The sequence below is a fragment of the Oryza sativa genome, chromosome 8 (assembly GCF_034140825.1).
Source record: "Oryza sativa Japonica Group chromosome 8, ASM3414082v1".
NCBI classification, from domain to species: domain Eukaryota; kingdom Viridiplantae; phylum Streptophyta; class Magnoliopsida; order Poales; family Poaceae; genus Oryza; species Oryza sativa.
This window is the reverse complement of record NC_089042.1, coordinates 891,206-1,028,163: the sequence shown is the minus strand read 5'-3', so window position 1 is coordinate 1,028,163 and position 136,958 is coordinate 891,206. Positions and strand designations below refer to the sequence as shown.

The window sequence follows — 136,958 nt, the reverse complement described above, 5'->3', positions numbered from 1 at the left end:
GATCGACAATGCTGTGTGCTCGACGGCGACGCTCGTCCAGGTATGTACGGTGGCGCGGCGCGGCGTGGCGTGGCGTGGGTTTGGTTCTTGGGTCAATCTGGTGCGTGTTCTTGCGGCGAGGGTTGCTGATTTGGGGATGTGCAGGTGGACAGCGCGAGGAAGACGGGGGTGCTGCTCGAGGCGGTGCAGGTGCTCGCCGACCTCGACTTGTCCATCAACAAGGCCTACATCTCGTCGGATGGGAGGTGGTTCATGGATGTCTTCCATGTGACCGACCGCCTCGGTTGCAAGCTCACCGACGACAGCGTCATCACCTACATCGAGCAGGTTGGTGGGTGTTCTTGGTGGTTTCTTTGATTCTGGCGCGGGTGTTCGACGGAGTTGGGGGGTTTTCTGATGGCGTAGTACATGGCTTCGTTGCAGTCTCTGGGGACGTGGAACGGGCCGGCGCGGCCGGCGGCGCTCGAGGGGTTGACGGCGCTGGAGCTGACGGGGGCTGACCGGACGGGGCTCATCTCGGAGGTGTTCGCCGTGCTCGCCGACATGGACTGCGCCGTCGTGGAGGCCCGCTCGTGGACGCACCGCGGCCGCCTCGGCTGCCTCGTCTTCCTCCGCGACGAGGAGGCCGACACCGAGAGGATGGCGCGCATCGAGGCCCGCCTCGGTCACCTCCTCCGCGGCGACTCCACCGGCGCCGGCGGCGCCGTGGCCGCCGTCCCCGCCGCCGCCGTCGCGCACGCCGAGCGCCGCCTCCACCAGCTCATGTCGGCCGACCGCGACCAGGAGGAGCGCGCGGCGGCGGCGGCGGCGGCGTCCCCGACCCCCGCCGTGTCCGTCCAGAGCTGGGCGGAGCGCGGGTACTCGGTGGTCACCGTCCAGTGCCGCGACCGCCCCAAGCTGCTCTTCGACGTCGTCTGCACGCTCACCGACATGGACTACGTCGTGTTCCACGGCACCATCGACACCACCGGCGACCAAGCGCACCAGGAGTTCTACATCCGCCACGCCGACGGGAGCCCCATCAGCTCCGAGGCCGAGCGCCACAGAGTGAGCCAATGCCTCCAGGACGCCATTGAACGGAGATCACTAGAGGTATATCGAAGCCAAATCGACCCAAATTTCCAACACCAAGATGCAATTCGTTAATTGATTTGGAAGATGACGCTAATGTGTTCGATTTCTTGGGTGTTTCAGGGAGTGAGACTGGAGCTGTGCACGCCGGACCGGCCGGCGTTGCTGTCGGATGTCACCCGGACATTCAGGGAGAACGGGTTGCTGGTGGCGCAGGCGGAGGTGTCCACCAAGGGCGACATGGCCTCCAATGTGTTCTATGTCACCGACGCCGCTGGCCACGCCGTCGAGCAGAGCGCCATTGATGCCGTGAGGCAGAGGGTTGGCATGGACTGTCTCGTTGCCAGGGAGGAGCACCGGCCGCAGCTCTACCAGAAAGCTGGGCCGCGCGACGCCGTCGATGGCAATGGCGGCGGCGGCGGCATTGGGCTGTTCTACCTTGGCAACTTCGTCAAGAGGAACCTGGTCAGCTTGGGATTGATCAAATCGTGCTCGTAGACATGAAAACAAAATGGAGAATCCAACAAGAACACAACAAATTCAGTCGAGACAGCTTGTTCATCTTGCTTGCTGCTACTGTTGTACGTACAACATTCTGAAACACAACATGAAAGGTGCAGAAGTGGCTGATGAAATCTCAGGCATGTCACATTCGGATCAGGAAACAGAGATTGCAAGATTGGTGACATACATCCATTAATGGAGAATCAAGATCCATGGTAGCCAAGCAAGAGTTGCCCAAGGGAGGAGGAACAAGATGATACTAGAGTACTAGAGCCTAGAGCCTAGCAGTAGAAAAGTTGGGAGAGCTATGTACATAGGGGGAATTTGATGCTGTTAGTGGTACTAGTGTGTAGTGAGTGCATTCATGATGTTCTTAGGTAGAGACAGTAGACAAACAATGGAATTCCAGGACGGTTGGTTATTCTGTACTGTGCTGTTTTTCTGCCCTTCTTTGGCAAAACAAAATTCTTTGGGTTCGTTAGCTTTGCTTCTTTCTTTCTGTCTGATGCTTAACAGTGTGTGTTAATGCTTTTTTCAGCTTTGCTGATGGATTATGTGACTACTACTACTATGGTAATTCTGATCTTTGCTTTTGAGTAGTGTGATTAAGTGGTGGTGTTGATCATTAGGTGTAGCTTGCAAGGGAAACAAGATGCCTGACTTGGGCCTGTGTGAGATAGTAGTAGTAACTGGCAATCACAGCAACAACAGCCTGTTCTTGCAACATTGTCTTTTCCTTTTGTGGTATGTCTGAGGTTGTGATTGCAGTGGTGCGCACCAGTGAGGCCCAGTCTAGTTTCCAAAAAGTTTTTCCCGAAAACATCATATTGAATCTTTAGACACATACACGGAGCATTAAATGTAGATTAAAAGAAAAACTAATTACACAGTTAGGGAAGAAAATCGCGAGACGAATCTTTTGAGCCTAATTAGTCTATAATTAGCCATAAGTACTACAGTAACTAACATGTGCTAATAGTGGATTAATTAGGCTTAAAAGATTCGTCTCGCGGTTTCCATGCGAGTTATGAAATTAATTTTTTTCATTCGTGTCCTAAAACCCCTTCCAACATCCAGTCAAACGTCCGATGTGACACTCACAAATTTTCATTTCGTGAACTAAACAGGCCCTAAAGTTACTACTATTCATGGGCATATGGACAATGCAGAATTGCAGAGTGGTAAATGGGTACAATTATATTGCATGGAAAAGGAAATGGCTATATATGTATACAACGTTTTTCTTTATAAAACTTTTACGACATGCTGTGAGTATGAGTAAATCTAGATTTTCTGTAACTCGCATGGAAATAAGGTCACACATGAATTTCAGAAGAAACAAGGTTTTTTTTCCCAATCATCTGTAAACAAGGTTCCAAACAAGAGCCTAAACCATGTTCCTTTCTTGAAGTTCTCTCCCAAACAAGAATCTGGTTGCCATTTAGCTTTCAGAATGCCCAGTAGCAACCATGGCATGATTTGGACATAAGATTTGATTTGGTAAACCAGCAAAACTTTAGCTTTGCCTGAAAGTTTCGGAGTTTCATTGCAAAGATTCCATTAGTCAAATGCCTGATACTGCGAAAAGCAAGAGCTTGTCCCTTTTCAGATATCAGCATGGCTCATGCCATCATGCGTCCTTGTTTAGTGCTCTCAATGCTCTCTGAATAAATAAAAATTCAGATCAGCAGCCGGTTTTGTCCAATCCACAACCACCAACTGCAATTAAACACTCAACTAACCAAACAAATCCTGTTCTGTCCATGTTGTGATGACCTAATTCTTGGTTAAAGAAACACCAATTGATTATTCCTCATGAACTCAGCTCTGATCTGATCAGATGGGAGAGCACATACGAACAAGAACAGGCATCTGCATCCAGCAGAAACTCCAGGCCGTTTGCACGGCTTCTCAAGTGTGGCATCTCCATCAAAACCGGCGGCAGAGCTTGGTTTCATGTGGTTGTGCAGCTTTCTAAATTTGTTCTGGTTTTGTTGTTCTTCCTAGCTTGTCCACTACTGTTGTCTTGTGCTCATGCTGTTATCTTGATCAGTGGCTCGATCAAAATGGCTTTCTTGGCTCTCTGCCATGTGTATCGGTACAGGAGGAGTCAAAGATGGGGTCATCTGATGAGACATGAACTGAAGGACATCACTTGTGACAAATTGGTGCTGACTTGTGTTCATGTCTGAATGCTAGCTAGCAGCAACTAGGACAATTGTTAGTCCATTTCTGCTTTGTTGGACAAGAACTCTTTCATCTTCAGACATGGCAATGCATCGTACTAATCCAATTCACTGTTTGCACTGTAATAATCCCCCATGCATGTTCTGCATCAGGGTCAGATTGGGAGACATGAAAATGACAGGGAGCAGTTCCAGTTTGCTACAGGAGATTGTACTAGTCTGAATCTGAAACTTTGGCGATGTCAATGTGGTGGTATCCCTTTGGTTTCAGACTTTTGAGTACAGACAATTACGGTTCATACGAGTAATTAGCGGCAACAATTAAGCGCAACATATGTTAATAATAAGCCCACTAATCAGTATCTGACTAATTAAATCTCTGACAGGCACGGAGAAATCTAAATTGACGCCTGAATGTTAACACCCTTAACGACTAATCCCTGGACATCTGCATCTGCATCTCAGACAGCAAAGGAGAAAACAACAAGAGTGTGAGCTAGGGTTCGTCGCATGCAAGCATTCGTCGTCGTCGTCGTCGTCTACCTCGATCTTGACCCATCTCCGGAGCTTTCGCTTGCTGCTGCTGCTTTTGGATCCTTGCTGCTGTTCCTCTTGCGGCTGCCTGTACTTTCCTGGCTAGCTAGGTAGAGTAGCTGGCTATCTTTAGGCTTTAGCTGTGACCAGCCAATATCATCAGATAGCTAGATTAGTTAAAAGATTATTATTAGTAGTTAATTAAGCATGATACTAGTACTAGTAGTATATGCATTGGGGATGCAGATTAATTAGTTGATTAGTGATCGTAGCTCCCACTCCCCAATGTCTCCAATTCCAAGGACCAAGAAACAGACATGTCTGCGAGTTCGAGGTTGCTGAACCTTCAATCCCGGCAGCGTTTTTCTGTCGTCTCGGCTAATACGAATTTAACACAAACAGCGCCTTCGCTTCCACTCCAAACTGCCTCCTGCAACTGCAACTCATCCTGTAGCTGTAGCAGTACAGAAAATTCAGAAAGACCCTGCAAACATCTGTCTCAAGCTCAAAGACTTTTAACGAATATATACGACCAACCGATCAAAAGAAGATTTTTAACCAGTTCTTCAAACCAGCAATTCAAATGTTACTTGCAAAATAACCTCAGGCATGAAGGTCATTAAAATCGTGATCTTAAATCAAAATCGCAGGTCTCTAAATAGGATCGCAATCACATAACCTTATACATAATAATCGTAGATTCTACTTATTAGAATCATAGGATTAGGTCTCTTAATTAGGATGGTAAAGTCGAATCGTATGACAAAACCTAGTAGTATATTTTAACAACTATCAACTACTCCTGTAGTTAGTTAGTATGCTGATTAAAGATTAAGCATGACAGAAACTAGCACAGATTAAAGCTAGTTCTTCAGGACTTCAGGAGTGTCTGAACCATGATTAACGAGGGTGTGTTACTTATTGTACGGCTCTGATCATGGCTAATTACTTAACTAATTACTTGACTAGACCACTAATCACGTGGCCGCATGAGCCGCTGATTGGTCAGCCTCTTGCATGCATGCATGCATGGGCTGTCTGGTTGGCGCCTTTTCATGCACGCAGCCTTGTCTCTCTCACATGGTCGCCCTTAAGACCGGGAAGCTGTCTGAATTCTCATGTCTCTCTTCACTGACATTGCTTCTGCTTAAACCTTTTCTTGTTGCAGCTGCTAATTTAATCCATCCATCCATCCATCCCAGCTTTTGTTGCTAAGCACGCACTTGATGGCTTTATTAGCGCTAACTCTAGCTTAATTAGCTTTCTTCCACCGTGGGCTAATCATCTTCACAACGACTCTGGCTCTGGCCTCTCTTTTTGACCGGTGGTGATGATCTGGAGAAGAACATGTGCGTGCCAATGCAGTGCGAATCTTGGCGTGAAGTTTCGTCAGCTGTCACTGACATGTGGGCCCCGAGTATCAGCATTGTGTTTGGATGTTTCACCTGAAGATTACCCGGTCCTAGCTGCTGAACTTCTGAAGATTAAGATTCAGTAGCCCAAAGCTAGCTTCTTCAGTAGAACTTCAGTGAAGTTGGGCCCACTGTCAGTCAGAGAAGAAAAGAAGAGAGCATTCCCATATGTACGAAGATTAACAACATGTGTACAGTTTAGACAACAGTTAATTAGAGTGAAAAAAAATTCTAATGCTAATTTAATAAGGGGTACACCAGGAGCAAATTAAGTGGAGTAATCCAACAAAATGAAAAAGAAGCCTAGAGACACACACACACACACACAGAACTAATAGTACAATTTTGTAACTACAGAACTCTCCAATCTCCAATAAGACCGACATGGTGTTACAAGGAAGCAGGGTAGCCTGATGCTTAAACAGTGACTAATATCGGGACAGCTACAGCAATTGCAGTTAGACTCTTCTGCCTGAAGATGGAAAACCTACTGGAACTCAGATACATCTTTTACAAGTCAGAAAGAAATGAAGCCATCTTTGGCCGCCACCGGCGATCATGGTGTGCGGCTGCAGCAGTGACAGACCAGGAATTTCATGGATCCTGGTCAGTTCATCTCAGTTTCAGGCTCCAGAGGCGGTGACCTTCACATCGCCCGATGGTGTTCTCGCGCTGTCAGGTATCGACTGAGCAGGAGATGCCCAGCTCTGGTCTGGGTTGTATGCTGAGGTTACGATGTTTGTTGTTCTTGGGGCGACGGAGCTGTGCTGCCCTTGCTCGCTGCTGTGCGTATCGGTACTAGAGATTGGAACAGCAGGAGGAGTCTGTGCAAGGGCGGGTGCCGCTTCCACCCTAGGCTTCTTATTCTTCTGTTCCATTTGATAGCTTGGTAGGAAGCTTCCGACAACAATCTGGAATCCAAATGTATATTAGATGGCATTTCAATCACCTCAACACAGATAAATAGTACAACAAATGGACCGTGTTTGCTCGATTTATCAGACAAAACATGGAATGCGTTTCTGCCAAAAATGGGATCCATTCAGATCTCAATTGAAGGTAAGAAAAAGCACCTGAACAGGACTTGCTGCCACCAGAAGGCCAGCAACTCCACCACCGACAACACGGCCATCTGGGCTGGCAAGAGAAACGCTCATCCCACCTGACCGACTCCGTGTTCCGCTGTTTTCAGTAGGCATAAACGATCCAGACAAAGATAGCAACTCAAAACGTCCCTACAATAAAAATAGGGGAGATCAGCTGGGAACCATAAGGCCAATCAGAAAATTTTCATCTTTAGACAAATATACGAAATCATGTCATGGTAGATCTGAAACAAAAACAAAAAGGCATGTAAAGCATCGCTGTGTATGTCAAGAGTAGGTCTACAAACCTCGTAAGTTAATGTGCCACCCGAGGAATCAGGTTGACGCAGTGTAACGTTTGATATCACACCATTAGCAGATAGAATACAGATAGCTCGTGGTCCTTGTTGAGAAAATGATATGACCTTCATAGTCACATCCTGAATTACATGCAACAAACATCAGTACCACATATTATTAAGACTTTCAAAAAGAAGAATTTTAGAAAATAAGGAGCATAGCTATAACTATGCAAATATTTGCAAGAATAGAAGCATTTTAACAGGCTTGAAGGCCAAAACATAATACATAGAGAAGCATATCCAGTCTGATAAACAAAATTCGAGCATATCCAAAATTCATATCAAGGTTTGCAGCCCACCTAATCTAAGCAAAGCAGTAAAAACTAAAACGCCTTTCATCTGTTTATGTATAAAACATGATATAGCATAAAATGTTTCAAAATACATAAAATGATGCAAGTAATCACACTATGTTGCAGAAAAGCCTGAAACCATATGATTCACAACCATAAAACCTTCAACAAAACAGTCTGAAAATTTTACTTGCTCTGTAGTACAGTATTATTCAATCAAATTCAAGTAAAGAACACATTCAATCATTGTCAACAAGAACTCATACATCTTGATCAATTGAACCCAATGTAAGATGCCAGTGAAGACACAAGAAAACGTTGATTTTTACATACCTCTCCAGGAGCAACAGTGATGATGTGAGGAGTAAAATTCGCACCAGCAGAACAAGCCACCATTTCACCTGCCAGTACACACAATGGTTAACAAACTGACGGCAGGTAATTTCGAAACGAGGTAAAAATGCTCAAGAGATTGCAACAAGCGCAACGCGACTACAGCAGCCCGCGGACATTTCCATGACACTGAAATTTCAGTACTTTATGCATTCATGATGCTTGACAACGCTAGCATGCTCCAATCCAACCATTCCAGCTCGTACAACCTGCCAGAAAGACCAGATTCGCCAGGACATCGCGGCCTTTTCGTGTTGCCATCAGCAACGGCAGAAGCACAACAGAGACAGGGATGATGATTGATCGAAAGGTACCGGAGCCTAAGTACATCCTGACTCGCAGGATCTTCGCTTGATCCATCTCGATCCCAATCCAGTTCCACAGAACTAGTAACCACCACCACCATGCCACCCCCACAACGGGGCACAGCCCCACCATGCATGCAACCACAATAACAACAAGATGAGGCTTTGAGGATTCAGGATATGCCTCCATCTGGCCCCCACTACTCGCTTCTTCGAATCTTGGGAGGACACCAACAACCTGAGGTCCCTGACCATCTATCTGATCATGCAACGCAACACTACACTGGGGTGGATACTGGATAGAGCGGGAGGAGACAAAGAAATATTCGGATAAGAGAGGGACAGACAGACAGTGTCATGACAAGTAGTGACGCCTCAACCCCAATTACTACTTCTGCCATTGGCCCCCTCCTCCTCCTCCTCTAATCGCCTAATTAATTTCTCAGAGCTAAAAAATCAAAATTAAATTCTCTCTTGAGCAGAATTGGGTTGACAAAAAAAAATAAATCAAGTTTTATGGATTTTTTTTGGGAGGAAATTTGGGGGAGAGATGAGATGCGAGTAGGAGATGGATACCAACCAATGGAGTCGAAGTGGAAGCCGAACTGCTGCTGCTGGTGATGGTGCTGGTGTTGGTGGTGGTGATGGAGCTTGGCCGTGGAGGCGAAGTCGAGGGGGCGACCCCTCCCGCGCTTCATGGCGGCGCCCACCGCCGACGCCGGCGTGTAGGGCCCCACCGCGGAGGCCGCCATGGGTACCGACGCCGAGATCGGCGTCGCGTTCAGCGGCCGGATCAGGCTCCCGTCCGGCCCATACTTCCTCGGCCTCCCCCTCTTCTTCCCCACCTTCACCACCCCCGCCACCGGCGCCGCCGCCACCACAACTCCTCCTCCTCCCGCCGCCATAGGCGGCGGCGGCACCAGCACACCACCGCTCGAGCTACCCTGCTCGGCCACCGCCGCCTGCGGCTGGAAGCTCACCGTCGCCGCCGTTGCCTCGGTCGCCACGGCCACCGGCGCAACGCTCGCTTCCCCCGACTTGGCCTCCATGGTCCACACGCGAGCGCGACGACGACCTCCTCCTCCTCCTCAACCTAGTAGGGTTTCCGCCACGAGCTCTCGCCATTGGAGCTCACACACACTAACCCCATCTTCCTCACACACCTCCCTTAATCCCTTAAAACCTCTCAAAAATAAATCACCACCAAAAAAACAAAATAAATACACCTCCAAAAAAACCCACACAAAAATAAACCAAAAATCCAAAAATATTCCCTCAAAAATCACAACAAAAATCTCTCTACTCGCAACGAAGAGGCGAGAGGAGGAAGAAGACGAAGCGAGGAGAAGAGGAGCAGCAAGAGCAAAAGGGAAGGAATGGAAATGGGGGCGAAATAAAAAGCCAAAACTAAAAGCAAAAAAGGAAGAGGAGAGAGAGGGGACATAAATTAATAAATTAATTAACGAATTAAAAAAACGGAGTAAAATTTTAAAACCGAATTAAATTATCGGGGTATTAAATTAGTGCCGCGTTTTGGTAAAGAAACCGAAATTGTCGTTGTTTCGTAGGAGAGAGAGGATGCGTACAAAAGCGGGGCCGAGTTTTTAATGCGGAAATCGAAAAATGCCCGTTGCCTTTTGCTTGCCGGGGGGGGCAAAACGGGAAAACCACTTTAATACCGGATTAAATATAGGATAATTTCGAGGGGCTCATGGGTAATTAGCCACGAAGCTATTGAAGCGAGGGGGTTTGACCCTGGGTAGGGGTTGGAATTACGGGTTTTGCCACCCGTGTCTCATCTTGTCGTCTTGCAGTTGCGGCGGGTCAAACGTGTCAAAGCGTACAGACACGCAGACTACAGTGTGAGTGAGTGGTGACAGTAGGGAGGGAGATGAGCCGATCCGTGTGGAAGCAGCTAATCTTCCGGGTTTTTTTTCAACGGGTTGTCCGGTGGGAAATGGAGCAGCTACGCTCACACCGGCTTTCCAACAGTTCAGTGTCGTAGTATTTCATGCCTAACTTGTCTTGTGATGGGTGGCGAGTGACGAAGGTTGTGTTCTTTAGCGGGAGCTGGGAACACGTAGAACAAAGTGATCCATTAGTGTGTGATTGATTAAGTATTATCTTTTTTTTAACAATACATCAATATGATTTTTTAAAGCAACTTCTGTATTGAGTTACTTTTGCAAAAAAAAAAAAATACACAGTTTGATAGTTCAGAAAGCGTACGCGTGGAAAATAAGAGCGAGATGGAAAAGCTAACAGAAGAACTTAGCCGAAGTATCATTAGAAAACTATGTGTTTGTTTCCTCGTGCGAGAATTGTTAAGAGAAAAAATGATGTATGTATTGTTTTAAAGCTGTACCGAATAGTAGCTTCTTTTATGGATCGTTTAGAGTAGTGTATTGTTGCTATCTTCTTATGATGGTTTTTTTTAGTCCCTACATTTTGTGCACCAAAACCAGAGGTTATCTGAGAAAGGGGATATTTATAAGCTACATCTTTTATAAGAACAGCATAATTTTTTCTCTATCTAACAAGGATTTTTTTTGTCTAGTATAATTTGATGTAATATTTTTTGTACAATTTTTTTGGCAGAGAATTCCAAAAAATAAATCCTTTCAAGCCATGAAGAAATTCCTAATGTAGGTGGTATGAAAAGAATATGGTGGTTGGAGCTACCACCTTTATGTTTATAAGTTTTTGCAAACCACATACATTAGACATATCCACCCTTTTGTCCAAATGCCCAACATGTTGTGCAAGATAAAACAACAAAACAAAAATATAGAAACACAATGAATACGCCAAACTCTCCACTAGAGAATAAAAGCCGACTCACAAGCACAAAGTAACTACTCTTAATTATGATATCCTTATCTTGTTGTATTTGTTAGAGTCCAAACAAGTTTAAATTAGTACGAACACTTGTAAAACAAAAGGAAAGGAAAAGAAGAAACCATTATGACGGAGCGTGGGGCTCCTCACCGGGAGACCGTGCAGGTCCCCCTTTGCCGGTTCGGCCGGGGGCCCTGGGTGAGATCCTAAGCTCCTAGTCTGTGTGTGGAAGGTTCGCGAGAATGGAAACACACAAGACACGGGCGATGTATACAGGTTCGGGCCGCTGAGAAGCGTAATACCCTACTCCTGTGTTTTGGTGGATCTATGTATGAAGAAGCTACAAAAGAGCTGGAGAACCAGAGAGCTCTTACTCTCTCCCTCTCTGATCGTTCTGGATCCGAAAAAAAAAATCCCCCTTCTAAGTGGGCAAGGTCCTCCTTTTATACCTCAAGGGGATACCACATGCACCATCTCTCTCTTTTTTGTGGGGACTTATCCTATCTTTTCATAAACAGACGGAGACTTGTATGGTTACCGTCCGAATGACCTTCTGATGGGACGGCCCATACCTACCTCCACTTCCGCCGGAAGCAGGCGCGACGTGGGAACATGGCTGTCTGCTGACGACATGACCAGTGTCAGACCGGTCACAAATCGGTCATTCTTGTCCACCACGCGTCAGTTTATCAATCTGCATGTTCGCCCCTCTTCATACAATGTCTTGCTTGTAATGGTTAGGATGAAGCCTGGTATATATCTGACCGGGACCAACGTGCCATCTCCAGGAGCTAACACGCCGGCTCCGGCTAGGGACGAGTGCTTGGAGGCTCTCATCCTGACGGGATGGGGCGAGGCGTGCGTCAGACCGCCTGTCGCCACCTAACCCACGATCTAATCGGTCTGTGACTGGTCACTGACCGGATAAACGAGCGCGCTGCACTGCGTTACATGCGGCGTGACGCGCTCGTCCAAACCGCAATAAATGTGGTTAGGTGAGCCCCGCTATGCTCACCTACCCCATATACGCGGCGCAAAACCCACAAGGGGTCGGGGCGCCTCGGCCCTCGGGGCCGAGACGGGAGCGGTCCGACCCCTCGGGGAGACAAAGAGAAGGGCGGCCGTATCACCCTCGGGCCCGACCCCCCCCCCCCCCGAGGGGATTAGGCCACGTGGGTGATCGTGTCTGCCTCAAGTCTCTAAGTCATGATACTCCCGGTCCCATGTCACCGACAGTAGCCCCCGGCGTTATGCCAGGGCGATCGCCCTCCTCGAGGGAAGCGGTCGGGCGTGACGCCACTTCCTAAGGCCTGGTGACAGGTGGGGCCGGTCTAAAAATCGGGACAAGCCGGTTCGTTTTTCCTGGAGATATGGTGATGGCGCTTCGGTCGGCGAGCGTAATTAACGCGCGCACGAGATGTTCCATCTCGACTGCCACAGCCGCATATCCACCTCATGCACCGCAAATGGGCGAATGGGATTAGTGGAAGCGTGGGCGCGAGAAACGAGGGGGCAAGATAGTGGGCGCGAGAAACGAGGAGCCGGACACAGCATTGGCAAGGGTATAAAGTCGCCGAGGAAGAGATTTGCTTCCTTCCTTTCGCCATTATTCCCCTTGTCTTCGCCGCTTGCGCCCTAACTCCTTGTTTCCTGTGCCCTACCTTCGCCACACGCGCTCGCTCTCAAACATCTCTTCTTTCGGCGTCATGGCATGGGGCTCCGCTCCGCTTGACGGTAGCGTGCTGCCGCCTTCCCGCATCGTGAGCGAGAGACAGGCCGGGCTGCCGCGCCGCTTCATGCCGGAATCTGCCACCGGCCGGGAGATAGTCTCGCTGGGCGAGGGATGCCCGGCGCCACGCTACCCGGGGCGGTCTGTCTTCTTCCTCCCTTTTGCTATGGCAGGGCTGGTTCCGCCATTTTCTTCTTTCTTCATGGATGTTCTGGAGTTTTACGATCTCCAGATGGCGCACCTCACCCCCAACGCGGTAATGACATTGGCCATCTTCGCGCACCTGTGCGAGATGTTCATCGGGGTGCGCCCATCCCTTCGGCTGTTCCGGTGGTTCTTCACCGTACAGCCGGTGTCGCCGCCGTCGGTGGTTGGTGGTTGCTACTTCCAGCCGCGGGGGCCGGTGCTGAACCGCTACATTCCCTGCGTCCTCCGCAAGAAGTGGGATGACTGGAAGAGCGACTGGTTCTACACCCCCCTCGCCGACGAAGCGCGCCTCCGACTTCCGAGCCAGCCTCCAGCGCAGGCCTCCAACTGGCGGGCGCCGGTAGATCTGGGAGATGGCTACGACGCCGTCCTCGACCGCCTAGCGGGCCTGCGATCCCAGGGGCTCACAGGGGCCATGGTGTTCGGCGACTATCTTCGTCGCCGGATCGCGCCACTCCAGCGGCGCGCCTGGGGCGCCTGGGAGTACACCGGGTCCGAGGACTGTATGAGGACCCACCAGGGGGTCAGATGGGACTGGGCTCCTGAGGACTTCAAGATAGTGGTCCAACGGGTGCTGAATCTCAGTTCCGTGGAGGCATCCCTCATTCCTCAAGGAGTCCTCCCCCTCTGCAGCGATCTAGACCGCGCCTCCATCCTGACCATCATGCAGGCGGTCGGGGCGTCGGAGGAGCGGGCTCCTCGAGGCCACGATGACGCGGGCGGGAGCCGCAGGGGGGAACAATCTACCCCGGGAGGGGGTCGTGCTTCTGGGCCCCGCGACGGGGGCCCGGGGAGCGGCCGCCCTGCCGACGCCCGGGGGAAGAGGAAGCAGGAAGGAGCCCCTCCCCCATCTCCTCCCCGAGGGGGCGGGGTGGCGCGTGCCAGCAGCAGGCGCCCGGAGGGGGCTACGCCGACGTCGCAGCCCGAGGGGGAGCGGAAGAAAAAACGGCTCCGCAAGATGGGGGGGACAGAACCATCCCGGGGAAACCTCATTTCCCCTCCAAGGTGGTCGTTTAACCGACCCCCTCGCAGGTTCGTCCCACGCCCATCGTGGCCGTATTCATTTCCTCAACGCGAGTTTTCACTCATCCATCTTGTTTGTCTTCTGGTCTTTCTTCTGTTTCAGCGAGATCCCGTCGCGTCCCTCCCGCCATTCCAAGTCCGGCCAGTCTGAGGCCGAGGACCCGGCGACCACAGAGGCTCGGAGGCGGGAATCTGACCGGCGAGAAGCCGCGGATCGCCTACGGGAAGCCGAGGAGGCCGCCCAGGTGGCCGTCCGAGCTCGCCAAGCTGAAGAAGCCGCTCGGGAGGAGGCCAGACTTCGCCAGGCCGAGGCGGCGACGACTTCCAAGGCAGCTCGCGACGAGGCCGCGGGCGCATCGCTTGGGCCCACTCCCTCGGGCGACGCTCAGGACAAGCCAGGTCCGGGGGACATCCCTGAGTCCGGCACGTCCATCGGCGGGCCGAGCCACGCGGCATCCTCACCGAGGCGGCTCTTCCCCACGCCTTCCGTTGCTTCACTGAGCGCAGAACCCCTTCTGCAGGCCTTGGCCGTCGCAAACACCACGGTGTTGGACGGGTTAAGTGCCCAAGTGGAGGCCCTGCAAGCAGAGCGGGCGGAGCTTGACGCCGCATGGGCGCGTGTCGAAGAGGGGCAACGCTCGGTGGAGGCCATGGTGGAGGTGGGCCGCAAGGCACACCGCCGGCACGTCTCAGAGCTCGAAGCCCGTCGGAAGGTGCTGGGGGAGATCGCCAAGGAGGTGGAGGAGGAGCGGGGGGCTGCCCTCATCGCCACCACCGTGATGAACGAGGCGCAGGACACCCTCCGCCTTCAATACGGGAGCTGGGAGGCGGAGCTAGGGAAAAAGCTCGACGCCGCCCGGGGGGTCCTTGACGCTGCCGCTGCCCGAGAACGGCGGGCGGCGGAGACCGAGGTGGCATCCCGGCGGCGCGAAGAAGCCCTTGAGGCCCGTGCCATGGCGCTGGAAGAGCGTGCCTGCGCCGTGGAGAGGGACCTGGCGGATCGCGAGGCCGCTGTTGCTATTCGGGAGTCACACTGGCGGTGCACGAAGCCGCCTATGCCGAAGAAGAGTCCGCGCTCCGCCTCCGCGAGGACGCGCTCACCGAGCGGGAGCGAGCTCTCGAGGAGGCCGAGGCCGCGGCTCAACGGCTGGCGGACAGCCTGTCCCTCCGCAAGGCTGCGCAAGAGGAACAAGCGCGTCGCAATCTGGAAAGTGCCTGCGCCGAGAGGGCCGCACTGAACCAGCGGGCCGCTGAACTCGAGGCGCAGGCAAGGGAGCTGGATGCAAGGGCGCGTAGCGGCGGGGCGGCCACGGGCGACAGCGACTTAACCGCCCGCCTCGCAGCTGCCGAACACACCATCGCCGATCTGCAGGGCGCGCTAGACTCGTCCGCCGGGGAGGTCGAGGCCCTCCGCTTGGCAGGCGAGGTAGGGCCCGGCATGCTTCGGGACGCCGTCTCCCGTCTAGACCGCGCCGGCCGGCAGGCGGGCCTCTGGGGCGGGCGGACTGCGAAGTACGCCGCCAACCAGGGGGGCCACGCCCAGCGCTTCTCGGAGATAGCCGGGACTCGCCCAAGGAGCGGTGGAGCTCGTACTGGCGAGTTACCAAGCCAGGGATCCCGACTTCTCCCCATGGACGGCGCTGGACGAGTTCCCTCCCGGGACCGAGGATGGCGCGCGCGCGCAGGTCCGGGACGCCGCCGACCATATCGTCCACAGCTTCGAGGGTTCGGCCCCTCGGCTCGCGTTCGCCCTCAACTCCGACGAGGAGGACGATGACGGCAGTGTGGGCGACAGTGGCGACGAGGCTGGCGACCCGGGTGCATCGGAATGAGCCCCCAGGCCCCCACCAATCTTTAAATAGTTTATTCTTTTCTTCTTCCGAGGCCTTCGGGCCCCCTTCTTGTATAGACTAATTTAATCTGCAATCAAATAAAGAGGAAATTTTTTGTGTCAATTCTATTTGTTGTGTGTATGAGACGAGGATGCCTGTGCCGCGGTCCTTTTGTGTCTTGGCTTGAACAAGGGCTCGTGCCCAGGTCCTAGTCCTCAAATGGCTCGGGTCGGGGCTAGCGCCTGGGGAGATCCACATGTCGAGACTGGCCAGGCCGGGAGCATGGTGACCGAGGGTTATGGGTGACCCGATTGTGGGTTTTTGCCGATTCCCCCCCGGAGTTCACCACACCCCGGGGCACGGCTCGGTTCTGGGCCCCGTTTGGCGATTTTAGCCGACCCGAGCCCCCGAGGGCAGGATTGAACACGAGTGACCTATTTCAAGTCAAGATCCTTCAAAAGGAAACAACAGCACAGATACAGCCTTTAGGAAATCGAAAATGCTTTTATTGAAATACAGATATAAGAGAAATAAGAATATGCATATGTGGTAGCCCCCGGCCAACCCTGCACGCCCGAGGGGGGTGCGGGGTTGGCCCGAGCCCAAAACCTAACACCTGATCCCCCTTTAGGGGTAGAAGCGACGAAGGTGTTCGATGTTCCACGGGTTAGGCAACTCTGTGCCGTCGCCCGTGGCCAGCCGAACGGAGCCCGGCCGGGGGACGCCGATCACTCGATACGGACCCTCCCACATTGGTGAGAGCTTGCTCAATCCAGCACACGTTTGGACGCGGCATAGGACGAGGTCGTCGACGCAGAGTGATCGGGCCCGGACGTGGCGCTGATGGTAGCGCCGCAGGCTCTGCTGGTAGCGCGCGGCTCGGAGGGCCACGCGCCGCCTTCGCTCTTCCAAGTAGTCGAGGTCATCTCTGCGAAGCTGATCTTGATCAGCCTCGCAGTACATGGTGGCCCGAGGGGACCTCAGGGTGAGCTCGGATGGGAGAACCGCTTCCGCGCCGTAGACGAGGAAGAAAGGCGTTTCCCCGGTTTGCTCGGCTTGGCGTGGTTCGGTTCGCCCAGAGCACCGCTGGCAACTCCTCGATCCACGAATCGCCGTGCTTCTTGAGGATGTTGAAGGTCTTGGTTTTAAGGCCTCTGAGGATTTCCGCATTGGCGCGCTCCACTTGGCCGTTGCTTCTGGGGTGGGCAGGTGAGGCGAAGCAGAGCTTGATGCCCATGTCTTCGCAGTAATCGCCGAAAAGTTCACTAGTGAATTGGGTGCCGTTATCCGTAATAATACGGTTAGGCACTCCAAACCGGGCTGTGATGCCCTTAATGAATTTAAGTGCGGAGTGCTTATCGATCTTGACGACCGGATAAGCCTCGGGCCACTTAGTGAACTTGTCGATCGCGACATACAGATACTCAAACCCGCCCGGGGCCCGCCTAAACGGTCCCAGAATATCGAGCCCCCAGACAGCAAATGGCCATGAAAGTGGTATGATCTACAGGGCCTGGGCCGGCTGATGGATTTGCTTGGCGTGGAATTGACACGCTCTGCATCGCCGGACCAGGTCGACCGCATCATTGAGAGCTGTCGGCCAATAGAAACCTTGTCGAAAGGCTTTGCCAACCAAGGTGCGCGAGGCGGAGTGGGCTCCGCATTCGCCTTCATGGATATCGGCAAGAAGCTCGACGCCTTGTTCCCGAGGAATGCACTTCAGGAGGATTCCGTTAGCCGCGCGCCGATAGAGGGTCCCTTCTACCAGCACGTAGCGTTTGGAGATGCGCTGGACGCGTTCACTCCCTTCGCGGTCCTCGAGTAGAGTCTTATCTGTGAGGTATGCTTGATCTCAGCGATCCAAGCAATCAATCTAAGGGAGCTGGGAGCGCTCCCCTCGGGTCCCGAGGCCTGGACTCCGACGGGCATCGGGGGCCTGTCAGGCGCGTCCGTCTCCCCTAAGGGGTCGGGTCGCGCCGACGGCTGGGCAAGCCTTTCTTCAAAGGCGCCCAGTGGGGTCTGGGCTCGCGAGGAAGCGAGCCGTGAGAGTTCGTCGGCAACCGTGTTATCCCGTCTGGGCACGTGCCGAAGCTCTATCCCGTCAAAATGGCGCTCCATACGCCGTACTTGGCGCACGTAAGCGTCCATCTGCGGGTCAGAGCACCGGTACTCCTTACAGACCTGGTTAACGACCAGCTGGGAGTCGCCTAACACCAGGAGGCGGCGGATCCCCAGTCCAGCTGCCACCCTGAGTCCCGCAAGGAGTCCCTCGTACTCTGCCATATTATTGGTCACCCGAAAGTCAAGGCGAACCAAATATCTGAGGACGTCTCCGCTCGGCGAGGTCAACGTGACCCCCGCACCGGCGCCCTGAAGAGACAGGGAGCCGTCGAACTGCATCACCCAGTGGGCGGTGTGGGGCAGCTGCGAGGGGCCCGAGCTGGCCTCGGGGACTGAGACGGGCTCGGGTGCTGGGGTCCACTCTGCCACAAAATCGGCGAGGGCCTGGCTCTTGATAGCGTGGCGTGGTTCAAAGTGCAAATCAAACTCAGAAAGTTCGATTGCCCATTTCACCACCCGTCCAGTACCCTCTCGATTATGCAAGATTTGGCCGAGGGGGTAAGACGTAACCACCGTGACCCGATGCGCCTGGAAATAATGGCGCAGTTTCCTCGAAGCCATCAGAATAGCGTAAAGCATCTTCTGGGCCTGAGGGTATCGGGTCTTGGCGTCCCGGAGGGCCTCACTAACAAAGTAGACGGGCCGCTGCACCTTTCGGTGGGGCCGATCCTCTTCGCTAGGGGCCACATCCCTGGGGCGCTCTTTGTCCAAGCGGCCTCGCGGGGTGCACTCGTCTTCTGTGCCGACGACCTCGGGGTCGGAGGACGACAGGGGCGGCCTTCCCACAGTGGCCTCGGGGCCGTCCTGGGGGTCGGGGGCTCCTGGCGTCGTCGGACAAGCAGGCAAAGGGCCAACTCCGGTCGTCAGGGGCCTTAGGCCACCGTTCGGCTCGGGGGCCTCTTCTCCCTGCTCTCTCCCGGGTCGAGTCGGCACAGGGTTAGCCTCGGGGTCAGAGGGCGATAGGTGCGGCCTTCCCGCAGTGGCCCTCGGGCCATCCTGGGGGTCGGGGGCACCTGGCACCGTCTAACAAGCGGGCAGAGGGCCTGCTCCGGTCGTCGGGGGCCTTGGGCCACCGTTCGGCTCGGGGGCCTCTCCTCCCTGCTCTCTCCCGGGCCAAGCCAGCACAGGGTGGGGGTGCGCGGAATGAGGATTGTCCTCATCGCGCTCCGCAACCAACGCCGCACTAACCACTTGCGGGGTCGCCGCTAAGTAGAGTAGCAAGGGTTCATTTGGCTCCGGGGCGACCAGAACTGGGGGAGAGCTGAGATACGCCTTCAACTGAGTGAGGGCACGTTCAGCTTCCTCCGTCCAAGTAAACGGCCCGGAGCGTTTGAGGAGCTTAAATAAGGGTAGCGCCTTCTCTCCCAGCCTCGATATGAACCGACTTAGGGCGGCCATGCAACCGGTGACGCATTGCACATCCCTAAGCTTGCTGGGGGGGCGCATCCGCTCTATAGCTCGTATCTTCTCGGGGTTGGCCTCGATGCCTCGGGCAGAGACCAAAAACCCGAGAAGCTTGCCCGCAGGTACACCGAACACGCACTTATCGGGGTTCAGTTTTATGCGGGCGGAGCGGAGACTCTCAAAAGTTTCCGCTAGATCCGAGAGTAAGGTCTCTTGGTTGCGCGTCTTTACAACCAAGTCATCGACATAAGCCTCAACATTACGTCCTATTCGGCTACCCAAAGAATTTCGAGTAGTACGTTGAAAAGTAGGACCTGCATTCTTTAACCCGAAGGGCATTGTCGTATAACAATAAGTTCCTATGGGGGTAATGAATGCAGTTTTTTCCTCATCCTCCCTAGCCATGCGAATCTGATGGTAACCAGAGTATGCATCTAGAAAACACAAAAGGTCGCACCCCGCTGTGGAGTCAACAATCTGATCTATGCGAGGCAGAGGGTAAGGGTCCTTAGGACATGCCTTGTTAAGGTCGGTGTAGTCGATGCACATCCGAAGCTTGCCGTTCGCCTTGGGAACGACCACCGGGTTCGCCAGCCACTCCGGATGGATGACCTCGCGGATGAATCCGGCCTCCAGAAGTCGCGCCACCTCCTCGCGGATGAAGGCTTGACGTTCCGGGGCCTGCCGCCGTACTTTCTGCCGGACCGGCCTTGCGCCCGACCGCACGGCGAGACGGTGCTCAATCACCTCCCTGGGGACCCCGGGCATATCCGCCGGTCTCCATGCGAAGACGTCAGCGTTTACCCGCAGGAAAAAGACAAGCGCGTCTTCCTATTTGCCGTCCAGAAGACCACCAATCCATGTGGTCTTGGACGGGCCGTCGCCCAGGGCAACCTCCTTGACCGGGACCTCGTCGCATGTGACTATCCGCTGCCTCGGGGCGGCGGGGGCGGAGGTGCCAAGCCTCTCGTCGCCTCCCTCGGGCTTGGACGCGGCGGTGAGGTGGTCCGCGCGCTGCTCCATACAAGCAAGCGCGACTTTGAGGTCGCCATGGACAGAGATGGGCCCACCGGGGCCCGGCATCTTTATCTGGAGGTAGGCGTAGTGGACTGCCGCCATGAACTTCACCAACGCGGGCCTCCCTAGGACCGCGTTGTAGGGCAGACTGAGGTCCGCCACATCAAAGTTCACCCGCTCCGTGCGGAAGTTGGCGGATCCACCGAAGGTGACCGGGAGGTCGATATGACCTAGCGGCCAAGTGTGACCCGGCGTCACACCGATAATCGGCTGGGACGGCCGGAGCACCATCCCCGGGGCCTTGATAGCGTCAAAGGCTGCGGGGGAAAGGATGTTGAGGGCTGCTCCCCCATCAATGAGGACACGCCCCAGCTTCACGTTGCAAACAGTGGGGGAAACCACCATTGCGATCTGTCCTCCCCGGGCAACGCACGGTGGGTGGTCGGTCTGGTCGAAGGTGAGGACAACCTCCGACCACCGTGCCCGGCGCGTCGCCTCATGAGTAGGGGCCGCGGCCAGAAGCTCTCGCTTCATGGCCTTGAGGCTCCGGCGAGAAACGTGAGCACACGCTCCCCCATCGAGAGTGGCAATGGTGGCCCCAGGCTCTTGGAAACCTAGGTCATCATCGCCGTCATCGATGTCCTCGGCGGGGGCCTTCTGCTTGGCCTTACTTCACCGATTGCCGGAAGGAACCGCCGGGGACTTGCCCTCTCGGCGCTCCTGCCTCCTCTCCTCCTCCCACTTCCTCGTCCGCTCAGCCAAACTTTTGACTGCGCGGCAGTCCGCGAGGTCGTGAAGGGAGGTGTTGTGGACGATGCACCACTTGCCGGTTGGGCGCTCCCTACTGGGAGCGCCGGCCTCCTTCTTTTTGTCGCTCGCAGGCCTCCCCTTTCGGGTGGCCCGCGAAGCGCCCTCGACGGCGAGGACATGACCCTCGTCGTCGGAATGGGCTGACCTCTTCTTCTTCCTCTTGTCACGCCGCCCTGTCCGAGCAACAGATCCGGGGGCGGCCAAAGCTGCCACACCGGAACCGGAGGGGTTCTAGGTCCATGCCTCTTCCTTACGAGCCACTCGGTCCGCGAGCTGAAAAAGCTCCGCGGTAGTCTGGGGCTCTTTGGAGGCGATCTTTTCGAGCATGCGGTTGTGCCGCACACCCCCCCTGAACGCGTAGATCACCGCGTGTGCAGGGATGCATGGTATGGTGTTGCGGACTTGACAGAACCGCTGAATGTATGAGCGAAGTGACTCATCATCCCTTCGTTGGACTGCATGTAAGTCCGCTTCTTCACCTGGGCGCGGATATGTGCCTTGAAAGTTCATGGTGAACTGTTGGCACAAATCCTCCCAAGAGTGGACGGACGCGGGTGGCAAGTTCATTAGCCAACCCCGTGCCTGTCCCTTCAGGGCCATGGGAAAGAAATTCGCCATGACCCTGTCGTCACCCCCGGCGGCCTCGATCCCGGTCATGTAGACCTGGAGAAACTCGGCGGGGTTGACGCTCCCGTCATATTTTTCGGCGATGGTGGGCCGGAACCTTGGGGGCCAACGGACGTTCCGAAGGCTCGCCACAAAGGCTCTACAGCCGACACCACCAACCGGGGGCACGGAGGGCTGATCCCCGCGTCCGTGTTGATGTGACACTCCGGACGAGGAGGCGCCCTCCGTTGCGTGGGCAGCACGTCGGCCATTACGCCGGCGCTCGATACTGATGCGGGCATCCGACCCCCCACGCAGATCTTCCTGGGTCGGAGGCGCTGACGAAGGAGTGGCGGCCGAATGGCGAGCAACAGCCGCCGCTCGCCGCGCCCTCCGCCTTGACGACACGGAGCCGGTGGTAGCAGCGCCAGAGGTCTTGGTGGCGGAGGACCGCCCACCAGCACCTAGGCGCTGCCGTGCCGTCATGACCAAGTTGGCCACGTCGTCCAGCCAACGTTGGGCTGGAGACTCCAGGTCAGGGACAACGGGCGGGTGACGTAGGAGCGCGCCCGCAGCTTGGAGCGCGCCCTGGGGCGTGCTGCCGTCGCCGTAGACGAGGAGGCGACGCTCCCCATCTCGCCGCCCTTCCCCATCACCCGTGGATGTCGAAGTCGCGGATCCTTCGACCCTCTCGAGCGCCTCCTCCTGCCTAGGACTTTGGCGTGGAGGGGGCGGTGGAGTACGAGCTCGACGGCGTGGGTTCGGCTCCCCGTCGTCACCGCTAACACTCGGAGAGAGGTTGTGCGCCTTTGCTTGTTCGGCCATTGGGCTGAACAGGAAAAGCTTGGCGCACACGAAAGAATGCGAGAGCTTAGAAAAATACCCGCAGAGCCCCCTACCTGGCGCGCCAGATGACGGAGCGTGGGGCTCCTCACCGGGAGACCGTGCAGGTCCCCCTTTGCCGGTTCAGCCGGGGGCCCTGGGTGAGATCCTAAGCTCCTAGTCTGTGTGTGGAAGGTTCGCGAGAATGGAAACACACAAGACACGGGCGATGTATACAGGTTCGGGCCGCTGAGAAGCGTAATACCCTACTCCTGTGTTTTGGTGGATCTATGTATGAAGAAGCTACAAAAGAGCTGGAGAACCAGAGAGCTCTTACTCTCTCCCTCTCTGATCGTTCTGGATCCGAAAAAAAAAAATCCCCCTTCTAAGTGGGCAAGGTCCTCCTTTTATACCTCAAGGGGATACCACATGCACCATCTCTCTCTTTTTTGTGGGGACTTATCCTATCTTTTCATAAACAGACGGAGACTTGTATGGTTACCGTCCGAATGACCTTCTGATGGGACGACCCATACCTACCTCCACTTCCGCCGGAAGCAGGCGCGACGTGGGAACATGGCTGTCTGCTGACGACATGACCAGTGTCAGACCGGTCACAAATTGGTGATTCTTGTCCACCACGCGTCAGTTTATCAATCTGCATGTTCGCCCCTCTTCATACAATGTCTTGCTTGTAATGGTTAGGATGAAGCCTGGTATATATCTGACCGGGACCAACGTGCCATCTCCAGGAGCTAACACGCCGGCTCCGGCTAGGGACGAGTGCTTGGAGGCTCTCATCCTGACGGGATGGGGCGAGGCGTGCGTCAGACCGCCTGTCGCCACCTAACCCACGATCTGATCGGTCTGTGACTGGTCACTGACCGGATAAACGAGCGCGCTGCACTGCGTTACATGCGGCGTGACGCGCTCGTCCAAACCGCAATAAATGTGGTTAGGTGAGCCCCGCTATGCTCACCTACCCCATATACGCGGCGCAAAACCCACAAGGGGTCGGGGCGCCTCGGCCCTCGGGGCCGAGACGGGAGCGGTCCGACCCCTCGGGGAGACAAAGAGAAGGGCGGCCGTATCACCCTCGGGCCCCCCCCCCCCCCCCCCCCCCGAGGGGGTTAGGCCACGTGGGTGATCGTGTCTGCCTCAAGTCTCTAAGTCATGATACTTCCGGTCCCATGTCACCGACACATTACGACCAAAACCAGAAACAACAATCATAACTGCGTACAGTAGAAGACTATACACATCATATCACAACAACGGACGGCTTTTCTCCGCTGCTCTATCTCCATTATATCCCTCTTCTACGGCTCCATGCATGCTGTGTACTAGTACATGTTTGTGTGGCCATAGCTTTTGTGTCTTTTGTGCGTTGGAACGTGTCAAAATAAAGCTGAGCATATGCAAGGTAGTGGCACTACATGGTTGCATACACGGGCTGCATGTGTACGTACACGCGTGATCCAAATCCATTGGCATGCAGTGCAGGAGTGGCTTTTACATAGTACGTACTGTACTGGAATATTGTGCAGTGCAGGAGGGCGGCGGTCAAAAGAGCAAAAGAAAGCTGAGATGGACAGCCCATAGCCATATGATTAGGCAATATGCCTCCATGAGAGAGTCAAAGAGAGGAGAGAGAGTCAAATTAATGTTAGGTTAATTAAGTTAATTAAGCTAGTAAGTTTGTCTTGTGTCCATACCGAAAGCTAATTAAGCTGTTTGTATGGTGGTCAACAGATTAAACTTAACAACCTAGCTAGTGATCCTGAACAAGCCCTTGCTTTGACTAAGGTCTTTAGTTGCGGAAAAATTTTAGGTTTGGTTATTACATTGGATATATAGACATATATTTGAAGTGTTAAACATAGTCTAATAACAAAACAAATTATAGGTTCCGTCAGAAAACCACGAGATAAATTTATTAAGCCTAATTAATCTGTCATTAACAAATATTTATTGTATCACCACATTGTTAAATCATGGCACAATTAAACTTAAAAGATTTGTCTCGCAATTTACATGCAATCTGTGTATTTGGTTTTCTTTACAGTTATATCACATGCATGTGTCCAAACATGCATGGAACAGAAACAGGGCCTAATAAGAACAACATACAGAGTTTACAAATGAGTTTCTTTCCAAATGGTTTTACAAATTTGAGAAATTTCAAAACTAAAAAGTGGAAACCGCCCCAACATCGGACAAGTTTTGAAAAATCCAACCCATTGTTGTGTTATATTTACGTGTTTAGAAAAGACGAGACAAACTATATTTCTTACAAATTATTTCTTGAATTTCTTTAGCATCACATAATTACATTTGGATCTTATCGACCGTTTAGATATTACATGAAAGTACAATGTTTTTTCTGCTTTGACACTTTGTAGGTTGTGCCAAAAAAAAATCTGGCATGTCGAACCTAGTTAGCTAGATCGACGACCATTTCAATTCGAGATCGACAATGTATATGCTTTAGTTGTCGGTTGGTCCAAAAGGAACCTGACAATTTAGGTTTTTATTTACTATATATGATTCATCACTCATAAGCATTGGATTAATTCCAGGATTTGGTCTCTGGATAGTGGATACTACTACATTCATCCTTGACTCAAAGGGTGTTCTTTTGTGCTGAATGGAATAGAATGCTCAATAGATACATAATTTTTCAAGGGTACAAACCAATAAATTAAATGTTAGAAAAAAATTAAATGAATTTAGAACAGGGTGATAGGAAATTTGTATATAGAAAGTTTTTTATTAAAAAACTATCATGCTGTTCAGTGCATTACCGAAGAGAGGTAGTAGTCGGTAAAACAAAAGGAGGAAAACACGGGCTATTTTTAATCAGAACAAATTATATGTACTTAGACACATTCGCATATTAATATGCATGCATCCCAAAAAAGTCAATTGTGGACAGCTCACCAACACTCAACAATAATTTGCTTTTTTCATGATAACAAATATATTCTCCAGTATTAATTAAACTTTTTATTTCCTTGCAAGACAAGCATGGAAAAAGATATGGATTTAGTATCCCACAAAAAACAAAAAAGATTTCGTATGCTAGATTAGGATGGAAACATTTATAAATATAATGGTAGCAATTAATAAACACTGTGGAGTCAATATTCAACAATCCATGAAAGCAAAGCAACACACAAAGAAATTGGATTAGTTGATTAAGATTAGACCAATGACATATGCTTTACTCCAACTTCTAGCCCCCTAAACCATCTATCTATCTAACTAATCTAAAATTAATAAATAAAAGAGGGGAAGAAAAAGGAGATTAGATCATGGGTACTCCACCACCCTGTTAACCCATGGGAAGACAAGCAAGCAACCAAAAGCAAGGCATTTTGTACTTAAAGGATGTGATGGGCAAGTGGGTCTCCCTACTTAACTTTTTCCTATACAAAAGAGATGGTTAATTAAGCATTAAGCACCACTTAATCACAAGTTGTTTGCAAAGCTAAATGTAACCCAAACTGAGGGTCCATCATGAGGAAACAAATGGCAAAAGCACAAACAGCCCAAGAAAGAAGCTCATCAGCTATTTTGTAGGTTTGCACATCTATTCAAAGTGTCCATGTAGATATGGATAAGGAACTTCTCTTATTCTTGCTATTTTTAATTTCCATAAGAAATATCGATAAATATAAGCTTTCCTGAAAGGATAAAAACAAGGGGGAAAAGCACAATAATATTATTATCCTAAAAGATCATAGTACAATTATATGCTCCAAGTTTCAATCACATTCCAAACAGAATTTATGCTCTAATTTGGGACAATAATTATATATATTTGGTTCATTATAGTACCTCTCAAAAGAAAAACACAGTGTTCAGTTCAGTAGTGCCATCTGCATTTGTTGGAGAAGATTCCCACAGCTTATATATATTAACAAGGCTCCATTTGCAGGGGTTAGTGCCTTAGTGAAGTGAAGGCAGATGCCCATGGTGAGATTAAAAGGGCGTTTAAATTATATCCAAATCATAATTAATCACCAAGGAGAAATTTACAGGAGAAAAACTGGTTTAAAATTCTTGGCTCTAATGGGTGCACGCCAACACACTCACATCGAAGTAGGAGCTTGCTGCACGCTTCCAGCGCACTATAGTGACCACATGCTCTACTACATGTGTGGTCCAAAGGCTCCTAATTATCAACACTAATCCCTAATTAAGAAACCATATAACCAAAGTGATTAAGCTAATTAAGCTTACCCAAATACGTTATTATCATTATCCAAGTCCACTTGCTTTGTGCATGCGCCTGTCTGTATTATTGGGCTCTTCTCGCATGGGCATATTCCACCATCTTTTTCGACCTAGCTAGCAAAGCTCATAGTTTAATTAGATTAATTAATCTGGTGTTTAGGCGTAAAAAGCGTAGATTAGAGGCCCACTAATTGAGTTGCAGAACGCATGCATCTGCTGAACTGCCAGTGACTGACATGTGTTCATGCTTTTAGCTCCTTAATTAACGGAAGCTGATAGTATTTTTTTAGTGACAAACGAACTACCTCTTGTTAGCTACCTTAGCTTAATTATACTTACACCTAGCTAAGCTTAGTCTCATGGAAAAATAAATAAGGCCAATAAATAAATATATGGCCATCGACACTTGTAGAGTTCATCAGTGATGCTCCAGTGTGATTGATTCAGAGAGATAAGTACTGTCAGTCGGAGTCGGAGGACTTTCAGTTTCAGAGCTGTTCTCTTGTCCGAAGAAAAAATTCCACAAATCCTACCTGTAGTTGATGAACACTTTGTAGCTAACTACTGCTAATTAGTAGTAGCAATAAAAGACTACTACTGGGTGAGTTAAACTAACTAATCCACACATATATCATCATACTAGCTACCTCATGCATGTGCAGCATGCTTGATCTGAAATTCTGAACTTCTGTCTGAACCGGCCAGATTTGGTTTTAGAAAATAGATTAGAACCCGGGCCTCTACATTAAAACAGATGTACACCAGGTTTTCAATTTCAAAATATGTTTTTTTACCTGGGGGTGTCTGAAATTTTGGTATTTTTTTAACCGAAATTATTTGAAATTTTGATTAATTTGGAATGAATTTAAATAAAATTTGACCAAATTAAAAAAAATACAATAATAAAACCGAAAATTTCGGGTGAGATATGTGCTTGCTGGTGGGGGCGAAATTTCAATCCCTGATGTACACAGCTAATCTGAACTGACCAGATGATTTATAGTAGCAAAATACTATGAGCATATTATATCATATATATCTTGTACGCATGAAAAGCTGGGTAGGATATATGCTTGGATGTTGAAGATGGAGACAGATGGCCTAACAAAGAAGCTACTCCCGTAGCTCTAGCCCAAGCCACTGGTTGTACGTCGTTGAGAGCTTTAGCTATGGTGTGATCAGTATGCTGCCGCCATGATTGCAGCCATGAGGTGCGAGATGCCAAAAGCGCAAGCATATCTTGCATTATTCAGAGTTGCAGATGAGGAGGAGGAGGATCCTGATTCCTGCAGCCTCGGAGATTGCTGCACGAGGGAGGCCACCACCATGCTTGGTGCTTTCTTGGCTGCAGGAATGTGCGCGGCAGATGCTAAGCTAAGATTGGGGCATTGATGATGACCGACAAAAACAAGCCTTAATAAAGCCTACCAGCAAAGGCAGCAGCCAGCAGTTTCAGAGTTCAGGGATGCTACTGTTCAGAGCTTAAAAGCTCATCAGATGCTACTGTTCAGAGTTTGGCATACTCCTACGTATCATTGTCGACCTTTAGATGCAACATTCCAGCTACTTTGTAGTGCAGCTGATTAGAAGTTTACGCGACAGAATTCATTGGTTGTGTGTCTAATCGTAGAGGCGGGAAATATTAACCGTTTTTATTATATTGAAAATATTTTAAAATTCTTTTTTAGGGGGAATATTTTAAAAATTCTGATAGAGTAGATAATGGTTATTAGCATCTCAAGCTACATAGTGGACATCTGGAATTTCATATGGAGAAATCCTCAAATATAAGTTTGTATACCCACGTGTCCCAGGTTCGAAAAACGCGAAATTTCAAGGTTTCGACGTAGGACGAAAACATATTTAACACAGTTTTTGAGAATTCAAATTTGAAACAGTAAATTCGAGTAGAATTTAGTTCAAATTTAGCAAAATTTGCCTAAACTTATCCCGCGGTCGCTCGTCCCTAAACCAAAAAAGGGTAAAACACTGCTAGATAGAAAACAAAAAGAAAAGAATAAACGTGAGACCAAATGGGCTGGGAAAAAGAAAATTTTTCAATGGGCCCATAGGACGGAAGAATTCTTAATGGGCCGAGGCCTGAGAAGAATCCGCTTCTGGAAGTCTCGAGGCCTCTCTCTCTCTCTCTCTCTCTCTCTCTCTCTCTCTTCTCCCCCGAGTTGCCGTTCAACTTCCACCTCTTCTCTCTCTCTCTCTCTCCACACGCGCAGCTTTTTGCTTCTGCAATTCTCTCTCCTCCCAAATCGCGAGCTCGTCGGAAGCTAGGGCCTCCCGCTCCGATCAGATCGCCGCGCCGCCGCTGCTCCAGGTATGGATGGATGGTTCCGTTCCTCCACGAGTCCGTACGTGCGAATCCCCCCCCCCCTCCTGTTGCTGTTAGTGTTGGGGTTTACTCGTGTTCCGCGGCAGTTTTGGATCGCGTTGCTGGTAGCCCTCTCGATCGTGTTAGCTAGTTTAGGTTGCTAGATTTTGAAGCGATCCGAGCCCGAGCAGTGTCCGCGATTGTTAGGGCCTTCTTTTTTCCCATGTGGAATATTACATGGTGAAATGACGCATGATAGTTGATACTCCTACTTGATAGTTGATACTAGCTGGTCGGATGGCAGTAATGCATGGCTAACTAGCAATTTCCGTTGCTTGATTGGTATAAAATTGATGAAGAGGGAACTTCTCTGCTTTTTTGGTAGGAGTATATGGATATGGTGTGCCAGGGAAATTTTTGTAGCTATACTTGCTATAATGGACCATAATGGATAAATGAGATAAATTAGTTGCTGTTTTGTTTCCTTTAATCCCTTTATGTCATTGAGCGTGCCTTTTTTCGGCTGGTCACTATGTTTGATTCTGTAGTTGATTTCTGTTTAAACTTTAGAGTTCAACCAATCTTTCATAAGTGTATTTATTTCACTATATGATGTTAAGTAATAATAGTCCTCTGTATACTTTGCCATGTGTTAAGGGATCACGTTCACATGTGTGTCGTGTGGGCGTGTAACCTTGTATTAGAACAGATAGATTAGTGCTCAAGCATGCAGGCAAATTCCAAAAATTCAGAATTGTTTGGTGTCAGGTTTTCTTCTATATCCTACTTATTGATAACCTTGCAATGAAAAAAAGCTGCATGCCTACAATGTGCAGGCTAATTCCAAAAGTCACATTGTATGATGTCTGGTTTTCTTATAGATCCTACTTATTGACGACCTAATGATTTCGTCTAATATATCATATAACATAGTGGTTTGTATAATGAATATCTTTTAACTGGGCAGGGTACCTCAAAAATAGAAGATGCAAGGGGGGAGAGGCAGGAGGGATGGTTTCTTCGGTTTTGGGGACCCCTTTCCAGGTTTGGGTAGCTTTGGACAACCAGGGAGCCTAATGTCAAGTTTCTTTGGTGGGGCAAATCCCTTTGATGATCCTTTCTTCACAAACCCTTTCGGTGCTATGATGGGACCTAGCTTGTTACAGCCAAGCATGTTTGGGAGCTTTGGGTCAAGCATGTTTGGGCCTCATGGAAATGTCAATGGACTGAGCAATACTGGAGGCTTCCTTCAGCAAGCTCCTGAACCAAGCAGGCCGAGAGGGCCAATAATCCAGGAGCTATCTTCAGATGATGAGGATGGCGCAGATGTGAATAAAGAAGATGAGAAGAGGAATGATAACCCTAGGAAGCATCCAAGGATGGCCCAAATGCCATATGTGGAGGATCCTGACGAAGATACTGAAGGTTGGTTTATTACTTTATTTTATGCTGCTGGTCGTTTTCTAGTATGGGCTTGTTGCCAACCATGTACTGTTGTTAAAAATCTTTTAGCAGATAATAAAAGATCTAGGCACGAGCAGTTTGAAAGGGGGTATGCCAGAGCCAGCACATCGCGTCCACAACCTCATACATTTATGTTTCAGAGCTCAACTGTTACGTATGGCGGTCCAAATGGAGCTTGTTACACGTCTTCAGCCACTAGGAGGACTGGTGGAGATGGAGTAAGTAATCTTAGCAGTTTTGTTTCCTTCACCTATTTATTTGTTCTGTTGGAACTTCCAAAGTTGTAGTGTTTACTGTTTCTTCTATATCTCTAGGTTACATTTGAAGAAAGGAAGGAAGCAGACACGACCACTGGTAAAGCCACTCACAGGATTTCACGTGGAATTGGCAATAAGGTACTTGGTAATTCAGATAAATAACCTGCTTTATTCCTTCCAATTAGATTGGGAGTGTTGTTAAAGTTATTATTCAGCTGTTTTTCCATGAATAAAATTTATTATTCTCTCATTGCAGGGCCATTCATTGACAAGGAAACTGAGTTCTGATGGGAACGTTGACACGATGCAAACTTTGCACAACTTGAATGAAGGTTTTAGCCCCTTCTAATCCTGGAACCTTTACCATCCTCAGCCGAGTTGATCTGACGTTGTTTTCCTTTTATTACAGATGAGCTTGCTCGATTTGAGGAATCGTGGCAGAGAAATGCAGTGCAAAATCTGTCTGGTTGGGATCCCAGAGTGAACATGCTTGGCACTGGTACATCCTCTTGTTCTCACATGCACAAACAGACATGGACATGCTGCATATGCACTGTGTAATACTGTAGTAGAATATGTAATGTGTGTTTCTGGAAACACTGAATAGAAGTTATGGTTCCTGTCTGTTTTGTGCTAACTTATCTACTACAGACAGCCTGTCTGTTTTGTGCTAACTTATCTACTACTATCGATCAAATTTCTCAAAATGGGAAAGTGTACTTACTAATGTCTAAACCCTAAGGCCTTAACCCATATCGGTCATACCTTGGTGCATCCGCTCATCAATAGTCTGAAAGAAACTCTTGAATGTTGTAATTATCAGTCCATCACTGTACCATGGTAGGACGGTTTGTCTAGATACTTCCCCTAATCCTATCTTACTATAAAGTTATAACCCACTAATTTTAAAGCTCAACATGCAAACATGCCACCTCATCATCCACTAGCAATAATTACATGCAAAATTTATGCAAGCTTAATCTATAATTCATTGAATTCTACAAATCAACATCCAATCATCTTCCTTCACATTATTTTTCACAAAAATTTTTAACATGTATATATCCACCATTTTTATAGTCCTTAATATATATATATTCATCCATATAATTAAAGTGTAGGATATCATATTTCATCTACAATCTCATATAAAGTATACTAAATGTATTTCTCTCTTAACATAGTTTGACAAATTAGTTTTGTGTGTTGCTAATAACTAATATAATTTTCTACTTTTAGCTTGATTATTAAAAAAAATTAAAAATTATTTAGGAATTTCCGCAGCAAAGCACGGGAATCACCTAGTATTACTAGTAATATGCATTAGAAAGGGCAGTTTTTTAATAGAATTTGCTGAGTCAAATTATGGGTTCAGGACCAATAAAGGTTGGACCAATATAAAATTGCAGAGCAACACAATTGCAGGAGAATGGATGTGTCCAGAGATTTTTGAATCAAGGAATGATGGTGATTTTTATCGTGTTTCAATGATCTTGGTTGTGTGTGTCCATAAATCATGCCTTTTATTTTATGTACGTGATTTGAGTCGGAACTTGGCAACTTCTGTTTCGGGCTTGATTTCTAATCAAATCTTGACAAATGAACTTGATTCCTATAGCTCTGTTCTCACAAATTCTTGATCTTTCACAACAATGCAGGAACTGCTCGTTCTGGCATCCGAGATGGGAATCAGATGCTTACGCTTCCAGCACCTGGCCCTGGTCAATCCCGTGGCGCCAGTTCTTCTAGGACGAAGAGGCCCACCCAGAACACATCTTCCCGCCGCACTTAGTTCCCCAGTAGTATATGCAACATACTGTTTCCACCCAAAACAAATGTAACTCGTGCTCACCTTGGCAAATGATCTGTTAGTATAGTACTTTTGTGTCGTTTCTATGCTCAGCTTGCATGCAGAGCTACACGGGAAATGTAAGAAAAGAAAACCTGCACTTTACCCAGGTTGGTCTCTTTGTGACCAAAACTGTCAGTCTGTCACTTGCTGGACTAAGCAATGGTACTTGCTCTTAACTCTCTTTGGAGACTTACTACTCTACTAGTAGATCTGTTTTTGTTGCTATCTGAGCTGTTTAGTCTGTTGATCCAATCATGAGATTATAAACATATTAGCGTGTTCATAGAAAAGACTAGGAAGGCATGGTTGCTACAGATTGCATTCTAGCTGCCAAGATGTTAGTGGTACAACACAGTAAAATATGCTTACAACTAGAGATAAAGAGTGTCATGATTTGTCAGACAGGTTCATCTGATTTGTGCTTTGCAGGCAACTCCGGCAACCGGCAGGATTCTCCGGCCGCCGCCATGGTCTGCTGCTGCACCACCAGCGTGGACACCCTGCATCCGAAGTCTGTCGACGTCAGGAGGTCGCCGAGGACGCCGAGCTCCAGGTGCTCGCTCCAGTCCGATATGCCGGCCGTCAGCGGCGACTCCGGGCTCTCCGATCGCCGGCCGACGACCAGCAGGTTGAACGCCGGGCTCGTCTTCCGGATGACGTCCACCATCTCGTCGGAGCCACCGACCATGTTCTCGCTGTAGGCGACGCGGTGGTCGTCGACCCACCGCCGGACGAACTCCTGCAGCTCCGCCTCGTCGCGGCGGTCCTCCTCGCCGTCGCCCTCGCCGCCGCGGCTCTGCCTGTCCGCTGGCAGCATGAACCGGAACACGGTGAGCCCGATCGTCGCGTCCTCGGCCATGGTCGCCGCCAGCGCCAGCGCCTCCCGGTCGTCCGGGCCGCCGAGGAAGTAGAGCGCGACGCGGTGCGGGAACCCGTCGGCCGCGGCGGCGGCGGCGGCGACGGTGGAGAGGCTGCCGCGGTCGACGAGGATGGCGACGGAGCAGGGGGAGTAGTTGAGGATGTTGGTGTTGGCCGCCTGGATCGCGCCGGCGTTGTGCGACGTCGGCTCGACGGACCCGTCGATGGCGAGGCGCTTGTGGAAGGGCACGACGATGAGCATGGCGCGCTTCTCGAGCGCCACGGCGCACACGTCGTCGTGCATGGTGGCGTACGGCGCGATGCACACGTAGGGGACCAGCGACGCCGCGCCCGGCGGCCGCTGCTGCACGAAGAACTGGAACGCGTTCACGACGCGCTCCGAGTCGGTGGTCCCCGACGGCACGCAGTTGCGCTTGCCGTGCTTGAAGTGCCGGAGCACGGAGCTGGTCAGGCCGGCGAGCGGCATGAGGTGGAGGAGATAGACGGAGAGCGGCGACATCGGCGTCGGCGACGACGCGTCGAGTAGCGCCAGCATCGGCCCGACGTCGTCCTGCGAGTGGATGCACGCCACCACGCGCAGCTCCTCGCCGAGCTTCTTGTGCTCCACCGTCCGCCGCCGGTACGCCACGTACTTCTCCTCCGGGTGGTACATGTACTTCACCGCCGACGCCGACGCGGCGCCGATCAGCAGCACGTTGATCATGAACGCCGCGTACACCTGCTCGTCGAGCACCTGGGCGTCCTCGAACGCCGACGCGTACACCACCTCCGTGATGCCCTTGAAGTTCATCATGAGCCCCACGACGACGGCGTCGCGGACGGGCATCCGGAAGTAGAGGCACGGCATGATGGAGGCGACGAACTTGGAGACGACGCCGACGACGAGGAACGTCTCGAGGAGGGCGCACGTCGAGGCGTCGGTGATCTTTTTCACGTTCAGCCGCATCCCCCCCTGCGCGAACAGCAGCGGCATCAGCACGGCGGCGACGAGCCGGTCCAGCCGCTCCGCCATGGTCACCCCGAGCGGCGCGCCGCCGGGGAGCATCAGGCCGAGCATGAACGGGCCGTACGTGGCGTGCAGGCCGAGGAGCTCGCCGGTGAAGCTGCAGGTGAGGCAGATGAGCAGCACGGCGATGAGGCGCGCCTCGGTGAGGAGGGCGCCCTCCGGCACGTCGCGGATCAGCCGCAGGATCGCCGGCCGCGCCACGAGCGCCATGAACGCGATGAACGTCGTGAAGGCGATCACGGAGGCGATGCCGATCCGCTGCAGCTTCTCCGAAGGGCTCGCCGCGAGGAGGTAGGAGGTGACGCCGGCGATGGCGAAGGTGTTGGCGAAGTCGCCGATGAGCGCCGCGGACATGGCGAGGCGGCCGAGCTTGGACGACAGCAGGTTGAGGTCGTGCAGCGTGCAGCACACGACGATGAACGCCGAGAGCGACCACCACGAGTTGAGGTTTGTGAGGAGGAACGACGCCGCCCACGCCGCCGGCACCCGCGCCTTGAGCGCGAGGCCGGTGATGTACATGGCGAGGTGCGGCGAGGCGGTGCCGAGCACGGCGATGGCGATCGCCTTATTGCCGGACTTGCGGATCATGCCCAGGTCCGTCTTGACGCCGATGACGAAGATGTGGAGCGTGAAGGCGTAGCCGCCGATCGTGTTGATGAGCACCCACCCCTCCGGCGTCGCGAACAGCTCGCCGACGCGCGGCGCGATGTGGCCGAGGAACGACGGGCCAAGAAGCGTGCCGGCCTACACATTGAAAAAGAAATCAACCAATCAAAAACGCCGGCGAGCTTTGCCGGAGACGGAGAAGAAGACGACGCTGCGCGAACGTACGAGGATCTGGGAGATGACGAGGGGGACGTTGGCGCGGCGGAGGAGGGCGTTGATGGCGCGGGAGAGGGCGAAGACGGTGCAGACGTGGTAGAGGAAGAGGGGGAAGTAGAACTTGAGGGGGTCGTCGCCGGCGAAGACGCCGGAGGAGGTGGCGCCGGAGTCGTGGTCGAAGCAGAAGAGGCTCTTGTTGACATTGACCGCCACCTCCTGCAGGTGCACCCTGGCGGCCGGCGGCGCCAGCGACATGGGTGGCCGGAGGAGCTAGCGAGCTCGGGGAGTCCGGTGGAGTGGCCGCGCGCGATCCGAAGGAAACGGGGAAAAATTTCCCATTGGCCACGCGATCCGTGCATGATGGCGCGCGCCGCGTTGCACGTTTTGGCGGGAAACGTGGAGCACCAGCCACTCAATCAAGGGCTAACAATTTGCCATTGAAATTTAAATCAAAATTTGATGTGGCGTCATGGGTTCAATTCAGAACATGTGGAAATTCCCAGTTCATCAACTACTGAACGCTCTCCGTCCAATCGAAATTCCCAAAATTTTGGGTTTATATATACGTGGGTTTGGGTAGGATGTGTGTTTACACCTAAATTTGACACCTAGGAATAGAATAGGGAAAATTGCCAAAGTTTGGAGTTCTGCCGGTTTTCCTTTGGGTAGGCCGGTCTGACCGCCACCAGTAGGCCGGTCAGACTGGTGGCCGGTCTGATCGGCAGAGTCCAAGTCCGAATCCGTTTCGTCGGGTCTCGAGGTTTCTTTACTCGAGAAGGCATGTTTCGGGTTTCCTTTGGATTCTATCCTGAGTTGGATTGGAGGAGAGCCTGTAGAGGACAAGACCACCCCCTATGTAAGGGAAAAGGCCGGTTCAATTGTAAACACACAATCAACTATCAATCAATCGAATCGTTCTTTTACTTCTAGTTATAGTTTAGTCTATCCATCTTTGTCGATTTGCGCTGTAAATCATCCGCTGTCGCTGCGAGAGTGCGACACCTCTTTGTAGATTTGTCCTAAAAACCTTCCATTTTGCTCACGAGACAGGTAGTTATCCATAGTTTCATCTAAATCGGCTTTGCTAGCCAGTTTAGTTTATCAAAACCCATCTTGATTTAGCTTTTGCTAGATTGAGGTGTTTGGCGACTTTAAGATCACCGCAAAGCGTTAGGTGCTACAATCGTGCTCGTTGACTTGTCACAAAAAGTTGCTAACAATGTGTTTCCAGCTAGATAAGTTCCTACTTTTCTTCCCCTGAATTTGTCAATAATGTGTTCAAAATCCAAAAGTTTTCACCAAAATTTCGAGGGGATTTAGGGTGTGTTTAGTTCACGCTAAAATTAAAAGTTTGGTTAAAATTGGAACGATGTGACGGAAAAGTTAAAAGTTTGTATGTGTAGGAAAGTTTTGATGTGATGAAAAAGTTGAAAGTTTGAAGAAAAAGTTTGAAACTAAACTGGGCTTAATGTTTTTTACATTCCGAAATACTAGTGGACTCTGCACTCTGAATCTGAACATGCATGTTCGTCAGAGTTTAATGCCAGAGCTGAAGCGCCTCCTCTGACCTCTCAATTCTCTCATCATCAAACACACTACCCTCTACCCCTGCAGCGGCAGTGTGGCACAGTAGATCGTCAACCTGCAAGAAGAGTAATCAAATCCCTGGGCCACTGGCTTCAATGCCTCGTCACGGTGGCATTCAAATCATGGCCGAAATCAACATCCTACATGCACGCCGCATGAGCGCATTCAAAACCAATTCAAACCAAGCACATTGCCCTGATTTACCGGCACACTGCAAAAAAGAAAAAAAAACAAAGATCTCGGCTTCCTCTCGTCGCCCTCGTCAGCACGCACAATTGGCTCTCAAGTTTCATCAAACGAAGATCGAACTAACCGCCAGATTCAAAGTTACTCCATCAAAATGAGTACATTACTTGTAGCTTTATTATTTGGGAAAGTACGTCCATTCGTTTTTGAGTATCACTAAAAAAATCTTCAACAAGATAGATCAATATGTAATACTACATCCGTCCCAAAATAAGTGCAGTCATGAAAATCCGTATCCGACGTTTGACCGTCCGTCTTATTTGAAAATTTTATGAAAAAACTAAAAAAAATAGTCACATATAAAGTACTATTCATGTTTTATCATCTAATAACAGTAAAAATGGTAATCATAAAAATATTTCAAATAAGACGAACGGTCAAACGTTGGACATGAATATAGTACAAAAATGCACTTATTTTGGGACGGAGGGAGTATATCATTTCACAAATATATAAGTTAAAAAAATAAAGGGTGTAGCTATATTTATGGCGTCATATTTTTTATCAAAAAATAGTCGGCATGTATTTACATTGTAAGTCCCTAAATTACATATGTAATTTTAGTGTATTTACAATGTAAGTCTCAGAATTACATATGTAAGTACTAAAATTACATATGTAAATTCGAAAATTACATACTAATTACATATGTAAGTGGGGTGTAAATGAGGTGTAACTAAGTGGCTGAAAAAAAAATCGATTGTAGCATATGGCGCCATATTTCTAGCAATTCCGAAAATAAAATTATGAGTCAATAGTATTAATTGTATAGTTTGAATTTGAACTTGTATGTTTGTGTTTGGAAAAAGAAAACATATATGGAAAATTTTATTGTAGTGTTAATCATGCAGTAACCTCTTCAATTCTGGCAAATGTAACAATGGCTAACTTGCAAACGATCGAGTTCCTGAGAAAGGAACCGAAGGTGGAGCTTGGAAGAACGACAATGGCAGCTAGCTAGCTCCTACAACACCTAGGCACCTAGCTAATAATACAAGGTGAACCTACAGTGACAATGGCAGCTTGACGCTGTCACTACTGGGTGGCGCCAAGCTGCTGCAGAACGGCGGCCATGGCGGGGCGCTGCGCCGGCGACTCGCTGGTGCAGAGCAGCGCGATGCCGGCGAGCTTGGCGGCCTCGGGCCTGGAGAACCGGCCGCCGAGGCGCGGGTCGACGAGGTCGTCCAGCTTGCCGGAGTACTCCGCGCCGCCACCGCCGCCGAGGAGGCGGAGCTCCGACGACACCGCCTTCCTCCCCGTCAGCACCTGGAACACCACCACCCCGAAGGCGTAGACGTCGCTCCGGTCGGTGAACCGCCCCGTCGTCGTGTACTCCGGCGCCAGGTAGCCCATGGCGGCGCTGTCCTTGAGCGTCGAGAACACCACGTCGTCGGCGAGCAGCTTGTGCTCGCCGGCGCCGGAGAGGTGGGGGACGAAGAGGTGGTCCATCAGGATCTTGTCCGCGCAGATGTTCTGGTGCACCAGCGCCGCCTTGTTCGCCTTGCTGCTGTGCAGATACTCGATTCCTGAACAAATTCGCCATTTCAAATTTAAATCAGTCAATCTCAACGCCGAACAAACGAAACAAAAACTTCAAATTTGTAGTTCAAACAGAAAAGAGAAACTCTTACTAGCGTTCAGAACAATGTACATTCCGTCAAACATTTAAAATTCTGACTATAACTAAATTCTCAATTGCTTAGATTAAAAACAAAAATAACATCTTATTTTCTTAGTTCAAAAGCAAAAAATATAAATAAGATCCGTTAAACCGTTAAAATTTGGTCATCAATTTCATATTAAAATAAATTCATACCAAATTTTAACGGTTTAACCGGATCTTAGTTATAATTTTTTTAATATGAGAATGATGACCAAATTTTAACATTTCAATCGAATCTTGTCTACAAATTCTAAAAATATAAAATTCATGATTAAATCTCAACAATTTAACCAAATTTTTTCCTAAACGTTAAATATTTCAGACCAAACGGAGCACGGTGAAGTACAGTGTACCTTTGGCGATGCCTTTGATGATGGAGACACGCGTGGCCCAGTCGAGCACGACGTCGCCGTCCTTGACGTCGAGGTAGCGGGAGAGGGAGCCATTGGCCATGAACTCGTAGACGAGGAAGCACTCGCCTCGGGCGCGGGAGCGGCAGAACCCGCGGAGCGCGACGAGGTTGTCATGGCGGAGCGACGTGATCGCCCGGAGCCCCCGGAGGAAGTCGGCCTCCTCCGCCTTGCAGCTGCTCTTGCCGATGCTCTTCACGGCGACCGCCGCGCCGTCGCGCATGGCCCCCCTGTACGTCGCCGCGAAGCCGCTCCTCCCGAGCAGGTTCGCGCCGGCGAAGTACTGCGTCGCGCACTCCACCTCCTCCATGTTGTACCTCACGCTCGGCGACCACTCCGGCGATAGCCGGAGCCCCTGCTGCGACCCCTCCGACGAGGTGTCCCAGCCGCTCGAGTACTCCACGTTGATCAACGACGACGACGCATTGCTACTACTAGCTCGTCCTTCCAAGCTCTCCACCGTGCCGCCGCCGCCGACCTTCTGCTTCTGCCGGCGCCGCCACGAGATCACCGATATCCCGCACGCCGCCGCTCCGCCGATGATGATGATTGTTCCAGCAAGAATAGCCCCTGAAGAGAGCGTCGTCGACGACGACGATGACCTTGAGCAGCCGCCATTGTCGCAGTCTCTGTTCACATTCATAGTCTGTGGAGCTTGCAGTGGCTTGACATTGGTTGATTCAGGTTTACGAGCCATTTTACTGCCTTCTTCATTATCGTCTTCATCGCCGTTTGCGCATGGTTTCAGAGAATCAAAGTGAGCTCCACAGAGCTCTGAATTGTTATCGAAGTGAAACCCCTCGTTCAGTTTCTTCAGGCCTACAATAATCAATGGATTCTACTCAGATGAAACACAAAACTAACTAATTACAATTACTGATGACACCATGGTTAAACTCTTCATTTTCTATTAAAACTGTTTTTGTTTAATGATTAATGATAATTACCAGAAGGAACACTTCCTGAAAGGGTGTTATTCCTGAGGTCCAATGTGGCAAGCTTGGGGATTGCGGCGAGCTTGGAAGGGATCGATCCGAAGAGGCGATTTGAGCTCAAATCCAGCCGTGCGAGCTCCGGCAAGTCCCCGAGAGATGCCGGGATCGCGCCGGTGAGCTGGTTGGACTGGAGGGCAAGCACAGTGAGCTTCTTGAGCTGGCCCAGCTGAGTAGGGATGCTCCCTGAGAGCTGGTTGTACCCGAGCTGCAGTACTGCACAGTGAAACACAAAAACTCTTCAGTCATTTGCCGAACAGTTAATGATGATAATTAACTCTTGGTAGGTGTGTCATGTGCCAAATGTGTCATACTAGTATCTCTGATTGGCAATCAAGCTATTAGCAGGCTAATTAATCCTGGATTAATTGAACAGACAGAGTAGTAGTACTGGCATCATGAGCACTGGAGCAGGTGGATAGCTGTTGCAACAGTTCAAAGTTCAGAACACTGATAAAATTTCTTGAGCAGAATCTGGACTTGTTTTTGTGTCAGTGTAGAGAGTGAAACGGAAGATGAAAACTGCCAAAAGGCAGAGAATAAAGATCGGATTTCGTGATACACACATCAAGTAGCCGTACTACGAAGGAATGCAAATACGCCAATTTGTACTGAGCAAAGCTCAAACTTTTTGTCATTTCACATGTCTTGGGTTGTACTCCATTCGTCCTATAAAAAACCAACCTAATACTGAATGTGATATATTCTAATACAACGAATTTAGACATACATCTGTCCAGATTCATCGTACAAGAATATGTCACCTCCAGTCCTAGGGCTTGTTCACTTTAATACCATTTTCAACCTTACCTTTTTTAGCAAAGTTACTAAAAAAGTGGTTACATTTAATTTGTTGGCAAATTTTAGTAAGTACATATGAAATCTTGCCAAAATTTAACAACCTTGCTAAAATTTTGGTAAGATATTTTGGCAATCTTACCAAAATCAAAACTTGATAAGGTTAAAAATGATAGCAAAGTGAACAAGCCTCTGGATTCTTTTTTTTTGGATGGAGTAGTTATGATTGTATGGGCAGCGGGGAAGGTAATCATCGGCACTCAGACAAAAGAAGAGCATATGATTTGGTACTAGCATTTGGGGAACACAATAATGTACCCCGATAATAGTAGTATGTTTTATCTATGTCAACTCAAAGCTCCGAGCCAAACAAAGAACAGAAACTTGTCAAGTCTAAGGATGTTTGGGACTTTAGCCCCTCACTTAAAAACATAAAAACATAAGTAACTTATGAGAGAGGGGCCCAAACACCCCCTAAATTTTGCGTAGTGCACTAGTAGTACTATCTACTACTAGTAGGTACCAAAATGTACGAAAAATTCCATCAAATTCAGGAACAGAATTGCATATACTGTACACAATACATTAAACTCCTAGCAGTTTCAGATTTTTTACAAACTATTCACACCGTTTCATATTATAAATCGCTTTGAATTTTGTTCCTAGTTAAATTTCTTATTATAGTTTAACCACATTTACAGAAAAACATAAACATGGTAGTATTTTCAACACAAAAGATACATATTATAAAAATATATTTAATGTTAAATTTAATGAAACACCAAATAACTAGAACTAATTATGCAGAGCACAAACAACGCAATGTACTCCAAATTCCATCAAATTCAGGAACAGAGTTGCATATACACAAATCATTAAACTCTAAACATTTTCAAAATTCCCAAACTACAAACACTAGAGAACTCGAACTAATCCTGCAGAGAAGAAACAACAAAATAAAAACTACCAGTAGTACTAATTTCTGCCCAAATCGCAGCTGGAATGCAATCCAATAACTGATCAGTCAGTGAGTCACCTTGGAGAGCAGGGAGGCGGCCGAGCTCGACGGGAATGGTGCCGGAGAGGTTGTTGACGCCGAGGTAGAGCTCGGCGAGCATGGGGAGGTCGCCGAGCTGGCGAGGGATGGCCCCGGCGAGCTCGTTGTAGTGCAGGTACAGCCCGGTGAGCCCCGGCAGCATGGCCACCGCCGGCGAGATGGCGCCGGCGAGTCCCTTCCCCTGCAGCGACACCGCCGCCACCCTGCCGCGCGCGTCGCAGGAGACGCCCTCGAAGTAGTCGCCGCGGCCGCACGGGTCGCCGCCGCGCGCCCACGACGGCAGCAGGCGGCCCGACGGGTCCAGCGCCGCCTTCAGCTCCATCAGCGCGTCCACCTCCGCCGCCGACGCGGAGGACGGCGCGGCGGCGGCGACGTCCGCGAGGGAGGAGTGGAGGAGAGGAAAGAGGAGGAGGAGGAGGAGGAGGAGGAGCAGGGCGTTCTTGGTGGTGGTGGACGCCATGGGAGGTGGAAGCGACAAGCTCGGAGGCTGGAGGCGTGTGGAGAGCGGAGGAGTGAGAATTCGGAGGTTTATAGGGGGTTTACGGTAAAAAAAAAAGTGATCGTGGTAACTGGTAAAAAGAGGAAAAATGGAAATATTGGATGGATGGTAAAAGGTGAAAAAAAGGAGGGGTTTTATTGGGATTGTTGCATGTATGTACAGTACATGAACCTGTGCATGTCTATCTTGTCTGAGATGTATTGTACGTTTGAGTTTGATAAAAGTTTAGAGTATAAAAATACGGATCAGATACTGTATCCTCGTCAAGTATACGGTTTTGAAAAAGTGAGAATAATTTTGATCCAGTGTCTGCATTGACCAGCTTCTACATACTGCAGTCAGTGTACGTGTACGTACGTGTGTTGAGAAATCAGAATGATGGCAGTAACTAACTGCTCCAGTAGTTTAAGCTCGACTGTTTAGAGTGAAATCAAATTAGTACAAATTGTTCAAAAATCCAATCGGCACATGCATGATTGGAGGAGGTGGCCAAGGGCCGTACGGGCTAATTATCTAAACGCAAATTGAGCAAAAAACATTCTGGCTGGCGATGATCGATCCAAAATCCAAATGAAAATGCGATCTGCATTCACGTCCAGTCGATGGGGTTGGTTGGTTTAGGTCGGTCGGATTTGTTTCAGATCGAGGAGAAACTGTAGCAGAGAATTCAAATTTTGAATCGGGGAGCGTCCAAAATTATTGTATTTAATATTTTTCGTGGGAGAGGCGGGGCATCGAGCCGAGAGCGCGTGGTTGGCGCGCACGCGGCGAGATGGGAGCTGCAACGCCTCGTGCCCCGCCACCACTCCACGTGGCGCGGGCCTGCTGCTGGGCCCCCGGGAATTAAGATAAGCGGCCCAGTGGGTTGGAGATCGAATCCCTTCCCTTCAGCTAGCTTTGAATTTGGAGCCCATGGAGAGGCAGAGTTTGAACTGAACTAAGGGTTGATTTGGTTGATGGCCTAAATAAATCTTATTAAATTTTGTTAGTGCCAAATTTTGGTAAGTTTTGGCATGACTAATTTTAGTAAGGCAAAATTGTATTTGGATTGAAGCCAAAATAGCCTAAGTTCACTATTGAAATGGCCTATTTTCTTAGGCATGCCAAAATTTGACTTCAAACTAAATAGACATCAAACACTATTGAAATTGCCAAATATTAGTAAGCCTAATTTAGGCCTCAAATCAAACCAGCCCTAAAAGTTGGTGCTCGATAATTTGGAAGGAACAATTCATTTAATGTGGTATCATTTTAAACCATACTTCCTCTGTTACATATGAATTTTAGCCCCTCTATTCCTTAGATTCACTAGTATTCATATGAATTATCGCACATATATAAAGCACTTGCACATAAATCCATACATGAATCTATTTAAAACCCAAAATATGCTATGACGTGAAAAAGAGAAAGTACCATTGTTGAGTAAAACTAACAAATAAGTGAATTCATTTAGTTTATTATCAGACGTTGGTAATGCCTGAGAATTTTTGGTAACATTGCATTGGTTTATTCTACCAAAACTTGGCAATAGCTGTCAACCTATCTAAATTCTGGTGTTGCTAAATTTTGAGAAAAAACAAGCCCCCTCTTGTCTTTGCGTATAGCTTGTTCCAGACATGTCTGAAGTAAGTTCGGCACTACAGGGAAGCAGTGGAGGAAGAGAACACTGTCGGAGCTGAAATTTTCTGTCTTCCATTGATCCAACACTGTCCTGGTTGGTGGATCATGCAAACTGGTATGAGCAACGGACAAAGGAAACAACGAATTCGTCAGGTCGTCGTTCACACAACACGGCACAGTAGTAACTCGTACTGGAGCAGCAGTAACACTCATTATTCCTGTAACTAAATGCATCATGTTGTATGCCATGTCTTCAAACGCGACGGTGAGTCAAAAAACGCCATTAATTTACTGATCAATGGGCCCCATGCTGCTCTGTGACTGTGCAGATCCAAAAGGTTAAAGTAAAAAGGGAAAAGCTTCCATATGTCAGTCACACGAAAACGAAGGTGATTACAGATTACTCTCATCTGGTTTTGCACTTTTGCAAGCCTTGCAGGTCGAATTGCTTTGGCCCATGGAGGATATACAGAGTGCACGTACGCCTCCTGACCTGCATATGCAGAATTGCTGATGCAGTACAAGTGTACAACTGAAAAGAAACTAATCCAATTAGACTCCCTCAAATATGTTGTTGGATTTGGTTCCACCATTGTTCCAACATGATTTATATCCCTCAACCGTATAACCGGATATAACATATCTTTCAACTATATTAAAAATGTATGAAACGACTCCCTCAGCGGTTTTTCAGTTGAAAGATACTAATCATGTCAGAATAAGTCTACTTTTGCTCCCTGAAAGTGACCCGAATCTAATCCGTGACCCTCGATCGTAAAACCAGATATCTTGACCCCTAAATTGTTAAACCGGTGCAATTTAACTCCCTCGGCAGTTTTGGAGGACGGTTTCGCTGACGTGGCACCTACGTGGCGGTGTTGACTTGATCTTTGTCGCACGTGGCGTTGACGTAGCGCTTATGTGGCATTAGAATTAAAAAGTATATACGTGGGGCCCACTTGTCATCCTCTCCTCCCTCACCTTCCTTCTCTCGATATTCTCTCTTATGTAGCTAGGCGATGACGGCAGGCAGCGCTGCTGTAGGAAGTGGACGAGAGGTCAGCGGCGGGCGGCAGCAGGGCACCACTTGGCGGCAAACGGGCAGCAGCAAGGGCGCCGCTCGGCGGAGGGGCTCGAGGGAGGTCCCTACTCCGTCCTCGGCTATGCCGACGACGCTGGCAAATGGCCCCTTCTTTGTCGCCGGAGAGGAGACAAGGGTTGATTGTAAAAAGGTTATTTTCTTCCTGGTGGTGGTTTTGTGTTTCTTAAGGGAATGGCGTGCCGCCGGCGCTGGAGACGGTGATGGTGAATTGGCGTGTTGCCGGCGCTAGAGAGGGGGCTAGGGGAATGGGGAACGGCGTGTCGCCGCTACTGGAGATTAGGCTGGAGGATTGGCGGAGGAGCTCGAAGTGACCTAAGCGGATGGACAGCGGCGTCGCCGAGGACCTGCAGGTTGGAGACGCAGGAGCCGTCGTTGAGCTCGAGGAAGGCGAAAGAGCCCTTCTCCTGCTCTCGCCCAGTCTTGACCCACCAGCCCATGACGACGTGCTCGCCAGATGCAGGTGCGGGTGGTGGCGGACTTCAGGACGTCGGAGAGGGAGGTCGTGCCCATAGCGGCCACCGTGGCATCTTCGGCCATGGGGGAGGGAAGGGATGGATCGGATGCGGGTTCGGGCGGTTGCGGGCTCTAGCTCGTCGGAGAGAGAGGCCGCGGCCATGGCGCCTGCCATGGCGTCTTCGGCTATGGGGGAAGGGAGGGTTTGGGAGGAGGCAGCGATGGAGGCCGCTCCAGCACCCACCCTCCTGCCCGCCACCGCTTCGGGTCTCACCTACCCTGCAGAAAAGGCAAAGAGGAGAGAAAGAGAAAGAAAGAGAGAGAGAGGAGGAAGAAGGGGATGAGAGAATAGGTGGGCCCCACGATTTGTTTTTGAATGACAAATGTGTCCCATATATAATTTTTAATTCTACTGCCACATAAGCGCCACGTCAAAACGCCACGTGTGACAAAGACTAGGTCAACACCACCACGTAAAGTGCCATGTCAGCGAAACCGCTCTGCAAAACCGCCGAGGGAGTCATATTGTACTGGTTTTAATAGTTTACGGGGTCAAGATATCTGGTTTTGCGGTTCAGGGTTACGGATTAGATTCAGTTAACTTTTAAGAGAGTCAAAGTGAACCATTCCGATCATATCCAACCTTTACTGGAGGGAGCTAAAGTGAACTTATTCCCAACTGAAAACTGTCCCGCCTTTACTTGATGGGCCTGTAAATTTCCAGCCTAAACACGTTGATGGGCCTGAATGGAGGAAGCCCATCGAGATGACGGCATGCTAGGCCGGATGTGAGATTGACGGCCCACCAGCGGCCGCATCACCAACCCCACGTTCCTCCTCGCCCTCGCGAGACCGATCCCCCACTTTGTTCCCCACCACAGCAAGCGCAACGCGCAAAGAGGCAGACGCGCAGCTGAGGAGGAGAAGCGCACGCAGCCACCGCGAGATCTCCTCACCTCCATCTCCATCTCCATCTCCATCTCCGGCGGCGAGATCCCCACCGAATCGGATCGGATCGGATCATGGGGGGGAAGGAGCTGAGCGAGGAGCAGGTGGCGTCGATGCGGGAGGCGTTCTCCCTCTTCGACACCGACGGCGACGGCCGGATCGCGCCGTCGGAGCTCGGCGTCCTGATGCGCTCCCTCGGCGGGAACCCCACCCAGGCGCAGCTCCGCGACATCGCCGCGCAGGAGAAGCTCACCGCGCCCTTCGACTTCCCGCGCTTCCTCGACCTCATGCGCGCCCACCTCCGCCCCGAGCCCTTCGACCGCCCGCTCCGCGACGCCTTCCGCGTCCTCGACAAGGACGCCTCCGGCACCGTCTCCGTCGCCGATCTCCGCCACGTCCTCACCTCCATCGGCGAGAAGCTCGAGCCCCACGAGTTCGACGAGTGGATCCGCGAGGTCGACGTCGCCCCCGACGGCACCATCCGCTACGACGACTTCATCCGCCGCATCGTCGCCAAATAATTTGTCATTTCTGGTTTTCTCCCCTCTCTCCCTCTCTCTCCCCCTCTCAGGATCCACAGTTTGACACATAATAACTCTCTCTTGCTTGTCGTTTCCTTACCTATCATGTGATCTCTCCTGATTTGTGCTTTGCTTGCTCTCTATTTTGTGTTTTCATTCCGGTGTGATTTGGACAACCTAGGGTTTGGATAATGGTGTGATTAATCGATTGATGGATGGATCTGATTAATGATGCTTTGCGTTTCGCTCTGTTCAATACTGCAATGTAAATTGTGGATCTATCTATCATTCAAAATATGTGGATCTGGCTTATTATCGGAAAAGAAATGACGTGATTTGTGGCTTATTGATGTTACTATTATCACTGCAATTGTTTACTACATCCTACCACATTCCTGAAAACTTCAATTTCCAGGGAGCTGTAGGACCTATCTCATTGCCGGATTTTAGTTATTACTTCCTCCGTTTCACAATGTAAGTCATTCTAGCATTTCCCACATTCATATTGATGGTAATGAATCTTTTATTAACATCAATATGAATGTGGGAAATGCTAGAATGACTTACTTTGTGAAACGGAGGGAGTACATTGGCAGTTTTTTTGTTTCCATTTGTATTTCAACTTGTTGGTTAATACTATGGATCATTTAATGTACTGTCGCCCGCAACGGTAATGTTGCATTTCAAATTTAGCCATGTTTTAAGCTACCAGTTAGTATAATCAATTATGTAATAATATATGCAGAAGAAGCAATTACATTACCGCTCGATTTGCTTGTGATGCAGGAAACATGGTTTAGTTTTGTTGGAGCATTTCTTTCAAGAAATATATTTCAGCTTTAACAGTGAGTAATCCAGTAGAACTCTATCGATTAAACATAAAGTACTCCATGAGTGGTCATTGATTTGCTCCTATTTCACTGTTCTTGTTTAGATTGTCCTTTTCTGATACACAAAGCTATAATCTAGTGATATTGGAAATATTCCCATAGTTCTACCTCCCTGCAAGACCGATGGTTGTTTTAGCTTCATTGGGTTCGTTTATTCTTCCACTAAACCGATTTCACCAATCAATGGTGTTAGTCTTCTGATAATGAGCCTGTCTAGTAAAATTGTAAAATCATATTAGTCCCATGCTGCCATTCTTGTTTAGAGTTTAGATACTTCTTTTTACAAGCATGATGCTAGATTGCTAATACAGTAATACCTGTAAGTTTTCCATTTCACTTGAAACTCCACAATTAATTTACATCTTTCCTCATTCCTCTCTTATCTGGCTTTTCAATCACGGGAACTCTGCTATGTCCTTAATATCTTCCCTCCAAGCATTTGCATCCCTGTCAAAATCTCTACAACTCGTAAACCACCTTGGTAACCTTCGTTTAAGACCTTCTTTGTAATTGATATTAACTCGATCTGTTGCTTATCCATGTGGTTTGCGATACCTTCTAGAAAACTGAGATACTGGTGGATTCATAACCATCTAGAAAACTGAGATATTGGTGGATTCATTGGCCCAACAAAATACATTAAGTTTAGTCATGGACAATTGTTACTCTCCCCTTGACAGCTAAAATAGCCTGTGGAGTTCAGGATGTAAAGAGATCATAGATGTAGACTTAGTTGGATATAGGATATACAAGCTCTTTTAACTTTTAGACAAGTTTTGTTTACATGTGCCGGTGAGAGAAAAGAAGTAATGAACAGTAGGTTCCCTTGTGCAAAATAGAACTGAATGAAAAGAAAAATGCACTGTTCATGTTCATAGTTTCTGTTTTTCTACTCCCCCTCCTCTTCTCAGGATCCACAGTTTTGACACACAATAACTCTCTGGTCTGTTGTTTCCTTACCTATCATGTGATCTCTCTTTATTTTCATTTACGCTTTGCTTGCTCCCTCCTACTTTGTTTTGTGCTTTCTTTTCGGTGTGATTTGGATAATCTAGGGTCTGTATAGTGGTATGATTAATCGATTGATGGATGGATATGATTAATGATGCTTTGTTTCGCTCTCTGCAATGTAAATTGTGGATCTATCAATCATCCAAAATATGTGAATCTGGTGTATGGCCATGCTTGTTTCCTTATTATCACAAAACAAATGGCGTGATTTGTGGCATTTTGATGTTACTATGATCGTCGTAATTGTTTACATCCTATCGTTCCTGAAAACTTAAATTTCCACGGAGCAGTAGGACCTATCTCATTACCTGATTTTAGTATTGGCATTTTCTGTTCATATTTCAGCTCGCTGATTAATACTATGGGATCATTGACAAGGGGGCCTTCAATTAATGTATTGTCGCCCACAATGGTAATGTTGTGCTTCAAATTTGGCCATGTTTCAAGCTGCAAGTTAATATAATCAATTAATTAGTAATATACACACACAAAAAAAAAGGAATTACATTAGCCTAGCTCGATTTGCTTGTGATACAAGAAACATGGTTTAATTTCGTTGGAACATTTATTCTTTCATGAGACATATTTATGATGAATATGTTGGTCTGGCTTTAACAGTGAGTAATCAGTGAACTTTATCAATTAAACAGAAAGTGATTTTTAAGTGGTCATTGGTTTGTTCCCATTTCACTCACAGAGCTAGTGTAGTGGAATGGGAAATATTCCCATGGTTCTACTTCCCTGCAATACCGGTTATTGTTTTAGTTACGTTGCGTTCTTTTATTCTTCCACTAGTCTGTTGATAATGTGCTTTTTTAGTAATAATTTATTTAGTCCCATGCTACAGTTCTCCTTTTGTTCAAGCATGATGCTAGATTGCTACTACAGTAATAACTGGGGGTTTTCCATTTACGTGAAAAAACTTCACAAATAATTTACATCTTTCCCAATCAGATATGCTTAATATCCCCCCCCCCAAAAAAAAAATTTAATCCCTATCAAGATCTCTAAGGCTTATGAACCATCTTTGTAACCTTTGTTTAAGACCTTTGACTTTGTTCATATAGGTTAAATCCTGTTCCTGATCCATGGGGTTTTTTATACCTTCTAGCAAACTGAGATATTGGTGGGTTCCTTGGCCCAGCACAACACATTATTAGTTTAGACATGGAAAATTGCTACTATCCTTTTGGCAGCTAAAAGAGCAGATTTAAAGAGATCATAAATGCGGATTTAGTTGGATATAGGAAATACAAGCTCTTTTAACTTTTAGATAAGTTCTGCTGACATGTGCTGGTGAGAGAAAATAACTAATGAACAGTAGGTTCCCTTGTGCCTAACAAAGCTGAATGAAAAAGCAAAATGCACTATTCATGCTCCATACTAATAAGATGCACGCTCCGATTCATCTGTCTCATAAATGTGCAAGCCCATGCATTGGATATCTACCACCCACTCCGTTTTACGATGTAAGATTTTCTAGCATTGTCCACATTTATAAAGATGTTAATGAATCTAGATATTCATATGTGTCTAGATTCATTAACATCTATATAAATGTGGATAATACTAGATATTCATATATGTCTAGATTCATTAACATCTATATGAAGTAGATCAAATCAAGCATTGGCTCCTAGCAACTGTCTTACATTCAAGGATCAAGCTGTAGGTGAGCTGCTTGTTGCCCTGTCTGATGTTTTCTAAGTCAGCAGATTTGTTTGGCAGCTAGATGCATGAGCTTCGGCACTGGCTATCTTTTTCGTTGATTCTGGAATCACATTCTGCTGCTGCCGTCGTGCACGCTGCACAGCACAGCGTTTATTCATTCTTTGCTCTGAAGTTTTAACTATGGTGCCTTGGCACAATGTAAAAAGAATTGCACGGTAATATATGCAAAAAAAAAAGGAATTACATCAGCCTAGCTCGATTTGCGTGTGATACAAGAAACATGGCTTAATTTCGTTGGAGCATTTCTCCTGTCATGAAACATATTTCTTGAATATGTTGGTCCAGCTTTAACAGTGAGTAATCCAGTAGAACTATATCAATTAAACAGAAATTGCTTTTTGAATGGTCATTGATTTGCCCCCCATTTCACTCACAGAGCTATAATATAGTGAAATGGGAAGTATTCCCATAATTCCACTTCCATGCAACACTGATGGTTGTTTAGTTACATTGGGTACTTTTATTCTTCCACTAAATTGATTTCACCAATTAATTGTGCTAATCTGTTGATAATGTGCTTTTTTAGTAAAAAAAAAAAGTCCCACGCTGCAGTTCTTGTTCAGAGTTTAGATACTCCTTTTTCTCATGCATAATGCTAATTGTTCGTACAGTAATACCTGGATGTTTTCCATTTACTTGAAACTCCACAATCAATTTACAACTTTCCCAATCCTCTTGTATTCAGCTTTTCGTTTACGTGGAAACTCTACTATATGCTTAATATCTCCCCCTAAGCATTTGCATCTCTGCCAAGATCTCTAAGGCTCATGAACCATCATGGTAGCCTTCGTTTAAGACTTATTTGACTTAATTGATGTGAGTTCAATCATGTTCCTGATCCATGGGGTTTATGATACCTTCTACTCCCTCCGTTTCATATTATAAGACTTTCTAGCATTATCTGCATTCATATAGAATTGGCTATACGACATCGGAGACAATATTTTATAATTTCCAAGTCAAAATAGGTGATAAATTTTTTGAAATGGCAAAATCGCCCCTGATACGGAGCGCCTTTGCCGCCTCACGCATGGCCACCTCTTGCTTGGGCTCCACCCGCTGCCCTGGCTGCCGCCGGCCCCGTCTGCGGCTGCCTCCTGTTCGCGCTCCACGCCACCACTGCCGACGAGGAGGAGGAAGAGGAGGAGGATGGCAGCGGCGCAGCAGCCATCACCGTAATGGCAAGATCTCCCGACGGACCTCTGGGGCTTGTGCTCCTCCACCTCCCGCCTCTCCTCGACCGCGTCCGCCTCTACGCCGTTACAATGTAATTATACTTCGACGGTTTTTTTTATAGATACTCCATTTCCAAAATAATAAAAAGGAGCCTCCAAGATTAGGCGCTTACTGGGCTGAAACATCTCACGCAATGGGCCTTAACGCGCGATGGCCCGGCCCATAATGGCGCAGCCCTAGCATCCCATCCCCAGCGCCGCCAGCGCACTATAAGTAGCACCCCAAAACCCTAGCCCGCACCTCTCCATCCTACCGCCGCTCGCGCCCCTCTCGCCCTCGCGCGCCGCCGCCGCCGCCCGCCGTCGCCGGAGCTAAACCCCTCGACGCCGCCATGGGGCGCATGCACAGCCGCGGGTAATCCCCCTCTCTACCTCTTCTCCGGCGTGTAATTGTTTGGCTCTAGTGGTTTCTCCTCTCTGGTCTAATGGCGGCGGCTGCGCTGCGGTGCGGTGGTGCAGGAAGGGTATCTCGTCGTCGGCGCTGCCGTACAAGAGGACTCCCCCGAGCTGGCTCAAGACCGCCGCCTCCGATGTGGGTGCCTTCTCCTTCCTCTCCCTCTCTCGATTGGCTCTCTTCCATTTGGTTCGATTTGGGGGGTGGGTGGTTTCCGGATTCTGACTCCGTTGGGTTGGTTGGTTCGTATCGTAGGTGGAGGAGATGATCATGAAGGCCGCGAAGAAGGGTCAGATGCCGTCGCAGATCGGCGTGGTGCTCCGTGACCAGCACGGAATCCCCCTCGTCAAGAGCGTCACCGGCAGCAAGATCCTCCGCATCCTCAAGGCCCACGGTGAGATCTCCCTCCCTGTGATTTCTTCCATTGATTGATGCACCGTGCGTTTGTGTGCTGATGATTTGTGTGGTTTGATTGGTGGGTAGGGCTTGCCCCGGAGATCCCGGAGGACCTCTACTTCTTGATCAAGAAGGCTGTTGCTATTAGGAAGCACTTGGAGAGGAACAGGAAGGACAAGGACTCCAAGTTCAGGCTTATTCTTGTTGAGAGCAGGATCCACCGCCTCGCCCGCTACTATAAGCGCACAAAGAAGCTCCCACCCACCTGGAAGTAGTAAGTCACATTGCCCACATGGCCATTTCCTCTTGTTGTTCCTACAATTCTTTGATTATGCTATGTATGTAGTACGATTTTAAAGTAGTCTGTGCTGTGAAAACTAGAAATGGTCGTAGATAGTTGTACTTAATTAATGGGCATAAGCAGTGTGTGATGATGGTTACCTGTGAGACCTTATCACACTTTCCGTTGAATTCTTATGTGCCTGATGAATCCATGTGGAATTGGTCTTGAATAACTAGTTAGCTGTTCCTTTGTTGTGATATTATTGCCTGATTACTATTGAGAATGACGTAATAACATGAGTTGTGAGACTACTATGAGTTCACTTAGGCCAATCTTTTGTGAAATGATGTTGGCTACACTGTATAGATATATCAGAATCAACAAGTATAATAGAGTACATGTTTTTCCAAGCTAAATTTCACTTGCTATATAATCTGTTGTCTTAGGTGTGCTGTCTGCATCTATGGTGCATTCTCGTTTAGCCCAACTTAATACACTAACAGTGATTTCCTTTCTTAGTTCTTTTTTTTACTAAATTTGTCTCTTTGGAATACTGGCCTAATTAACCTGGTCACTTTGTTAATTGCTTTTTATCTCTTAATTTAGTTAAAGCTATTTACAACATGTGTATTTGATAACTAGTTGATTCTCGTAATCTCCCTTGATAGCTGCTAACAACAATTATTTTTATGCAGTGAGTCAACCACGGCCAGCACTCTGGTGGCCTAAGAGAACACTGGCGTGCTCTTAGATGCTTCGATATGGACCTGGTTCTAGAAATCAATTTATGTACTGCTTTGAGTTTGGAGCGAGTTAGACGTGGACAAGAAACTGCAAGTTTTTCTATGTTTACTCGGGGGATCCTATAAACCATTTTTGGTTTCACAATTCTGTCTGTTAAACATGCATCGGTATTTTGTTATTTACAATTAGCTGTTACCTTACCATAATGTTCGGCATCGTTTGCATCCAGCTCTATCCCGTACTTTGGTATTGTGTTTGAACTCATCGTACGATGTTAGTTCATAATTCTGGTTGATCGAGGCTAATTTGCTCACAAGCGCTTCTCATAGAACTTTTCACAATATTTGTGAGAGAAATCCGGTGCTATGAATATCCTATTTGTGTGTGACTATTTGTCGATTGGTTCACTCACGCTGCAACAGATTAGGTTTGGATAAGTGTTTTTCACTGTTTATTGAAGATGTTTTTCTTTTGGTGTTTAAGCAAACTCGGCTAGACCAAAATACGTGCTCCCTCGCGCTTTTCCGCTCTCTTGTCCTCTTCGTTGATGTCATCTCATAGCATCATTGTCTTTGCGTCATCTGATACGTCAAAGTCTCCACCTGTGATCTCATATTGTACTGTTGGCACACCGATGATCATGTGAACTGCTAACTTTTGCCAAAAAATTGAAATATGCAATACCTTTTAACTGTCAATATAACGGTTTGGGCTGTTTTACGCTTCGACTCAATGCTGCAATACTCAACCAAGATAGTTAATCTTTAACATGCTCTAGCCGATACGCTATGAATCAATAATTGATTTCATAATCAACTGTCTCATGAGCCAATATTGCTTATCTTCCTTCCTCCCCATTATGCCATCTCCTTGAGTCACATGTAATAAGTTTCTAAATAGCGTTTGCTATTGTGGAAAATCCATGACTACTGCTGCGTCCAGGTCGAGACTGAAATCAACGATCAAGAACGTTGTGGTTGCCATATTGCTTGTATAATGTATCTATACGGGTGAAGTGATTGTTTGAGTATGACATATGGATTGATTTGCAAAGCTTTTGAAGCCATAGCAAACTCAAATTATATTGTGATTTCTCTCCGCCGCCACAAGCATTCTCTGTTCTGCTTTTCTATCGTTCGTGTTCTGATCTTGAGAATAATCCTCCATCATTCGTGTTCTGATCTTGGTTTTTGTTGGTGGTCATCCCCTCCATCAATTCAGTGCATGCTATCACACCACCGCTAGTCAACTCATGATTGCTATTGCCGGTAGCCAAACATAAATTGATAGTAATTTGGATCGGATATGTAATACTCTATTTTTCTGAAGAAGACATTGGTGCCAGTTTAAATCACACTAATGACTAAGTGCTTTAGTGTGAAATTTGAAGCTTGAACTTGTGTTGTGTCATCCATTTTGTTAGTTATTTGCTTGAATATTTTGTTTGTTCTTAGCATGTAATGAATAATATTGTACTTCTTTTTTAAATGGTGGTCACAGTTTTACTAGTATGTTTTAAAGAAGTCATGGAATATTGTGTGCAATAGCGTTTTGCTATTCGCTATATCAACCCGAATATGCTACAACCTTGTTACCCACTATTTAGAACCTTGGCGGTAAGAAGGGTTGAATAGTGCTCATCATTAGTGATGGGGATATGGTTTAATGTCATCTAACACGAAAAGGTTGAATTGTTTCGTGTTTGTTTATGTATTATAATCCAACTAGCTGGATGGCCCGCGCAATTGCGCGGCTAGCAACAAAACAATATTTTTCGGTATGATTTTACTTAAAATTTATTAAATATCTATTTCATTGTCTTAAGACTTTGAAAAACCAAACATTATCAACCACTTATTTCTAATTATATAATTTTTAAAAGTCGCACCAGCTGCTACCCTTTACTTCTATCATATTCTTCTTTATTTGCTTGCTCGATCTACCACTATTTTTATTCATTCTCTTTGAAACCTTTAAAAATTAGATCTTAGTTTTTAGAGGTTATTGTCTCGCTGGGTTTCATTTTTATAATTTCTAGAAGTCCCGTCAAAGGCTGCCATTATACTTCTCTACGGCCCGTCCACTGTCTTTTCTCTTTATTGTCATTGGGATTTTAAAAATCGAACATAATTATCATTTGGGTTCATTTTTTACTTTCTAAAAGTCCCACCAAACCGTCAGCGGCTTTGCCATTGTACTCCTTTATGGCTCGCCCATTGTCTCCATTCTTTATTGTCATTGAGATTTTAAAATTGAACATGATTATCATTAGGTTTTTTTTTTACTTTTTAGAAGTTCTGAACCTTAATTGGACCTTGTAGTTTTTAGAGTTTATTGTCTTGTTGGGTTTCATTTTTTGTAACTTTTAGAAGTCCCGTCATATGATGCCAGTATACTCCTTTACGGCCCATACGCCGCCCACTCTTTATTGTCATTGGATTCTAAAAATCGAACATAACTATCGTTGGAATTCATTTTTTTATTTTCTAGAGGTCCCGCCAACCATCGGCAGCTCTGCAACTATACTCTTATACACCTCGCCCGCTGCTTCTCCTTTTTATTATTATTGAGATTTTAAAAATCGAATATGATTATAAATGAGATTTATTTTTTGACTTTCTAGAAGTCTCGGCAATTGCCTTGCTCGTTTGCTTCACGGCCTGCCTGACGTTCCTCCTTTTAATCGTCATTATGATTCTATTTGGTGTTTTATTAACAATTTTTATATGTAGTATCAACCGCTACCACTCTACTCCTTTATAGGCTTGTTACTTAATTTATCTCGTCATGTGTTTTAGATAGTCTTTTCTTTCAATAGTCTTTATTTTTTATCACCAATTTTAGTTATTTATAAATTGTATTCCTAATTAAAATCTTTTTTTCTTTTTATAATTTCAGAATTTATTTTTTAAAAATCTTTTTATTTTAATATTTTTAATATTTTTATTTTTGAATTTCATGTGTTTCAAAATTGTATTCCTACTTGAACTCTCTTTTAATTTTTGAATTTTGGATATTATTTATTTTTTATTCTGAATTTTAATTAATCTTGTATTGGGTTCTTATATGGATTCTTCTTTCAATATTGCTTATTTTTAATTCCGAAGTTTAGTTAATTTTAAATTGTATTTCTAGTTGAACTCTTCTTTTCTTTTTGCTAATTTTAGATTTTATTTTTATTTTTATTTCGAATATTAATTAATCTCATATTAGGTTCTTATATGGACTCTTCTCTCAATATTCCTTATTTTTAATTCCGAATTTCAGTTATTTTAAATCTCCTTTTCTTTTCTAATTTCAGATTTTATTTTATTTTTATTCTATATTTTGATTAATCTCGTATTATGTTCTTATACGGACTCTTCTTTCCATATTGCTTTTTTTTTAATTCCGAATTTCAGCTATTTTTAAACTGTATTTCTATTTGGACTGTCCTTTTCTTTTTCTCTGATTAATGTGAGAATTTCTTGCCCTTACAGCGAACGTGGTGTCTCCTTTCAAGGCTGTTTTAATAATATAATAGATAGATGTTGTTCTAATCGATTAAAAATCTATCTAGACATATTTCAAAGTTTCTAGTTGGAAATTGATTCTTCGCATTGGATCACAATCCGTGACTTTGTACAGTATTGGCGTTTTATATCTCAATTGATTTAGTCTCTAAAATGGTTAACTTTATTTAATGGGTATGGTTCCAATTTTCCCTTATTTAATTGTGCAGGGTTAGATTTTTGTTTAAAAATTTGGCCCACCTATTACTAATAAGCTGGCATTTTTGGTCTCCAAAGATGTGATGCTGATATACACAAAGAGATAATTTCACTTTGAGCCATGTTTTATTGCCAAAGTTTCACTTTGTACCACCCTTTATCTAATCTTTTCACTTTGGACTAGGTAACTTTACCTTTGTTGCACAATGGACCACCCCAAAACACATTTTCATTTCTTCAATGACTTCGAGCAAATTGTTAATGGCATGTCAGCAAACTTTCATACCTATATGCATGACATACTTTTGTCGAAAGAGACGCTAGACATCACAAGCGAAAAGAGTTTGGGTAGTCCATTGTGCAACAAAGGCAAAGTTACCTAGTCCAAAGCGAAAAGATTACGTATAGGGTGGTCAAAAGTGAAACTTTGGTAATAAAACATGGCCCAGAGTGCAATTCACTCGTACACAAAATAAGGTGGATTTGGATCTAAAAATACACTTTCGGGAGGACTGAATTGTAAATACACTCACATAAGTAGCCACCCCAAACCCTAGCCTTACCCCTTCTCTCTCGCGCCGCCACCCCGCTCACTACTCGCTCTTCCCGCCGCCGCCGCCTCCTCCGCCGCGCAGTCGCCAACCGCCGTCGCCGGTCGCCGTCGCCAAATTCCCCACTGCCACCATGGGGCGTATGCACAGCCGCGGGTATCCTTTCCTCTTCTTCCTCATCCCCCTTTACTATAGTATTCTTGGTCTGGTGAAATCTCTGTTCTAATGGCGGCTACTCGACGGTGTGTGGGCGCAGGAAGGGCATCTCGTCGTCGGCGATTCCGTACAAGAGGACTCCCCCAAGCTGGGTCAAGACCGCCGCCGCCGATGTGAGGGCCTCCTCATCTCCTGGATTCTTTGATTCGATTTGGTTTTTTTCCATTCCCTTTTCACGGTGATTTTGATACGGTTTGTGCGCGTCGGTTCTTGGTAGGTGGAGGAGATGATCATGAAGGCCGCGAAGAAGGGCCAGATGCCGTCGCAGATCGGCGTGGTGCTCCGTGACCAGCACGGAATCCCCCTCGTCAAGAGCGTCACCGGCAGCAAGATCCTCCGCATCCTCAAGGCCCATGGTGAGAATGAGATTTACCCCCAATTCTCACACTCAATTACCATCGCTCGACGCCTTGTGTGTGTTAATGTGGAGATATGTCTGTGTGTGATGGTGTGTAGGTCTTGCGCCGGAGATCCCGGAGGACCTGTACTTCCTGATCAAGAAGGCTGTTGCTATTAGGAAGCATTTGGAGAGGAACAGGAAGGACAAGGACTCCAAGTTTAGGCTCATCCTTGTTGAGAGCAGGATCCACCGCCTCGCTCGCTACTACAAGCGCACCAAGAAGCTCCCGCCCACCTGGAAGTAGTAAGTTACACCTCGCCCACTTGTTTGTATTGTTTGTTAGTTGTTTAATTGTTAGTCACATATAACTTTACTAGTGTGCTGTTCTTAGTTAGGTTCAGCTTGTAGCAGTTCTGTGCATTCAGCGATTTATCATATTTATTTCAACTGCTAATAAGAACCCAACAATTGTGAATTGTGATTTTTTGTTTAGTAGAACTACATACCAGCTCAGTGCTGTATGTTTGAACTACTTTCAAGCTCCTTAAGGAATTGTATTGTAGACGATGTTCTGCTGCAGGCTTGTTTGTACATGTTTAGCCCATTTGGAGCCTGTTTGAGAATTTTGATCATGTTTTTCTACAGAAAATATTATGAACACTGCGTATTGTTTGATACATAAGAATTTTACTGGAAGATATTGGTTTGTACATAATACTGTTGTTTGACATGTTTTGGAGGAAGAGGAACATATTGATATGTACAGAAAATGATGTGATTTTACTGCTACTCGTTCTGAACTCCTACTACTGGGTTAGGTCTTTAAGCTAGCTAAGCGATCTGATTCTATCAGTTAGTTATATTTTACTGATAATTAGATTTTGACTTTGGCATTCATACATTAATATGTCATGAAAAGGCTAGCATCCATTATGCCTGTCAAATACGCAGATATTTTATGAAAAAACTGTCTTCTGAAATTTGATGTTCCTTATTGTTTCAAATTTGTTAGGACGGTATGACTCCTATCAAGAATGATATTTCTTATGTGCTAGGAGATAACAGTAATCAAGAACACTAATTCTATAGTTGCAAAAGGCTGAGATTGTGTTGCTTTTATTTTTGGGTACTCTAAACAATATTACAAAATTCAATGAAGATGAGAATATGCTTAATTAAAAGTGCTTTGTAGCTGCACTTGTGTTGGTGGTATTGTCATAGTATGCTTTGTTTTCTTAAGCTCAACATTTTCTTTGTAGTTATGTTTCTTTGCTTATGGGTGAGTATGCTGATGCTCGCAGTCTAATGACTTGTTCAACTTACATATAGATATACATGCATTCTACTCTTGCTGATTTAGTAGTTTTTTTTTCCGTATATACACGCTGGTAGGTGTTAATGCCGAATGCCTGAATGATTGTGTTTGTTTTGTTATATTAACAATTTTGATTCAGTCATAGTGTAATATTTATATGTGGCTGACAAATTCCTTGTTTTCTGCAGTGAGTCGACCACAGCCAGCACTCTGGTGGCCTAGAGAGAGAGCTCTGCTTCTGCTGTGCTCCTTGCTGCTTCAAGCTTAGCTTGTTCTAGGAATGGATTTTATTTATGTAGCGCATTATGAGTCTTGAGACAAGCAGGAGCTGCTAATTTTCCTTTGTCTGGAGAATGCCATAAAACCCTTATGCATTCAATATTCTGAACGTTAAACTTCTAGTAATGTGCATCGAGATTTTGTTTATTATAATCATTCTGTACTCTAAATTGTTTGCTGTGGTCTGTCCTGTGTGATTTGCGTTGATTTTAAGGAGAGTGATACTATTTTCAGCATCAGGTTTGAGTAAGTTGTTTAAATCGTTAAAACCAAACTTGAGGCGCTATTTTTCTAAATTTAGATGCCATATTATGATTCTGCCTGTACTCAGTGAAATGATTCTGACTAGAACAAAAACAAGCTGTTTGTTCCTCAGAATCATTTCATCAGACTAGAGTATATAGTGGAAAGATTGCTAGTACCCATTCGCATTGTACTCAAGTCACTAGAATACAGAATACTCAATACATACCAAAAAAAAAAACACATGTTAGTCTTGATGTGCAGCATTGCGCCCAAGGACGAACTCAATCAGCAAATAAGCTAGACAAAATTGCAATAGGTCTCCAATAATCCCTGGACGGTTCAGTGTGCCTGACGCTCTTCATGAGCTTGCCTGACGAGGATGTTCCGTCCATGAAAATGCTGTTGCAAAAACAATAATCAGCGTAAGCCATGGCAAATGAGAGGTACATGCTCAGAAAATAATCTGGAGAAAATGTGAACCAGGATTGCTTAAGCCTCATAAGCTACAGTTAACTGGCAAAGTTCTACTCAAGCAGAAACTTAGAAATACAAATGTACACCCATAATCCTCATTTCAGATTTTCTAACACAAAACTACCCCATTAGCAGCTTCCGAAGCAAATCCAGATATGAAGTTTCTTGGGAACAGAGATCCAAGGAGGAATTTATGAGTTCTGTTCTAGCATCAAGCAAATGCAGTGACTCAGAAAAGTAAGGAAAATGGCTAGCATTATACCGTATTGTCAAGCTTCAATGCAGCCTCAAGCTCTTCAGCTGAAGCAAATGAGAGGAATCCATAGACACGGCCTCTCCCTCCTTTGCGATCTGTCAGCAGCCTTGTACTGACGACGGTTCCGCACTGAGAGAAGTACTCTCGCAATTCTTGTGGCTCAACAGACCACGCGATGTTGCCAACGTAGATCTTGTGTGGGCTCTCGAAGATGTGGTCTTTCACAGGTGGCGTATGAGTCATGTTGATGTTTCTCCTTTTAGAAACAACGTCGGATGATAGTTTTACAAGCATTTCACGCCCATCCAGGTCCTAGAAGAGAGATGAATGCAAGAGAAGGTTAGATGTCACTTGTAAATCAAGCAGATAAATACAGTGTGAGAAGGGGAAACTGCAGGGCTCTTGTGTGACTCACAAATCCATCGAGAGCGTTCATGGCTGTCCGAGCTTCTGGGAGAGAACGCATTGTGACGAAACCACATCCTCGGCTAAGTCCAGTCTCAGGGTCACGGGAAATCTGCGGGTTGTCATCAGATATGAACATCACAGCGCACCTCTAAAATCAATCTGAAGCGCTTTCTAACATCATGATATGCAAACCGGTGTGATATGGGAATTGAAGAATTTAAACATGCTAGCTAAGTGGAATCAAGTAGGGGTCATTCATCCATTCCAAGCAAGTAGTAGCATCTAATATAAGTTCCAAACTTTGCTTGATGTATTAATCTTATAGTTCTCTAGTAAATACATATATTTAGCATCAAAATGCAAGAGCAGGTGTTTTGCAAAGAGATCATATAAGTCTGAAACATCAAAGAACTAACTTGCAGTTTGTGCCTCCAGGCCTACTCAACAACTTGACAATCATTCAAAACTTAAAGGGGAGTCTTAGGCTGCGTTCGGGAGGAGGGGTCCCCGGCACGTAAAACGAAGCACGTTATTATTGCATCATTAGTTAAGTATTAACTTTTTTTTTTGAAAAATGGATTAATACGATTTTATTAAAATAACTTTCATATAGATTCTTTTTGCAAAAAACACACCGTTTAGCAGTTTGAAAAGCGTGCACGCTGAAAATGAGTGAGGTGAGTTGGGAAAACTGGGAGAAAAACACAGCCTTAGTCACCGTTTGCATTGGATATATGATGAGCTCCCCAATTCACTTGTTGACAGTGTCCACCCCATTCAATTGGTCAGTAAAATTTTGGGTTGAGCTGGTCGGTGATTCTTACTTTCTTAGCAGTAGCAGTAACATAGTATATCACCAGATTTACCACCAGGTGTTGGAATTGCAGTAGCAATGAGGCAAAGAAAGAAAGAAATGAATGATATGCGTATACCTCAACGGAGAGGACGGTGCCGTAGGGCTTGAAGAGCTCGTAGAGGTCGTCGACGTCGCAGCGGCGGGGAAGATTGCATACGAACAGCTCGCGCGGCCGCGACCGCCGCGGCCTCCGCCCCTCCCCGGAACCGGAACCCTCCTCCTGATCATCCTCGTGGCTCTCCCCGCGCCACCCCGCGGCATTGCCGCCCGCCCACCCTTGCTCCTCCTCCTCATCCTCCTCATCGTCGTAGTTCGACTCCGCTGCCTCCGCACCCGACCACCCACTCCTCTCCTCCTCCGTTTCGAACACCAGTGGCCCCGCGCTGGCTCGCCGCTCCGCGAGGCGGAAGAAACGGGCGGTGGAGAGGGCGAGGCGGTGGCGGTGGAGGTGGAGGTGGAGGTGGAGAGGAGGGGGAGGAGAAGGGGAGGAGGAGGAGGAGAGGTGACGGGGATGGAGAGGGTTGGGGAGGTGGTGGTGGAGGAGGGCGTAGTGGGAGGAGGCAGCCATGGATGGGGTGGATAGGGAAGAGAGGTCGGGGGCGGGAGGAAGAGGATGATACGCTCCCTGTCTCGACCCACTCTCGGGTGTTGGCTTGGGAGAGAGATGAGCGGCTCGATGGTGTGCCACGTCGACAACTTCACCACACAAAATTGAGTAAATTTCATAAAACTACATATACTTTATTTAAATTATCACAAAACTACAGATTTAAGGTGACGTTTCACAAAACTACACATTTTACACTAAATTTATCATAGAACTACATACTTAAGGTGAAGTATCGTAAAACTATAGATTTAGTAACAAAGTTATCACAAAACTACATATTTTAGAGTTTAAATCTTTAGTACTAGTGTGTTATGTTTGAGTTATAAACATCTAAGTTTTATGATTAAATTAACACTAAACTTGTAGTTTTATTATTATTTTGCTACTAAATCTATAGTTTTGTAATACTATACCTTAAATTTGTAGTTTTGTGATAAATTTAGTGTTAAATCTATAGTTTTATGATACATTACCTTAAATATGTAGTTTTGTGATAATTTGACCAAAGTATATATAGTTTTGTGAAATTTACTCAACAAAATACTCCATCCGTTCCAATTATAACATGTTTTAGCATCTCCATCCCTCACAAATTTTTCAAGTGAATTTAGACACATACTCCTACACATGGATCAATGCAGAAATTTATTCTAAACCAAATCGTTTTATAATATGAAACAGATTAATGCTTGTGAATGAGTTAAATGATTCCATGCTACACTGCTCACTACAAGTTGTGGAAAAGTTTTATTTCTCTTTTTCGCCAAGGAAATAACATATTGTCTACTTTTTATAATAGATAATGCAATTGACTTGATCATCCATTTTATTTAAAAATTTAGTGTACAATGCTTATAAGTCATACTTTAAGTTTCTTTGATAATTAAAGAAGTAACGATAAAATAAATAATACTAATTATATATTTTTAAACAGTATAAATAGTCAAACGCCATTGAAAAAAAAATCAACACTGTTACAAGTTTTGGAAATGTCGAAGTAATCGAGGCTTCAAGGAAACACAACATAAGCAAAGCAAACAAACGATTAGGGTGCATTTCAATACGGTAATTTTTAAGTTGAAACTCAAACACGCGTATTATCGTAATGACAACTTTTAGATCGATGTCAATGTTCTTTCTGTGTACTATAACAACGATGAAGGCAAGTGAGAAGTTCGATCGGTGACATTAGCCACTCAAACACGCGTATTCTCGAAATGACAAAACTTCCAGCTCGATGTCAATGTTCCTTCTGTGTACTATCACAGCGATAAAGGCAAGTGAGAAGTTCGATCGATGACATTAGCATTTCTTCCTAGTTCCTACCGTCACTGTATCTCACGTCAGAAATGGCAGCAAAATGTATTATGTGTGACCTTGTATCTCGTCTTCAGTCTGGAACGAACCCAAAGGGGCGGAGGAGGGAGCTGATGGCGACCGCCGGCACGAAACCAAGCAGCGCGCCGTCAGCCCGAGCAGCAGCGGCGGCGGCGGCAGCCTCCTGCGCGAGCTCGAGTTCACCCCTCAACCTCTCGTTCTCATCGGTGAGCTGCAAAACATGTTTGCTACAGTTACTGCCTGAACAATGAAACTGGGAGGGAGTATATGGACTATGGAGGCTTGATGCTACTACTACCTCTTCGACGGTTTCTTTCAGTTCCTCCACAGCTTGTGTGAGCAGTGAGACCTCCTGGCTCGCGGCGTCTTGGCAGGCTGAGTCGATGTCTGCCACGGAGTAGTTGGGGTCGAAGATGATGCCTTCCTGCACGAACAGTTCCTCCAGAAGGTCCACATCTTCCTCCTTCAGGCTCAACCTTAACTGAGGAAAAATGATTGATCTTCAGTGAGGTATCAAGTGATCAAAAATTGGACCTGAATTGGCCATCTCTGGTTAGTTGCTATACAAACCTTGTTCAGAATCCGGTCACGCAGATCATTTTGGCCATGAGAATCAGGGATGGGCTTCTTGATGCTATCCACTTCGGGAGAGATTGATTTGGGTGTGGTCTTTATGAGCTTTGTCCTGGACAGATGCTGCCATAGAATCAGGACAATATGCAGAGGTAGAAATGTAATACTCCAGCATGCATTGTTCAAGAGATATGCCTTGTTCCGAAACGAACAGTAGACAAACTTTCTGGTGCATTTGAAGCACTGGGGGAACAACAGCACAGTAATGCCGCTCTTGAGTTGCCACCCTGCAAAAACCAGTGGCATTTAGACAAACCCGACGATTCAGAAACTCCTGAGAAAATCTTTTCACCAACCAGTGCATCTTGAAGAATGCGCGTAAGCTTAGAGTCACGATAAGGCACATGATTCGGTTTACCTGAAGATGAAAAGATAAGACAAGTAAATATAGCAAGGCATAAATCGTGAGGGTGACCTTCTGTTGATGTTTATTCTCTCCAGAAAAGTCTATACCAGTTGTTAGAGCATTGACAACATTCCCGAGAACTGAGAGAGATTTGTTGATTGTCTTTGCCTCATCAAGAACTCGTCCTTCAGCACCAGTTTTCTCAACCTTCTCTGAACCAGCTAAATCAACAAGAATAATCTTCCCTCCTCTCACCCTGAAAGTTTTATTTAGAGAAAAAGAAACACGTCCTGCTCAGACTAGCATCATTTATTCAGGATGGCAGTTTACTTAAAATACAGGTAACTGCAATTTTCCTTGAATAACCAGATTTTAACAATTTGAGCCAAAAGAAATCCAGCATTTGGATATCAAATCACTAAATCAGTCTATAGCACAAAGGAATGGGCATCACCAAATTTAAGGTTATATATAATTAGTTGCAACCAATATGAAAAAGGGAATAAGGAACACCTATCCACATACGGGAAGCAATGTTGCACTGAACTACTGATTGCTGATGTTTATGATTCATTAAGCATACCTCTCATCAGAAGTTGATCCTTGTTGAACTGAAAAAATGTATAAGCAGTGACTTCTACTACTAGCCAGGTTCATTTCTATGTACATTAAGGACGATAAAATGCATAGTGTTAATATTTACAGCTGTTCTAGAAGCAGTAAAATAGTAAATAGAGGATACGTGTTTCTCCAACAGCTCTGTTGGCAATTCCTTCCTGTAATTTAAAGAAACAAACAAAAACTAATTGGTATCTAATCACAGAGAGGCATTCCAAGAAAAACACAAGGAACTTACAGAAAGGCACTCCAAGGCATCTGAACTATTCTGGATGGATACCTACAGAGATGATGAAATGTCACAAGCCATCAAGGAAAAATAAAATGGAATTATATACTTGTTTCAGAATATCAAATGAAAAACAAAACGTAAGGACACAATTTAAGCACTTCTCTCTTACTTCTGTTGCTCCAGAAATGTAGATCCCTTGAGTTTTACTCTCTTTGATTTGTAGGTTGTCCTTGGACAAGTCAAGAAGATCCCTGAGGTATGACAAAATAAAGTTTGATACTCTATTTCCAACATATGAATCTGTACAGCGGAAGCATAAGAAAATATTCTCAACAACACTGACCTTACTTTTTCCAAATATATCTCCACCTGAGAAGTGGTATATCAATGTGAGTAAAGATTTAGTGATGTGGGTTCAAATTCAGAACATGAGGCTGGAATTTTTACCATCGACAATTTCACACTCCACATAGCCATGCTTTCTGATGATTGTAGAGATTGAAAAAGCTCATCTACAACTCTCTGGACTAGTCCAGTTTTCTGCTTATTGCAATGCAAGATGCTCGGCCCCTGTGCCAACATCCAAATTAAACAAAAACACAAGTCAAAGCTGAAGTGATGCAGTCAGTCATCATCCCTTAAATTAATCCCAGCAATGTACACTTTACCTCCATGCTGTATGTCTTTCCTGCTCCAGTCTTCACATAGGAAAAGTTAAATAAAATGTCAGTGTTGACATGGGTAGCTCATGTCAGACATAGTAACAGCGTATTAGGTGCACTGCAAATGGTGACTGTTCAGTGTAAATTTTAGGGTTGAGGATGGTAATGTAGTAGCAACAAAATAAGCAAGTTACTTATGCAAGCTGTGCATCAAACATTTGTGTACAACTGTCTAGTTAGGGAACAAGGCGTTTGCACTTTGCAGCAATACATACCTGACCATAAGTAATTATAGTCCCATTTATTCCACTGATGGCATCTGCGTCCAAGCAATTTAGACAGTTGGTACAAAGCATGGCACCTCATGACTATAAGAGAATTCAGTCAAGACAAAACTAGAGACTATTGCAATAAGCAGATGCCTTGACTATCTTGATGAATAGGCAGAAAGAAACCTGCGACAATTGGCACTGCAAGGAAGTTATAGACATCAGACTGTTCTGCATCTTCATAAAACACCCTGTCAAAGCTGAATATGACATCTTCTTCCCTCTCATCCTAACTCAAAATTATTTGCAGAAACAACAAAACATGAGCAAACACAAAAGGCTTGCCAACAATATCACAGGGATTTAGCATGGAGAATGCATCTATAACTAAATAAACATAAGAATGCTCCTCTCTTTATTAACTATCCATTCCATCCTTGCACACAGGGCCAGCTATGTGACATGCTCAAGAAGGTTAATGGCTCATGGATATGAGAACATTAAACAAATCCAGTAATCTTGAGTAAGAGTCCTATTCTAGAACCAAATTGCACATCTCACAGAAAAGGCATCTGGTCATTTACATATTCAGTATACCTGCCTTATCTGTGAAACAATAATGGCAGAAGAAAAAGAGTATCCAAACCTTGAAAACAAAAGATTCTGAATCCAATCTCTTGAAGCAGACCTTGTCACCATTAGTCTTCCTCTCTTTGTGGCTCAGTGGTCTGAATCGCACACATACAGTCACGTTGGACATCCTGCCAGCCAACCAAATACGTGGCAAATTCGCATGGGAGAAAACGTTAACTGCATAGGGCCAAGGCCAACCAAATAAAACACAAATTACATAATTCTATCAAATATATCACTGGTTCATTCAGAAATGCAAGCACACCTGATGCTAACTTGCAAATAGGCTAAAACTCTGTCACCAACTTGTGTTAACTTGGGAAAAGGACTAAAACTATCGCTGACTTGCAACCAAACTAAGTTGGCAAAATCGATCATATGCCTGCACTGAGTTGAGGCAACCATGGCCGAAGGCGACTTCGACGGTGACTGACCAAGGTCGTCGCCATCGGTAAGAGGAAAGAGATAAAATCCTGCAAACTGATTCCAGCGACCCGGGGGGTGGGGGGGGGGGGGGGGGGACAACGCTATCTATCACCCTTCCCCCTCTCCGCCGCCATGTGCTCCTACCCAAACCTCGATTTCCCTCAGCTCGGATTAGCTCCATCATGAGAGGGTTCCAAGTGAGCGATCGATCGGGGGAGATAGAAAGGCGTCAGGAATTCAGGATGGAAACAGCTAGGGGGAAGCGAAATGCAGCCGCCATTATACTTACTTTCCGACGACTGAGGAGTACCGGACCGATGAGCGGCGGCGGGAGGCGGCGAGTGTGCGCCGGTGAGCGTCTCGTCGGCGAAACGGGAAGGAATGGGGAAGTGGCCGCCGCGCTCGCGGCGCAACCTGCCGACGCCGCCGCTCCGCCTGCCTCCGGCCGCGCGCCGCTGCCCGCTGCCGCTCTCGCTCTGCGGCAAAGGGAAAAACGAGAGAAGAAGATTACTAACCAGGGGCTTGTTGGCTGTGTTTATTCCACGCCAAAATTGAAGGTTTGGTTGAAATTGGAACGATGTGATGAAAAAGTTGAAAGTTTATGTGTGTAGAAAAGTTTAGATATGATGGAAAAGTTAGAAGTTTGAAGAAATATTTCGGAACTAAACACAGCGTTAGTTAGGGAAAACTTTTGGGTTTAGTTGTCACATCGAATATACGAATACATATTTGAAGTATTAAGCATAGTCTAATAACTAAATAAATTACATATTTCGCGCAGGAAGCTGCGAGACGAATTTATCGAGACGAATTTATTAAGACTAATTAATCCGTTATTAGTAAATGTTTATTGTACCACCATATTGTCAAATCATGGCGCAATTATGCTTAAAAGATTTGTCTCATAATTTATACATAAACTGTGTAATTGGTTTTTTCATCCACATTTAATACTGCATGCTTGTGTCAAAACATTCGATGTGATGAATGAAAAGTTTTTGTTTTAGGAACTAAACAAGGCCTAGGATTGTTAACACCACTTTTTTTCTTTATGTTTTGCGACTAGGAGGACATGTTAGCGAAACATCTATACTTTCTCAGGATTTTTTTTTTCCGGTTTTATATAGTTAAGGGATACACATTTATTAAATGTTATTACCATTGAGGGACGTCAAGTGAACTTATTCCGTGGCCGATCGATGGAGTCTAGAGGTTTTAGTACACTGGAGGTGCTTTCAAGGCCCATTAGACTTCCTAAAAAGGCCCATTTTGATATGTGGGAAAATGAGCCCAAAAAGCTTGGAGCAAAGAGCACGTGAGGGGATTCAGTTCCATGACTTTTGTTTCATAAAAATAACATGTTACCAATAAATTTTGTGAAAATTGCATATAAATTATATAGCAGTTACATGCAAGTTACAAATATAATTACACTATGATTATAATATATTTGTATCTATCAACTTTTGAAGAAAATTTATTGATAAATATATAGGTGGTCCAGGATGGAGCAAACCAGATATTGATTTTAATGAGTAACTTTTGGCATTATTACACCTTGTACAGTTGTACTGTTAACCACATTCCGAGCAGTTGAAATGTTTAGTATTTCATTACTTTCAACCTACTTAGTTGGCTCGTTCTTTAAATTGAACAATGGTTTGCCGATGATTACCCCCAATCATGCTAGTACTTCACGCCATCACATGCTCCATGTGCAAATGTGCAATGCAACGCATAAGCTCAGCACAGAAATAATCAAACTGCTAAACAAGAAATGATGACCACTAATGTGCACACCAACCATCGTTTGTGCTTACACAAGAAAAGTAACCTTTATTTTAGCTAAAATAAACATGCTACTCCCTTTGTTTCACATTATAAAACGTTTTGATATCTTCATTATTTATCTAGATACATATATATGAAGCATATGCATTGATCTATGAATGAATTTATTTAAAACCCAAAATGTTTTATATGGTATGAAATGAATAGATTACTAATCACATAGCCTTAAAACACAAATAATCATAGATTGTTGAAAAAAAGAAGAAGAAAGGACTTAAAGCCCTGTTTAGGAGCTTCTGACTACTCCACCTTCTTACAATTTTAACTTCCTAAACAATCAAGATTGCAGTTCACATTTGGGGCTACGGCGCCTAATAGCTCACCTCGTTTTTGCGTATCAGAGTGAGAAGATATAAAAAACGAGATGTGCCATTAGCTCATGATTAATTAAGTACTAATTATTTTAAATTTAAAAATAGATTAATATGTTTTTTTAAAAAAATATTTTTCTTTTTTTTTTGAAAAACATATTGTTTAACAATTCGGGAAACGTGCATGCGGAGAAACCACACGAATGCCACAAAATAAACTTAGGACCTATTTGGTTGGCAACTAAATTTGCTATACTAAGTACTAACCTTAGACAAGTCATAGTTTTAATAGACAATGTTTTGATTCATATGCTATAATTCTACTTTGCGTAACCTATAGCCATCTGACCTATATGTCATATACTATATTTTTTTTGTCTAATTTTATGAAAGCTTAATTTGTTATTTTGTTTATTATAAAGTATAGCGAGACTAAGCTTAGTTATTTTAATAAAAAATGAGTAGAAGCTAGAAAAACCAGTTTAGGTGTTACTATTAGACCAGCTAGCCTTTGATGAGAGGCAGCACTAGCAGACAGACATCAATGACAGTGGGCCCAGAAATTTCTGTCCAAAAAGGCTACGCTACACTCACTACAGGGGAAGAAGAGCGGTGGACCGCGTGGCTCCGTGCTACGGCGAACCGGTCCACCACCACCGCCGCGGCCCTGGACCCGTGGACCGAGGAGGTGGTCGGTGCCCTCTGCGGCGTTGCTGCGCCGGGTCCAGGGAGGAGCACCGGAGGACGTGCGCGCTTTGTGCTAGGCGTACCAGGCGTTGAGGATGATAAATGCCGCTGTCTGTTGGGACGGCCTGTACTGTGAAATTGTTGGTGGACCTGGTCCACCACCAGCTACCTCTCTTTCCTACTACCAGGAAAATATAGTACGGACTAGTACTGAACTGATGTGGTTTTTTTGGTTTCTTTTCTTGTAAGGATGAATAATGCTGGAAAAAGCAAACTAAATATGCTGCCAATGCCAAACAGTACAACTACGACGCTACGACGAATCGTCACTTGTTTGTAGGAGTACGTTGTACAGAAGTAATGTTTGTGTGACAAAATTGATAGCAGTAGCAACATGTGTGATTCTCAACTCGGTGGCAAAGGTGATATCTTGAATTTATTGAGTTTAAATCAAATTTTGTACTACTTAAGTTCGTTTAAATACGCCATCTTATAACCTAAGCTCAATTTAGGGCATTTGTAGTGTTTTATTCGACCAATCTAATCGAAGAGCTAAACAAAATTTTAGTTTAATAGTAGTAGCATTAAAATCATTTTGTGGGACTCGCAGAAAAGAATCAATCAATCACTAGTCTACCTTCTATGCATTCACGCACATCTAAATAATTTTTCTACACCCTTTGTTGGACTCCAATTTGGGGTTCAATTTGCTCTCTGACAACTACGTTTCGACAACTACAACGTGCATGGCTCGGTTCTTTTGCCGTAAAATTGATTTTATATTCACGCTGTAGATACTGTTATGTTCCAATTGTCACGGTTCCGAATGTCTTTTTTTAAATACTAAGAACACGATTAATATTAATATCATAATAAGCATGTGTCTTTAAAAAAACATATTGAAAAGGTCACTGAAGTTCATATATTTAAGCATTTGATTCGTTTTATATGTTTCTTAACGGACTTATGATTAGCGGCATGACCATACGTGCGCCTATATTATCTAATACTTGTAGTACTAGAAAAGCAATAACCATAGCATTGAATACTTTATCTGAAAAATCGAGCCACATGTTATTCCCGAATGCGAAAACCATGGAGAAAAACCGGTGAAATCATTTCAGATAGGACAATGGAATTGTACTTTGCAAAACGGGCAAAAAAGAAAAAAAATGAAGCAGCAGGTGGTGGGCTATATGGACCGAGTCCACGGAGCAGTGAGAGAGCCAGGCAGCCAGTGCGTTGCAGCAAGCAAGCCAAGGCACAGAGAGAGATAGCTATCTCGCACTCATTCGAACGACGAATCCGAGAGGAGGAGGAGGAGGCGGCGGCCGGCGATGTTCGCGCCGGCGGCCGCGGCGAGGCCGCACAAGCAGGCGCCGCTGGCGCGGGTGCCCACGCGGCTGGTGGCCGCGCTCTGCACCGCCTGCTTCTTCCTCGGCGTCTGCGTCGTCAATAGGTTGGTTCGCTGTCCGCTCCCCAAATCCGCTGCTCTCCTCTTGCTCCATGCTCCCGCACCCGCTTCGGTGCTGTCTAGGCAATCTCTTCTCCTCGCCACACGAATCGAGACAATGCTCGTCGGTTTTGAGGCTGGGAATGGTGATTTTTTGCTCGTCTGGTTGGTTTTGCAGATATTGGGCGGTTCCTGAGCTTCCCGATTGCCGAACCAAGGTAATTTATCATGTTGTATCCATTATTTTTCTCTTAATTGCTGTGTTAATGTGGATGCGGTACAATGTCGTCTGGTCGGATTTTGCCAGGTGAATTCGGATAATCCGGGGGCTGTAATGAACCAAGTGTCACAAACTCGGGAAGTCATCATGTATGTAATGTCTGAAGCTTATGCAGTCAGAATTAGTTTAGATTGATGTTTAGGTTTGCTTATACTACTTGCGCTGCAGAGCTTTGGATAGAACAATATCTGAAATCGAGATGCGCCTGGCTGCTGCTAGAACCATGCAAGCTAGGAGCCAGGGCTTATCTCCGAGTGATTCGGGTAGTGACCAGGGAAGCACCAGGGCTAGATTGTTTTTTGTCATGGGCATTGTGACCACGTTTGCTAATCGCAAGCGGAGAGACTCCATCCGGCAGACATGGCTGCCACAAGGTATTGTATATTTGTATAACCCTTTTCTGTGTAATGCATCACAGAGGTTTTGCTCCATACCTACCTAATTTGACACTGTCCAGGCGAGCATTTGCAAAGGCTGGAGAAGGAGAAGGGCGTTGTTATCCGTTTTGTTATCGGGCGCAGGTATTGTCTAGTTTAGGCCTGGGGAAAAATAATGAGTGTTGTATCAAACATTATGGTCTTGTTCCTCTTCTTGTTAATATAATGACATAATGTCCCCGATAAAAAAGGGAAAATAGTCGGTGTTTTCACTTACTGTACCGCTGAATTTGGGCCTTGCTTCTTGTAGTGCAAATCCAAGTCCTGACAGTGAAGTGGAGCGTGCCATTGCTGCAGAAGATAAAGAATACAATGATATTTTGAGACTTGTATGCTGGCTCTTCTAGTTTCAATTTTCCTGTTTTTGAGCAATCTATTGATAATATTGAAGTTTTGACACAGCGGTCATCCTTACCAGGATCATGTTGAACGAAATGGCAGTCTTCCTTTGAAGATTCAGATGTTTCTGTCAACCGCTCTTTCCATTTGGGATGCTGATTTCTATGTGAAAGTTGATGACGATGTTCATGTCAACATAGGTATGCCAACCCAGGACCATTCTTTAAAGTTTGGCTGTTGTGGTTTTGTTTTGAAGATATTCTGATGTATCAATGATAGCATATAGTAAGGTTGTCCCTCTTTCATCACAGGTATTACCAGGTCGATTTTGGCACGGCACAGATCAAAACCTCGGGTGTACATTGGCTGCATGAAATCTGGACCTGTTGTTGATAAAAAGTAACACTCCAGAAACCTTGCAATTTTTTTTTCAGTTAATTAAACAGATTGGTAAATGTGCTAAATGAGAACTTCGATCAAAATAGAATGCAAACATATGATATTACTGCCTGATTGTGTGAGGGAGTATCATCCATTCAAATGGGAACTTAGTCTTGCTACTTTCTAATGTTGCAAAAGCTAGCCTTTATAGTGTTCCAATAGAAGCTACACTCATCTCGTTTTATGTATTTGACAAATATAATTCAACTGATAGATAATCAATAACACAAGTTCACAACTTCACATTCTCCTAATATAAGGATACATCTTACTATATATGCTTATGTTAACAATGTTTATTTCTCAAAATGTCTAATGAAGCGCTTGCCTGATGTCAACAGTGAATCTAAGTATTATGAACCAGATCATTGGAAATTTGGGACTGAGGGTAACAACTACTTTAGGCATGCAACACGACAATTGTATGCTGTAACCAGAGATTTAGCAACCTACATATCAGCAAATCGGTGAGTTCTAATTTGGATATGCAAGATTGGATTATGTTACTTCTCCATTTCATATTTGTTTGATTTTACTTTCAGGCATATCTTGCACAAATATTCAAACGAAGACGTGTCATTTGGTTCTTGGTTGATTGGATTGGATGTTGAGCATGTGGATGAGAGAAGCCTTTGCTGTGGCACTCCCCCAGGTAGTTGTCTTACTTTAGTATCGATTTCCATGTTACCTCAGCATATTCTCCTATTGCATCTCTTTATCTTTTGTATGCTCAACAATGACATGATTTCACTCAACCTGGACGTTGCATGTAATCATATTAAGTAGTTGATCAAAGCTTTTCTTTTTCATTTTTTCTACCAAGAAAAAGATGACATGCATGTCTTAACAACTACCATGGCGGTTAGCACCTATCTTCAATAATTAAGACGCGAGACTCTTTTTAGCCTTTTTACCACCTTTCTGATCCCTGCTGTTCTGAAATGATAGTTGGGCATTATACTCAAACCAGCTTGTTGACATTTTGAACAAATATTTGAAAGCATCTATTTTTTATTCATCAGAATGCTGCTGGCTGTCTGGCACTTAGCAGTAGTTGGTTACTCTTAACTGAATGACCTCACAATAATATGATGCCGATGCCAATTGTTTACAGATGTCCTCACAGTGAATGTAGAGCTAATTTCTGCTGCAGTTATTCTCTTTGCAATTTGCGCTTCAGAAGGCATGGACACATTGTTGTATCGTCTCATCATCCAAAGTTTGAAATTGTTACTATTTGCGCAGTTCGTCTATCTTTGGAACATATGCCATCGATATGCCCCACCAATCATTACAGTCAGCTCTGATAAGAGTGGCAATGCTTTTGAGATGCACCTAAGATCATCTCAGCCATCATAAGCATCCAGCATCTACTTACCTGTCATATGTTTCAAAGCCCTCCAGTTGACCCTTCAGATACATTCATGTGGCATGTTTGGTCTTGCAGACTGCGAATGGAAGGCGCAGGCTGGGAACCCGTGCGCAGCGTCATTCGACTGGAACTGCACCGGCATCTGCAATCCGGTGGAGAGGATGGAGGAGGTGCACCGGCGATGCTGGGAAGGTCATGTGGCCGATTTGCAGGCACAGTTTTGACAACCAATGGGTGGTAGTTCAGGCATCCTCATAGTATTGTTTTCTCTGAACCCAACATGTAAATTGCTCGGGAGAACGAAATTGTTATGCAATGCAGTGGTTAGTTTTTTCAGGTGCGCCCTGTGGTTGGCATCTTTTCCTGGCTAGTTTGCAATGCATTGGTTGAAACTTAAAATGGGAGGAAAAGAAAAAAAAAGATAAATGTAAAAATATGTCCAAATGCCTGATATTCATGTATACAATCCAAGGCATCATTTGAAACACAGGAACTTTATAGGATTTTCATAGGAGCTAAAACAAGTATTTAGAAGATTTTCACTGGAATTGAACTGATATATATGAAATCATGCGGTCCAAAGGAGTAATCGATATTTATGGCTAATTTGGTTTGTGGCCAAACCTAACCTGGCATCTATTTGGTTTGTAGCCAAAGAAATTGGTACTGCCAAATTATTTTGCTTAGTACTACAATACATAAACAGTACTTTAGTACAACTTTGGCAATAAAACCAAAAAAAAAAAAAACCCTACCCAATTCTTGCCAATTGCCAAAATAAAAATGGTAAGGTCACAAATGGTTAAAAAACCAAGCAAGCCCAAGGCGATATCCTACTCGGCCCAGGTCCAGCCCATTCCAATTAACCTAGCTAGTCTCTCTCGGCCCAGGCGCGAGCTCACACAGCCATCGTCTCTCTCGAGCCGTCGCTGAAGCCAAAAAACCGAGCGAGCTGCGCTACTAGGCAATACACGCAGTTTCCGGCGATGTCGGCGGCGGCGGCGGCTACTGATGGGACGTACTCTCCGGCGGCGGCCGCGGGGGAAAAGCGGAGGGAGAGGAAGGAGGAGCTGCGGCGCCACCTCGCCGAGGACGCCGACTGGCCCCGCGCCGACGGCCGCTCCTTCCACGACTGCCGTCCCGCATGTAAATGCCTCGTCCACCTTCTCAACCTGCTCCCATTTCTCTTTCTGCTCTGCCCTGAATGTCTGATTTAGTGACGACCTTCATCGAACGCGCCCACCCATTCGTGCTGAAGGGTCCCGGTTAAGCAACATTTTTCTGCCATCGCCTGGTCTGTGCTTGAGGTGTTCGACGTTATGCGTGAGTAGTACTGACAACGGCAGTTCCATGTCCTCAGTGGCAGAGCCAGGATGCTGCTGATGGTGGTCTGGGCGAAATATTCCCACTGTCAAATGCTTTCTTTTACTCTTTAAGACATCGTCCAACGTGAATATACTAGTATGTCTTAGGCATTGTTGACTAAATCGAAGGAAAATAGAACTACATTGGCGCTCTCTATCTGAGCAGGGGATTGAGGAATACTTTTTGTTGGTTTTCTGAGCTGGAGCACTTCACAAACAGCAGTCTAGGTATTCTTCATGCCACAGTATCTACAAGTGTAGATTTACAAATAGAATGTGACCAAAATAGTTTTGAGTGAAAAATCAAACCGTTATACCTCTCTAAGCTTAAGTGCACGTTGCTCATGTTCCAGAGTTCACAAGTTGAAGTTTCCTTTCTGAACTTTCATTTAGTGTGTGCTTTTCAATTAACAAAAGCATGCGCTTGACGCAATTTCTCCCGAGTGTTCTAAGGTGTTTGTTGCTCAAGGCATACTGTCAGAGATATGGGCCCGGGGGTATGCGAAGTGAGGGGAATCTACCTTCCCATCCTGACACGTGTCCCTACAGCCTGGTCCTGTCCCCGCATTCCGCGAACCGCAGGAGCGGCCGGGGGGTCGGGGCCTCGGGGTGCCACGTCATGCCCCTCGGGCCCTTGCACTGCTTTGCCCCGAGGCTCTTGCCCAGCCGCCGTGTGGCGGGGGGAGCAAGCAAGGAGGGGGCCCAGGCTGAACTTCCTTTAATGCGCGCAGCGCCCCAACTGTCCCCTGTCGCATTTAATGCAGTGGGGCATACGTGCGGCGTGCTAAACTGACGCGCGATGGTCAAGAATGACCGGTCTGACGCCGGTCACGTCTGACTGGACGGACAACCGTGCTCCCACGTCGCATCTGCTTCCGGCGGAGTGGAGGTAGGTATGACCCGTCCCATCGGGGGGTCATTCGGACGGCGGCCACCACAAGTCTTCACCTATTAATGAGGGAATGACAGGGCTGTCCCCCGTGTCAGGCGAGGGACGGCGCTGGGCCCCGCTCAAGGACAAGCTGTGGTTTACCTTCTAGGCGAAGGCACGGGTCGAGTTCCAGTCAAGATAGGGTGGGTCCCCACCCGAAAGAAGAGTAGGTAGAGGCGGTGCATGTGGTATCCCCTTGAGGTATAAAAGGAGGACCTTGCCCACCGAGAGAGGGGACGACTCTCAGAAAACCTGAGCTTGTGGAGGAGGGAAGTAAGAGTGTTCTCCCGAGTTTAGGAACCCTTGTAACTCTCAGTCTAAATCCCATACACAGGAGTAGGGTATTACGCTTCATAGCGGCCCGAACCTATATAATTTGGTTGTGTGCGAGCTAGCTAGGAGCCTTGGGGACGGATACGCGATTTCTAGAGGCGAGCTTCTTCCCCCGGCCGAACTCACGAAAGGGGGGTCTCACGATCTCCCGCTAGAGAGGATCACTCCTCGACACATACCCATCTATTATTTTCGAGCATGTTTGCTGTTAATTACATAAAAGCAAATGCTGCTGCATGTTACATGTCATGTGTGTCTGATTGCAATAGGGCAGTGCAGCATCTGGACCAGTATAGGCAAGCTTAGGAAAAAACTCTTGAATTTAGATAGGATTTTACAACATGCATCTATGATACTACCAACCTTGAAGAAAGAGCAAAATTTTGTTTTCATGTATGAGAATTATGGTCTATGTTACATGATTGCAGAATCTTCTTTGATAAATTTTCTGAAACTGTGTTTCACTATCGCTATTTCTTTCTCAATTTTGACTTGAATGGTTCCACAAAGTGTTCTACCATCGCTGGAATTTGACTTGAAGCTAGTGGGACTCTCAGTTGTCAATCAGAGTCGATAATATAATTTGATTCAGTTGTCAATCAGAGTCAACAATAAATTTGATTTGGCTTGCAGTTATGCAAACAGGACCAACAACTGCCGCATCAGGATCTGCTTATGCAGAATTTGGGAAGACAAAGGTCATTGTGTCAGTGTAAGTATAATTGCACTTTTATACAATCATGTACCACATGTATGTATATTTGTGGTTTAGTTTAGATTCCAAGTGTTAAAGAACATGTCTTTCATTAGATCCCAATGTGAAAGCTGTCTCTTATAAATTCAACTTCCTACTAAAACATAATAGTTTCCATTATGATATTCCAAATCTATCCTCCAACTATCATTCTAAATTCGAATTTTGAAAAGATTTTGGCATTTGTGGAACCAAATGCTAGAAAGTTAAGGTCAACTGAAATATGTTTACACTTCACAGCTTCTTTCTGTGAACTTGAAATACACTTAAAAGTTACTAAATGCTTGAGAACATTTCATACTCGCTTGGATTCATGTATCAATATGTTCTATGCATCTATCAGTTGAGCGTGCTAACATTTATCAGTATTTTATAAACTCGTGCTCTTATGACTTTTGAGGGTTTCAGCTCTATGGTTAGCCCTTTCTCAAGGGACCCCAAATAAGAATGACAACGATAGTTTGAAGGCATTGAGGCTGACCTTTAATATGTATTTCCTAGCTTCATGTTACATAAGTTTCACATATCTTGTCAGTCAAACTCTTCATATTGTTTATTCCTGTTGAATTTGTCTTATTACTCTGCTTGCTTGGTCATGTTTATTTGATGAGCAATTTCTCAGGTTTGGACCAAGAGAAAGCAAGAAAGCAATGTTGTACAGTGATACCGGTAGACTCAATTGCAATGTGAGCTACACAACATTTGCCACCCCTATACGTGGACAGGTCTGCTGTTTTACTAGCTCTCCGTTGTCTCTTTGAACAAATTTCTTACTGGACCATTTATGCTTCGAAATAAATGTTGAAAGTCTGCATCTTCATTCCAGGGAATGGACAACAAGGAGTACTCCGCAATGCTCCATAAAGCCCTGGAAGGCGCAGTGATGCTACACACTTTTCCAAAAACCACTGTTGATGTCTTTGCGTTGGTTCTTGAGTCTGGTGGCAGTAAGATACTATCCTTGAATTTGATTATGATATTGCTGCATTTGATATGCTTGTGCTGTTTTAGTGTAGTACACTGTAGTTACTTATTTTAGGAAGAATTATGACCTGAACTTAAACTTTGTGAACTAGTATAATATGATGGCACAAGAACGTCTTCCATATTTTTTGAAAGAAGCCTTCATATCATCATGAGTTATTTCCAAGAAACTTTATTTCTTTACAGAAAAGAATTGAACTACTTCCATTCATACTGGAAATACTTTGATTTCAGGTGATCTTCCCATCATTATTTCTTGTGCTAGTCTTGCGTTGGCTGATGCCGGAATCATGATATATGACCTTGTTACATCGGTATCTGTGGTATGGCCACACATTCTCTCCGCTTTACAGTGCGTACACTTAAAAACTCGACATTTGAATTTGAAGACAATCCACTCTTTGCTTCTTTGTCAGTCCTGTTTCGGGAAGAACATTATCATCGATCCAACCTCTGACGAGGAAGCATGGCAAGACGGCAGCATTATGGTGGCGTACATGCCAGCCCGCAAGGAGATCACTCAGCTAACACTTACTGGAGAGTGGTCTGATGGCAAAATCACCAATGTGTGTGTCTTTCCTGTTACATCAACATATGATACTAAAACAGTATGAATTACTAACATTTTGCTTCCTTCCATCAATAGGCGGTAGAGCTCTGCATGGATGCTTGTAGTAAGCTCTGTGACATACTACGGGAGCGCTTGAAAGATGCTGCCAGCTTGGCTGAGTGAATAATTGCTTTAGCAGCGAGATGTCCAAGACTTAAAACATATCCTTAGCTGTACAAATTTTGTAGGCAAGGGAGGAGGCTAAGGCCTGATGTTTGCGAGATTACATGATTATGCTGATTGTTTACTTCATGGCAAAGCAGCTAATTGTTCTGAGAGAAAGTAGCATGGTTTGTATATTGTTTTGTACTCCTGACCTTCAGACTTGTAAACATTGGGATGATGCATTGACGCGGCACTCCTGTCGTTATTCGTTTCATGTATTATGCTATCTCATAGTACTACACTAGTTTCTTGGCTTTCCTAACCATGCCGGGTTATAGTTACTGCATTGGCTTTCTAAATATTTGACGCCGTTGACTTTTTTTTAACTTGTTTGACCGTTCAACTTATTCAAAAACTTTTTGTGAATATTATTATAAAACTTGAGTAGTAGTAGTATATTTAACAATGAATTAAATGATAGGAAAATAATTAATAATTAGTTAAATTTTTTGAATAATACGAACGGTCAAATATGTTTTAAAAAGTCAACAACGTTAAATATTTAGGGACGGAGGGAGTATTAAGCTGGGTAGTTGGTAAGTAATCACCAAAGCTTAAGTTTTGATCCTACATGAAATTAGACTCCTTTATCAGATAAATTTCGGATTCCTAGCACTGCAACAGTAATATCACTATCTGTGGATGTATTCTCACGAATCACAAATTGAATTATTAGAAGCTTCAAATAACAATCATAATATCATAACTTATTACTAGATTTTACGAACTTAAATATTTACTCTCTCCGTTTCATATTATAAATCGTTTGACTTTTTTTAGTCAAACTTTCTTTAAATTGGCTAAATTTGTAGAAAAATATACTAAGATTTTTAATACAAAACAAACATATTATCAAAATATATTAATGTTAAATTTAATGAAACTAATTTGATATTATAAATGTTGCTAATTTTTTCTATAATTTTGGTCAAATTTAAAGAACTTTAACTAACACAAAAAGTTAAATAACTTATAATTATAATATGAAATGGACGGAATATTATATAAAAACAGCCTAAGTTTTAAGAGTTCGACTAAGACTGTGTTCAGCACCCCTTTTTTCGTAACCCCTCTTTCTCGTTTTCCGCGCGCACTCTTTTCAAACCGCTAAACGATGTGTTTTTTTTAAAAAAAGTTTATATACGAAAGTTGCTTAAAAAAATTCAAATTAATCCATTTTTGAAAAAAATAGATAATACTTAATTAATCATGCGTTAATGGACCGTTCCGTTTTCCGTGTTTTCCGGTAGGTAACACCTGTCTTAGAGCAAGGCTAATAATACAGCCGACCTGTTGGCTATAAGGTTGTTTGTAGCCTTCTCTCAGCCTACCCATATAATAGTGAGTTCTTTACGATTAATACAGAGCCTACTTGTTTTTCTCACAGAGTTTTTTTTGGGTTCTCGTGTCCAAACCGACTATAAGTTTACAGCTCGCTTCTCCTCTCTTCTCTTCTCCACCCAAAATTTAGCCAGCTTATAGCCTACTACTATACTTGCTCTAATGCCAAACACAGCCTAAATCTTCGAGGGTTCTAAAGTCAAAATGTCTCAAGCGAGTACAATACAAATACAAATACGGTCGTTCCAGATAAAGAGAGAGTACAGATACGGCGCAGATACGTACAGGGAGGGAGCTCCCACACGAATCGCCCCTCTCCTTCCACCGCCGCCGCCTCCTCCTCCTCCTCCTCCAAGCAAACTCCCAAACCCAACTCCGCCTGCCCCCCCCCTCCCTCCAAACCCATGGGAGCGCGGCCTCTCTAGGGTCCTCCTCCTCCGCCGCCGCCGCCGCCGCCATGTTCGAGGATTTGGTGAGCAAGGTGCTCCCGGCCCTCCTCGGCCGCTACGTCAGCTTCCAGAAGGACCAGCTCACCATTAACATCTGGAATCGTAAGTCCTCGATCGATCCCTTCCCTTCCCCTCCGCGCTCCACGCGCCGACGAGGACCTCTGCGCTCCCCCCTCCCCCGTTCCATCGCACTTCGCCCCAATCACGCCGCCGGTGCCGCGACGGCGATGTGGTTTTCGGATTCTATGGCTGGCTGCGTTTAGTGCCGAAACTGTTCTGTGTGGCGATTGCAATGTAATAAATGTGAATGTGCAATTAGGACCCAGTTTGATCGCTCTGTGATTTTTTTTTCTCCCTGTGCGCGCTGTGTCCCTTTATGCTTTGTGACTGTGATGGATGCTGATTTTGTTTTTTTCTTTCACTGATGGCTAACTAATTTTCCTAGAATTGATGATCACATATGTACGTCCTTTTTTTAAAAAAATTATTGTGCTGTCTCTGGCATGGTGGCTAAGAGTCTAGTTGTCTCCATGTTCAACAGAGGAAATAATATTGGTAGATGTAGAGCTGATTCTGGAAGCCTTCGACTACCTGCAGTTGCCATTCGCATTGAAGAAAGGTATCGATCCTGGGCTGTTTTTATGGATTCCATCGCCTTTACTTTTTGCTAGATTGTTGTGCCCTGTGTAGTTGTGAATTCTAATTTTTCTGTTCTACTACCTGACAGGACGGATTGGCAAACTAAGCGTCAGGATTCCATGGAAAACACTTGGGTGGGGTGCCATAATTATTGCCATAGAAGACGTGTTTATCTGTGCATGTCCACGGGAGGACTCTGAGGCATGTTATTGAATCTTGTCATACTTTGTTCAATTTACTTGTAATGATATGACATGTTGACCCAGTAATGGCTGTTTCTTTTCCAGTGGAGTTCAGATTCTCTGGATAAGAGAGAGTTAGATGGAAAATTGGCTAAACTTAAAGCTATTGAGCTTGCTAAGATTTCCAGAAGAATTACAGGTCCTGATTCCGTGTTCTTCGTGCATTTTGTTTTTTTAAGAAAATTACGATGCTTTAGTCTCTCATATTTAAACCACTGTTATCAAGCTTATTAACTTCAACAACATGTTGTTAGTGGTCATTTCGGGATTACTGTTGTTTTCATTATTTCCAATGGCATGCATTTTGTCCTCTCTTGAATATACCACTCTGCTACATTAACTTGTAATATGTATGTAACATGTTTCTTTACCTAGTTTTATCATATTGTCAATGGAACTGTATGGGATTCTCATGTCCTTTTGGAGAAACTAACAACCACCTCTGACAACTTCATTTGTTTTTATTTCTAGATAACCAAACGGGGCAATCACTTTTATCCTACATATTAGCAAAGGTAACAAGCTTGCAGTTTATTTTCAAGCGACTCTAAACTTGGAGATAGTGCTAGAACATTAATTACTGTTCATTTTTACTCTTGTCAGATACTGGACAACATCCAAGTTTCTATACGAAATGTTCATATCACCTATGCTGATAACTACAAAGATCAGGTATATCTGTTTACATCATATTCTATGCAGATTGGGTGTACAGTTCTGTTTCGCCTGAGGTTCAAGTTTGTGTTTGTTTGTAACATGGATACTGTTTATGTTTTCCCTACAATTATAGGATTTTGTATGCACATTGTTACTGAGCACCAGAAGTTTTTTCCCAGCAGTTATTACTTTTCCTACTCAAATTAGATCCATATCTAGGGCCTTCATTTATTTTTTTGCCAGATGAAAAAGAAAAGCTATGAAGTATTCAAAGTTAGTGATCGCTGGGATATATCTAGTGCAACTGCAAACACAAATCTTTGGATGCTGTCACTTGAGACCATTGTATTTAATTTGTATTTGTTAGATTTAAGTTGGTGGAATGCCTCTTACATCATTCTCAAACCATATGAAAGGTGCACTTTTAGCCTTCCCCAAATTGCTTGGGGTTAAAGGCTGATATTGTTGCCGTATGAAGGGTGAACTTCCAAATGGTCATCCATGTACCTCCAAGTTTCCATAAATCTAGTCCAACCAAATAATTTTGTGTGTTTAGTGTGATTGTTTTGCTAAAAAAAAAATCAAATTCAAATACCATCTAGTAGTCTACATTCAATGTTTGAATGATAGAATCCAAAGATAGGTTTGCACGAGATTTCATTTAATCTGCTACTTCCATAGTCATAATTTTTGCACTTTGTCTTTAGCTTGGAAGTTATAATATCTTCACTTTATCAGTTTTGTTTACAACAAGGAGACTATCTTGGAATAGTCCTGTTCGGAAATTCTACCATGGTAGCTTCCTAAATTACATTTTCAGTCCAAAACATTAATGGTTTGTGCAGAAGATGTGGCAATAGTGATGCACCCTTTCAGCAAGCTCATTTATTTTCTAGTTTCACACATATGTTTCTTTTTTTCCCCAGTTGTTCTGTCAGTTATTCTCAACTCTACTTATTTTCTTTCTGATACGTCAACAGGGAAATTTCATGTTTGGTTTGGAATTCTCCAGTCTCTCGATACAAACGGATCCGAAGAAACAAAGTTTTGCCATGTGAGTTAGCCATTTTTTTTAATTCTTTGTTCTTGCCAAGCTGCCAAAAAATGAGGAAACAAGAGGGAAAAGGAACAACATATTGAGAGCCAAAGCTTCCAGTTCCGGTTCAGTTCAATGGATTATTTATATACAATTTATTCTTATCTTCATTATTTTGCCGCTGAAGATAAGGATATTTTGATTAAGAAAAGTTTACACTAGTTCTTCATTATTTTGCTACTGGAGATTAGAGGATTTTTTTATCAGGAAAAAAAGTTAAAACTGATGCAATTGCTAAACACTAAAGGAAATGCTTGCCAGCCATTGAAGTTCTTAGAAGCGTCAACTACAAGTGGGGTCTTAGAGATAACCAACCTAATATGGAAACTTGTTTCAGAAACTGCACTACAAGATTAGCTTGGCTCCTGAAGGAACCCATACTTCTACAACAAATTTTATTTCCAAATGCCTCAAGAACTTCCCTTGTCGGTTGTGGATATAGCTTTTGGAACTCTCTCTTGTTGTGTGAATTATGATGTATCATGAAACCATAAGGAATTTTTAGCCTTTTGCTGTTAAACAATTTCTTGCACCTTTTTGGACAAACATTTTTAATGGCTATGGAATATGGACAATTTGTATGCCAATGTTGCGGTGTAGAGATACGGTTTGCTAGGCTTGCAGATAATTTGGTAGCCAAACGGTTGGTTGCAGATATGTGCTTGTGTTGTGTGCGTATGTTAAAGTTCACATTTTTTTTTCTGTGCTTTAGGTCTTTGATGGTCATGTCAAGACAAGATGAAGTAAACAAGACAGTAGAGATATCCAATGTTGGCATTTACTGTCATCACTTGGATGAACAGCAGGGTTCATGTGATACTGGTGGTCTTACTGAAACTAATTTCAGTTTCAGTCATGAATTGGCCCATCCAAGAGATGCTTATCTTCTAAATCCATTTAACGTGACTATATTTGTGCTTGTAAGTGTATTTATTCCACATGTTTCCTTCAATAATTTTACTAAATTTAAAACAGTCCAGGTTTTCTGGCTGAAATTGTAGAACCTAGGTGTTATGGTTCGTGCATATAACCCTGACTTTTAGGGCCTTAAGGTTTCAGAAAACCACAACCTAGACAAATTCCAACTAATTAACCATCTTTGCTACAATATTCTCCAAAATAACACAGTATTAGACTTTTTGATCAACTCAAACAACAAACAAACAATTCATAGATATTTTATGATGGTATAAAGATAGGGTGAAATACATGTCCTGCTTCTCGTGCCCCTTTGGGTCATTTGGAACTATCCTTCAACAACGTCCACATGGATAGCTGAGCCTCCATTCAGTATGCTTCGGAGCATCTCATGGATCTCTCAGGCACCGTGGAAACTGTCCAGAGACTTGAGTTACTCAGTAGTGTTATTCCATTAATGTAATGTGGCTTAATTTTAATCCCATAAACCCCTGACTTTTCTAGTCAGGGATTGTTTGGTGTCCGAGTTTTCGACTCACATGTAGTCAATACAGTTTTGAGATAATGAGTTCTAGTGGACTGGTCAAATATCCTTCTGTTCATCTGTTGAGTCTTAACATAAAGAGTTAATCTGTATGCATATGTCTCAATCTATTTTTTTTGCAAGGATGTGAAACCTTATGTCCCTAAAATGTGGGTTATGCACGTTAAATCCACAAGACACGGTACCTGGTGTTTCTATGACTTCGACAGCAAAACCTAAGCTTTATAAAATTTAGTCTGTCATTAATGATAGTATTCTCAAGCAGCCTTCCAGTCTCATCTTTTGGCTTATGCTTATGCTTATAAGCCAAAATTTGAATTTTCAACCTTAAATTTGGAGTTGATTTTGGAGTTTTTTCATCGTAGTTTATTTTTCAGCCTTTACTTTTAGATCGCTAAGAACATGTATATAAAAGTTTTATTTATAAATTATTTTCCGTTTGCAAATATGCCGTTTTGCTTATTCCGTCAATAAGCGAAATGATGGAGTCCTTCTTTGGCCGGCCTTCGAAAGTTTTCTAGGTTCTTTCATGATAACCTTGATTGTTTTGTCTTTTTTTATTAAAAAAATTAATGATGAATGTTGATCACTTAATCTAATGGAACTTCATCTTTATAACAGGCTAACAAAGCTGGAAAGCTTGATGGTGCACCTCGGTATAACATAACTGTAGAGCTAACTGCTCTGGTTCGTTTTGTTCTATTATTAGCACAGTGTAATTATGTTAAAATATTCTGGGAATGAATTGTTTATTGTCTCCTTACATTCTCCATCTTATCTTTGTAGATCCTATCGATTGATGAAATCCAGATTCAACAAATCTTGAATCTTTGTGATTACTTCTCCATCTGTGCTTTGCGAACAAAGTATGTTGTTCTAATCTAAATGACTAAAGCTGCCGTCCTATTAAAACATATATTTTAGGTTCCATTTACTCTTGTTCTGACTTTGTGATGAGTGATGACAATATGATCCTGCTACCCCTGTCTTTTTGGGGACAATCTGTAGGGGAGAGTCCAACTGTAAATCAATTAAGAGGGATTGAAATCATATAAACAAAGTTATAGGAGAAAAGTGAAAATAAATATCCCCCACAGAGAGATTCAAATGTAGCATTCTTTGAAACCGTTAACCCAACATCTCCAAAGTAAAAAGAAGCTTCCCCCTTCTAAATTTATTGGGGAACAGCTCACAAATGTGCCACTCTTTAACCAAATGTTCAAATAACCAAGAGTAGTTAATTCTTTGAATGAAATTACTTATTCCATATGGACAATATTGTGAAAAGGACAGATGAAACAAATCCCATGCACAATATTGACCAGATGACACACATCAGAGTGAACAAAAATGCTGGTCTCTTTTTTTCTTTTTATGGATACATAGAAGATTTTTTTGGATCATATTAGTATTGGAAATTAATGTTTGGGTACATCAATCTAAATGCTAAGCTGCTCTAGCTCAAGAAAGAAAAAAAACCTATGATTATCTGAGCATAGTTTCATTTCTTTAGAATCCGTAGGAAACTTGTACCATTCAACATGCACTTGTTCTTACACCCATCCATATAGATGTGTACTTCATGTCCTCTCTAAATAATTCATATGCCATTGAATTGCTGAGAACACTAGTATTTCATGATGCCACCAATTGCTGAGAGGCGGATTCTGAAACGCGGGCCCATAGGTGTTTGCCAATATGTCATGCTCTATTAGAAAATTGACTAAAATCAAAAGTCTTTGTGCAAAAGTGTGAAGATGGTAAAAATCATGATTTAGAACCTTGGCAAAAGATAATCCCAGAATAATCTGTTTTCCATCATCAAAGGATGGGCAATCAGCTTGATAAGATTAGTAGATGTTTAAGAACGCCCCTCCACAAAAATAATCCTTTCGTAATTGGGCATTATTGCAAACTTTTTAAATTTGCTCTGAGCATCTGCTATACAGTAAGATTAAGCCATAAATGCTTATTCCCATATTTTCACAGGTATGGCCGTTATCGTCCCTCTCAAAGTTCTTTATCTAAGAGACATAAAGGTTGGCAGAGGATGTGGTGGCACTATGCTCAGAGATCCGTTTTAGCAGATGTTCGCAGAGAACTGAGGAAAACTTCATGGAATTACTTGGGGCAACGACTGTGAGCTTTTTGAAAACTCTTTCCTTTTCAACTTGATTTGTAAGATGTCAAATGAACATAAAATTGTAGTTGAATGGGTAAAGATAACCAATTATCCTATATGGGTGATTTTCATACATATAAAATGGAATACATTTTTGGTAAATATTCAGATCTTGGAAACTAATTGAAATTTATTCCTCAGGGAAATGACTAAACTAATTGGCCGTATGGTTTTCCCTTTTGTGTCAAAGTTTAGGTTGTTGGTAGCAGCAAATGCAATAAGATTTCTATTAATATATGCTCCTGTTTTCCTTTTTTCTTTCTAAACCAGCTTCAGGGAGCTCAGGGTCTCAGAACTAATGAGGCATGGACCCTATCTATGACAAGTAGAGATAGCTACTTGAACATTTTATTGTTTTTTACTAGATGGTGGTAGCAATTGCTGACTTGGTTGGCCTTTCACCCCTAGTTACAAGTCATCCTCATATTTTGCCACATACATGGGTTTAGTCCTCCAACGCCTGTTAGAAGTTACTAGTTAGAACTCACTTCGACCTGGTCATGTCTTGGTCATTTCTTTTCAGGTCAAATAGGAAGAATGCAAATCTTCCACCTCTGGAAGGCACCTACAGCTTAACAGCTGTTTAATCTTCCTTGCCAACCCATCGTGCGAAACCTGGTTTCTTGTCATACCGCTCTTGGTTTTTAACTCTAAAACTTTATGATTATCAAATTTCATTATCTTAAAATTTCTGTAACCACTAAGAGTTAATACTTTCAGTTTGATGATTCACGAGTATGTTTGCTTTTGTCTATCTGAACCAAATGTCCATCTATCATATTCTGTTGTGTATGAAAATACCACTCTTCACATATGCCTCCTTGATGTGTTTAACAGGGACTGCCGTCGGAAATATGTCAATTTTTACAGAATGAAATTGGAGCTTTTGCAGAAAGGACAGGTGTAATTCTCTCGACATAGAACATGTTTCATCTTTTTCATATGTGTTTTTGGAGCACACATTGACATAAGTCTGTTATTTTCAGCTTGTTAGTGAAGACATTCTACAAGAGCTGGAAAATATGGACAGAGAAGGCGATATAGATGATATACTTAACTACAGAACTATTGCAGAGCAGAAATTACAGGTACTTGGTTTCTTTTATGTGAGGAATAATGTGAATATGAGACTTAATTTTGTCAAAAAACACATTTACTGTTGAAGCTGAAACTATCTTGATGGCTTGACCTTAATCAATCTCATATCTAACATCCATATCTCATAATTTCTCACTTGCCCAATATTCTTAATCTGGATTGATGGTATATTGGCCTTGGCAACTTAGTTTAACTAGTAGTATATATCTCCAAGGCTTGGATATGCTACCATGGTTTTTTTGTTTCCTCCTGGTGTATGTCTATACACACATCAGATTCTCACTCTGCAGTAATTCTAGGATCAATTTTGCGTTAAGCCACCTCTGTTAGGCTCTCCAATGTGGGATTAAACAGGGATATCATATTATTTTCCTTTTTGGTAGAAAGTGACCTGGGAGTGATCGACCAATACGAGCAATGCATCTGGACTGTAGCTTTGATTGCATTTTCTTCCCATTTTCATTATAAGAACAATTAATGAACCTGGGCGTGATCTACAGTTGTTTTTGGCCTCTTATGTAGAACTTGCATATATTAGATTCATGTTTTAGAATGCATATCAATCTTTTAGTTTTTCAGCATTAGCTTTGCCAATATCTCATTGATTATTTACAGGAAGCATTGGTGAAATCTACCAAAGATAATTTTTCTAGTCCAGGAAGTCCTCGAATTGATGATCAGTCAGCTGGGGCAGGCCAAGGATGGTTAAAGTGGCTTTCTCGTGGAATGCTTGGTGCTGGTGGAACAGCTGATACCAGCTCATTTGCTGATGTTTCAGATGACATTATTAAGGTACTCTGTGGTTCTAGAATTACTGTATATAAGGCCATTGCAATTGATTTATAGGTACAAGAAATGACATAACATCTTACTTTTAAATCTCTCAGGATATATACGAGGGAACGGAATTCCATCCTATTTCTTCTGCTGAAAATCATTTGACAAAAGAAAACCACTATTCTTTATTTGTTAGGTTATCTTTTTCTGAGATCCTTGTAAGCATCACCTCCAGGCAAGTGTTGCATACCTATATCACCGGTACTTCCACGTTATACTGTTGCAGACATTCCATTACCAATTATAATAAATTTTAGGTCAGCGCTGCTAATTTGCTAAATATTGCAGAAGCAACAAGCTAAGTAGTTAGTTTTTGGGCCACATTTAGTAAAGTAATTTCTATTATGAATTTGAAATGCAGTTGCTTACCTAGCTGAGTAAAACAAGAGTAGCCCAAAAGGGCCCTGTGTGATGAGCGCTCCCTGAGCTCATTTTGTTGTAAACAATCACAATAACAGCTTCAACCTTCATGAAACAATTAAATGTTAGTATTTATTAGATTCTGTTTGGATGGTGGTAACTCCTGATAAACTGCTGTCCATCCTAACGACTTAACCCCCCATGTACCATACTCACAAGCACCAAGAACACCATTTTTCCTTGAACTTAACTAAAACTTTTAGAGTCTACAGAAGTTCTTATCTCTGTAGTTTCTTGAAAGTCTTTCCTTGTTATACTTGCTGTTTTGTCAGATGGGTGTCTATTGGTGTGGTGGGCTTGTGGCAGTTAAAAAACCTGTAGCTCCTACTTCCTATAGTTTGGTTATTTGCTACTGATGATCAAGAGTTTTATTTCCTATTTGTTATGCAATGAACCTTATATGACAATGGGCCGATGGTCCAAAGTATTTATAACAGAGCTACAGACAAAAATACGCATAAATACCCTATGCTAGAAGATAAATGCAGAGCTATATGCATATGTGTGACACTGTTTACTTGGTTTCATTTATCTGGGGAAACATTTATTGTTGGTTAACTTCGCAAAATGTTTTATGGTTTAGGAAAATTGGCATGAAACTTGTAGATGCAATGTTCACTGGGCTTGGTGTTGAATGTAAAATATGGGATGATTCAACAACTATCCTTGCCTGTCTTGATTCACTTGAGATCATCAACCCATTAAATGAAAATAAAGTCTTGCTGGCTGAAAAGGTACACTTACATAAATCATCAGGAACATTTTGTTCCTTTTGTGAACTGCTTGTCTTTTAAAATATAATCTATTTTAGTGTAGCACTGGTGATGGTCTGGGGACACCTGTTATCAGTGTTCAAGTTGACTGTCCTAAGTCAAACCATAGCCCAGAAGCTTTGACACGGGTACTTAATTTCCATCCAAAGAGAGTTACAGAAGTCACTACATATGGCTTAAAGATTTTAATTGCTGATTTGTATATTTTTGTCCATTCCCTTTTTAGGTTGTTGTCCAGGAATTCAGTGCCATATATGAACCAGTGTTCATCTATAATCTCATGCACATCTATGATTTGTTTTCCTCCTTCCAGTTTCAGCATGATAGGGTGAGTGTTCTATTGTACACCCATGTTCTATTGCTTGGGAGGATAAACATAAACATATTGATGCATTATGCATATTATGTGCTTCCCCCTGCACTAACGTTATCTCATTTTGTAATGAGTAAATTGCATTCACAGTGCATCAACTTGTCAGGTGGGTGCAATTTGGTGCAATAACTTGAAAAATGAGCGTTCTAGTGCAACAACTTGGCATGTATGTGCAATTTAATATGAGAACTTTATCAGTGATCGTATAAATTCAACAACTTGCAAGGTAGGTACGGTTTTGATACAATAAATTAAAAGGTTATGCAACAACTTAATTATTTGGAGCATTTTTTTTATATAAATTCAATTTTTAAGTACTACTTTTGACAATATACTAGCACGGATGTGTATAAGTATGTTTATATTTTTATGCTAATAACTGATAACTGAAAGCCAATTAAATTGGATGTAGAAATTATTATATTTCGATTGATATTTGAGAAGATGAAGAAAACAAAAAAAAATTCTTAAAGGTAATTGTCTGTAAATTGTACTATTATGTGCAGTATAATTCTTAAAGATTAAATTCAATATTATAAGATAATATCCGTATGATTACTATGTAATGTGAAAAAAACTCACCTAGCATATGCTTAGCCAAGTTGATATACCAAAATACTAAATTATTATGTTCTTGTACTAGAATGCACGCACTTGTCAAGTTGTTGCACTCGGACGTTTAATTCTCATGTTCTTGCACTATATCGCACCCACCTACCAAGTTGTTGTACCGTGGGTGCAATTTACTCTTTTGTAATTTACTTGTTGCACCTTCCAAGTACTTTATGCTCATGCCTGGACTGGGATTTTTCATCCCAAGGAGTAGGTTGTACGGCGGCTTGTAAATGCCATGTTAAATATTTTTTTCCCCAAAAGAGTGACAGCTAGGATTGCTCTTTGTTCCTTAAAATAGGAGTTATGGTGATGATGTGCGTTATGCACCAATCCCCATATGGCTAGATATCATGGTTCCCCTTACCGTTTTCGGCGCGGTTACCGGACCCCCGCGGTAAGGTGGTTACCGCGAAAACCGCGAGACATACCATGGTTTTAAAAACTGAAAATGTTACTGTGCATGGTAACTGCGATAACCGCGCGGTTTTGTAAACCCTGCTAGATATTAGTATGTGTACATGGCTGAGGATGTTTGCAATGTGTTTTGTTAAAGAAACTACATTCTTTGTATATGTGTATACTTAGTTTTTGGGTCAATGTGTATAAATACATTGAAACTCTAGATCATATAGTATGTTACTATATTTGTCTGGTGGCTGTCGTCAAGGCATGGGTGCGTCGCTAGTCTTATGTACTTGTATATCCCTGCAGGTACTTTCCTCACTAAATCGTTTTGATAGTTTTGGAGCAAGACTTCTCTCCAAACTAAAGTAAATTCTCCCCCATTTACTTTTTTTTTGTTAACACTGTAATGTAAAAATATCACTTGACTTGTTGCTTTAACATAATTATAGGTATACGTCTGCAAACCGAAAAAAGCTTCTTTGGGATTTAAGGATTCACCACTTTGTTGTCAGGCTACCATCACGAAATTGTGGAACGGAAGAGCTTATTATGGTATGGACTAATTATAAATAATGTTTTCATAAATCTTATGTTCCAAATTTCCTTATATGTTTGTTGATGTGGATCCGGTAGATGCCTGTAAGCCAGCATTGCAGATCAGATTCACTTTGGGGAGTTCATACTTTTGTAATGTGCATGTCTGGCCTGCCTTCAACAACAAGCACTACGGCCAAGAGCAACATGCAATGGGTTTTTAGCTTGTTACGTACAGACTGTTATGTGCATGCATTTGCATGTGCAAGCTTCAGTCGCAGTAGTCACCTGGCAGTAGATATGGGAAAATCAGTTAGTTTTTTGTTAGGAGATTAGCGTGGTTTAGTTTGATGATGAAGAAGAAAGAAGAACTCTTCATGAGGCTATCTCTTCTCTGCCCTTCTGAGTTGGAAGCTTGATGTCTATGTCAAGGTTTGTGCTGGTTGGGTCTAGAGTCATCCAATCTCCATGACAACTTGATAACTAGTCAATACCATGCCCCTGTTTCATTCTTGACTTATACTAAAATAATTTGGACTGTTTAATAACAGACACTATTGTTAGCCAGCCGGAATCCATTGATACCAGCTTATCATCTTAATGTCCTCACAACATTTTTTCTAGCTCAATGGTCTTTAAAAGAAGTGGTTTACATTAAATATAGTCTTTTATATATTTTCCAACTTTCAGTTGGTTGTTTTAATTGGCTTTGTAAATTGTGATTGAACAATAAGTACATATTGCAGGTTTTTGAGGCTGGAGATGTATCCATGCAATCCAAAGATACAGTTAGGGATGCTTCACGGACACAAGAAAGAAATTCTTTCCTTGATTACATATCGAAAACTCTTCCTAGTAATTTTTCTGATGACCTGCTCATTGGCGTCAAATTGGATGATCTTTATAATCATTTTGAGGTTAGCCTCACCGGATTTGAGGTTAGGCATGTTGCACTTTTTATTATTCTTTTTTATGCATTCAATATCCACCAGAATCAATGGTAAATGTATACATGTTTGCAGGTGAAGGTATTGATGCCGGATAAGCATGATATTTCCTCCACATTTGTCAAACTGGATGCTTCCATTGTATTTGGATTGTGCATATTCTTAGATGAACCAGTGCTGAAGCAATTGGAGGTACTCATTATTTAAGACCTGGTGACTAACTACTTTACAGTTGACTTTTGATGTTCTGGGTTATCATGCATTTATATGATTCATACAAAAGGTGTTTCACTATGGTGCATACAATGTGTTCTATCTGCATACAATATGCTCTCGCTGTAAGTTTCTCTAAGCAAATTATTTGAAACCATTGTTTTGTCAGGTTTCGTTTATTGTGCCATTTGCCAACATGTACTTTTGTCAGACATTGTACAGTGCTTTTATTAATTTGTGTTTCTACTATGCGAAAGAAACCGACCTAATCAGAAATAACACTTCGGATGATACTAAGAGTGAACCCAAGAAGCTAGCCTTAAATATGTTTGCATCTCTAAAATTAGCCAAGCTGAGTTTAAGGGTTGACCTTGAGGACCATCACGAGGAAAGTTCAGCTATAACTGTTTGTATTGGAGATGTTGATATCAGGTCAGCATCTGTTCACTAAATCACTAGTCCTGCAATCTTGTTTATTTTCTCTTGACTTTTAGATGTTGCTGTAATTTGTAGGTATGCTATCCAGGAATTGTCAGATATATGGGTCATTGTGAAGATGGTTCAAATTACTTCCAATAATCTGAAGGAGGAATCATATTCATGTGTGCTATGTTTATCAGGAAACTGCAAAACCTGTGTAAACTTGACAGGATTTCCTGAAAGTTCCACTTCTGATGCTTGCTTAAAGCTGCATTACAGGACTCTTAAATATGAAGATCAAATGCACCATGTGTACCAGCTGAACCTAAATGATGTTGATCTGCATCTTATTCCTTCTGTTTTTGGTCAGATAAGGAGGTTTCTAAAAAGTCTTGATGCAGCATATCCAGATGGCACTAATGTTGTGCTCTCAGAACTGGATCTGGGTTCAATGAAATTAGGATCAGCCAATACCAAATTTCCTAAGTTTGCTCTTTCTAGTTTCTGTGGTGTAGACGGCACATTATTTGCAGGAATCCCTGTTGATCACTTTCCCTTTGTACGGATGGATTTCATATCTGGACATCAGGCATCAGGTGGTTCATCTTCAAAGGGTAAATGCAATGAGACTTCTGATTTAAATTGTTACTGTGCACAAGGGCCTGCAAGCAATTCACTGTGCAAAACCAAGCATTCCAATTGTTCATCCAACTCATCTCAGAACTCCATGAATGCCAGTTTAACTGTTCTAGATCTATCTCTTGTTTCTGTTAGGGTGCATTTCCATGAATCATGTGGTATTTTAGCTACACTTAGTGTTCCCGAGTCTATAGCTGCACTCTCATTGTCTGATGCAAGCTCATGGGACTTGTTGTTGTCTGCTAAAGATATAATGCTTTCTTCATCATGGACCTCTCCAAGTGTCCATGAACTACTATGGAGTAGATCTTCACATGGTAATGCTAATATTCTCAACATCCGTATTAAAAAGGACTTTCCTGCACTGTCAACTGAAGTATGTATTGGAATTCAAAATGTTTGCTGTGTATTACCATCAAAGTTACTCGCTATGTTTATTGGATTCTTTTTGTTGGACGATTGGACTTCTTTGCCAGAAGAGCATCACTCTGTGGAAAATCACAATCTTGAGAGCTCTGGAGAATCACTTGACAGTATGACATATACATTTGAGTTATGTGATTGTGTTGTGCTTTTTCCTGTGGAAAATCAACATTTTTTTGGTCTAAGACTTGGTGTTCCATATTTTTTTGGTGAGTTCATTTCAACTGGAAGCACTGCAGAATTTGCAAATCGTATCCCCAAAGAATTCTTCAGTTCAGAGTGTATGGTTTCCAGCAGAGTTGACATCATCAGCCTCTGTGTAGTTAAGGCATCCATATCACTTTTATTTCCAGATGACCAAGCAAATTTTATCCTGAAGCTTGATGAAAACATGCCTAGAAGAATCCAATCTCTTGTGGAAAAGCTTGACGCTGGTATATGGATTCAAATTCCTTGCATAGAACTATCCTGCTCTGAGCAATCATCTTTGCCCACATTCATTATGAGCAAAATATCAAAATGCAACTTAATTGCTGAAGGTAAAGGTCCATCCTGATTGAATTCTAACACCTCTGCAACTGTCTTGGTTATGTAATAATAGCTTGCACTTTGTTCTCTTATGTACAGATCTTTATTTTGTGGATGGAATGGAGGCAGTTTTTGCTGTTACTGATGAGTTAATTTCTATTGGCAAAGCAAGTAAACTGTACAAAGGCAACGCCTTGCAGTTTTTAGAACAAAGAATTTTAAATGAGGAGAGCCCTGGTCCTAATGATTCCATTAATATCACTGTTTCTGTCAGTGATCTGGCGATTTTCTTCTGTCACTCAAAAGATAAGGGTTTGGCATTGGAGAAGATTGCCAATGCAAATATGAAGTTTGATGTCTCTGCTGTATTGGTTAGTGAAAAACCAGAGCGCATTGACATGGATATTGTTTCATTAGCCCTTCAGTCATCTGACAGTCACACTCTTGTCTCCATTATGTCTGATGGGTCGTTGTCTCCTGTTTTCATCAAGTTTGCGAAGCATGATGGACGAGATGAAATATTAATGTCTGTACCTTCTTTTGAGGTCTGGCTATACTTAGTTGATTGGGACATCATTATCAATCATTTTCATTCGTACGCAAGGAAAGAAGAAAGCAGTTCCCCTGTGGTGCATTCAGCTGCTTTGCCTTGTTCTTCAGACTCTGCAACACCATCATTTCCTGAAACAGATTGTGGTTCATTAGATGATTCTAAGTTGTTGGTAACATGTGAAAATATTGATTGTGTAGTTCATGTACCTATCTGGCAGAAAACAGAAAATTGTGCAAGCAATGTTATGCCTGGGACTTATGGTTCTTGTACAATGCAAGCTACCAGTCATCACTTTGCAGATGATATTCGATCTCCTGAATCAAAAGATTGCAAGTTTATCACCTTAATGTTCAATAGTAAACATTTTGTTGTATCATTAGGTGATAGCAGGATGAACTTCAGATGTGATTTAGATAGGATGAAGATAATACTGGAGATGATTCAAGGGGATAAGGGTACCTCTGTTCCGTTCATGCATATATCCAAGGCTAAAGCTGCTGGTTATATTCATCAACCGGAAGGGAAGCCGCTACATCTTTCTGTTGATTTACAAGCAGAATACATGGATGTTGGTTTTTCACATCAGATATTTAGCTTTTGTCGCAGTATGGAACTCAAGTTTCCTGTATCGTCATCATCTGCTTCCTCATTTTATTCTGTGACATTCAAAGTGGGATTAAGAAAAGGTTCTATCCTGCTAAATGATGGAAGGGTAAGTAACAGTATACTGCTAGTTATTTATTTGCTGCAAATGAAAATACCGACACACTGCCAATATAAAGCAACCATCCTTAAACTACCTATTTAGAAATATATTTTCTTGGTCATTTGGAAGCTAAAAATCTAGAAACAAATCGAATACATCACTTTTAACAGAAAAAAAGGACATCGAGAATGGAGCACTTGTTGGATTATAAAACTTTAATACTGAGTGCATGCAAATAGATACTTTTGTCCACAGAAGATTTTGTACTATGAGCAGTAATGGATATTTAGCTTCATTTGGTCAACCTTTCAAATGAATGGTGTAATGTAGGTTTGGTGTTCAGTGCACCACCCTTACCTAGAAAAAAAAGTCACATTCTGTAACTAGTCAAGCAACATGGATTTGTACTATCTTTAAATACCCAGATATGCCAAATGGCATTGCTTTTCAATAAGCCTCTGCCTCTAACCTTCGACTCTTTTCTGTTTCTGTGCTTTTGACAGTGGGGCAGTCATGGGCCTGTCATAGAGACCCTAGTGAAGAACTTACTGGTGCAATTTAGTCAAATGAGCGATCGGATTGAAGTTTCTGCTTTTGTTGACCTTTTAGTAAACTACAACAACATTGATAAGGTAAAGTTCTACCTTCTTGCTCTATATACTGTATCTTTGGTTCTGAGTAAAGGAATAACAACACATATGCATGCAGGTTATGTGGGAGCCTTTTATAGAACCCTCAAAATTTCAGTTAAATGTTATTAGAAAATGTGCCAATCATGCGCTGGATATATCTCCTAGTACTGAGGTGTGGTTAAATTCAAGCAATCAGCTTAATCTAAATATATCAGAGCCTTTGATTGAGGTAAGTTATTCTGTTATACTTCATTTCCAACATTTACCAGTAAGCAAACTTCCTTGTATTCTTTTCCTACCAATATCTCGAGGTGATATGCCCCCAAAAGATAATATCTCAAAGTGATAAACATAAAGTTTTACTGCTGTTGTCTTCTTGGTCAAATAGTGATGCAGGTTTCAGGAAAGTTAGTTCTGTGATTATTATTTAGCTTTAAGTAATACTCCCTCCATTCAAGTTTGATCATCATATTTCAGTCTGACACAAAGACCAAGGACAACATGCGCGCTTATCATCTTCCTAATCTACTCCAGGCCAGCTGCCTATCGTTTGGCCATGCATGCAGGATGGAACCAAATGCTCTGTAGCCAACTGTGAATGCCATTAATTTCGCGTGCATGCCACGAGCTTTTATAGACTGCTCCCGAGGCTTCCGCACAGCAGCTGCTTAATTGTGCATGCAAAATGAAACGGCCAGCGCATAGGAGTTAGGATGAGGCGCAACAGCCTGCCCACTGCAAATGTGACGATCAAACTTGAAAATCCGATTTTTTGAAATATGATGATCAAACTTGAATGGAGGGAGTATGTGTTATTTAGCCTTTCAAAGTAATATGTGAGGTTTCTTGTAACACTAGAATTCATTAGGTTGAAAAACGTTGGTGCTTTAGCTTAGAGTCAGGGACTATGGGTGGGGAACTACAGATCCGTAGAATGGACTCATCCATACATCAGATGGATTATGTGAAATCCTCTCGGTGGATTTAATAACTAACTCTATAGGATCTGTTCGATATATATCTGGGACCTTTTGTACTTTCAAGTATTAATTCTCAAATAAATTGGCAGGCTATCCTCAGGCTTGGTCAAATGATTACAAATTCTCTTAATCCAGTTAGTGAAGGTGGTCTTCGAGAAGATATTGGGATCCTGAGGTTAAGTCGTGATGATGTGCATACCAGAAGATATGCACCATACATCCTCGCGAATGACACGTCACTACCATTTAAGTTCAGGGTGTACCGTGGCGCTGTCAATTCAGATGACATTGATAGTTTCTCAGTAGTAGATGAAAATTCTGTGCCGGCAGGGTATGCAGTTCCAATTTATGTTGAAGAAGCTCTTGATGAATTCTTCTTTCAACACAGGGAAGCACGATCTTCTGAGCATCTTATTGAGAAACGGATGAGTGCAGTCTCACATTATATGATATCCATCGAGTTTGATGCAACTTCTGGGTCCTCTAAGCCAATGTCAATGGATCTTGTGGGCATTTACTTCTTTGAAGTAAACTTCTCATCCAGTAAGAAGCCTCTTAGTGAAGAAAGCTGGGAAGCATTTGCATCTAACAGAAAGGGTAGTCATGAAAGCGGCTTAATTGTGCCTGTGGTACTCGATGTCTCCTTACACAACTACAGCAAGCTTATACGAGTTTACTCGACGGTAATGGCCTATTAAATGATCAGTTTCATCGTTAGATGCTTACACAGACTAACAGTATGTTTTATTGTAGGTCAAACTCTACAATGCAACATCAATGCCCCTCGAATTGCGATTTGATATTCCATTCGGTGTATCTTCAAAGGTATATACTATATAGTAGATGGATACATATTTTCTAATGTCTAGCTTTATCTGTTGCTTCTGTATCTTCTTGTGGGTGAACCTCTAGAAATAACCCAATGGTGGCCTCTCTGTGCCTTTAGATGGTTCAAAGGAAAAACAACTAGAGTCTGGGTTTAAAATAGGTTGTTTGTAATTCAACATTAAAGTCGCTTATGAATTCAAAGTTATGTATTTGGATTTAGATGAAACTTTATCAGAGATTGGTAGTTTGGTACTAGCAAGCGGCTTCAAATTATTTCTACACACAGCATAATTAATGTGAACTGTGGTTCCCACTGCAGTAAGCTGGTTAACTACTTTGCAAAGAAGGCATGTCTTGAAGAGCATAACCATTTTCTGGGACTAGAGAACTTCATATCATGGCAGGATTCATTAGTCCTTGGCTAACAACGGATACATACTATCCTTTTGATAATCATGATTCCCTTGATCCCCATTAACAAGCTTTGACTTAAGAAAACTTATATCTAATGTATAGGATATATCTCTATGGAAATAATCCCATAGCAGGGGAATTAATTATTCGTATATGTTATTTCCAACTAATATTGTGCTTGTGGGCGGCAAACAGTAATGTCTCACAAACAGTACCCCTTCCCCCTGTATTACAGATCACAACAATAATGAATATGCTAGTTGTTGTTCCTGCTCGAATCTGTTTTTCCCCCTTTTTGGTACTATATGTAGCCTGTTTTTGTATAATGTGTCAGCCACCCAATGACAACTTCTGAACTACTCATAGAAATTGGTTAATTGAAATCAGCAAAATATAAGATTTCTCAAGAAACTTTTGTTCTGCAGGTATTAGGGCCAATTCTTCCTGACAAAGAGTTTCCACTGCCAGTTCATTTGTCAGAGGCTGGCCAGATTAGGTGGCATCCAGTAGGCAGAACTTATTTGTGGAGTGAAACCCACTCTTTATCAAGTTTGCTTTCACATGAAAGCAGGGTTGGGTTTATGAAATCATCTGTGTGTTATCCTTCTCACCCTAGTAATGATCCATTTCGCTGCTGCGTATCTGTTGAAGAATACAGTATCCCTACATCCAGTAGTACCCAGAAAAGCCAACCAAACTATGGGAATCCTATTCCAAAGGCTTCTAAGCAAATTTTGGCAAGGAAACATTTCATTCGGAAAGTCAGACTTAGTACACCACTTCTCATAAAGAATTATCTTCCTGTGTGCATTTCTTTGACAATAGATAATGGTGGGGTTGCGAATGAAGTTTCACTTAAGGAGGTAAGTTTCTTGTGCCTTACATATGTCTAAATTATATATTTTTATTTCTAACTTGTTACTAAATAATATTTTCCAGGTAAGCTTTGCCTCAATATTTTTTGTTGACCCTTCCAATGATCTTGGAATTACATTTCATATACAAGATTACAGATCGTTGGCCATAAAGTTCCCTCGTGTGGAATCATTCTCTACTGCAGCCAAATCAAATGGACCAAAATTCTCCTTAACAGAGACAATTACCTTCTACTCAAATGAATTGAATTGTATGCTGTTGGGACTATCTTTTTTTTATTCTGATTAATATATTTCTAAATATTTAAAGTTTCAGTGATAAATTTCATTTGCAGGTCCTCTCAATGTTACTTTGGAGAAAGCAATGGATGCTAATTCTGGTGCAAGAGAATTGTACCTTTCTGTCCCATTTTTGTTGTACAACTGCACAGATCTGTTGCTCACTATCACAGAAAGCAGCTGTGAAAGGAATGGATCCACTCTTGTGATCCCTTCTAGTTTCGAGTTGGATGGGCAGACAAGACATTTGCTTGGCAAAAATGGTCTTTTTCTTGTTTCAGAAGATCCACCTATACAGTCAGTGTCTTTCTGGCGCTTAAAGTACATACATACTATTTTTAAAAACTACTTTTGAAGATTTTATGCCTAACAGCATAGTGTGCATTTTGCTTAGCAGGTCTTTTGCAAATAAAATTCCACAGTTGGATTTTGCTGATGGAGGCAGCTCTTATTCAAACAGAACGGCTGCAAATAACACTAAGGATGCTCCAAAAGAATGCAACAAAGAGGCTAAAGCTTACATGTTCGCTCCTTCTGGGCATACACCTGCAACTGAACTTTTGGTAAAGTTGAATGCATCTGTACCTAACAGCGGAACAGAAACAACTCGACGAGATTGGTCAAGTCCATTTCTCCTTGTCCCTGCCAGTGGTTCAATGAATGCCACCATTCCACAATCATCTAGTTCTGGTGCATTTTTAGTTGCTGCAACATCTATACCTGTTTCAACAGAACTCTTTGGAAGAACAAGGGCTATTGCTTTCCAGCCCAGGTAATTGAAAGTTTTTCCGTTGTTATCCATGGTTGTTAGATGACAAGATTCTCGTCAGTGCACAGTAGATATTCTTAAATATCTTAAATGTGCATTATGTTCAGAGCCCTTTCGTTTTAAATCCAGATACAATCACTGGAAAGAAAACGAATATCATGATCCGTTATGAAGAATAAATAGAAAGAATAAGACTAGATATTGAAATAGCATTGGTTGGTATTTCTTTTTATGTGGTTTCTGACCCCTTGAAATCCCTAGTGCATCATGATCGAGAAAATAAAAATCCCCAGTTGCATTTCGTTTGCATTTATTGTGCAGTACTTTCGTTTGCATTTGATTTAACTGGTTAAACAATTTCTTAAGAGAAACCATTTGGTCATTCCTTTGTTTCAAGATACAGAATAGGGAGTGACTGCATTGGTAGTCTAAACTCTTAATTTTATACTCCCCCCGTCCCTAAGTATAAGGGATTTTGGTTGGATGTCACATATTCTAGTACAACGAATTTGGACAGGCTTCATGTCCAGATTCGTTGTACTATAATGTGTCACATCCAATCAAAATTCCTTATATTTAGGGACGGAGGGAGTAGATTGTTTGAACAATAATTTTTTCCTTTTTTCCCCCTTGCTTGCTCTCAAGAATTTCTTTCTGGCCAAGAGATCATCTGATGCCAGCGATAACATTAGATCTAGAGAAGGATTCATCATTTCTGATATCAAGACTTCATAATTCTATCTTAGCTCATCCTTTTTGCAGGCAACTAGTAATATTTTGATCTGCTTTCATGTTCTCCCCCTATGTAACTTTCTCATTACATGGTCGCCTGGCTATTTTGCAGATATGTGATTTGTAATGCATGCAGCAATGACCTGTTCTATAGGCAAAAGGGAACAAGGTTTTCTAAGCATTTAAGTTCTGGACAACACTCTTTTCTTCACTGGTCTGATACAGAGAGGTAATTTTATTAATATCCTATGTACCTGGATAATTATGTTAAGGCTCTGGTTCATTCATGTATGTTGTAAAATATGGGTTTAAATTATAGATGGCTCTAGTTTTCTATTGTTGCATGCATGCTAAAACCCCTTGTTTGCTATCCTGATACTCTAGGAGTTAATTTTTGTAACTGGAATCAGTCATCAGTCTTGCCAGAATGATAAGGCTACTTGTATTATCCGTTCATCTTATTTCAATCTTTACCGAGTGTGCTAAAGTATCTTCTTGCAGAGAGTTACTTGTTTCAATTCGTTTCGATGGGCCAGGATGGCAATGGTCTGGTAGTTTTTTCCCTGACCGGTTAGGTGATGTTCAATTGAAAATGAGGAATAGTGCCTCAGGGGTGTCAAACATGATTCGAGTTGAAGTACAAAATGCTGATATCGATGTACACAGCAATAAATTTGCGGGAAGAAACAATAGCAATACCGGTACAATATTGATTCTGCTTTCTGATGACAAAACTGGTTTCGTACCTTACAGGGTTGACAATTTTTCAATGGAGGTAACTAGTTCTTGCTGTGTAGTTCACTTTGGGAACTGTAAAACACTCAAAACTAACAATTCTCATTCAATAATTTCAGAAATTGCGTATATATCAGCAGAAATGTGAATCCATTGAAACAATTGTGTATCCTTACACATCCTGTCAATATGCTTGGGATGAACCTTGCTATCCTCATCGCCTAACTGTCGAGGTATTTTGTCAAGATTCATTTTGACAGTTTAATTCCTTTCCATTAGGAAAAAGTCTAATCCTGCCCCATCCCACCAAGCACCCTGGACTATTAAACCTAGCATTGGTATTGAGCCCTGTAAAATTTCTCATCTTGTCGAAATACTCCCTGAGTGATGTTGCCTGTGTGGTGTGCTGGCTCGATGATTTTGCCATGTTACTGAGCTAACTATCCACTAACCAAATAAGGAGAAGTATAGCATGAGCATATGTGGTTGCAGAAAGGATGATGACAGTTGAGCAAAGATAAAGCAGCCTTGCCATTGTTGCTCTTGTTGTATTTTTGTTATTCGCTTAGTGGTTTAGTCACTGGGCCAGCGTGGCAAAATTTTCGAGTGAGCATGCATCAGTATGGTAGAACTGTTAAGTGCATCACGTGGGAAAAACCACTGTGCGAAATATCTCAGGTGGTTATTTGGACTGGATATATTAGGGGGCTCAATACCCAGTTTTAAGTTCATGGTGCTAGGGAGACTCTTAGCTAAAGTGTGGGGGGCATTTGGATTTCTTTTCCATGTCAAGCAATCATACAACATGGTTTGACTCCCGTAATATTTTGCAGGTTCCTGGTGAACGGAGTTTGGGTACATACAATCTTGATATTCTAAATGATGATATTCATGTGTCCCTACCTTTGACATCCGAGGTAATTATACTCTCAAGTTGGTCTAGCAATGTATCATGTCATATGTGTTTTGAACTGAATTCTTTAAGGGCAAACTTGTCATATTCTTCTGATTAAACACTGTCAAATGGAGCTGGTTCCTTTGGTCAAAACATGATTCTCTAATCATGGAATTTCAGAAAAATAAACAGGTGTCATCAAAGTAGCAGTTAATCAGTAGACCTTTTCTTTCTGAATGAACTTTCTTTTGCCAGGATTTATGAAAGCAATTTTTTGTGCTTGTGAATATCTTTTTAGCTTTCGGTTCAATTATTTTGCACCCCTGGTTAATGTTTTAAGTTTTGTGTGGAGAAGGATTTTATCCTCTTAGGACCCTCTCAGAAAAGATTGAAGGTTTGTACAATTGGAAATCGCGTTGTCCAATTTTTCACATTGTTATGTCTAGAATCACTAGGATATAAATCTACATAATCACATTAAACAACGGGAGAGGCTGGATTGCTGCTGGGACATCTAGGTTTCTTTTTTATGATAATCTTTAGTTGACTGATATTGCTTACCAATTACTCCTTACAGTACTCTTGCTTTATGGCCTGGTTTAATTTTGATATACTTTTAACAGAAAGCTGAAAGGAAATTCTGCATTTCGGTGCACGCGGAGGGAGCAATTAAGGTTGCTTTTCAGGCTCACTAACTATTAAGAATTGATTAATCCATTTCCATTGGAAATTATGCATTTAAAATTATAAACTGCAGGTGCTTAGTGTTATTGATTCAAATTGCCACAACATGGACAAAAGAGAAACAAATCTCCTTGGTTCAAGGGAACCTAAAGATGCTGATCAGAAACAGGAGCTTGAGCTGAACTTTTCAGATGTTTTCAGAATACACTTGCCGTTTATTGGGATATCTTTGATAAGCTCACTTTCCCAGGTAGGTCCTCAAATCTACCATGTTTTTCAGCAGTTGCTTCAAAAGAGAATTTTGTTTTACTATACTTCGTTTTTTGGGCAGGAATTGTTGTTTGCTTCTGCTAGGGAGACAAGAATTGTTGCCATGCAGAGTTTAGATCAGCAACAAATTACGATTGAAATGCAATCTATGCAAATTGATAATCAATTCTCTGACAGTCCATACCCTGTCATGCTATCATTTGAGGGAAGTCACAAAGGAAAGAACATGAATTTTTTTAAGAGTAGAGATACGAAGGTGAGATCTCCAAATGAAAACTCTTCTCCAGAACCCATATTGCGCCTTGCTGCAGCTAAATGGAGATCTAATGACGCACCATTTGTTTCGTACCAATGTATAAACATGAGGTACCAGTCGTTCAATTATTATTATATGTTCTTTTGTATGTTGAGATTTAAACTTGTAATAACTTTCTCCATCTGGTGTTTGGCAGCATAGCACCTTTTCACCTTGAACTTGAAGAACGACTTGTCTTCAGCATGATTGACTTTATCAGATCTGTTTCCACTAGAATACATCTTGGACAGCTGGATAGAAGTTTTGACTTGGGTATTTTAGATGATGCTACGGATATATTTGGTCGATATGAGAAAATTTCAAAGCGCATATCTGGGAAGCCCCAAAGTTCCTACATGGTGGAGGCACAGCAAGACCAACTTCTGCCTTCTGTTGTCCCAATCGGTGCTCCATGGCAACAAATACACCTATTGGCCAGAAAGCAGAAAAAAGTATACATTGAATTGTTTGAGTTGACTCCTATCAAGTTGACTTTCAGGTTATTTTGTTTATGTTTTTATTTTTCCTGGACATCACTGCAGAAAAGTGTTATCAGTCAGTTTATCTGTTTGCATGTCTTCTGTTGTAGTTTTACAAGCACTCCATGGCTCAATAGGAATGAAAGTAGCTCAGATCCGAGCACAAGCTTCAACAACAGTACCGCAATTCAGGTGGAAGCATACTTCACTCCCCTTGCAGAATACTTCTTATTTTTAAAAAGAAACCTTGTTTTTCTATACAGAGCTCTCTGGTTTATATAGTATTACTCGATCATGCATCTCGAAAGAATAGTTATTTATCCGTATTAAAAAAAAACTCCTGTGTATTCAGCGTATGCTCATGTTCACTCTGTATTGCATCTTTTCGAAAGAAACTATCTTTACAAAAATATATAGGAGAATCATATTTCACATCAAAGCACCGGTCATGCTTTGGGTTGTCTAATCTTCATCCTGCACTAGGATAGTAACTAGCTGACTGAATTCCTTAAAAAAAGACAGCATCGGAGGCAACACATGGTAGGCATTCTGTGAGAAAACTGAGAAAGCTGGGTGTCTGGAGCACAGGAATTTTGGAGAAATTTTACGTGAAAAAGTACAGTTCCACGCATGCTACAAAATTGTGGCACTTAACCTTCCGCTTGAAATTAATGTAGAAAGCTGCCTGAAGTTGAGGACCATGTATTATAAGCATACTTGTTAAAGCTCACAAGAAATAAGCCACTTATCCTGCCATCTGTAGTTCCATGCACGGCATGAGAACTTGTGAAGTGGCAACACAGAATATTTTCCGAAGCTGTAGTCAGTGTTGTTGAGGGCTCTAATTTGGTCAGGCATTGACATTTTATTTCCTTCTATTAATGTTATGTTCAGTTATATAAGGTTGCTATGAAATAGGAAAATTCTTAATGTGGTTATATATTTGTTTATTAAATTTATTTATTCTTTATGTGTGCTTCTATTATGCTACTTGTATCAGTTTCTCTTTTTATATGCACTGCAATCTTATGTGAGTGCTTTGCCTCTTTGGCCTTTTTAACTTTTGGTTGCAGAGAGGTCTTATGGCCCTGATTGATGTTGAAGGAGTACCAGTTCACCTTGGAGAAATAGTGGTGGAAAATCTTATGGCCAGCTGGCAATCCATTCAGGACATTCTTGTGAGGCATTATAGCAGGCAACTGCTTCATGAAGTTTATAAGGTAAATGGCTACCATTCAGGCTAATTTTCTTTGTGGTCAAGGGCGGCTTTTGCATCTTGGTAGGTAGTAAAACGTCCAAAAGGACCACTGGGTCTTCAGAAAATACTGAGGGCAACACTAGTCATATATATGTTTTTAAAAAGTGTCAATTTGCAAGGAGTAAGGGTAGTCTATGTTTGCTGTATGAATTATTGAATTCAAACGGCCGAATCTGTTGTGATGAGACAGGTTTTTGGCTCTGCTGGTGTTATTGGAAATCCTATGGGTTTCGCTAGGAATGTTGGATTTGGCTTGAAGGACTTCGTCTCTGCCTCAAGGAGAGGGATATTGCAGGTTTGTAGATGCAAGCCTTGGAAGGAATATGCAGTTATGTAATCCTGCATCTCACATATCTATACTGTGCACTTTGACAGAGTCCGGTTGAACTGTTAAATGGGATAGCACAAGGTTCAAAAACACTTATCGGCAGTACAGTTTATGCTGTTAGTAGTGCCACTTCTCACTTCAGTAAAACTGCTTATAAGGTATTATGCCAAGTGCCTATTTGATAATTTGAGATTTACGTTCTCAAGAAATATGGCTCAGGAATGTTTTTGTTATGCAGGGTCTTGTTGCTTTTACATATGATGAGCAAGCTGCTTCTAAAATGGATGAACGGGAGAGGCAGCTAAGTTTGCATGGGGAAGGAGTGCTAAACGGATTTTTAGAGGTGAATGCCATTTCTCTATCAGATTGTTTTAACCTTGTAGCCAATACCTCGTCTTGCTTAAGAATTGAACCATTTGGCGCTTGTCGCTGAATATTGCACTTCTTTTCAACCACAATTTTATTATCAGTATATGCTTAGGGAGAAAAAAAAATTCACCTTTATGTCACAGCTTACTTCTGTCCAATCATTTTTTGCAGGGTTTGACCGGGCTCCTGCAGTCACCAATCAAGGGTGCCGAGAAACATGGTCTTCCTGGAGTTATCTCAGGTAGTCAATTCAATGTGCCTCCGTAATCAGTTTACTGTTGTTCATATCCCTGATCAAATGTTCATCTGTTTTTACAGGTATAGCAATGGGAACAGCAGGGCTTGTAGCCAGGCCTATGGCCAGCATTCTTGAAGCGACTGGCAGAACTGCACAGAGCATAAGAAACCGAAGCAACCCTCATGAATCGAACCGCCTACGAGTCCGTTTCCCAAGGCCCGTGGCCAGAGATCGTCCGTTGTTCCCTTACTCCTGGGAAGAAGCAATTGGGATTTCACTGCTTTTCCAAGCCGATGGTGGTAGACTGAGGGAGGAGACATTTGTCATGTGCAAAACGCTCAGAGAGCCCGGGAAGTTTCTTGTGCTTACCGAGAAACTGCTTCTGCTGGTTTCTAGCCCATACTTGGTGGATCTAGGATCACCCCAGTTTGTTGGTGTTCCTCCTGACCCTCAATGGGCGATCGAAACCGAGATGAGCCTCAAAAGCATTGTTCATCTGGACAGAGCTCAGGAGGTAGTGAACATTGTCGGGAGCAACGGTGAAACATCGCCAAGGGACAAAAGAGGGAGCATAAGAAACAGGGGTGCGAGCTCGGCCTTCATCCCGCTGTTCCATTTCAGCGTAGAGATGCCAAACATTGAAGACGCAGAGGGCACACTGCAGATCCTACTGGCACTTATCGAGAAGGGGAAAGCGCGAAGATGGGATAAGAACATCATTCACCGAAGCAACATTTACTGAAGTTCTATAACATTCGTTTCAGTGGTTGCCATCATTTTGCACCTCAAAAGATCACCAGCCAAGATCATTCCACGTTTTTTGATGTTCTCCCGGCTGAATTATGCCATAGACAATTTTGTAAGACTAGAACAGTGTAGGTAGATAACTAGATATAACGATGATCCACCACGCATATTATGTAGATAGTCCAATTTTGTGAGATATCGGTGCCAGTTGAGCTAGGATGGTTTTATTATTATTATTTTAGGCGTCCTGGGAATTTTGTCCATAGCCCCCCTGTAAATGACTAGTTCTTGTAAATAAAATCAAAAGGCAATACTAAAAAAACGCTCGAGTATTAATAGCCCCTGTAAATTCCTGAGTAATTCCTTCTTTCCATGCTTCATGACACTGTAAATTAATTCCTTTTCCATGTCAATAGTAATTCCTTTTCCATGCTTCATGACAAATATGACTGACAAATATGACAATTTCTTGCATATCTGATTTTTGGGAACACTCCGTTGGTTTCCTTTTGTTGAATCAATATATTTGTTTTCTGATTGCTGGAAATGCTTGGAATCCCATTCTAAGGATTCTTGTGGTTCCGGGGAATCCAGCTACAGGAGAACCAGGAATGGGGAGCTCTCTCCTTTTTCCGCCCGACTCTTTGATCTTAAATTTAAGAATGCTTTTAAGAACGGGTGATTGCCCTTGTCCGACCCTTAATGCCCAATTGTTTTAAAAATTCAGGCAGCGGTTTCAAAAATTTTGTTCGAGTTTAGCACAGACGGATCATGTTAGTTTTAACACTACTTGTCGAAGAAAGTTATTCATACGCTTGCATTTGGATTTGGATTATGTAGTGGAAAAGTTTTGAAGTTGTTCAGAAAATAGAGATGAGAATTACTTTCAGCAATGAACTTTCCAAATCTGCAACTCTACCAAGAAACAAATTGCAAAAGTAGATAGAATTTCCTGAATTTTGTTAGTGCGAAAGAAATCGTTGTTTCCACCGCTGGTTGCTCTCGTAAGCGATACGGACAATAAAAGGCAAGGATGATCAGTACGGTAGAGAGATTTCACGAATGTGAATTTATTTTGGTACGTAGGCAATTAGCTATTACCGCTGCGCATTCGTGTCGATTTGAAGTTAAAATAGACTGTACTTAAGCGCATTGAGATATGTGAACCGAGCAATTAGTAGCAATATTTCAAAGGGAACACATTGCATATCAAAATATGAAACAGCAAAGACAAAATAAACGAAGATATCTCGACAAGTAGACCACAGAATAAAAGAGCTAGATATAAGAATGTAGAACGGTTTCATTCTAATAGGACCATCCAAGGAGGTTTGAGGTTCTCATCCCACAGACACAGATTCTCGATAACACCATATCAAAACTCAAAACTTGAGAGTACTTTAAGTGAACCTAAAAGACACAACATAAGATAGTCTTGCAAAGCATAGGCGGACTGGCTAACATCTGTGGACTGCTTAGTCGAACAAGCTGAAACCCATGTCATCGTCGCTCTCCTCCTTCGCCTCCTCCTGATAAGAGGAAAACCAAGACATTTGTAAGTTACAAAACAAAACAAAACATACATGTGTCATGACAAAAATAACAAGCAAATTGTATGTATAGCTCACCTTCTTCTCCTCGGCAGCTGGGGCAGCAGCAGCACCACCGCCAGCAGCAGGGGCAGCAGCAGCAGCAACTGGAGCAGCACCACCACCTACAACCATAATCGATGCACAAAGTAAATACAATATTTGTTTTAAGATCACAAACATGTATATAACGATTTATTAACAGAATGAAACAAGTAATCCTAGAACCAGAACTCATACACAACATAATATTAACAGAATTGACATGCTCAAGTTTCCTAGTTAAATATGGCAAAGATGAAACATGACAACAGCTCAAAACAGCTTTTAACTTCCAAACAACATTGACACGATTAGAATAGAACACATGATCAAGACAATTCCACGGCATAACTAGTAACTAAGTTGTAATAATCTACACCAAACTATATAATTCCGATGGCAATCGCAATGTTCATGAGATAACAGATGTATAACTACAATTACTAAATTGCACAAAGGTTAACCGAAGCAACCAACTAATAGGATTACATCTTCATGACAAACCCTATATAAATCTATGGTAATTTCCCTCATGAGATAAACTAGGTTCAATCAAATCTACATCGACAATCACGCAGTGGCATAGCAAGGAGGCAGGGGACAAGGGGCCGGGAGGTTTTACCAGATCCGACGGAGAGGATGAGGTCATCGACGCTGCGGTGCTCGAGGAGCTTGGCGAAGAGACCGGGCCAGTAGGCCTCGACCTTGATGTTGGCCGCCTTCACCAGGGTGGCGATCTTCTCAGACTGCTCGTCACCAAATCACCAACAAAATAAATAATCAATCTCACACACCAAATCCACCCCAAGCCAAGAAAAGCAAAATCAAGATAGGGGTGAAGGTGTAGTAACGCACGGTGATGGGGATGCCATCGTCGTGGAGGATGAGGGCGGCGAGCGTGCAGGCGACCTCGCTGGACGACATGGCGGCGAGCTCGAGCTGATCTACGAACTCTGCGAGATCAATCAAGAAACAAAACGAAGGGTGAGGCAATCGAAATCGGCGGAAGAACAACGCAGATTGGATGCGGAGGCGGCGGCGGCGAAGGGCGGCGTACCAGCAGACGAAGAAGGCGGCGGCGGCGGAGGCGCAGGAGGCAGGGGGGCTTCTAGGGTTTGGGAGGAGGCGGCGTGGCTGGGAATTTATAGCGGGTAGGAGGCACTCCCTTCCTCGCTAGGGTTTCTCCTCTTGGGCCGGATCGTGGGCCTCGTCTGGTTCGGATCCGGCCCGTTTGCGGAGTTTGGGTCAGGCACGTGCGGTGTTTGCGCGTGTTTGGATAGGGCACGATAGGATACGGTGGGCCGTGAGTATGTGGGCCATCGTCCGAGCAGCCCGGGGGAGATGGGCCCTTTTCGTTGAGGGAATCTCCGATACGGGCCACATCTTGTTTGCGTGATGAACTTGGACAATTTAAGGGTCCAGGCCCATTAAGTAATGATGCATAGGCTGGCAGGCACAAGCCCATGATCAGATTCGTGAGTGGAGGCCTATTATAATGTGTTTGATTCACGGTCATGCATGGATAGGATATGGTCATCCATATTTTATTGGATACGGCGATCCAATTTTCTGTTTGGTTTGTATGGATATGGCGATCCAATTTCTTGTTTGGTTGGAGGGATATAGCATAGATACGAAAAGCCAAAAGTTAGTGGGACTCATTTATCATATATATTTTTTTTATCAAAATATAATCATCCGAAATCTTGTTTTAAAGATTTAATTATAACGAATATAATGGTGTAATCAAATCATAAATTAGACAAACAGTTTAGGAGAAAAAAATCATTTGGAGCTTGCTTAACAGGAAATCAAACCAACCACAGCCAATCGGAATAGGACATATCACCCAGTCCAAAACTGGATGGATTCATCCAGCCAAATCGGCCGGATGCACTCATCCAGCATATTGAGGGAATATTCCCTATTCTAGGCTGCCCCATCCACCTTGCCCTCCAACCAAACACCACAAAAACTCGGGTGGCCATCTCCTATCCATGCTCCATCCACCCAACCAAACACACCTTTATTCAAGCCGAATAGTCAACGCTCCTTGGAAACACAAGAGTGTACCAAAAACATAAGGATACGGTAGGATTTCTCGTGCAAAATAAATGAATGTAAAAAAAAACTTTCAAGATATGATAGGAGGCTACTGCTACAAAACTTTGCATGTTAACTAATAGAGTAACAAATTGTGCATTATATCTATAATAAACTAACATCGTAAGCGTCACATGATGTGGTAAAAGAAATAAACCATCAAGACTCTTGCGTTGTAGGCTATGAGACGAAGAGGATTAGAAACACGCGGGTTTGAATTAGAGGAAGCTCATAGTTTTGTAGACTCACGGCAAACGAGACGAACGCACCCATTCTTCAAGTCAAAAGACACAAATAGCCACCAAGGTACTCAAGCAATCAAAGGGAAGAGACAACACCTGAGAGATTGAGATCCTTTTACTTAATTTACTTAAAGAGTCATGTGGACGATTGACGATGACCTCCACATATTAGTGATCATATCAGGGGCAATAATATGTTAGAAGAATCTTGTCCGCAGTAGAGTCATCAAATAAGAGAAGGCAAGTGGCAAAAAAATATTCATCGAGGCGGGGGGGGGGGGGGTCATGGGCTGATTTTAGTAGCCAAAAGATGAAGGCCAATTCGTTGAATGGGTGGAGGAACTTGGTACAATTGTTGGGTTCAACCATGTATTTTCTAAACCTTCTCTATCTTCACCGAGTTCGACATAGACCTTGTTCTTTTCTCCCACAAAAACTGGATAAAATTTTGGATAAAAGTGGCATGCTTTTCAAACTGCTAAATAGTGCATTTCGTGTGAAAAATTTCTATATAAAAGTTGTTCTAAAATATAAGATTAATCCATCTTTCAAGTTTGTAATAATTAAAACTCAATTAATCACATGTTATTACTACCTCGTTTTGCGTGAAACACTTAATCTTTTATCTTCGTCTTCAGGAGATCCAAACACAACCATACAATTACGCAAAGAAAACTAGAGGATTTTTCTCCTATGATTGAATCCTGTATCCACATGATGCTGCACTAAGATCCTCATGATCTTCAATCCTTTGTTTTTTCATTTGATTTTTCCTTCGATCTAAAAGAGTCCACATTTGTGTTTCTGATTTTCTGTAGGACTGTAGGAGTACTATACTGTGCCAGTGTACACCAAGCCAGACAAGCAGCTTTTTCCTTCACCGGATCAAGCAGGTGTTGGCGTGGATATTCCCATGCTTTTTTGCTGCCTCGTCCTGCTACATATTTGCATCGAGTAGTACTTCTATCTGTATCCATTTATATCAAGATTCAAGAACACAAACACGAGACGAGAGAGAGACGTAGCAAGAGGAAGGAGGGATGGTGTAACAGAACACCAGTAGCATGTACGAATAAAAACGCCAGCTTTGGTCTCCACCCTGCCTCCCCAGCCGAAGACATATACCAACGTCGAAAAGCAAAACCATGGAATTCAAATTCCTTGTTAAGAAATCGATTTCTAACTAACTAACTAATTAATTAAGTAGATAAAAAGTTCAAAAATCATCCGTGTTCTTCTCGTTCAATGTTCATTGCCACCGCAAAAAAAAAACGATTTTTTTTCTCTGACCACCTACTCGCCTCACAAACAATGAAATTCGAATTCCTTCTAAAATTTCAATTTTTAAATTAAGTAGATCATTTATTATTTTTGCGGACCACCTCTTCGCCTTACAAACAATGACATCAAATCCCTTCTAAAAATTCGATTTTGTTTAATTGAATACTTGAAGTATAGATAAAATCTCAAAAACCATCCGTGCTGCTCTTCTTCAATGTTTCAATCATCACAAGAAAATTAAGAAAAAGAACTCGTTTTCTCCCTGCAAATTTCGCACCCTCTGCGGTGCATGCACCGATGATGCATGCACGCACCGTGCCACCGGATGGACCGGGTCCACGTGAGCCGGGGAAGACGACGAACAGCGCTGACGTGTGCAAAGCCTGCGGTGCATGGGGAGCCAGGTCCATGCATTCGTAGGAGTGGATCTCCTCTTCTATTCTTCTCCTGTGTTCGTCATGGGCCTTGCTCATATAGCAGCCATAGTCCAAGCCCGGTGGCCGTACCAAATGACCAACCAGCCATTGCAAGTATGCAACAAGAACCTTCCTCTTTCCCTTTTATTTTCTTCTCTCTATATCACAGGTGACCCCTTCTAATCTCCTGCTTTTGCATCACAGTCCAGCACTCCTTTTTTTTTGTTGAACTCCACTTGAAGCATAGCCCCATCTTTTGGCCTAAACAGCCAAAGAATAAGCCAAAATTTGAATTTTTGAACTTGATTTTGAAGTTAATTTTGATATGCTTTTAACGTAATTTTTTGTTAACGTTGGCTTTTAAGTCGCTACGAACAAATCTATAAAAGTTTTACTTATAAATTAGTTTTTATTTTCTAATAAGCCATTTTGGCTTATTAGGCAAAATGGGCAACCGATGGGAGCGGTAGCCTCCTAAGGTTGTAAAAATTAAGATTGGTCAAAATGGTTCATTTTAACTGTGCAGTGTAGTAGGCGCTCTTGTTTTTAGGCCTTGTGTCGGCTTGTTATGGACGATGATCCAACCTAATTTCTACTTATCTAGTACTAGTAATATTTCTTATAGGTTAATGGCTGGTTGGTAGGAAAATGCTGATAAAAACTTTTAGCAACATGGCATATCTTATGACTCTTTGGTACACATATCAAAACACAACTTTTATCTACTCTCTAACTTATGGTAAAATTATAAAGCGGTGTCTAACTCTAATGCCACCACTTTTCTAAGATGGATGAAAAAACAAAAGCTCTTTATTTATCAGGGAGAACAGAAAAGCATGATGGGGAACATAATTATTTTTCAATTTGAGATACACATAGGGTGAGAGTTTCCAGGTGTTGTTGGCCCGAGAGCTTCCAGGTGCGGTGGGCCCATCGTTCTCGTGCCCCGATGCCTTTTTGTCTTGGCGTGTTGACTCAACGTTACATTGCCACGTTGCGTTCATCATGAAGATATCATCTAGCCATTTGCATTGTTACATCGATCCATCGTGCGCGCACCCTATCTCTACATGCTCGTCATGATCAATCTTCTCATACAAATATAGGTCAAGACCCCTTTAGTAGATTGAACAGAAAAGGAATCAAGAAATCAACTTGTTTTAGAAATAGAAGTAAGAAAAACTCAAGAAAGCGGGTGGAGACAGTCACCATTAGATTTCTGCATCCTTATAGACAAGGTCTTGATTTCATGGGTTGAGCACCACCAAGTCACCATATCAAAACAACTCACCTCCATTTCTTTGGAGTGCAAACCCAACAAAACATCATGGCAGCTGATCAAAGGAAGAGAAAAAAAAAGGGAAGCAATAAGAAAAATAAACTAGACATATTTTTAGAAATACTATTATATGTTGACGAAATTCCGCTCTCATCATCTACTCGTAGCTTGTCGTGCACAACAAAATTATAAACTCCGAAAACTAACTGAAGAGTTCATTCTACATTTTCTTTAGTCTATTTTTCAGCCTCGTCTTTTAAACCATTACAGATATATAAGCTTCTCTCATAGATCACTTTTGTTTGCTTTGTTCACGTGGCTTCGGCTTTATTCGTTGTGACTAACCAATCAGAGCCGAGATTAAGATTACAACTGTAACAACACTCCCTCCAACCAGTTTTATCTCATCGTTTCCACGCACAAACCATTTTGTTGGTCCAAAAACGACAAATATTTCCACCCGAGGGAACACACCACAACACTAATATACTCCCTCCGACAAATTTTACATGCTGTTTTCGACAGTCAAAACATTCCACATGCAAAAAGCCAAAAGAAGTATACCGTAATATAACCATAACAACTACAAGTACTCCCTCCGTCCCAATAAAAACAAATTTCGTACTGGATGTGACACATCTTAGTACAAAGAAATCATCACCAATCTCATTCACAACATTGAAAATCAACAAAAATAAAAAGAAATGAAAAAAAGAGAGAGAAGAGAAATCCACTGACAAGGGAAATTCCGGAACGCTGCAGGGGTTTCCCGGCAAAAAAAAAGGCAGGCGAGAGAGGAGAGAAGAGGAGCAGGTGGAAGTGGCGGGCGCTCTCTCTCCTCCTCCTCCCAAAAAGGCAAAGCTCCTTCCTTCTCCTCTGTCTCCTCCTCTCTAGAGAGAGAAACAGAAAAAAGGAGGAGACTAGGGCTCTGCTCCTCCCCCTGCGCCGGTTGGTCGGAGCTCTGCCTCCTCCTGATTCTGCTGTCCCCTCCCCTCCCCGATCCACCTCCTCCTCCATCTCCTTCTCCTCCCGCCGATCCGATGCGTCATCACTAGCCTCCCCTCCCGCGCTTCCACCAACCACTGCCCCTCCACCCTCACCTCGTGGTTTGGTAATTTGGTTGGCCGCTTGTCCCCTTCCATCCACCGATCCACCTTCCCGTTGCTGCGGGGATGGCCGTCGTCGAGACCTCCGCCGACCACGCCGCGCCTCCGCCGCCCGAGGGGGACGCCGGGGAGAGGGAGATGCGGGATCTGGAGGACCTGCTCTCCAAGCTCAACCCCATGGCCGAGGAGTTCGTCCCGCCTTCCCTCGCCGCCGCCTCCCCCACCGCCTACGCCTACTACCCCACCCCCACCCCCTCCCACGTCTTCCCCGCCGTCGATGGCCTCGCCGGACCCCGACCCAGGGTAACACCAACCAACCACCTCAGGAGTTTTGTTTCACCTTTTCCCGCGGCTTCTGCTGTTCCTCCTGATTCTCACGCTCTTCGTCTCATCTCTTCTCTTCTCCGCAGAAGAAGGGCGGAGGAGGAGGTGGAGGAGGAGGGTTCGGTGGCCAGGGCCACGCCGGGAAGCGCCGGATGAACAGCCGCACCAGCATGGCGCAGCGCGACGAGGTCATCCGCCGCACCGTCTACGTCTCCGACATCGATCACCAGGTCACCCACCCCCACCCCCACACATGGATCCGGTTCATTTCTCTCCATTTCCGCCGCGCTATCAATCCCACAACTCTATTTCGCCTGTCGATTTGATTCGTCATGCCGATTTCCTGTATTTCTCATGATTAGTTGATTATATCAGTTCGATTTGGGTCACCCGTGCTGTTGAGATGGGTTAGGGACGAAACCATTTACAGGATCTCGATGAGAGAGACCATGAGACAGAGTCACATAGACGATGAATCATGAATGGGTATGGATGGGTGGGAGGAGCAGGTTGGGATGTACAGTACGCTACCATGGGTCATCCTCTCTGTTGCTTTCATAGATTTGGGTGCCCCTTCTTACCAAAGCTCTGCTTTTGCACTTCTCGGCGAATTATTTCCTATGGAATCTAGAAAGTTGTAGTATGGGTGTTTTCTTTTTTCCTTTTCTGTGCTTACGTTCGGTGCAGCCAGCCTTGTTGAGTTATTTGTTTTCTTCTCTGGTTGTTTGGCACTTCTACCTTCTTTGGCTTCTTCACATATCCTGCACCTGTAGTATGTCACCTTGGTAGCTTTCGTGCCTGCAACGTTGCATACGTTACGCATGTAACTAATTCAATCTAGTAATATGCAAACATAGCCACCATAAATGTGGGAGTTACTTTGCTAGCTATGTATTTCTGGAAATGTCTTCATTTATGAGCCCTGCTTCTATGTTCCTTTTGTATGCTCTAGTCCTAATAGGAAACAACAGTAACTAAAATCCATGCCCTGTTGTGTATTACCACCCTGCAAAATTAGTATATTCAGAGTGATAACTTCTTGAGAGTAAATGCTTAGGATTTCTTATTTGGTGCGATACAGCCAGGACCAGATTTTATATGTTTCTGTTCATGAGTGTATATTGTGGTTTCGTGCTGACATTCCTAGCCTGCATGGTCTGGTTGGTTTTCATTAAGGTAGTCTCATATCCGCATATTGGAAATGAACGTCAAATTATTTGGTTGCTCGTGATGTTTACTAAGATTGAGGCTTTAAATGGCTGATTCTGTTTGCTAGTGAACGCGTTCTTTTTTGGTGCAGGATGATCAATGTTCCATTAGTTATACATCTCCCTTCTTGGATCTAGTATTTTCCCTAATAGGTATATACTGAAACAATTTTATTGCCATGTTCGTGAGTGCAAGATACCTAAATGTTTCTTGCCATGTTCGTGAGTGCAAGGTACCTAAATGTTTCTCTCTTTGGCATATCTGTTCGGTAGAAAGAAAAAAGCACATCACTTTATGGTGTTCTGTACATTTTAGCTGTAGCATTTAGGCAGTATTGTGTACTGTGTTGTGTATGTGATGACAATAGTACCTGTGCATTTGCAGTCTGTACACATTCAATGGATTTATATTCTGTCCTACTTGTAGCCATATTCTTGGTTGAAGTATGCTAGAAGTTTAGAAAATGCATTCTCTTTGCCCTTTGTTTGAGCTCTGTTGAGATAACTGTACGTACAGCAAGATGACACATACGGATGCATTTTTAATGAGTAAATTGCTCTTGCGGTATAGGAACTTAGTGAGTGGGTGCGATTTAGTGCAATAACTTGAAATTTGTGCAAATTGGTATATAAACTTGCCAAGTAGGTGCATTTTCTGATTTGGCAGAGCCACGCGTGCAAAATTGACTATGTCGGCATGCAACCGTGAATTGGTTCTATTGAGAGGAGTCCATGCTAGATTGGTGTTTTTCCTGACAACGATGATGTCTAGGGCTAGAGTTCAGACGATCGCATTGAGAATGTCGGCAGTGTGGATGTATAGTGTGAGGACAAGGTTCAGCAGGCCAATCTTCTCTGCTTAAGCCGCTTGCTAGAAGTTTTCTGTCTCCCATTGGATTGCTTGCTGCAGCAGGGAGAAGAATCACATTGATTGTAGGAACGGAAAAAATCAAATTAAGCAATGGAAACAGCTTTAGTCCACAAGTTTTACACAGTTCTTGCAAGATATCAATCATCTCTGATCATCGAATGGTGCTGCACGGTGTTGCAACGGCAGGAGGTACCTGAGCACGGTGGGGATCCGATGGCACACTGACATGGTCGCTTTTGAACATGTGGCACAGTCAAATCAGAAAATGCACCCACTTGTCAACTTGTTATACCAATTTACACATATTTCAAGTTCTTATACCATGAGCGCAATTTAATCTTTTTCAATTAATCCTTTGTTCGAGACTGTATGTATAGCAGCAAGCTGACACGAATGGATGCCTCTTTTCTTTTTTAATTCCAGGTGTCGTCATTTAGCCTGTCTATAGATGGGTTTGAGCTTAGTTGGTGGAATGCTAGGTGTAGTTCATCCAAGCATTTTGTAGGTGCATTTGCATCACTTGTTATGGTTCTTAGATAATCTTAGGACAACTTGTCACATTATTGTTTTTCATGGGATTGTGTGGATATCCAAGCCAAGTGTACCTTTAGTCTCTATGTTTAGCATTGTTCCTAATGTAACGCTGAATCACGAGTCAGATGCTTTACGTTTTATGTCCATGGTAAATATGATTTTGCTTTGTTCTATTATCTGTATAACAATGTCCTTGTGTGCTCCATGCCATACTATTTTGTGGCATATACTCTGATACTCATAACAAGATGCAAATCACTCGCTACTTCTCTTTTGACAAATGAGGTCCTGTTAAAGATATGCAGCCATGCAAATTATTCCAATTGTATCTTCTTTATATTTGCCATGTCGGCATTTTTTATGTACCGAAAGCTTTACACTGAATCAGCTTTTCTTGAAGAAATTGTGTGACAAGGTCTGAGATCTATGGCATCACTTATGTTAGAGGTGCTGCTAATGGTTTTGCATTTACTATAGTTGTGTTCTGTAAGGCTATGTTCTCTCAGTGTTGAAATGCCTAATTCAGCATTCAAAGGGTTATTTTAAATTTATTTTTCACTTGGCTGTTCTTCTGTATTGATAAAGTTTATAAATTCAACTTTTGGAGCCTGTTGAACTCCATAAGTCCATATTTGTATTATTGTTCTGCTGTTCCATTGTGCAAGATGATATCCAGTTTCCTTTTATTCCCTTCTTTTTAATGCAGTTGCAAATCAGAAATTGTAAGCATGTTGATAGCTTTCATTTTCTTGGTGTTCAGGTCACTGAAGAGCAATTGGCAGCACTATTTATCAACTGTGGACAGGTACATTTTTCTGGCTCCACACTTGCTTTCTGTGATAATTGTGCATAATAATCTTGAAATTTTTCTTTCTGAAGGTTGTGGACTGTCGTATGTGTGGGGATCCGAATTCTGTTCTTCGTTTTGCTTTCATAGAGTTCACTGATGAGGGTAAGTGGTCGAGTGATAATTAAGCATATACTTAGATCAATAGTCAATTGGTTAATAAACTGCTCTGCTGCAGAGAGTGCAAGGGCTGCTCTAAATTTGTCGGGAACCGTGCTTGGATATTATCCTGTCAGGGTGCTGCCATCAAAAACTGCGATTGCACCTGTTAACCCAACATTTCTGCCCAGGGTAAGCTGAATCTGCACAATTCATGTATTTGCATAAATTTCATTATTAATTCTTATTTCAATGAAATTTATGCAAATACGTGTACACCTGATGTCTAAAAGCTGGCCCCCATTCTTGTTGCCTGCAGTCCGATGATGAGCGTGAGATGTGTGCAAGGACTATTTACTGCACAAACATTGACAAGAAGGTATGCTACAATTTGCTTGTACTCTGTTTTTCGTTATCCTTTATGCTCATGTTTCTTTGGCATTTGATGCATTTGATACAGGTCTCTCAGGCAGATGTGAAATTGTTCTTCGAGTCGATATGTGGAGAGGTTGGTGATTTGTCATTCCTTATGTCAACCTTTTCTTCACAATCATACTGAAATGCAATTCAAGGAACAACTTCCCTCATTGCAATACCACCTTTACAGGTATATCGGCTGAGGTTGCTTGGTGACTACCATCATTCTACTCGCATTGCCTTTGTGGAGTTTGTGATGGTCAGTATGTCTTGCCTGTTTCATATTTGTCTAAAATTGCTGCATTTCTACACACATTAAATTTTTAGTGTTACTAGTTGACAACACAGAATAGCACACTGCTCACGACTTTGTAGAAAATATGCACAATGAACTGTTCTCTAGTCAGTTTACTGTGGTTTCTAGGTAGTTCGATTTTTTAAAGAACTTTTATGGAATCCAGTTGTCAATCAGTGCAGCACGAAATTGTTCTGCGCTATCTGAGTTTTAGTCCAATCAACTGAATAAATCAGCTAGAAAACAGTTCAGAGCCTTTGATGTTTTGAGCGAGAACTGTGGAAAGACGAGATCGAGTGTATTTGGTATTTACATAATTCCTTGCTATTTGATATTTTTCTTCTCCATTAGTCCTACTCAACAGTGATTTCCTGTTAATTGGTGACAACAGATGTGTTGGTTGGTGCTATGAATTATGATCTCTTGTCTAGCATTGCATGGCAGTATAGGTGGATTTTTAAAATCATGTCCTGGAACCCTGGACTGTGGTCCTAAGTACTCTTGATTGATAAGTTTCCTGCTTACAGGAACTGTTGCTAGCTGTTTCTGTCATTATGCTAAGTGCATTAACTTGATACGCCCTCAGCTTTGAAGCATATTGTCTGTGGGGGTGGGGGGGGGGGGTCAAACTTGTATTCCTTTATCCAAAATCTTACATGGTGCTAGTTTCTGTGTATACATAACTGATCTCTATCTTACGTTTAACTTCTTTTTGTCAACATTCAGGCTGAAAGTGCCACTGCTGCTCTCAACTGCAGTGGTGTCATACTGGGTTCCTTGCCAATAAGGTAAAGATGTGGTCTTTCACATATTGACAGCTTTTGTACAAACAAGTTATTTACGGAAATGACTGAGGCGGCTTTGCTTATATTTCAGGGTGAGCCCCTCAAAGACTCCCGTGCGTCCCCGTGCACCTCGCCAGCTGATGCACTAGGTGTTGTAGGTACAGGAGGTGCTGATGGCACTGCTTATATATAGAGATAGACATATATGAAAGAGAAGTTACGATATATGTCTTTTGTTTTATCTGCTCGGCCTTCTTTTTACTGTACCGTTAGTAAGTATCTACACTTGCAACGGAGGGGGGAAACCGTTACCGGGTTTGGTCTTTTTCTTTTTTACCTTGCACATAGCGCTTCTTAGAAGCGGGCCTGACGCTTTTGTCCTTGATGCAGCAAGGCAAAACTCCTGGACTTTTGTCGCTGTTCAGTTGTTTGCTGTGTCTTGTTTGCTACTGAGAACCTGATGAACTCGTTACCTGAAAATGGAGACTTATCGTTATGCTGTACATTTGCCACCTGCTATCTTTTTCTTACTGACCCAGATCTCGCCTTCAATTCACTCGTCGGAACTGTATTATTCTTGCACTGAACATTCGTTTTTATCGCCTTATGCCGATTTCTATGTTTATTGTCTGCACAATACCGTGTCAGTAGATTTCAGAGTTAAATGCATATATTCATCTCAAGTTATTTTGGTTCTGGTCGAGTTGCAAAACATGGCACAAGTAGAAGGCAGTGACATGTGGAACTGTACAGTCAGATCCACCATTGGATGGATGCACTGGAACTGCAACTGCAACTGCAACTATGTTATGGTTCGTTTCTTGATTGGTCGTTGATAAGAAGAGCTTCCATGGTTATGAGCTGTCCAGTGGTAGTACGTACATCCATTCATTTTAAGCTCAAATTCCACTGTTGCATCACATGGTCGTGTCAAAACTGCACATCAGGTTTTAGTGGCTACTGTTGCAGGTTGTGCAGTCATCGATCGAGGTGGGTGCAGCAGAGGCCAGAGATTTGATCACCATCAGTTCAGACTTGAGATTGCCATTTTTCTCTCATGAATTTTGCATCTGCAGGATACTTGATTTCTCTGATTATCGATCTCGTGATTTGAAATTCTGAACTAGTACTGATTGTCTTTTCGCTGTAGCTTAAGAAAAGTTGCAACCGCGTGCACAGCGCCTCGCTGTTTTGAGATGCCTCATGTGAAAAATGTAATGTGATGCCGGCTACGGGCTTCCTAATGTCGTAAACTGCATTTCCCTATGCTACCTATATGCTATGATGCAGTTGGAATTGGGATGATTTCATCTGTCACAAACTAGGCAATTGAATTGCTGTTTCCCAACTAACTGGAATACTAATTATTGCCAGAATTGATCTTAGTAGTAGCAGGCTTGTTTTCATTCAAACAGTTCTTGTCTGCTGAACTATCCGTGCATAATCAATTTGGATCAACTTAAAAACAGTGTGGTCGTAGCCTTGATGTGTGAGTGTACCAGGATGCAAATCACCACTACTGTCAAGCAGCAGGCCCATGCATGTACACCATTTTTCTGAATATATATCTCAGCTTGCCTAGCTACCAACCCGTACTTGTTTTACATCATACTCTGGTCTCCATCGTTTGGCTTATTTCCTAATAAGCCAAAACGGCTTATTAGTAAATAAAAATAAATTTGTGGGTAAAACTTTTATAAATGTGTTTTTTTTACTTAAAAGCCAATGTTGAAAAAGAAACTACGTTGAAAATATGTCAAAATCAATCTTAAAATTAAGCTTGAAAATTCAAAATTTGGCTTTTTCTTTGGCTTATTAGGCCATCCGATGGGGCTGTCTATCTGTCCCAAAATAAATAGGTTTTGGATGGATGAGACATATTATAGTAGTATATATGAATACTGTGTCCAGATTCGTATCCAGTCTCTCTGTCCAGATTTGTAGTATAGAGAATGTGTCCCATCCACCTAAAAAACCTTATATTTTGGGACATATGGAGTATAATCTGTCATCTGTATAACAACACCAACTTAATTAATCAGTTTTATTATATGCTACTAGTACTCTTTGATATGTTTTGTTTCAAACTTTTGATAACGAAAATCGATCTAGCCTCTACGTCGTACATACGCTCTTTTTTTTGGGGAAAAAAAGGAATATATGTCTGATGTAGAGGCTGAATTGATTTTCATTATCAAAAGTTTGGAACAGAACACATCGGACATAAATTTGGCCTTTGTTTAATCAGAAAAGAAAGAAAAAAAAAATTAACCTTGTTATGAGAATGCATACACCTTGTAATTTGGCATTGAAATGCACAGATTATGAACTAGTTATATATGAATGTGAATGTTAAAGACTTTCTCAACTTAAGCGTGGCCAAAACCAGCTGGCCACGTCTGTGGCTCGGTTGTTAGCATGGTGGCAAACTGTCACATGTAGCGGTGACCGACCGGTGTTAAGCTCTCTCTCCAGCGGTTTGTGGAGGTTGCTGGTACGTGTGATGTGATATTATTTCTTTTCTCTTATTATTTTCTTTTAGGATTATAATCTTGTAATTTTTTATAGCATAAGCTTCGAACTAGGCTGGTGCCCAGTGGCGGAGTTTCATAGAGACCAAACTTGGTCATGCCCACCCAGCTTTTGAAAAATTACATCGAGGTCCATGGGTCTTCATATTGAGTATCATGCAAAATGGCACGATTAAGACTCCCTACTAAGGCTCTTTTTAGTTCCCAAAATAAAAATTTTTATGCTATTACATCGAATGTTTGACATATACATAGAATATTAAATATAGGAAAAAACCCAATTACACAGATTACGTGTAAATTGCGAGACGAATCTTTTAAACCTAATTGCGCCATGATTTGACAATGTGGTGCTACAGTAAACATTTGCTAATGATGGATTAATTAGGCTTAATAAATTCGTCTCACAGTTTTCTGACGGAATCTGTAATTTGTTTTGTTATTAGACTATGTTTATTACTTCAAATGTATGTCCGTATATCCGATATGATAACCAAACCTAAAAATTTTCCCCAACTAAACAAGCCTTAAAATGAAAGAAGCTTCACCACTGCTGGTGCCGTTCGGTTAAAGAAAAACAACTGGTCAACTGTGTAGTATGAATAGATACGAATCTGTACAGTGACAACTGCATGTGTATCTCAGGCTTGCCGATTTCAAGAACGTTGCTTGCACACAACAATCTCCCTTTCTGCATTCGTCCAAGGAATGAAAGTATCACAAGCAAGCGGGGCCGCCCCATAAACCTATGTCCATATGGTCCAATATCCGTGTCTTCAGGGTCTAATTAATTAACCTTACATAATCCAGCAACAGCAACAGCAACATAAGCAGCAGGATCAGTTGCCAGCACTGCAGCTAGCGACAATAGTCGTCTACCCTGTCAACAAGATCATCATATATGTATCTAGCTAGTACTCGAGACAAGCTGGATCACCAAATTAAAAGAAAAGTAATACTTATCCATTTCAAATTACTTATCATTCTAACAGCTTTTGTCCCAAATCAACCATTTCTATCATTGATCGACTCCATCATATCTGTTTCAAATTACTTATATATCATTCTAAAAACTTTGTCCCAACTCAACTATTTCTATCATTGATCGACTCCATCTGATTCAAATTACTTATTATTCTAACAGCTTTGTCCCAACTCAACCATTTCTATCATTATTGATGGACCATCAATTCATAGAAAAATCATATTGGTAGTTCAACAATATGCAAATTATTACCGTGAATCTGAAAAATACTCTAATCTTTATGATGTCAAACCATATAATTTTTTCGTAATTAATGGTCAAAGATATAAAAGTTAGACATACGGCAAATCTAAAATGACACCAGAGCAATATAACTGAGAGGGAGTATATATACAAACCCAACATATATATTTATATTATGTACACACACATATATAGATATAAGTATTGTTGAAAGAAAATGTATAATTAATTCAATTGGCGATATTATAATATTAATGCAAAGGAGATGTATATAGTAGTGTGTTTCTTGCCGGCGTCTCCATCCACTCTCCTGACGCTTGTCCAACTTCATGTGCTTTAGCTTGCATTGCTTGCATGCTTTGCTTCTGCACACTACGTACTCCATAGCAGTAGCAGCAATATCATATCTGCCGCAATTTATGGCCGGCTACCTAGCTACATCGATCCATGAATCTCTGTCTATCTATAAATATGTTTGTTAGTAGTTTGTACATGCATGTGTGTCATCTAGCACATGATGCAATTCGTTCTGAGCGACAGTACACAAAGAATGAATTGAGAGTTCGATTCACTGCAATCTAGGTAGCTAGCCAGCAATATTTATAAGTTTTTAGTTAGTTAGCAAGAGTGATATATGATCATAATTAGTTAGGTTCTTAATTGCATCGATCGCTTAATTTGCTGCTGGCTAAATGGGGAGCTGCGCATCCAAGAAGATGAGGACGACGGCGAGCGCCGCCGCGGTGCACCCCTGGTCGCCGCCGCCGGCGGCCGGCCAGCTCACCGTGCGGATGCGCGCCAGCGAGTTCAACGCGCTTGCCGCCGGCGGCGACATCGGCCGCGCCATCCTCGACGGCTGCATCGCCGGTCGCTGGGCGTGGTCGTCGCCGGCGTCGTCGTAGCATATACAACAAGCTTAACTGTATACATACATACATACGTACACGTATACATGTACATACGTATGCGTATATCCTTGTACATATGTAGCATTATTGGAGTATATACGTAGATATATATACACGTATTGCAAGTGTGATTAATTAGTCAAAAAGTTAATGGTTCATGTGTCGATTGTTAATTTGTCGAAATGATATATAGTGATGGATTAGTTTCTTCTTGAAATCGATCGTTGACTCTGATCTTTGGAGTGATGATGAACACCAATCGATCGAATCGATCGATGGATTAGCTGTCGACAAGCAAATGGGCCTGAGAGACGCACTAGCTAGCTAGGACGAAGTCGCATGCATCTGTCTTACTGTCTACTACTACTCGCTATGAACTGGATGCCACTGACATATACATGATCAAATTAAAGCTAATAGCTTAGCGACTGGATTCGTTTTTGGGTAAAGTTCATCAGCTTTTTCTGAATTTTCTCATGCATCCATCGGACTCAGCTGAGAGCACTGACAGCAATGCTGCCGCGCACTAGCTAACTGCTTGATCACCAATTCGCCATGCACGCATGTCGTGTCCATGTGAAGTATCTATCTGCGAAAATCTTTGCTGTTCTTGATGACACTTGGCATGCGAGGTAGGTAGGTTGCTAGGATGAAATTGAAAAAAAAATATATGGAACTTTTCACATATATATGTGTGCAGATAAAGGGAGAATTTTTGCAGGGAATGATGGCCCATCCTGTCGGCAATATTTGTTTTTCAGTCTCGATCGACTGATAGCTTTTGTCACTGTATCTGCCGTCAAGTAGGGCAGCATACATGCACGAAGAATCAAGAATAAAATTTGGCCGTCTCATCTCACCTGCATGATGATCTCTCACCTGCATATGAGAGAGATGTGTGGATCATAGTCAAAGCATGTTGGCTAAAGAATGAGAAATATTGTACTAACTTATGATGAATGAATAGCAAAAGTAAAAGGTGGGGTGAAAACCTTATTTTGGATCTCCTTGATACCTCAGCGAACGGTGGACGGTATTCTTCGTCGCTCTTCTTCATAAAAACGTCCTTTAGGAGGTTTATTTTTGCCAAAACCACGCTCAGACAATTGGTGTGAAGCCGGTGGGTGGCAACGGGTTGACGGGTCTACGTGAGGAAGAGGGAACTTTCTTCTTTCTCACCGTCTCCCTCTATTACCTTTTCATCCCGCTGTCGTGTTGTCAGCTAGGTGCTTGTTTGTTAGAGATTTGTTTTGGCGATTTGACTATAGCTCCTTAATTTGCTGGGTCTAGTGGTGGCTGGTCCCAGTGCTAGCCCTTTCCTTGGTTGTGTGTAGGTGCTGTCGGTGTATGGTGGTGGTTTTTTATTTTTATTTTCTTGGTTATTGTTTTAGGATAGTAGTTTTATAATTTTTTTCTGCTCTATTCAGTGAAACATCGCACTGTGTTGTTTGTTTTAGAAAAAAAGTTGAAAGGCATGCATGCTGAACAATACGCGCCATTTTTCCTTATTAGTTTCAACAAAGAATTTCCCAATCTTTTTCATGGATAACAACCCATATTTATGTACATGGATTATTACTATCAACTATAGATCTTAATTAACAAGCAAGGATGAAGCTTTTGCTTCCCATTATATTTCTTTTCTTTCTGTCTGATAATGTACGTTCTACATCGCCTGCATATATATATATATATATATGTATACATATACACACACATATATATATATATATATATGTACACACACACACATACATATATATATATATATATATATATATATATATATATATATATATATATATATATATATATATATATATATATATATATATATATATATATATATATATATATATATATATATATATATATACCTGCATAAAAAGCTTGCTCATTTGCTCATCCTACATGCAAGATCTAAGCTGTATTGAATTCATTTATCTTAAATAGCCTCCATCTCCATGACTTGACACGCATCAAACAACACATACACATCATGCTGCATGCTGACGAAACCTAATATCGATCCATAACTGCACACATGAACCATCTGCAGGTCTTCGTGCAGTGGTAGCTCAATTAAGCAATGCACAGCAGATCAATGCTCAAGATTACAGGTCAATCGAGATCGATTATGTTTGATCACAACCTTATTAATTACACTGTACGAACTAGTAGTCGTACGTATAGTACTCTCGTCTTGCATTAATAAGAAATTAAATATGCATCGTGGAGGCCTTCATGTTCTATCGTCGTACGTCCTCTGCTCTGCCATGATGATAACGTGAATAAAAGAAGAAGAAGAAGAAGAAGAAGAAGAAGAAGAAGAAGAAGAAGATTAAATCAACTTTTCCTTGTTTCAGAACAACCTGATCATGATCTGCTTTGTCAAACAATATTTATGTCAAAACATGAATTCGGCAATAGTAAAAGAGAGTAGCGCACGAGACCTAAAAGTGGATGGATGCGGAGACAAGAATTTAGACAGGTTCAGGTCCTCTCAATGAGAGGTAATACCCTACTCCTGTTTGGGGATTTGAATTCGCCGAGTGTAGTATAGATCTGACGATCTAGTTGTCTCATGCCCCCTAGAGAGCCTCCTGCCCACCTTATATATGATGGGGGGGGGTATGATTACAAGATAGAAACCTTAACCAACACGGTATCGGTTTTCTAAATCTACTTTACAATCTTATCAAATCAGGACTTTAGGCCGTTCCATAATATACAGGGAAACGTAATACCCAAGTCATAATCCGTTACATATTTTATAGATATAAGTTATCCCCTATAACCAGTCGGATAACCACGCCGTGTGGGTATGGGGTACCCATAATCTCCACAGTAGCCCCTGAGACCTTCGCAGTCGAAAAGATAATCTTCTCTCAAACCAGATTACTCCAAAGCCGAGTGCTTCAATCATCATCGCCATGATCTCCCGAGTACTTTTACCAAATATGAAGACCGTGGAGGGCTGAAAAATAAAGTCAGATGTATCGACTAGATGCACCTAATAGGTATAGCCCCCGACTATGTGGTTAGCTGAACAACCTAAGCATATAGTCAAGGAATAAATAATCCAACCAACCGAGTGGTTTTGATAATTGTAGTCAACCAAGTAACTTAATATTAATATATAACATATGCGGTGTGAATCCCGAATAACATGATCCGAGTGATATACTGACTGCTTTGTAAAATATGATGCATGCAACCTAAAATTGACTACATCATTGAAAATTGACATATCAAAACAGCTATAAAGAAGAGCTTGATGTTGTGAATAAAGAAATTTCCAAAGTATTGGGCATACACCATGCGCACACTGCTTTAACAGATGTGCTCAAGTCTCTAAAAGACACATGGTTTCACCACACCTAGAAGTATATGGCATATGTGGTGTAACATCCGAGTAAATAAACTCATAAGGATTTACCAACCATCTGGAAAATGACCAAAAGGGTGTCGAAGGCATATTTTTTGGCCTAAGCCATAATATTGGTCAATAAAAATGCACACTTACGTGGCAAAAAGCAATGATATTATATCCAATCAATTGCTTGATAAACCCAAACAGCGTCATGACTATATAAAAAAAGTCAGCAAGGCAGCTATATAAAGCTTTACTGTTTGACACCTTTTAAGATGCATTGTACCAACTCCTAAAAAGTTGAGTAACTGCGTTATAAAAGGATTTTAAGGTATTGGGCACTTGATCACGCGCACTTTGGCCTAAGCAAAAAGTGCCTAAGTCCCTAAAAGAACGTGACAGGCCACACCTGAAAATATGGGCTGCAGACATATTAGGCCTAGGCCAAAAAATATGCCTTCGACACCCTTTAAAGGATGACGCATGTAACATGCTCCCGAGTAATAAATCTTCCAGGTGATATAGACCAAGTGTAGCTAATATGAATAGCTTCTGATATAAGTGATTATCCCTTATGGGATACTCCAAAATAGATATAAAAATTGAATCCCGACTGGCGCAAGTATTCGGTTGATAACCCTTACGGGGAATAATAAATAGTCCAGTCTTTGAGCATAGAAAATAAACCCATGATCATGAATTCATGTTGCATGTATCTGGAACAAAATCCATCTTGAAGGTATGATCGTTGTGCTTGAGCTCGTGAGCCCCTGAGCATATAGCTTATCCCTTTGGAGTAGTTGAAATTGTCCATCGGTGATAGCTGATGCAATCGGCATGGAAACGAGGAAACCAGTCGACAGCAGTCAGATCAACTAGCAGTGAAGATGAAGGCACCCAGCAATAGCGACAGAGTTTTGTAGCCATGGTGACGAAATAATCAGTCGGAGACAGACGATGCAGCTGGTGAAGAAAATGAAGATGCCCATTAGTGGCGACATAACAAGCCATCCGTGAAGGCGAGGATACCGGTCGGTGGTGACGAAAGCAATCCGACGGTGAAGATGTAGACACGCATCAAAGGCAATGACGAAATCCACCAATCATGAAGATGCAGGAAATAGTCACCGACGACAAACGCAACTGACATGATGAAGATGACAATGTCGGCGATCTAGTCAATAGCAGTGTCACAACCAATGATAATGACGAAGACGCTCATCAGCATTTGCATAGTAGGTCAACCGTGAAGGTGAAATAATAAGTCGGTGAAGACATAATCATCCATTAGCAACACCGGAGATGTCAGGGCCGATGAAGCAGAGATGCTGGTGATGATGTCAGTTACAATAATCCATCAAATTAATGTTATAGCTGTTGTAGATGCTTCACTTGGAGGAGAGTTGATGTTGTTGCCCGACTCGTCTAAACCGAAATATTTGAAGTTGTTGAAGTAGAATGTCTGCTCCGAAGCAAAGATAAAGATAATGACTCCTGGAGTTGACTCATTGGTTGATTAATTGATTTCTTCAGCTTGACATAAAATTTGTCAAATTTTGAGCCTTGTATTTGGGTAGCCCCCGACTCTTTGATTAGTTGGGAAACAACTGAACATAGAGTCGAGAACTGTAGCTTCTTGTCGTCGAATAGTCATTGCTTGATTGAAGATATGTGTTGAAGATGTCCAAGTAGAAATCCTGAATATTGGAGAGCTACTTGTTGTAGTAAAATAACACGGCATCGCATGCCGAGATGTCGAGGTTATTGAAGTAGCAAAACTTGCGAAGTAGCAGCAATAGAGTTTGCCGGTGCCGAAGATAATAAAGATGAAGTCGTTCTACCATGACGACAAAGTTGCATTGCCGTGATGAAGTGAACACGAGTCGGCGGCAACAGAAGCAAACTGGTAGTGAAGACGCACAGTTGTGAAGATAAAAGCACCAGTCGGCGGCGGCATAACCAGTCGGCGACAGAAGACGATGATGTCCATCAGTAGTGGTAGCTGTATAAACCAGACGTAGAGGTGAGGGCACTAGTCAGCAGCAGATGAGACGACCGGCGATGAAGACGATAAGGCCAATCAACACTGGCAGAATCATGCAGCCATGGAAGTGAAGAAACCAGTTAGCGGCAGACGTAGATAGCTTGCGTTGAAGATGATGACGCTTATTAGCGGTGGCAGCGACATGGCTAGCCGTGAAGACGATAGCACTAGTTGGCGTCACACGAGGCGGCCGGTCGTTGAAGACGGAGACGCCCAACAACGGCGGCATAATAGGCCAGTTGTGCAGGCGGAGACACCAGTTGGCGGCGGCGAAGGCAAGCCGGTCGGTGAAGACGTAGACGCCCAACAACGGCGGCATAATAGGCCAGCCGTGCAGGCGGACGATGCGGCCGGTCGGTGAAGATGTAGACGCTCAACAACGGCGGCATAATAGGCCAGCCGTGCAGGCGGAAACACCAGTCGGTGGCGGACGAGGCGGCCAGTCGGTGAAGGCGGCCGGTCGGTGAAGACGTAGACGCCCAACAACGGCGGCATAATAGGCCAGCCGTGCAGGCGGAAACACCAGTCGGCGGCGGACGAGGCGGCCGGTCGGTGAAGACGTAGACGCCCGACAACGGTGGCATAATAGGCCAGCCGTGCAGGCGGAAACACCAGTCGGCAACGGACGAGGCGGCCGGTCGGTGAAGACGTAGACGCCCGACAACTGCGGCATAATAGGCCAGCCGTGCAGGCGGAAACACTAGTCGGCAGCGGACGAGGCGGCCGGTCGGTGAAGACGTAGACGCCCAACAACGGCGGCATAAAGGCCAGCCGTGCAGGCGGAAACACCAGTCGGCGGCGGACGAGGCGGCCGGTCGGTGAAGACGTAGACGCTTGACAACGGCGGCATAATTGGCCAACCGTGCAGGCGGAAACACCAGTCGGCAGCGGACGAGGCGGCCGGTCGGTGAAGTCGTAGACGCCCAACAACGGCGGCATAAAGGCCAGCCATGCAGGCGGAAACACCAGTCAGCGGCGGACGAGGCGGCCGGTCGGTGATGTTCTGACTGATCCATTCCTGGAGCGTAAGAGATAAGCTTAAAGCCATGAATCCCTTTTATGTATATCTGTATCTGGATCCTGCAGAACAAACATATAGGATGAGTAGTATCTGATGTAAATACAGTACTTGAGAAAGATTCAAGTATTTTAAAATATTTATAAATATATATTTCTCCTCTTGTCAATTTTGATTTCCCCGAGCGGATGACTCCTTACGTTTAAACACTATGCCCGACTAGTCATAGCCCCCAAGCACTGGGAGTTGGCCTAGGCACTTCCCAAACATGCATACGAGTGACATGAGTTCGTCATTAATGGAACAAAGTTTCACGGTTCAGAGTTTACTACTCGGGTACTTTTGCAATTGTTAAGAGAAGAAAATAAATTTATCTTATCTCTATGCTTTTGATTTATTTCGAATAATACTTAGCACCTTGTGTTACTCGGTCCATCCAACGAGCCCCCGGGTGCTAGCAATCGGCCCAAAGGCAACTATCCATCGGCAAACCAAACGGAAAGCATAGGAAGATAGAACTCCATAACTCGATAGGAACTTTATTGTTACTCGGATTATTTCACAAGCAATCAAGATAAATAAAAATTGTTTAAAAATATGATATAACATCTATAGCCCCCGACTCACTAGTCAACGGCGAACCAGTTGATGTAGTGAGACAGAGGAAAAGGAAAATATCATATAAAGAAAATTATTGATGACTTAGCTTTGTAATATTCCCCTTGGTGGTGGCAGAGGTGGCCAATATGGGAACAAAGTCGTCCATCAATAATAATGAAGACACCAGTCGGCGGTAATGAAGGCGGTCGACGGTGAAAGCGAAGATGCCCACCAACGGCGGCTTAATTGGCCAGCCGTGTAGGCAGAGACACCAGTCGGCGGCGGCGAAGGCAAGCCGGTCGGTGAAGACGTGGATGCCCATGAACGGTGGTGTGGCCGACCAACTGTATAGGCGAGGACACCAGTCGGCGGCGACGGAGGTAGGCCGGCGGTGAAGTCGTAGATGCCCAATAGCTGCGGCATAATAGGCCAGCCGTGCAGGCGGAAACACCAGTCGGCGGCGGCGAAGGCCAGCCGGTCGGTGAAGACGTGGACGCCCGTGAACGGTGGTGTGACCAACAGACCATAAAGGCGAGGACAACAGTCGGCGGCAACGGAGGCAGGCCGGCGGTGAAGTCGTAGACGCCCAACAGCGGCGGCATAATAGACCAGCCGTGCAGGCGAGGGCTCCAGTCGGTAGCGGACGAGGCGGCCGGTCAGTGAAGATGTTAGTCGGCAACAGCAAAGGTAGCCGACACGGGTACATGCAAAATAAATCAATGAATAGATCATCTGCTTAGTACCACATAAGAAAAATATAGGTATAAAGAAGCTTGTGCATGTATGTTTGCATATATCAATGCATATACACGGCTTGCATATATTGATTAATTAGCCAACTAATCTCCTGTGGCATGAACGCTAGACACATCCACACATCACCCGACAGGTCCTGCCATGCGCTCGTACATATCGCAGGTCCGAGTCCAGATCAAATCCCAGTCAGAAACTTCTTGTGATGGGGATCGGACACGTTCGACCGGGGGTGCATGCAAAATAATAAACAACATATCAAATAGAGATTAGTAGCATAAACAAATAAAAATATAGATGATTATGAATGTTAATCGATGCATGTATGTTTGCATGTAGATCGATTTGTAGAAGAAGTCGGCGTCAGCCAGCTTGCCAGGGGTGATTAAAAAATTAACCACCACCACATATGTGCATTCGGCCCTGTAACCGATGGCTAACTTGATGGTCCTTCAGCACGACGTCGTCATTGAAGGTAGCCGGTGGATCTCATCAACAGCCAGGACATGCATGCAAACAAAAATTTGGGCCACACATCAATCTGTGTATTAGAAATTGATAAATAATAATAGATTGGAAATTAAGGAAAATCCCACGACACGGAGAATGTATCCATCGAATTCGACGAGATGGATCGTGGACCGAACACCACGCCGGTGATTTCCAAGATTAGTTCCATCACACTTTTCGACGAGGAACTCGAAGCACCCCTACCTGACGCGCCAACTGCAACTGTCGAAACATGAATTCAGCAATAATAAAAGGGGGTAGCGCACGAGACCTAAAAGTGGATGGATACGGAGACAAGGATTTAGACATGTTCAGGCTCTCTCAATGAGAGGTAAATACCCTACTCCTGTTTGGGGATTTGAATCCGCCGAGTGTAGTATAGATCTGACGATCTAGTTGTCTCATGCCCCCTAGAGAGCCTCCTGCCCACCTTATATATGATGGGGGGCAGGATTACAAGATAGAAATCTTAACCAATACGGTATTG

The 136,958-nt window shown here is 43.7% G+C and overlaps 15 protein-coding genes across 30 annotated transcripts in view; 9 read left to right on the top strand and 6 right to left on the bottom strand.

Moving 5' to 3' along the window:
* Positions 1 to 2,056, top strand: part of LOC4344530 (ACT domain-containing protein ACR8) — a 2,252-nt gene extending 196 nt beyond the window's left edge. Inside the window, exons 1-4 of the mRNA XM_015793323.3 lie at positions 1 to 40; positions 145 to 327; positions 424 to 1,092; positions 1,195 to 2,056. The exon at positions 1 to 40 is cut by the window's left edge and continues 196 nt beyond it. Coding sequence (XP_015648809.1) covers positions 1 to 40; positions 145 to 327; positions 424 to 1,092; positions 1,195 to 1,569 — 1,267 coding nt within the window. The 3' untranslated portion in view covers positions 1,570 to 2,056. The remainder of the gene's footprint in view (positions 41 to 144; positions 328 to 423; positions 1,093 to 1,194) is intronic.
* Positions 2,057 to 5,920: 3,864 nt separating this feature from the next.
* Positions 5,921 to 9,509, bottom strand: LOC4344529 (AT-hook motif nuclear-localized protein 1). The gene is made up of 5 exons (XM_015795586.3): positions 8,726 to 9,509; positions 7,781 to 7,848; positions 7,101 to 7,232; positions 6,781 to 6,942; positions 5,921 to 6,618 (listed from the first exon to the last, which is right to left on the bottom strand). The coding sequence occupies exons 1-5, from the start codon at positions 9,192 to 9,194 to the stop codon at positions 6,331 to 6,333; spliced, it is 1,119 nt and encodes a 372-aa protein (XP_015651072.1). The 5' UTR covers positions 9,195 to 9,509; the 3' UTR covers positions 5,921 to 6,330.
* A 19,505-nt stretch (positions 9,510 to 29,014) lies between these two features.
* Positions 29,015 to 32,890, top strand: LOC4344528 (uncharacterized). Of its 2 annotated transcripts, none has more exons than XM_015792736.3 (7): positions 29,015 to 29,122; positions 30,084 to 30,541; positions 30,632 to 30,798; positions 30,895 to 30,975; positions 31,094 to 31,169; positions 31,247 to 31,336; positions 32,496 to 32,890. In XM_015792736.3, exons 2-7 carry the CDS (start codon positions 30,103 to 30,105, stop codon positions 32,627 to 32,629), a joined length of 987 nt encoding a protein of 328 aa, XP_015648222.1. In that variant the 5' UTR covers positions 29,015 to 29,122; positions 30,084 to 30,102; the 3' UTR covers positions 32,630 to 32,890. The 2 variants fall into 2 exon arrangements, with proteins under 2 accessions (XP_015648222.1, XP_015648220.1); XM_015792734.3 differs by having other exon boundaries at positions 30,629 to 30,798.
* Positions 32,891 to 32,946: 56 nt separating this feature from the next.
* Positions 32,947 to 36,308, bottom strand: LOC4344527 (cation/H(+) antiporter 15). Its single transcript, XM_015792733.3, has 2 exons — positions 35,406 to 36,308; positions 32,947 to 35,318 (listed from the first exon to the last, which is right to left on the bottom strand). Exons 1-2 carry the CDS (start codon positions 35,649 to 35,651, stop codon positions 33,087 to 33,089), a joined length of 2,478 nt encoding a protein of 825 aa, XP_015648219.2. The 5' UTR covers positions 35,652 to 36,308; the 3' UTR covers positions 32,947 to 33,086.
* Positions 36,309 to 38,027: 1,719 nt separating this feature from the next.
* On the bottom strand, positions 38,028 to 42,648 carry LOC4344526 (LRR receptor kinase BAK1). The gene is made up of 4 exons (XM_015793946.3): positions 42,129 to 42,648; positions 40,250 to 40,510; positions 39,246 to 40,121; positions 38,028 to 38,755 (listed from the first exon to the last, which is right to left on the bottom strand). Exons 1-4 carry the CDS (start codon positions 42,607 to 42,609, stop codon positions 38,265 to 38,267), a joined length of 2,109 nt encoding a protein of 702 aa, XP_015649432.1. The 5' UTR covers positions 42,610 to 42,648; the 3' UTR covers positions 38,028 to 38,264.
* Positions 42,649 to 46,688: 4,040 nt separating this feature from the next.
* On the top strand, positions 46,689 to 47,639 carry LOC4344525 (probable calcium-binding protein CML7). Its single transcript, NM_001403348.1, has one exon. The coding sequence runs from the start codon at positions 46,849 to 46,851 to the stop codon at positions 47,293 to 47,295; it is 447 nt and encodes a 148-aa protein (NP_001390277.1). The 5' UTR covers positions 46,689 to 46,848; the 3' UTR covers positions 47,296 to 47,639.
* Positions 47,640 to 52,403: 4,764 nt separating this feature from the next.
* LOC4344524 (40S ribosomal protein S13-2-like) lies at positions 52,404 to 54,368 on the top strand. Its single transcript, NM_001403350.1, has 5 exons — positions 52,404 to 52,517; positions 52,622 to 52,694; positions 52,812 to 52,950; positions 53,040 to 53,226; positions 53,931 to 54,368. The coding sequence occupies exons 1-5, from the start codon at positions 52,495 to 52,497 to the stop codon at positions 53,962 to 53,964; spliced, it is 456 nt and encodes a 151-aa protein (NP_001390279.1). The 5' UTR covers positions 52,404 to 52,494; the 3' UTR covers positions 53,965 to 54,368.
* Positions 54,369 to 58,277: 3,909 nt separating this feature from the next.
* LOC4344523 (40S ribosomal protein S13-1) lies at positions 58,278 to 60,625 on the top strand. The gene is made up of 5 exons (NM_001403354.1): positions 58,278 to 58,396; positions 58,497 to 58,569; positions 58,674 to 58,812; positions 58,913 to 59,099; positions 60,300 to 60,625. The coding sequence occupies exons 1-5, from the start codon at positions 58,374 to 58,376 to the stop codon at positions 60,331 to 60,333; spliced, it is 456 nt and encodes a 151-aa protein (NP_001390283.1). The 5' UTR covers positions 58,278 to 58,373; the 3' UTR covers positions 60,334 to 60,625.
* Positions 60,626 to 60,791: 166 nt separating this feature from the next.
* On the bottom strand, positions 60,792 to 63,257 carry LOC4344522 (28 kDa ribonucleoprotein, chloroplastic). Its single transcript, XM_015794388.3, has 4 exons — positions 62,707 to 63,257; positions 61,782 to 61,883; positions 61,373 to 61,678; positions 60,792 to 61,035 (listed from the first exon to the last, which is right to left on the bottom strand). Exons 1-4 carry the CDS (start codon positions 63,196 to 63,198, stop codon positions 60,976 to 60,978), a joined length of 960 nt encoding a protein of 319 aa, XP_015649874.1. The 5' UTR covers positions 63,199 to 63,257; the 3' UTR covers positions 60,792 to 60,975.
* Positions 63,258 to 64,337: 1,080 nt separating this feature from the next.
* On the bottom strand, positions 64,338 to 68,906 carry LOC4344521 (kinesin-like protein KIN-1). 13 transcript variants are annotated; one of them, XM_066312837.1, is made up of 18 exons: positions 68,687 to 68,906; positions 68,237 to 68,572; positions 67,985 to 68,148; positions 67,525 to 67,627; positions 67,345 to 67,388; positions 67,076 to 67,105; positions 66,855 to 66,977; positions 66,751 to 66,776; positions 66,577 to 66,658; positions 66,414 to 66,455; positions 66,300 to 66,333; positions 66,141 to 66,216; positions 65,665 to 65,813; positions 65,508 to 65,569; positions 65,347 to 65,438; positions 65,149 to 65,263; positions 64,877 to 65,059; positions 64,338 to 64,789 (listed from the first exon to the last, which is right to left on the bottom strand). In XM_066312837.1, the coding sequence occupies exons 3-18, from the start codon at positions 68,096 to 68,098 to the stop codon at positions 64,631 to 64,633; spliced, it is 1,434 nt and encodes a 477-aa protein (XP_066168934.1). In that variant the 5' UTR covers positions 68,099 to 68,148; positions 68,237 to 68,572; positions 68,687 to 68,906; the 3' UTR covers positions 64,338 to 64,630. The 13 variants fall into 13 exon arrangements, with proteins under 13 accessions (XP_066168934.1, XP_015649872.1, XP_025875665.1 ...); XM_015794386.3 differs by lacking the exon at positions 68,237 to 68,572 and having other exon boundaries at positions 67,076 to 67,187; positions 67,525 to 67,589; XM_026019880.2 differs by lacking the exon at positions 68,237 to 68,572 and having other exon boundaries at positions 67,525 to 67,589.
* Positions 68,907 to 72,474: 3,568 nt separating this feature from the next.
* Positions 72,475 to 75,904, top strand: LOC4344520 (beta-1,6-galactosyltransferase GALT31A). Its single transcript, XM_015793143.3, has 11 exons — positions 72,475 to 72,705; positions 72,878 to 72,917; positions 73,007 to 73,068; positions 73,148 to 73,353; positions 73,437 to 73,500; positions 73,667 to 73,745; positions 73,835 to 73,955; positions 74,067 to 74,154; positions 74,538 to 74,663; positions 74,739 to 74,848; positions 75,644 to 75,904. Exons 1-11 carry the CDS (start codon positions 72,584 to 72,586, stop codon positions 75,790 to 75,792), a joined length of 1,167 nt encoding a protein of 388 aa, XP_015648629.1. The 5' UTR covers positions 72,475 to 72,583; the 3' UTR covers positions 75,793 to 75,904.
* Positions 75,905 to 76,460: 556 nt separating this feature from the next.
* Positions 76,461 to 80,971, top strand: LOC4344519 (exosome complex component RRP41-like). Its single transcript, XM_015793546.3, has 7 exons — positions 76,461 to 76,714; positions 78,830 to 78,908; positions 79,573 to 79,675; positions 79,777 to 79,897; positions 80,169 to 80,257; positions 80,351 to 80,500; positions 80,581 to 80,971. The coding sequence occupies exons 1-7, from the start codon at positions 76,555 to 76,557 to the stop codon at positions 80,665 to 80,667; spliced, it is 789 nt and encodes a 262-aa protein (XP_015649032.1). The 5' UTR covers positions 76,461 to 76,554; the 3' UTR covers positions 80,668 to 80,971.
* A 1,335-nt stretch (positions 80,972 to 82,306) lies between these two features.
* On the top strand, positions 82,307 to 110,417 carry LOC4344518 (intermembrane lipid transfer protein VPS13). Of its 2 annotated transcripts, none has more exons than XM_066303472.1 (48): positions 82,307 to 82,601; positions 83,041 to 83,118; positions 83,227 to 83,339; positions 83,426 to 83,519; positions 83,852 to 83,895; positions 83,984 to 84,052; positions 85,018 to 85,091; positions 85,846 to 86,053; positions 87,217 to 87,282; positions 87,382 to 87,461; positions 88,585 to 88,734; positions 89,615 to 89,678; positions 89,764 to 89,865; positions 90,491 to 90,667; positions 90,763 to 90,887; positions 91,716 to 91,866; positions 91,944 to 92,033; positions 92,132 to 92,233; positions 93,605 to 93,663; positions 93,748 to 93,850; positions 94,579 to 94,770; positions 94,855 to 94,971; positions 95,162 to 95,424; positions 95,506 to 97,013; positions 97,102 to 98,267; positions 98,765 to 98,893; positions 98,970 to 99,122; positions 99,963 to 100,556; positions 100,627 to 100,698; positions 101,541 to 101,978; positions 102,055 to 102,241; positions 102,326 to 102,566; positions 102,667 to 103,041; positions 103,883 to 103,999; positions 104,272 to 104,545; positions 104,625 to 104,738; positions 105,339 to 105,422; positions 106,024 to 106,074; positions 106,158 to 106,334; positions 106,416 to 106,720; positions 106,807 to 107,148; positions 107,239 to 107,320; positions 108,202 to 108,348; positions 108,577 to 108,681; positions 108,762 to 108,872; positions 108,953 to 109,057; positions 109,255 to 109,324; positions 109,402 to 110,417. In XM_066303472.1, the coding sequence occupies exons 1-48, from the start codon at positions 82,508 to 82,510 to the stop codon at positions 110,061 to 110,063; spliced, it is 10,224 nt and encodes a 3,407-aa protein (XP_066159569.1). In that variant the 5' UTR covers positions 82,307 to 82,507; the 3' UTR covers positions 110,064 to 110,417. The 2 variants fall into 2 exon arrangements, with proteins under 2 accessions (XP_066159569.1, XP_015649857.1); XM_015794371.3 differs by having other exon boundaries at positions 102,664 to 103,041.
* Positions 110,418 to 111,326: 909 nt separating this feature from the next.
* LOC4344516 (large ribosomal subunit protein P1) lies at positions 111,327 to 112,809 on the bottom strand. Its single transcript, XM_015794574.3, has 5 exons — positions 112,757 to 112,809; positions 112,555 to 112,652; positions 112,322 to 112,445; positions 111,697 to 111,782; positions 111,327 to 111,597 (listed from the first exon to the last, which is right to left on the bottom strand). Exons 2-5 carry the CDS (start codon positions 112,621 to 112,623, stop codon positions 111,544 to 111,546), a joined length of 333 nt encoding a protein of 110 aa, XP_015650060.1. The 5' UTR covers positions 112,624 to 112,652; positions 112,757 to 112,809; the 3' UTR covers positions 111,327 to 111,543.
* Positions 112,810 to 117,898: 5,089 nt separating this feature from the next.
* Positions 117,899 to 124,009, top strand: LOC4344515 (polyadenylate-binding protein-interacting protein 11). Of its 2 annotated transcripts, none has more exons than XM_066303471.1 (10): positions 117,899 to 118,429; positions 118,540 to 118,680; positions 121,824 to 121,868; positions 121,943 to 122,015; positions 122,089 to 122,201; positions 122,329 to 122,388; positions 122,470 to 122,517; positions 122,617 to 122,685; positions 123,448 to 123,509; positions 123,598 to 124,009. In XM_066303471.1, exons 1-10 carry the CDS (start codon positions 118,193 to 118,195, stop codon positions 123,653 to 123,655), a joined length of 906 nt encoding a protein of 301 aa, XP_066159568.1. In that variant the 5' UTR covers positions 117,899 to 118,192; the 3' UTR covers positions 123,656 to 124,009. The 2 variants fall into 2 exon arrangements, with proteins under 2 accessions (XP_066159568.1, XP_015650059.1); XM_015794573.3 differs by having other exon boundaries at positions 118,537 to 118,680.
* Positions 124,010 to 136,958: the final 12,949 nt, after the last annotated feature.

What these genes read in the sequence shown, in the direction of transcription:
- LOC4344519 (XM_015793546.3), top strand. Translation starts at nt 76,555, where the DNA reads ATGTCGGCGGCGGCGGCGGCTACTGATGGGACGTACTCTCCGGCGGCG. An exon ending in CCACGACTGCCGTCCCGCAT is followed by an intron (nt 76,715 to 78,829) that starts GTAAATGCCTCG and finishes TTTGGCTTGCAG; the next exon opens with TTATGCAAACAGGACCAACA. An exon ending in CTGATGGCAAAATCACCAAT is followed by an intron (nt 80,501 to 80,580) that starts GTGTGTGTCTTT and finishes TTCCATCAATAG; the next exon opens with GCGGTAGAGCTCTGCATGGA.
- LOC4344520 (XM_015793143.3), top strand. Translation starts at nt 72,584, where the DNA reads ATGTTCGCGCCGGCGGCCGCGGCGAGGCCGCACAAGCAGGCGCCGCTG. An exon ending in GGCGTCTGCGTCGTCAATAG is followed by an intron (nt 72,706 to 72,877) that starts GTTGGTTCGCTG and finishes TTGGTTTTGCAG; the next exon opens with ATATTGGGCGGTTCCTGAGC. An exon ending in TTGCTGTGGCACTCCCCCAG is followed by an intron (nt 74,849 to 75,643) that starts GTAGTTGTCTTA and finishes TTGGTCTTGCAG; the next exon opens with ACTGCGAATGGAAGGCGCAG.
- LOC4344529 (XM_015795586.3), bottom strand. Translation starts at nt 9,194, where the DNA reads ATGGAGGCCAAGTCGGGGGAAGCGAGCGTTGCGCCGGTGGCCGTGGCG. An exon ending in CTTCCACTTCGACTCCATTG is followed by an intron (nt 7,849 to 8,725) that starts GTTGGTATCCAT and finishes GTGTACTGGCAG; the next exon opens with GTGAAATGGTGGCTTGTTCT. An exon ending in TGGCAGCAAGTCCTGTTCAG is followed by an intron (nt 6,619 to 6,780) that starts GTGCTTTTTCTT and finishes TTTGGATTCCAG; the next exon opens with ATTGTTGTCGGAAGCTTCCT.
- LOC4344518 (XM_015794371.3), top strand. Translation starts at nt 82,508, where the DNA reads ATGTTCGAGGATTTGGTGAGCAAGGTGCTCCCGGCCCTCCTCGGCCGC. An exon ending in CTGATAACTACAAAGATCAG is followed by an intron (nt 84,053 to 85,017) that starts GTATATCTGTTT and finishes ATACGTCAACAG; the next exon opens with GGAAATTTCATGTTTGGTTT. An exon ending in TGCTAAACGGATTTTTAGAG is followed by an intron (nt 109,058 to 109,254) that starts GTGAATGCCATT and finishes CATTTTTTGCAG; the next exon opens with GGTTTGACCGGGCTCCTGCA.
- LOC4344522 (XM_015794388.3), bottom strand. Translation starts at nt 63,198, where the DNA reads ATGGCTGCCTCCTCCCACTACGCCCTCCTCCACCACCACCTCCCCAAC. An exon ending in GCACCGTCCTCTCCGTTGAG is followed by an intron (nt 61,884 to 62,706) that starts GTATACGCATAT and finishes GACAACCCGCAG; the next exon opens with ATTTCCCGTGACCCTGAGAC. An exon ending in TGAACGCTCTCGATGGATTT is followed by an intron (nt 61,679 to 61,781) that starts GTGAGTCACACA and finishes TCTCTCTTCTAG; the next exon opens with GACCTGGATGGGCGTGAAAT.
- LOC4344521 (XM_015794374.3), bottom strand. Translation starts at nt 68,376, where the DNA reads ATGGTTGCCTCAACTCAGTGCAGGCATATGATCGATTTTGCCAACTTA. An exon ending in ATATATTTGGAAAAAGTAAG is followed by an intron (nt 66,659 to 66,750) that starts GTCAGTGTTGTT and finishes GTCATACCTCAG; the next exon opens with GGATCTTCTTGACTTGTCCA. An exon ending in GGATCAACTTCTGATGAGAG is followed by an intron (nt 65,814 to 66,140) that starts GTATGCTTAATG and finishes TAAAACTTTCAG; the next exon opens with GGTGAGAGGAGGGAAGATTA.
- LOC4344516 (XM_015794574.3), bottom strand. Translation starts at nt 112,623, where the DNA reads ATGTCGTCCAGCGAGGTCGCCTGCACGCTCGCCGCCCTCATCCTCCAC. An exon ending in ACGATGGCATCCCCATCACC is followed by an intron (nt 112,446 to 112,554) that starts GTGCGTTACTAC and finishes GGTGACGAGCAG; the next exon opens with TCTGAGAAGATCGCCACCCT. An exon ending in CATCCTCTCCGTCGGATCTG is followed by an intron (nt 111,783 to 112,321) that starts GTAAAACCTCCC and finishes TTATGGTTGTAG; the next exon opens with GTGGTGGTGCTGCTCCAGTT.
- LOC4344524 (NM_001403350.1), top strand. Translation starts at nt 52,495, where the DNA reads ATGGGGCGCATGCACAGCCGCGG. An exon ending in GGGCGCATGCACAGCCGCGG is followed by an intron (nt 52,518 to 52,621) that starts GTAATCCCCCTC and finishes GCGGTGGTGCAG; the next exon opens with GAAGGGTATCTCGTCGTCGG. An exon ending in CCGCATCCTCAAGGCCCACG is followed by an intron (nt 52,951 to 53,039) that starts GTGAGATCTCCC and finishes ATTGGTGGGTAG; the next exon opens with GGCTTGCCCCGGAGATCCCG.
- LOC4344526 (XM_015793946.3), bottom strand. Translation starts at nt 42,609, where the DNA reads ATGGCGTCCACCACCACCAAGAACGCCCTGCTCCTCCTCCTCCTCCTC. An exon ending in CCGCCTCCCTGCTCTCCAAG is followed by an intron (nt 40,511 to 42,128) that starts GTGACTCACTGA and finishes TTCACTGTGCAG; the next exon opens with TACTGCAGCTCGGGTACAAC. An exon ending in CATCAAAGGCATCGCCAAAG is followed by an intron (nt 38,756 to 39,245) that starts GTACACTGTACT and finishes GAATTTGTTCAG; the next exon opens with GAATCGAGTATCTGCACAGC.
- LOC4344515 (XM_015794573.3), top strand. Translation starts at nt 118,193, where the DNA reads ATGGCCGTCGTCGAGACCTCCGCCGACCACGCCGCGCCTCCGCCGCCC. An exon ending in TCGCCGGACCCCGACCCAGG is followed by an intron (nt 118,430 to 118,536) that starts GTAACACCAACC and finishes TCTTCTCCGCAG; the next exon opens with AAGAAGGGCGGAGGAGGAGG. An exon ending in TCTCCGACATCGATCACCAG is followed by an intron (nt 118,681 to 121,823) that starts GTCACCCACCCC and finishes CTTGGTGTTCAG; the next exon opens with GTCACTGAAGAGCAATTGGC.
- LOC4344528 (XM_015792734.3), top strand. Translation starts at nt 30,103, where the DNA reads ATGCAAGGGGGGAGAGGCAGGAGGGATGGTTTCTTCGGTTTTGGGGAC. An exon ending in CACGTGGAATTGGCAATAAG is followed by an intron (nt 30,976 to 31,093) that starts GTACTTGGTAAT and finishes CTCTCATTGCAG; the next exon opens with GGCCATTCATTGACAAGGAA. An exon ending in AGTGAACATGCTTGGCACTG is followed by an intron (nt 31,337 to 32,495) that starts GTACATCCTCTT and finishes ACAACAATGCAG; the next exon opens with GAACTGCTCGTTCTGGCATC.
- LOC4344525 (NM_001403348.1), top strand. Translation starts at nt 46,849, where the DNA reads ATGGGGGGGAAGGAGCTGAGCGAGGAGCAGGTGGCGTCGATGCGGGAG.
- LOC4344523 (NM_001403354.1), top strand. Translation starts at nt 58,374, where the DNA reads ATGGGGCGTATGCACAGCCGCGG. An exon ending in TCAAGACCGCCGCCGCCGAT is followed by an intron (nt 58,570 to 58,673) that starts GTGAGGGCCTCC and finishes GGTTCTTGGTAG; the next exon opens with GTGGAGGAGATGATCATGAA. An exon ending in CTCCCGCCCACCTGGAAGTA is followed by an intron (nt 59,100 to 60,299) that starts GTAAGTTACACC and finishes TGTTTTCTGCAG; the next exon opens with TGAGTCGACCACAGCCAGCA.
- LOC4344527 (XM_015792733.3), bottom strand. Translation starts at nt 35,651, where the DNA reads ATGTCGCTGGCGCCGCCGGCCGCCAGGGTGCACCTGCAGGAGGTGGCG. An exon ending in TCGTCATCTCCCAGATCCTC is followed by an intron (nt 35,319 to 35,405) that starts GTACGTTCGCGC and finishes TTCAATGTGTAG; the next exon opens with GCCGGCACGCTTCTTGGCCC.